Source organism: Rhinatrema bivittatum, chromosome 3 (genome assembly GCF_901001135.1).
Source record: "Rhinatrema bivittatum chromosome 3, aRhiBiv1.1, whole genome shotgun sequence".
NCBI classification, from domain to species: domain Eukaryota; kingdom Metazoa; phylum Chordata; class Amphibia; order Gymnophiona; family Rhinatrematidae; genus Rhinatrema; species Rhinatrema bivittatum.
Genome location: NC_042617.1, coordinates 502587841 through 502732019, shown reverse-complemented (window position 1 = coordinate 502732019; position 144179 = coordinate 502587841). Strand labels below are relative to the sequence as shown.

The following is a 144179-nucleotide window of genomic DNA, read 5'->3' as shown; positions in this document are numbered from 1 at the left end:
TGATTATATCCCTTCCAAAAAATAGTAAGACATTCAGTTGATCACTCCCCATCTATGCCAACCAACTGACAATGATCCAGGAGAAGGGAGTGTTCAACAAGATTAAAGGCACTAGAAAGGTCTAAAAGTACCAAAAGAGTTGATTCCTTTTATTAAGAAGGGCCAGAGTACCATCTAAAACTGATTGGAAATCAGCCTGACTAGATCCAAGCCTCCCACACTATCCAAGAAATCAGCCAACTGAGCTATTACCACTTTCTCAATTACCTTGGCTAAATATGGAAGGCCAGAAGTTGGCCAATAATTACAACATTTTGTAAACCGTTGTGATCTTCTCTTGGAAAGATGGTATATAAAATGCCTAAATAAATAAACAAACATAACAGAGGGTCTAAATCCTTATTTTTATAAAAGCAGAGAAACAATTGATGTTTTAAGAATGTCAGGAATTCTACCCTCGGTCAAAGATGCATTCACAATCTTCAACATCCAAATGGTTGGTCGACACATACAAAACAGTACTTTGATTATTTTATACATTTATTTTGGTTTTATGTATAAGTTTTGTCACAATTAACTGTGTATGTTCTTATTGTAAGCTGCCATGATGTGTGGAATGTGTGGCTAAGAAATACTTTAAAATAAATAAATAAATGAGAATGGAATCGGATAAGGATGTGTGATGGTATCGCAAGAAAGAGCTCTTTGTAGTCAACAAGAAACCCCTGGGAAGAATTCTAAGTGGGGGGGGGGGGGGGGGGGGGAGGGAGATTGCTTGGCCTCCATTTTCATGCTGATCTAAATTGTGAAAATTCGTATGGGTGTGTGTGTGTGAAAATACTGTGGAATAGCAGAAGTGGCTGTTACTGCTAACTGATTTTGAGAGGTGATTGTGATTTAACTACTCTGAACAATTTTGTATCATCTGCAAATTTGATAACCTCACTCGTCCGATTCCTTTCCAGATCATTTATAAATATATTGAAAAGCACGGGTCCCAAAACAGATCCCTGAGGCACTCCCCTGCCCACTCCCCTCCACTGAGAAAATTGTCCATGTAATCCTACTCTCTGTTTCCAAATACACTACATCTACCAGTTCACCATGTCATGTAGATAAAGGTGAACCAGGAGATGTAGTGTATTTGGATTTTCAGAAGGCATTTGACAAAGTTCCTCATGAGAGGCTTCTAGGAAAAGTAAAAAGTCATGGGATAGGTGGCGATGTCCTTTCATGGATTACAAATTGGCTAAAAGACAGGAAACAGAAAGTAGGATAAAATGGACAATTTTCTCAGTGGAGGGGAGTGGGCAGGGGAGTGCCTCAGGGATCTGTTTTGGGACCCGTGCTTTTCAATATATTTATAAATGATCTGGAAAGGAACTACAAAATTGTTCAGAGCAGTTAAATCACAAGTGGATTGTGATAAAATTGCAGGAAGACCTTGTGAGACTGGAAAATTGGGCATCCAAATGGCAGATGAAATTTAATGTGGATAAGTGCAAGGTGATGTATATAGGGAAAAATAACCCATGCTATAATTATACAATGTTAGGTTCCATATTAGGAGCTACCACCCAAGAAAGAGATCTAGGCGTCATAGTGGATAACACATTGAAATCGTCGGTTCAGTGTGCTGTGGCAGTCAAAAAAGCAAACAGAATGTTAGGAATTATTAGAAAGGGAATGGTGAATAAAACAGAAAATGTTATAATGCCTCTGTATCGCTCCATGGTGAGACCGTACCTTGAATAATGTGTACAATTCTGGTCGCCGCATCTCAAAAAAGATATAGTTTCGATGGAGAAGGTACACAGAAGGGCAACCAAAATGATAAAGGGAATGGAACAGCTCCCATATGAGGAAAGACTAATGAGGTTAGGACTGTTCAGCTTGGAGAAGAGACGACTTAGGGGGATATGATAGAGTTGTTTAAAATCATGAGAGGTCTAGCACGGGTAAATGTGAATCGGTTATTTACTCTTTCGGATAATAGAAGGACTAGGGGGCCCTCCATGAAGTTAGCATGGGGCACATTTAAAACTAATCAGAGAAAGTTCTTTTTCACTCAATGCAGAATTAAACTCTGGAATTTGTTGCCAGGGGATGTGGTTAATGCAGTTAGTGTAGCTGGGTTTAAAAAAGGTTTGGATACGTTCTTGGAGGAGAAGTCCATTACCTGCTATTAAGTTGACTTGGAAAATAGCTACTGCTATTACTAGCAATAGTAACATAGGATATACTTAGTTTTTGGGTACTTGCCAGGTTCTTAGGGCCTGGATTGGCCTCTGTTGGTGACAGGATGCTGGGCTTCATGGACCCTTGGTCTGACCCAGTGTGGCATGTTCTTATGTTCTTATGGTATTTTGAATGGTCACTAGATGGCCTTCATGCTGGTAAATTTACACAATGCTTTTACACTATGTTACTGGAGAGAATGGCTGATGCTCTATATGGGGAGGTTCCCTTTAAAAAGAATGGGAAGCAAGGTCCCACAGAATGAGTTTTTGCCCAGTATAAAAGGGGTGGTTGAGGGTTTTGGCATGAAATCTTTAGAGAGAACCCATCCGGAGAATGAGTTCTGCCCAAGTTGGTCTCTCAATTGAGAGGGCCCTGTAGGTGCTTTCCTCCTCAAGGAGAAAGACCTGAGTAATGAGGTATTTCTCCTCAAGGGGAGGCAGCCAAGGGGACTGGATCAGGAGTCCCTAGGAATGGAGGAGAGTTAGGACGTGCCACAGATGTAGGATTGATTTGGAGTTGGAAAGCGTCAGAAGAACGAGAGTTAGGGACACTGTGGAATGTGCTTGGCTATCTACTTGGATGTGAGTTGCAGAGAAATGAGTTCTGAAATACAACAGAATCCAATGTGTTTAAGAACGATTACTGACGTGTTTATAAATGATATCTTTGGCATTAAAACTGTGATACCCAGAGTCTTTTGAGGAAAAAAGGAACAAGAGAAGTTAAAGAATGGAAGAGTGTGTGATAAAGCATGGAATGGGGGTGAAGAATGGTGAAAAGTAATTGTAACTAACTATATATAGCCTGTTAGTGATTTAATAGTTTAACCTTTTATTATTTTTTCTGTAACTACCTCAGACTAGCTGGACCAAGCCTATTTACCCTGATTTAATCAGCGTTATTTTCTTCTACTGTTATGCACGCTAATGGCTGGTACCACCCGGAAATAAAAGTTTGTTTGGATGTATTTGTGGAGTGCGCTCCATATTTCTGGCTTGATATGTATTCAGCAAGGGAGATAACAGGCAGAGAATGTTATATTTATTTATTTATTTATTTAAGGTTTTTTTATACCGGCATTCATGAACTCGTTCACATCATGTCGGTTTACAGAAAACAGGGGTGCGAAGAATACAACCAAAAAACATAATAAAACGTGATGAAAAGAAGCAGTTACAATTAACAAGGGCTAATGAACTGGGAATGTAAGAAATAAAGAGAGATAGAGAGGGGATTCCCTTGAGTATGAGGTTCTGTCCAGCTCAGGCTTGTTATACGCACCCTTCTTGCCTCTGGGCCCAGGTACACCACACCATCTGCTTGACCCTTATTCCCGTTGAACCCTTCCTGAGAGACTGACACTTGGCTCATTCAGGTGCCAGACTGTAATGGAATTCGCTGAGACTCATATTCATATTTACTGTTTTGTACTCTAAATTGCTAAAAATAAATGCTTACAAGCAGGCAAGAATCTGAGAACTGTAGTGCCAGTAGTTCTCAGATGGGAAAGTAAGCAACTAAGTGATACCAGAGTCTGAGATTACAGAAGGCCTTCCAGCTGTGCTTGAAACTGATAAGATTGCAGTGAAGAAGGGGACATTGTGTTCCTATCCCAAGCCGTTGCTAGTTTTTTCTGTATAAAAAGTGAGAATAGCTAGGGAGGAGAAGAGAGATCACTTCCAGGATGTGATAGAGCAGGCTGATCCTTTGGAAATTTAAGATTAACACTGTACGTCTATATATCAAATAAAAAAAAAGAACCAAATTCCCGAACTATGAATAACTATTGCTTAACCAATTTAGAAACAAATTTTCATAACTATAAAAAGATTTTCAAGTTACAAATTTTTTATTTAGAGTCTGTTTCACATTTCAACCCTTTTTCTATATCCTATTTAAAGCACAACAAATCTCACAAAGTAAAAATATCAGCATTATCCAAAAAAAACCCAAACCATTCACTCCCTCATTCATACCATATTGTAACTACATTAAAATACATTTGTATATTACAAGTGTGACAACATTACAAACAATTCAAGTGGGAAGCACCAAATAAGCGTGTGCAATTGTTCATGATCTAGTTTCTATAGACCCAAAAATGATCGCATTATAGTAGTAGAACAAAATGTTTTCACGAAAACTGCTGTAAGACTTTGAAACAATTAAAAACTCTTTCTCTCCAGCTGTTGCATTGTGTTGAAAGGGCCCCCCCGATTCCTCTCTGGCTGTTACGTGATCTTAAAAGGACCCCTACAAAGGCCTTTGTTTCACCCTATCATGGGCTTCCTCAGGGGGAAACAGCATATAAAGCAGTGTATCAGCAATTTAAACAGAGGAATGTTCTTGGCTGAGGGTACTTCTGATACCTTTCTTACAGTAATTGTTCTTGTTGTTTTCTACATTGGGGGTAGATAGTATCCCCATTAGTAAAACAGTGCATCTTCAGACCTGATCAGGTGTGCCACAGAAAAGCCACAACTGCCTGATGCTCAGATCCAGTTCAACACCTGGGTTCTGCTCTCAACACCTCACAAAAACACCAGTGGTGTTTCAAACTGATAAGAACTCCTTCCTGAGAACATAAGAACAGAAGAAATTGCCAAGGGTCACTGTTGGAAACATGATGCTGGGCTTGATGGACCCTTGGTCTGACCCAGTATGGCATGTTCTTATGTTAAATTTAGCACTTTCGAGTCAAAGTCCTACCATGTATTTCACAGAAGCTTTTGGTTGTACTAGTTCATTGTTTTTCTCTTCCTGAAAATAATAGGAAGTTAAGTCTTTAGACAAAAGATGTGCCATTTCAAAACTCTGCAACCAAACTGACTTGCAGGCTCTTTTAAGTTTTGGGGTTTTTTTTTGCCAAAAGTTGAAATATTACATTTATATTTATATCCAATCTCCATATGTAATATGCTCTAGAAATGGCTGAAAATGCATAACTTATTTTCTACCTTCCTCCAGATGGACCACATTGACAGAGAAGCTGTTAGCCAATTTGAAGAAGGTTGGGCTTGATAGTCTTTCGATAACGTATCTAAATAATACAGAATATCAAGTTGCAATAATTATTAATGCATGTTTGTAACTATAATATATGTAAAAAAGTGCTTCCTTGTGGCAGTATCCTGTGTGAACAGGTACATAAGGAGAACATATTCCATCTACTGTGCAGACTGCTAAAAAAAACTGCAGATTCCCACCGGTAATCTGAATATTGGTTCTACTGCCCACTGGAAACTCTGGTGTTCCCCACAAATTGCCCACAAACAGCAACAGATTTACCAAAGAAAGAAGAGTAGCCAGTCCAGTACTTTTTTTGTACGTGCCAGAATGTGGAAGTGAGTAAACTTTCACTGCGCTTTCATCTAATTATGAACATGCAAAGCTTTTATCTCTTTGCCTTTTTCAAGGAAATGGGACGTAATCTGGTTTAGGCAGTAGAACAATGTTCTCTTTATGTGAATCATTGGCACATCAATAAAGCCAAGAAAATAACTGCTCCGAATGTAAACAAATGCTGTACCTCCTTGTTCAGTTCATGCAGAATACTGGAAATCGGATATCCAAAGGAAAGCAGAGAATTTTAATGCAAGTCAGTTTCTGGGATTTACCTACAGTTTCTGTTCTAGAAGATTAAGATCAGATTTACAAAAAGATCAGATAAACAATTAGTTCAGATATCTGTGATCATATACATTATATTGTCTAGTGCTTCTAAAATGATTGGCCTGAACTTGGCTATTTTCCCATAGCAAGCTATCTTTTTCCATCTGTTCTCAGGACATATCCATTTTTCATTTGTGGTCCCTCACTCACATAAGAACATAACATAAGAACATGCCATACTGGGTCAGACCAAGGGTCCATCAATCCCAGCATCCTGTTTCCAACAGTGGCCAATCCAGGCCATAAGAACCTGGCAAGTACCCAAAAAGTAAGTCTATTCCATGTTACCGTTGATAGTAGTAATAGCAGTGGTTATTATCTAAGTCAACTTAATTAATAGCAGGTAATGGACTTCTCCTCCAAGAACTTATCCAATCCTTTTTTAAACACAGCTATACTAACTGCACTAACCATATATTCTGGCAACAAATTCCAGAGTTTAATTGTGCATTGAGTGAAAAAGAACTTTCTCCGATTAGTTTTAAATGTGCCACATGCTAACTTCATGGAGTCCCCCCTAGTCTTTCTATTATCCAAAAGAGTAAAAAAACAATTCACATCTACCCATTCTAGGCCTCTCACCTCTCTCCTTTGAGTCTTCCCTCCCATTCTTCCCCTAAATCCTGCTGGATCTTCCTTCACAACAGTGGTCCCCAATCCTGTCCTGGGGGCCCACCAGCCAGTTGGGTTTTCAGGATATCCACAATGACTATGCATGAGAGAAAATTTGCATGCAAATTTGTGGATATCCTGAAAACCCGACTGGCTGGTGGGCCCCCAGGAAAGGGTTGGGTACCACTCCACAACATGGCAAGAATTCAACCTCTCTCTATTCCAGAACAATTGCCATCTCCCAGCTATGTCCCACATTCAGTGCTATTAACTTCTTCTCTCTTGTCTCTCCCTTCCCCACTTCTCTTCAGTTTATGCAGAATATTGTCAAAGTCATGTTGCAGACCTACTGGAGACTCTGAATAGAATATACATCTTCCCACATGAAGTTACCCAGAAATGGAAGTCAACAAGGAAGTTGCAGATGAGATGTTTTAGTTGGACTAGCTTAAAACGTTTCAAAAATTCATTGGTTCAATTTGCTTGGAAGTGCTAAATTAAAGATTTGTGACAATGCCTAATCTGCATACCACTTAAAGTGAAAGAAGCTCAATGTTATGTTATAATGATGAGTTCAATTTTCTGATCATGCTTGCCATTAATTTATACTGAAAATAAAAGTAATGACAAGGAGGAAATTTATACTAAGCTACCAATGATTTCTTCACAAGCAGGCTGCACACGGTGCCTCAATATAATCATCAACATCTCCTTGTCACTATATCATCATTTGTAAAATGTTTTATGATAAATTTTTAATTGCAATGAAAAATTGATCTGTTAGAGTTGTAGCGCTAAGATTAATCCAAAGCACTGCAGCTCTACCAGATAAATGAAAACCTGACCTTAAAAAAAGTGATTTAGCTGTTTATCTAGTGGCTGCTGAATATAACAGAATATAAATCTTACTTATCCAGCTATTCTTTTTTTCAATATCTACTTTCATCCACTGGGTGAATTAATTTGGTCCTTTGGGTTTATTAGCCATATATATATGCAGATGATATTCAATTCTTGGTTTCCCTGAGTAAAGACCCTGAGGCTTTGATCATATTACTGAATGCCTGCTTGACTGAAGTGTAATGGTTTGTGGGTATGTGGGCCCTTGGCCCTAGATGCAAGTTGTTACCACCTGTGGGGAGGGGCCCCACAGGTCCGCACCGTCAGGAGGCAAGGTCAGACACAGCGGGGAGCTCTGGGTGAAGCTATGGAGAGGTCCCGAAGAGCCTGGAGAGTACCCCAGTAGAGAGGCAGGCTGGAGACAGTATCCCCCTCTTAAGGCCCCTCCCCGGGGGTTTGGGTTTGTGAGGATGCTTGGCATGGAACTGTCAAATGAGATCCTTGTCCAGGATATTGGCCAGCTGTTCTCTTCAGGCCCAAAGCCCTCCCACAACAGAAGGTATTCCCATCTCCTACCATGTTTCCTGATGTCTCGGACTTGGTAGGTGACATCAGCCTTGGAGGATAATGGTACGAGATCTGGTGGTTTCTTCAAAAATCCAGAGAGAATCAGAAGCTTTAGAAGGGAAACGTGAAAGGCATTGTGAATTTTGAGTGAGGAAGGCAACTGAAGTCGGTAGGTAAAGGGGCCCAGGCGGTGTAGTACTGGAAAGGGGCCAATATACCTAGGAGCAAAGTGTGCTGAAGGCAACTTGAGGTGAATGAACTTGGTGCTAAGTCATACCTTATCCCCAGGTTGAAACTGGGGTGCTGTGCGATAATGGGCATGGAATGCCTTTTTTGATCTCTGGGCAGCTAGTTCGAGCAGCTGTTGGGTACTTCCCCACAGTTGGTGTAATTCTTGGGCAGTTGCCTGCGCTGCCGGAGATGCAACGGACATCAGGAGAGGAAGTGGTGGCAAAGGTTGGCGCCCGTAGACCAGCTGGAAAGGAGATGAACCGGTGGACGTGGACACATGAGAATTTAATGCGAACTCCACCCAAAGCAGGAGATTGGTCCAGTTGTCCTGTCGCAGATTCACGTAGGCTCGCAGAAATCATTTTAGAGTTCTATTGGTCCTCTCAGTTTGGTCATTGGCTTGAGGGTGGTAGGCCAAGGAGAAGTCCAAGGAAATATGAAACTTCTTGCAAAGAGATTTCCAGAAATGTGCAGTAAATTGAACCCCACGGTCTGAAGGAATATGTTTGGGGAGGCCGTGAAGCCAGAACACATGCCAAAAAAGCAGTTTGGCCAGCTGGGGTGCAGTTAGGAGGCCAGATAGAGCCACAAAGTGCGCCATCTTAGAGAAGCGGTCAACAGTGACCAATACGGTGTTTTTCCCACTGGAGATGGGCAGGTCCACGATAAAGTCCGTGGTGATATGGGTCCAGGGTTCGCTCGGAATGGGAAGTGGCTGCAAAAGTCCCCAAGGCTTCCCAGATGGAGGCTTATGATGGGCGAATGTAGGACAGGATTCAACGTATGCTTGGGTGTCCTTTCGAATTGTAGGCCACCAATAGTATTGTTGAAGGGTAGAAAGGGTCCTGGACTGACCTGGGTGCCAGAGATCAGAGAGTCAAGGGCCCATTGCAGAACCTTCTGTCGTAGCGGGCAAGGGACCACAGTCTTCCCTGGTGGCAGTGGAGAGGTGGCTGACAGGATGACCTTAGCAGGGTCTATGATGTGTTGCGGTGTGTCAGGTGCATCCTCAGTGATGAATGACCGGGAGAGGGCATCAGCGCGACCATTCTTATTGGCTGGGCAGTAACGCAGTATGAAATTGAATTGCATAAAGAAGAGGAACCAGCTGGCCTGCCGGTGGTTCAGATGCTGGGCATGAGGTAGATACTCCAGATTTTTATGATCACTCAACGCACAATTAAGCTCTGGAATTTGTTGCCAGAGGATGTGGTTAGTGCAGTTAGTGTAGCTGGGTTCAAAAAGGTTTGGATACGTTTTTGGAGGCGAAGTCCATAAACTGCTATTAATCAAGTTTACTTAGGGGCGGATTTTAAAAAGCATTTACATGCGTAAATCTGGGTTTTACGCATGTAAATGCACTTTACTCGAGTAAGTGGGCTTTTGAAAATTGCTACAATATATGCCATTGAATCGTCCATAGGATTTATTCGCATAAGTGCACTTTACGTGAGTAAATGGCTTTTGAAAATTGCTAAAATAGTAGTTACATTTATGCACGTAACTCCTTTGAAAATTACCCCCTTAGGGAATAGCCACTGCTATTAATTGCATCAGTAGCATGGGATCTTCTTAGTGTTTGGGTAATTGCCAGATTCTTGTGGCCTGGTTTGGCCTCTGTTGGAAACAGGATGCTGGGCTTGATGGTCCCTTGGTCTGACCCAGCATGGCAATTTCTTATGTTCTTATGTTCTTAAAGTACAATCTTCTGAAGTAAATGTATCACTTACAACAACATATATATTATATAGGCATATACTGCAAAAAACACATTTTCAATAATAATAGTTTAATAGACTTAATAAACTACCTTTCTCACAGTAATCAAGGTGGTTTACTGGAATCTATATGATATTACACCTATGGTAAAGTGCACTGGGTGTGGACTTGGCCCACAGAAAGCCAGGAATAAACTGAACTATAATTCCAATATAGTAAGCTTTCCATATCATAACTGCATAACCTATGAAAAAGCCATACTGCAAATATTTCAACAGGCCCTAAACACCAACACACCTCCTATTAGGAAAACAGATTAAAGCCAGGTTGTTCTAAATCCCTACACAGAAACTACATGCTAGCAGAATACCTAAAGCTTCAGTCACACAAGCAAAACACAGATAGACTCTCACCAAATACAGAATAAAGAAATCATAAAATATAAATTGAAATGTGCAGACAAAAACTGAACTGGAAATCACAAGAAGCCAAACTCTGTAAGCAATGCAAACACAATCAAGAAATATAAAACATTAAACATATCAATAAAAATGTCAAACCTGCTGATAAATTCAGTCAATTAAAAACACATCTAAAAATGTTTAAAATATTACCCAACACTAATACAATATTTCAAACAGCAGACACATCACATCCAATAATTAAAACTAACAAGGATAAAAAAAAAGTGCTGTGTTCTCCATACCTGGGAACGTTTGATTTCCAGTCATTTATAGTCTCCCTAAATTGTCTTTGATTAGCAGCACCTCCTTCTCTCACAAACATGCATACCCAGGACCTGCGGAACCACTAGGCGAGCTAGGCCTATGCCTAGGGAGCCGAGATTTAGGGGGCACCGCCGCCGCTTCATGTGGCAGAATTTTGAAAGGGCAAAAAGTGCCCCTTCAAAATTCTGCCCAGCCCCCGCCTCACCCTGCCTCCTCCCCCCCCCCCCCCCCTCCGTCGTGCCATCCTCCCGACGGCCCCCCTGGTGGTCCAGCGGAGGGCCCAGGAGAGATCTGCCGCTCCTGGGGCCTTGGCTGCCACTAACCAAAATGGCGCCAGTGGCCTTTAGCCCCTACCATGTGACAGGGGCCAACCAATGGCACCGGTAGCCCCTGTCACATGGTGGGGGCTGAAGGCCACCGGCGCCATTTTGATTAGTGGCAGCCACAACCCGGCAGTGGCAGATCGCTCCCGGGCTCCCCACTGGACCAGCTGTTTTGTGAGGTTTTTTTGGGGGTTGGGGGGAGTGGCGGCATGTAGTCCCTGGGGGGGGGGCAGCCCAAGGCTGAAGGTGCCTAGGGCGCCCAATCCTCTTGCACCGGCCCTGTGCATACCCACAGACAGAAGCACTTGCCTTCTCTCACACACATGCATACCCACAGACAGAGGCTACAAGCTTTTTTTTGAAATAAGCTTTAAAGTCACTTTACCCTCCATTGCCTCAGGTACAAACTTAGATTGTAAGCCCTCTGGGGATAGGGAAATACCTACAGTACCTGAATGTAAACCAATGTGATATGTCAGATCGAATGTCGGTATATAAAAATAAGTAAATAAAGAAATTAATTAATTAATTAATTAATTAATTAAATAGAAGGCGCTAGAGCTTTTTAAATCATTGGTCACCCAAAGTCTGTGATTCTTCAATCTGAAGCTATCATGCACATATCTATGTAAATAGGTTTCAGTCCATCTTTTGGTCGAGCTTCAAGATAATCTTTATGTTACCAGTCTGTGTGCAGTCCACACTCAGGTCGTGCCGGGCTTCAAAATGTCTTGTTCTGTCCAACACTGCAATGTTTCGGAGGACACTCCTTCTTCAGGGAAACAGAAGTTGCTTATTGCCGGCAGGTTGCGACTGGTGGACAACTATTTAAAAAAAAAAAAAAAAGCTTGTAGCCCCTAATGGCACTATATGAGGTCACCACAAAGTTAAAAATCACTATTTACCCTATTATTTTTTCACAGCTGGATTTAATATATTTTGCTATTTAGTAGTTTCCAGCCATTTCTGGATTTTTTATTTTTGTGAATGCCCACATACAGAAGCACTCTCCTTCTCTCACACACATGCATACCTACAGACAGAAGCACCCTCCTTCTCTGCCACATACACAGAAGCAGATATCACATGTATAATTGTGCCTCTCCTTTTTCTTTGGCCCTCAAGCCTAAGCTCCAGTGGAGGCCTGTGGCTCTCTTCATTGTTTCCCTTCATCGGCTCCTACAATGGCCTGATTCTCCCATCTTCAGCACCGCTAGCCTGAGCTCCGATGGCGGCCCGTGGCACCTTTCTTTGGCGGCGGCCTGAGGCTCTCTTCTTCGGCCCCACCGGCGGCCCTCGGCTCCCTTCTTCAGCAACGGCCTGATTCTTTCTTCTTTGGCCCCGTCGGCCTCTGCTCCAGCAGCGGCCCACAGCTCCCTTCTATGGCCCCGCCGGCCTGAGTGGCGGCAGCAGGAGTCACGTTTATCCCGACCTCATCTCCTGCTGCTAGGAGCCAGTATCACGGTAATGCGAGACTGGCCCCACGGCAGCAGGAAATGATGTCAGGATAAACGCGACTCCTGCTGCCTGGGGTTAGGGACGTGTGTGGCTACTGAGCGGATTGGGCAGGGGTTTGGTTTATCCATGCCCGATCCAATGTTTGACTCTGGAGGCAGGGTGAGGCGGCTGTTGTGGTAGAGTTGTTTTAAAGGGTCACTTTTTGCTACTTCAAAATTCTGCCACCTGAAGCAGCCGCCTCACCCTGCTTCACGATAGAACCGCCCCTGTCCTTGTCTAACATTGTAATTTAGTAACATAAGGAATGATGGCAGATAAAAAACAAAATGGTTCTTCTAGTCTCCCCAGCAAGTTTTTCTTGTTTTTTAAATGCAGGCTACCCCCAAAACGAAATGTAAATTTTAGGTGTAATAGTAAAGTTACCCAATCTCTTCATTTCCATTCTCTAGCCAGCAAGGATCATCTGTGTTTGACCCATGCCCTTTTGAATTCCATGACCATTCTTGTTTTCACCACCTCTTCTGGGAGGTCATTCCATGCATCTACCACCCCTTCTGTGAAGAAATATTTCCCAATCATCATATTCTCTGTTTTTTATATATGCTTCAGAATTTAGCACTGTGTATGTAATTTAGTCCAAATTATAGTGCTTTTGACCAGTTCAGCAGAATACTGTAGTAAACTCCTGCAGGTTATGGATTATGTATTGCTAGAACTCATGGAGTGATGAGGTTTGTATGGCACCTGCTTGCATTATGTCTTACTCCAGCCAATATTAGTGATATAACTGACCAAGGAAAGGAAAAAGACATTCCGAGATCCTTTGTAAAAACCCTCATCTGTCTTGCTCTGCATTAGATGCACCTTTCGGCTTATGCTGAGATTGACTTAAAAAAGCTGCCTTAGATGTTGCTGCACCGACATTTGAAGCTGTGCAAATAGGCCTGTATATTTTAAGCAGCGTTCATAAAGCATGTGATTTGAAGTGAGAAGAGGGGGCTGGGGAGAATAATGAATGAGTAAGCTTCAGCAGCTCCTGCCAAAGGCTGATAGCAAAGCTTGACTATTAGTAGGGCTTATTTTTAGCAGTTGATCACATCTCCGGCCTGCAGCGGTAACAGTATCCATATACCGTGCCAGAAGAGGATGGATAGGCAAAAAAAGTAGCTGTCAGTGCACTTTCTGAATCCTTTAGTTTTAAGTCAGGTACTCATCATCACACAACATAAAAGCTACTGAAGAGAAAGGAATTCACACACTTGCAGAAACTGTGAGCAATCTGTGAGCAATTCCATGTAAAGCTTGATAGTTTTTTATGGACACCCACTGTTTACATAGAAATCTGAAGCTTTCAAATGATCTTCACTGCACTGAAAAATTGTTCATTGTGAAAAAAAAGTATAACATTTGATGGCTTTCACTGAGTCAGATGCAGCAGGTAGTTTTCCATGGGATTTATAGAATGAGAGAAACCCCTGACTAATGTGTAGCAGACCCATTGTACTTTAGCATCATGTGGTTGATGGTAATGGATTATTAAAGCACAATGAAATGGAAACTTTCATGAGAGAATGCTTGCCTAGCTGGAAATAGTTGAAAAGGGTAAGGGTAATTATCAAAGGTGTTTGTTACCCATGGAAATTACTTGGTATAAAAATGCTTGCCTAATACACAGGTAAACATATGCTCATATAGCCTGTCCTTTTGTACGTTTATCTGGTCTGAGCACTAATCAACATTTCTAGGCAGGAAACAGTCATGCATTCACTTTAACTTATGAAAGAAAGGCGATTAATCCAGAGAAATAAAAGAAATAGTATACAGCAATATAATAAATACAAAGACAAGGGAAGTTCTTAGCATATGAAACAGAGACCTTAAAAGCCACAGTTATAGACCAAGCAGCAAGTAAAACCTAAACTCCTCTAAAGCCTGTTTGAATAATTTCTCTACCCCCTCCTGGTGACGTCCATTCATCAGGTAAGCTGCTCTTATCTGTATTTCCATGACATTCTCGACCTTAAGATGCTCCAAGAATGGCTTAGATCTCAAACTCACAACTTCCATTTGGCAAATTATGATACTGCCACTGAGCCCATGATTATATTTCTGACTTCCATGTAATTTTATAGAAAAAAAAAGAATAAAGGAGAGATATGTACACTTCATGATGCCTAGTTTCCTTCTTTATATGTAAATTTGCCTAAGGTTATTGCATTTTTGTTATATGAATTTCAGTGTAATAAATACATCATTAAACATCAGAGATGATTATTTTTCCTCTAGGAAACTAGGCAAGAAATGGAGTCAGCTGGTAACCACAGGCACTAACCAATGCTAGGGTGGCTCTAAAAATGCTTGATGACTTCAAAGTGGGCTTTGACATCCCTGAGATTTTAGCTGAATTGAACTGGCCTATTTACTAATTTTATTTTATTTTATTTCTCTTGATTTCCCATAAATCCAATAAAAGATCAATGCAGTTTACAATATAAAATACATTTAAATATTTACATAGTATAGAAAATAAAGGGTTTCTCAATGTTGAGGATATTAAGCATATGTGAAAAGTTGACCTGGCTGTAGTATCTTGACGATGTGATAAGCATAGTCTTTCCATCCAGCATAATAGACATTGTCGAAGCAGCAATTGTATAATGTGTAATTGAGTGTGTATTTGTCAACATATTATTATGTACATTCTTATGTACTTTGGAGGGAGTGGGAAACAAGCAATTTCAAATAAATAAATAGATATGCCACAAATCTGAAGGAAATTGGATGAAATCTTCAAAGGTTATTGGAGGAGTGAGGACCAAAAGACAAAATGATTTTATAAGACCAATTTTCCTATAGCAAATTAAGGGGGTCATTTTCAAAAGCGATCACATGCGAAAAGGGACTGTTCGCACGCAAAAAGTCCCTTTTCGGGTGCAATCACTAAATGGGGGTGGAGTCGGGGCGGAGTTGGCCCCAGAAGAGGAGGAGTCGGGGCAGCACTGGGGCCGATGCTGCGTTGACATCGCTGGCGGCGAAAGGTAAGGACCCTTATCGCCACCAGTTTCATGCTGAATAACTATACCTTTGGAGTGAGGAAACTCAGCCAAAGATGAGATTTATGCAATGTTCTCTCAACCTAGCTTGATGTTACCCAGGTAGAGAGTCCATCAAGCTAGGTTGAGAGAACATTGCACAAATCTCATCTTTGGGTGAGTTTCTTCACTCTGAAGGTCCTCAAATCTTCACAAGAGAGCACTGTGCTGTTCGAACGTCTCACTTCGAATGTCAAAGTGGCCCCTATCCCCTACACTAATACCTAAACCTCACCTTGAGTTACTAGGTGGGCCTCCCATAGAGATATAAATACCTATCTAGTGTGAAGGCATTATGGCTAGTTTCTCTTTCACTCTCTCTCTCTCTTTCTTTCTTTTTCTCCTCTCCAGGAGCTTCGCAACTACTAAAAATGGTCCACCCAGTGGTTGTATGCAGGAAATACAATTCTGAAATGTATCACAAAGTGTGAAAAGGTTAGCATTTCACATAGGTATTAGTGCCCTTTGCAATAAACTGCCTATTACCATAAAACACACCCCTTTTCCTATCACATGCAATATTTTTCACATTTTGATAAATCCAGGCCTAAGTTCCTTTCATGAATATAAATGATTGTATATTTAATTTTCTTTTTTTCTTCACCCTTTTGCAGGACTTTCTCAGTGAACAAAAAATGAGTATGGGAGATCATTAAAAAAATCTTGCCAGTTTGATCATCTTTCTATAAGGAGGTATCGTTCATTAAATATCTTTTCCCTTGATGAGCTGTGGATGGGTGTTCATAGGCTATTTGTCAGCAGAGGCATTAGATATTCTTCTTTGCTATGAATTAAGGAAAAGGAACAAATACAAGCTTAGGAGGCATTTCATAGTTCTGCCTTTCCTTCAAAGATTACAAGGCATCAGCTGGTTAGTGCCAACTGAAAGTGATTTGTGAAACAGTCATGACAGTATTGAAGTCTGTGCTAAAAGCTGATATCCCCAAGAAGGCTCCTTGTTAAGATTTATGTCAGCCATTAGAAAAAAAAAATAGATTGAAAAATAAAAAGCTTTTTCTGAATTGATTCCTGTTCAGACAAGTCTATACCACTCCTATTACATATTCAAAAGAAACACAAAAAGAACCTAGACACATACCGTAGAGGATAGTAATAATTTGTTAAATAATTACCAAGTGACAAATTATGCTGTGGTTACGCAAAACCTATTAACCCTTTGGCGTTTGCAGGGACTGATGCATTTGACAGTCGAGAAGTACTCACTCCAGGCATCTACATTTTAATCTGTGTACAGAAAGAGCTTGTGTTTTATAGCAAGTTGCCTCATCTAGTGCCTGCTTTCAGCATGGGATCAGCGGGTGTAAATAAGAGCCCAGCAATTAAATTGTAGTATATCTCATCTAGTTGTGAGCTATTCTTTCTTTAAACATCTGCTTTATCGAATCAACAGAGTAGAATAACACTTAGATGCATCAGATTACAATAAGGTTACTTTCGCGAAATACAGTATATATCCCCTCCCCCCAGAACAAACAGGAAGATACTGATATTGCCATATTATATAGCAAAGGAACAAGAAGAAAGGGAGAATATTTGGTCACTTGAATAAACCTGGCTTCCAGGATAGTCTTAATAGGTTTACTCTAGTGTGCTGCTTGAGTTCGCCTGGTTTCTACCAAGAAAAGACTGATTTGGGATACTCTTCTTAATTGGTAAGGGAATATTTCCCTCTAGAGACTCATGTAAAATAACTAATAGATCCACAGGGAGTAAGCATCTACTGATCTCACAGATCCAAGGTATGACTTTCATTCAATACATTTTTATTGTGGAGCTGTGACAGGACATTGCTCATAACTGTTGCTAGATAGCTTCAAGATAACCGCTTGGCCAGCCAAACTTGTAGCAAACAGTGTTCTTTTTTATTCCATTTCCAGATCCTTTATTTTACAGCTAATAACACAGTTCTGTTTAAAGAGAGCTTTGGGCATTGCAATCATGTATAAGAGGTGTTTATATATATACAGGTATAAAGCTTCATGCGATAACCACAAACCCCTCCTGTCATGTGTCTAAGCCACCAGCAGCAGGCTCTCCAGTGTACTTATACAACTATGCCCACCTGGACTAGAGGTTTTAGGCTTATCACGATCTCCCTCTAACTAGATCTTGCTATTCTAATCACAAGGAATGTGCATTCATTTTGAACTAATTTGAAAAACAATGAATGAGGCTATTTGTGGTTCATACAAATGATACAAAGAGAAAATAGACTTTGGATGAAAATATATGAATAATTTTTAATATATTCTTAATCATTCACTAAAAATAAATAAATAAGAAAATAAAAGGACCTCTGGAGGGGTCAGACCTCAGCCTGATCCCATCCCTGGAGTTTGGCTTGAGGCTGGGTCTTGTTGCTGAGGCCCTGGCCTAGGCCTAAGCTTGGGTTTGATGCTCAATCCTGGGCTAAGGTTGAGTCCTAGATGCTAAGGACCAGGCCCAGGCCAGAAGCCTAGGTCTAGGCCAGATCCCAGGGTATGGCCAAGGCTGGGTCCCAATGACAATGCTCTGGCCTGGGCCTAGGCCTTGACCCAATGTCAGGGCCCAGCCTGAGGAAATCAGGCTACAATTCTGCCATTGGAAGGCTAAGAAGAAATTGTGCATATGTCAGCTCTCATGGGCTGGAAGAAAGAGGAGTTGGCATTGACCTGCACAGGCTGGAAGGAGGGGCATTGATTCTATTGATCCATACAAGCTGGAAGGAGGAAGCTGTGCTTGCATCTGCCCACACAGACTGAAAGGAGGAAGAAGCTGCTCTAGTGTCTTCTGGTTCAGAGAAGTTGGAAAACAGGAGCATATTAACATGGGGGGAGTAGGGTTAGAGGCTAGTGTAGTCTGGCCTGGGGGGGGGGGGGGGGAGGGAGGGAGGAAAAGAGTGCTGGGAGGAAAGGGAAAACATTGTGGTTGGAGGGGGAGGGAGGGGAAATGCAGTGGAGTCGAAGAAAGGGGAGAGTGATGGTGTCATGGGAGAGGTTGAAGAGAAAGAGTGCTGGTGTCAGGCTGGGGAGAGAAGAGAGAAAAAGTATAAAAGTGTGTGCTTATTTGTGTAAGAGAAAGCAAATATTTGTGTGTGTGTGGGGGGGGGGGGGGGGGGGGGAGGAGGAGTGTGAGTGGCACCCAGCCTCTTTTCCTGCCAGTCTGACCAATTTGAACTCTCTACCCCTTGTCTCCAAATTAGACAAACTACACCAGTGGGAAGCTATTTTACAAAATGGAGTATAGTTTAGTAATTAGATCTTTATTTAGATTCCCCCTCTAAGATCTACATCAATAGCAAATATTTAAGTACAGGGATAATTGCTACATTACCATTTTTTTCCAGTCTTTAGAATACTTAGGAACACTCCTTTGTGGAATAATGACTCCACCCTAGTACTTCCTGCCTGTGATCAGAGCTGGAAAGTGTCCTCTCTAACAAACTGCTAGGTAATTCTAAATTATTCCATAATGGCATTATTGTTCAGAATAGTTCAGAATTACTTAGCATCATGAACATAAAGGTAGAATGGGAGGATGTTCTTCTTTATAGCAGCTTTTCTCCCCAGCCATGGATAGGTGAAAAGAAACTATACACATAGGCGTTGTTATATTTTTGTCAGTAAAGGCTTAATTCTCAATTATTATAGGTCTCTCAGATTCTGTGGGATATTAAGAATACTGCAAGTACCTCAATGACCTATCCCATCACTTAATAGGAAAGGCCATAGCTAAAATTATGTAATTCCAGGTTGGGGATATGTCCCAGTTATATTACAGGAATATTAGGGTTCGTAGTGTGCCTGATTCAGCAGATATTGTAGTGGACCTGGGGGAGGGCTTTTCTCTTACTGGAAAGCGTTGACTAGACCCCTCTGTGGATGGACTTAGTTTTCCTGTTCTGTGCTGCTTGGAAATTTGGCTCAGAGCAACATGTAAATGATCTCAGTCCCAAGACTGGCACCTTGGTAAAAGTCCAGACATTCTGCACAGTGCAGTGTTTACTTATCGAAGTAGAAGATATTTGCAGATACCATCCACAGGCATTGTCACAGTGAAGATTTATAATAGAATATACCAAACAGTATACTTCGATAGAAGCATACTATATTCAGATTGTATTAATAAAAAGAGAAGGGCAAATTATATAAAGAACCAATAGACACAATATCAATATAAAAAATTCCAAAGCTATATCAATCAAGATTCAAGAAATATAAATTCAAAACACATAACTTCAAAAAAATCAATTCAAAAGCGAAACCATCATATAAAGTGTTAAAAATTTAGAAAACCTTTTGTGTACAAGTGAAATATATTTCTAGATTGCCCAATAGTTTCAATAATTAATTTATAAGGAATATATTTCCAGTTATCACATGCAAAAAACACTTGTTCCAATTAGTATTCATGAATAAATTGTACAAAAGTGTTTCTTATGAGGGTAAAAAAATTCTCTTACTACTGTTATATGAGTGAGTTCCGCAAATTTATAATGATTAAAAGGACATACATGAAGATAATCCAACACCACTTATTGTTATACACATGTTATGGTTAAGCGGTGTTTGGGTGGATTCCTGTGTACTGAGGCTGATAACCACGCCCACAGGGAGGAGCCCCATGAAGCGCCACAGTACTAGGCTAAACGTAGACACACAAACACAGAGTTTAGTTCTTTTATTAAACAGCTTGTGTAGTACCACCAGAGGTGGCAGTAGTGAGGTAATCTGGAAGTAGCAGTCTCAGAACCCTCAGCATAGGGGACCCTTCTCACCCCGTTGGTAAAGGGGGATTCCGATGTGGATTTCCCAGCAAGGCAGTATTGTGGATGAGATAGGCTGAGAGTTAGATTACTCACAAGATGGTTGCTGTTAGTATGCGATTCCACCAGGTTGAAGAAGTTGGTAGCGACAACGAGGCAGGGAGAGCAGACCCTTGAGGAGCAAGTACCTGATCCCTGTAGGGCATCTGAAATAAAGCAGAGGGCCCCCGAGGAGCGGGTACCCAGGTTAGTAATACCCCGAAAGGCAGAGAGAGAGCTTCCAGTGGCAGCAAGGAAGCGGCAGAGTAGCTTAGACCGGCCAAGACCAAGTCCTTGCTAACTCAACGAGCTAGCAACATAGTACAGGCTATATACCTGGATGGCGTGATGTCAGTAGAGGGGGATGCCCCCGAGGTTCATGCCATAGCTGGAATAAAGACGTGGGTGGCGTGCACTCGCGCACCCTAGTAAGCCCTTGGGAGGAGCATGGCGGGAGGCAGCACCATAGCCGTTCCGGGGACGCTGGAGAAGTCGGCTTGTAGACAAGGCAGCAGCCATTTTCCCTAGGGATGCGGGAGGAGCCGTGAACAAGGTGAAACACACGGGGTGAAGCCGTCTAGCACCGACGGAAACAACAACACACTTATCTTGAAAAGGTCACTTCAACACTACAACTCCCCTATATGGTCCTTGTTTTACCACATGGGCTTTCTCAAGGGGACTAATATAATCCACAATCACATGTGTAGAAAACTTTAGTGGTCAACATGGCTAAATATCAATTTCTAGATGGTGTGAATTCACATAATTGCTGAAAAACATAAATAAAATACAACCTTCTAATTCAGTTTTCCAAAGCATTTTAATAAACATTTTTATAAATAAGCTTTTCAGTTATATCTACATTATATATGTTAATGATACCTGTATCAAGCTCACAACTTCCTTCTGGTTAGGAAAATTTTATTTTTATTTATTTATTTACAGCTATTTATATTTTGCTCAATTACCAACATGCCTGTTCTAAGCAGATAAGGTACAGAGAAGGGCAACCAAAAAGATAAAGGGGATAGAACAGCTCCCCTATGAGGAAAGGCTGAAGAGGTTAGGGCTGTTCAGCTTGGAGAAGAGACGGCTGAGGGGGGGCATGATCTTTAAGATCATGAGCGGTCTTGAACGAGTAGATGTGAATCAGTTATTTACACTTTCGGATAATAGAAGGACTAGGGGGCATTCCATGAAGTTAGCAAGTAGCACATTTAAGACTAATTGGAGAAAATTATTTTTCACTCAACGCACAATAAAGCTCTGGAATTTGTTGCCAGAGGATGTGGTTAGTGCAGTTAGTGTAGCTGGGTTCAAAAAAGATTTGGATACGTTCTTGAAGGAGAAATCCATTAACTGCTATTAATCAAGTTTACTTAGGGAATAGCCACTGCTATTAATTGCATCAGTAGCATGGGATCTTCTTGGTGTTTGGGTAATTGCCAGGTTCTTGTGGTCTGGTTTGGCCTCTGTTGGAAACAGGATGCTGGGCTTGATAGACCCTTGGTCTGACCCAGCATGGCAATTTCTTATGTTCTTACATATAAAACAACAGCCACACTTATATAAAACAATAAAAACATCAAATCCAAAATAGTAAACACATAAAACATTAATAAAACAGTTAATTACAAAAGCAAAAATGCTTCCTTAAATAAAAAGGCCTTTAAAAGCCTCCTGAAAAGCTTGTGTATTTAGAAACTTGGCACAACTCAATTGGAAGACTATTCCAAAGTGATAGCACTATGTACAAAAAAGCACACCAAAAGGTCACCTAAAGACAACCTGTTTTTGTGCCAGGGACAATTGTTGATTGGCTGAGTGTAAAGAATGAGTAGGGCAATAGCTTATAAGCACTTCCTTTAAATAACTAGGACGTACTCCATGAAAAATCCGATAGACCACTGTCAAGATCTTAAATTTGACTCTTTGTTCAATCAAAGCCAATGGAGATCCTATAAAACAGGGGAAATATGTTGCCGAAGAGGACAGCCAGACATCAGCTGAACAGCAGCATTCATCAATATCTGTAAAGCTTGGAAGTAACATCTGGGCAAGCCTATATAAAGTGTGTTACAGTTCTTTAAGATGGATACAGGAGGACCTTGCAAGACTGGAAGATTGGGCATTCAAATGGCAGATGAAATTTAATGTGGACAAGTGCAAGGTGATGCATATAGCGAAAAATAACCCTTGCTGTAGTTACACGATGTTAGGTTCCATATTAGGAGCTACCACCCAGGAAAAAGATCTAGGCATCATAGTGGATAATACTTTAAAATCGTCAGCTCAGTGTGCTGCAGCAGTCAAAAAAGCAAATAGAATGTTAGGAATTATTAGGAAGGGAATGATTAATAGAACAGAAAATGTTATAATGCCTCTATATCGCTCCATGGTGAGACCACACCTTGAATACTGTGTACAATTCTGGTCGCCGCATCTCAAAAAAGATAAAGTTGCGATGGAGAAGGTACAGAGAAGGGCAACCAAAATGATAAAGGGGATGGAACAGCTTCCCTATGAGGAAAGGCTGAAGAGGTTAGGGCTGTTCAGCTTGGAGAAGAGACGGCTGAGGGGGGATATGATAGAGGTCTTTAAGATCATGAGAGGTCTTGAATGAGTAGATGTGAATCAGTTATTTACACTTTCAGATAATAGAAGGACTAGGGGGCATTCCATGAAGTTAGCAAGTAGCACATTTAAGACTAATCGGAAAAAATTCTTTTTCACTCAACGCACAATAAAGCTCTGGAATTTGTTGCCAGAGGATGTGATTAGTGCAGTTAGTGTAGCTGGGTTCAAAAAAGGTTTGGATAAGTTCTTGGAGGAGAAGTCTATTAATGGCTATTAATCAATTCAGTTGTGTGTTGTGGATAGGGAATAGCCACTGCTATTAATTGCATCAGTAGCATGGGATCTTCTTAGTGTTTGGGTAATTGCCAGGTTCTTGTGGCCTGGTTTTGGCCTCTGTTGGAAACAGGATGCTGGGCTTGATGGACCCTTGGTCTGACCCAGCATGGCAATTTCTTATGTTCTTAAGCTCTGGAATTTGTTGCCAGAGGATGTGGTTACTGCAGTTGGTGTAGCTGGGTTCAAAAAAGGTTTGGATAAGTCCTTGGAGGAGAAGTCCATTAACTGCTATTAATCAAGTTTACTTAGGACCAGATTTTCAATCTGATACGCGGGCATAGATTTGTTCACGCAACCCAGCGCGAACAAATCTATGCCCGATTCTATAACATGCGCGCTGCTTGGAGGGAACTTTTTTTTCCGGCACCCACCCCCCCTTCCCTAACTAACTACCCCCTACCTTTGCAGCAAAAGTTACGCCTGCCCAAGGCAGGCGTAACTTGCGCGCGCTGGCCAGTTGCCGGCATGCTGTGCTGGAGCACTCGACCCCGCCCACGAACCACCCCCAGACAACTGCCATGCCCCCAGCCATTCCCCCAAGCTGCCACCACGCCCCCCGGCCATGCCCCCGTGCCCCCCTTTTTGCAAGCCCCGGGACATATGCGCGTCCCGGGGCTTGCTCGCACCGTCGAGCCTATGCAAAATAGGCTCTGCGTGCGCAGGGGCAGATTTTCTCAGGTTATTCGCGGATGTTACGCGTGTAGCCTTTGAAAATCTGCCCCTTAGGGAATAGCCACTGCTATTAATTGCATCAGTAGCATGGGATCTTCTTGGTGTTTGGGTACTTGCCAGGTTCTTGTGGCCTGGTTTGGCCTCTGTTGGAAACAGGATGCTGGACTTGATGGACCCTTGGTCTGACCCAGCATGGCAATTTCTTATGTTCTTATGTTCTTAAAACAAACGCATGAATCACCAATCTAAGGTCACTTTTATCAAGAAAATACTGTAAAAGATACAATGTAAACAGTTTAAAGAATTTAGCTTTAACCACAACACACAACTGAAGTTAAAATTTAAAAAGTGAATCAATTTCTACTCCTGGATCTCAAACCACTTCAGAAAAAGAATTAATTAAACCTTCCAATTGTAATGACAAAGGGAGGATAATTAAAAGTGGGCGTGCTATTGGCAAAAGTTCAGTTTTCACAATGTTTAATAAGCTGTTACTTCTTATCCACTGATTCATAACACCCACTGTATTAGTAAGTGAATTAACAACATTGTCCATAGAAATAACAACAGGAAACAGAAGATGTATGTCATCAGCATATATAGTCTGAAACAAAATCCCCAAATCTTCCAGCTGAGGACAAACTGGGAGCAAATAAATATTAAACAGGTTGTCTTGTCTATAATGATGAACCTTGAGGCACACCAGAAAGAATCGGCAACCAAGCAAATGAGGACTGTACTATCCTACCTAACCTGATGATACTGGTCCTGCAAGAAAAAGGCAAACTAATACCCTACTGCTTCCCCAATCACTATTTTATATATCCTTAGAAGCAGGATAGAGTGGGATACAGAATCAAAGGCCAACAAAACATCTAATAAAATAACAATAACCGAGTGTTTTGATCCAACTCCCCTATAACAAAGATGCCAGCCCCTGTGCAGATGAAATTTAATGTGGACAATTGCAAGTTGATGCATATAGGGAAAAATAACCAAGCTGTAGTTACTCAGTGTTAGGTTCCATATTAGGAGCTACCACCCAGGGAAAGGATCTAGGTGACATAGTGGATATTATAATACATTGAAATTATCAGCTCAGTGTGCTGCAGCAGTCAAAAAAGCAAACAGAACGTTTGGGAATTATTAGGAAGGGAAGGGTGAATAAAATGGAGAATGTCAAAATGCCTCTGTATCGCTCCATAATGAGACCACACTTTGAGTACTGTGTACAATTCTGATTATCGCATCTTAAAAAATATATAGTTGCACTGGGGAAGGTACAGAGAAGGGTGACCAAAATGATAAAGGGGATGGAATAGTTTCCCTATGAGGAAAAGCTAAAGAGGTTAGAACTGTTCAGCTTGGAGAAGAGATGGCTGAGGGGGGATATGATAGAAGTCTGTAAGATCATGAAAGAACTAGAATGGGTAAATAATATGAATTGGTTATTTACTTTTTCAGATAATACAAGGACTAGGGGGCACGCCATGAAATAGCAAGTAGCACAATCAAAACAAATCAGAGAAAATTATTTTTCACTCAATGCACAATTAAGCTCTGGAATTCATTGCGAGAGGATGTGGTTAAGGCAGGTAGTGTAACTGGGTTTAAATAAAGGTTTGGAAAAGTTCCTGGAGAAGTCCCTAAACTGCTATTAATAAAGTTGACTTAGGGAATAGTCGCTGCTTACCAGTTTTAGAAGCATGGGATCTATTTAATATTTGGGTACTTGCCAGGTGCTTGCAACCTGGATTGGCTACTTTTGGAAACAGGATGCTGGGCTTGATGGACCCTTGGTCTGACCCAGTATGACAACTTCTTATGTTCTTATGTGCCAGCTGTTGCTTAAAAGCCGAATGATTACAAAACTGTCCACCAATAGAAGCTGAAAACGTGTCCCCAATGTTAAAATACATTTTATGTAAAAAGGACATATCCATGGACAAACCATTGCCTTAACTGGGAACCTTTCACATAAGTGACTGCCCTTCTACTTCCTGTTCACCATCAAAAACTTCAGCATTGCTTAAGCTAGATTATGGCTTGTGATATTTCTCCTTCCCATAACAACTGTACTGTTTCTAAAAGAACAAAATGAAGATCTGACTTGTTATGTTATAGTGATAATCACCAATTGTACACACGAGAAGTGCAGAGAAATCTTTGTTGGTCAACTGAATGTATTTATTATATTATTCAAATATGGCTTCCACATATACATCATTAGTCTTTCAAAGCAGACATCCCCCGACACGGACCCCGTGTTTCGCCAGTCCGTACTGGCTGAGAACCCTGCCTCCACGGGCTGATGTTTCTTAATCCCTCTGACCCAGGGATTTCTTTAAGTGCTTGGGCTTTTAAGTTTGAGGATCCTGACCCTCTTTCAGGAGCAGCAAAGAAAATAGTTGCTTATAGCTCTTAGATCAGGAGTCCCCATACTACAGCCTATGGGCTGGATCAGACCCACTGAGGATGTTTTTCTGGCCTGCCTAGCTTCAAGAAAAAAACAATATTTGGCATCATGTAGCCAGCTCAAAAGCATCAGGGATCATTTTAAAAATAAAATATTCTACTCCGAAGTACTGTTGCAGTATGGGAATCATCAAAAGGAGATTGCCAGGACCCATGTATCATCAAATGAGGGATACCCAGCTGTGTGCTTCAAAGGGGGACACACAGCAGTGGTAGCAGCAACCAAAAGTCTTGTGGAGTTTCTCAGGCCCCACTCGCGGAATCTTAATAAGACACTTGATGGTGGTAGCAGAAAGGCAGGAGCGGTAACCCTAGAACTACCAGCTGAGGACATGATGAGGTGGAAGAGGGTGAGTGAGAGGAAAAGAGGTTGAGTGAGAGGGAAGGGAAGGGAAAGAAGAGACAGAAAGGTGAAATTGAGAGTAAATGGCAGAATGAGTGAGAGCGAAGTAAATGGAGGAGGTCTGAGTGAGAAAAGGGAAGAAGGGAGGGGATGAGTGAGAATGGAGAGGGTGAGTACCACACACATACACCCTTGCTGAAGCGCAACTACTAGAGCAATGGCTCATCCTACCTTATCCAGCTGCCACTAATGTGCTGAAGGGAGAGAAAGGTAAGTGCAGCATTCTGACTGGTCCAAATATTACTGGTAAAATGGATGCTATTCTTCTTCACCTTGGCCAGCTATAGTTGCAGCTCAATATGACACTGAATGTACAGGGAGGGATCACTTGCCTACTAAATGTAATCCAGAAGGGTATTTTGTAATGGTGGGAAGGAGCTAAGAGATGTTATAGTAACCTAAATTCCAAGTTCACCACCATCTACAGGGGCTGGTTGTCCAGAACAATCATTTCCCTGATACACCATGTCACCACCTTTTGTACTGCCTGCATCTTGCGCCAGGACAATGATACAGACCACCACCCCATCTGCTTCATGATAGATTGCCACCACAGAGATATGGATGGGGGTTGTAGGAATGTGCATTTGTTTTAAATGAATTTGCAAAATTCAATGAATAAGGGACAATTTGTTTCATTCAGGGGGCCATGAAACAAATTCAAGGGCCCCCTTGAATTAAATGAATCTTATTTGTTTAATTTGTATAAAACTTCTGGTTGGGCCTAGGCCCGAGACACGGGCTTCATCTAGGGCATAGGCTGAGGCCCAAAGTAGGCCATGGCCTATGTTGAAGCACAAACTGGTGCCTCAGCCTAGGCCCAAAGCCATGGCCTCGCCTAGGGCATAGAGTGAGGCCCAAAACAAGGGCCGCAGTCTAGGCACGAATGGATGCTGGGGTCTCGGTTGAGGCCTGGGACAACACCAGGGCCTTGGCCAAGACCCAAGCAAAGACCCAGAACCCCCAAACAATTAATTACCTGATCTGTCAGGTATCTGAAGCATGTCTCAGCTGGATCCCAACCTGGACCTTGGTCTAGGCCAGGGCCCAGGCCCATGCCCAATGCTGCAGGTCGGACCAGATTCAGGCCAGACACTGGGCCCTGACCCAGAGGCTGGGTCCCAATCCCTGGACCTTGGCCTAGGCCAGGGCATCAGCCTAGCCTGGCACTATAGCCTGGGCCTAAAGGCCAGGTCCTTATGCCGGAGCCTCAGCCTAGGGTCATGCCCAGACCTGGAACCCAAGCCTTGGAGGTCCTCTTCTTAGGTCTTCTCTCTTCTTTCTTCTAATAATGCTGTTCACTTGGGTTACAACAAAGTATCTACTGGGCTGGGCTAGAGCATCTAGCCCAGGTCTAGGCCTGGTCTAGATGCCTGGGCCCAGGCCAAGGCCCAGGCATTGGGCCCGAGTTCCAGCCTAGGTCGAGCCCCAGCATCCAGTTCAGGCTCCGGTGTAGGGTTTAACCTGAGATGTCAGAACCAGGCCTCCAAGCCTTGGAACTGCATACAGCCTAGGCTGAGTTTGCAGCAACCTACCATGACCTTGGTCTATGCAAGGTCAAGGCTTCGGCCTAGGTCCAGGCCTCTCTAATGGATTCCCACTAGACCGGGTAAGTGCAGATCGGTGCGTATCCTGGCCCTGGCATTTTCTCGGGTAGGAGGGATGGGTAGTGGGGTTAGGAGGCCCCGTTTCCTTTTTTTGGGGATAGGGATGTTAATGTTTGATTTGGGGTTTTTTTTTAAATGAAAGAAACAAATTAAACATTCCACAAATCAAAATTTGTGGGGAAACAACTTCTCGAAAATGAACAGAAAAACAAAACAAATTTTATACCTTTGCACATCTCTAGGGTTGCTGGCCTGCCTCTTCACTGGAGGAAGGGGTCAGCAGGTCAGATTAGGAGAGACTTCTTTTTTATAGCTTTCCTGCTACTTTGAGTAGAGGACGGGGGTCCCTAGACTAGTACTGGCCTCCCTTAAAATCAATACTATTGAGTGGTTTTACAAATGATACTACATACCACTGTTTGAATGGCAACCCAGTATGTTTCCTCTACTCATGTCCTTCATACGGTGAATGCATGCTGCAAAAGGCTGATCCTCCATAACTGTAAATTGCCTCCATGGCAGTGATGGCTTGTGAGATCCTCTCTCTGGATCCTTGGCTGCTGCTGCTGGGGCTGGTGTTGAGGGTGGACTAGGAGGTAAAAGGCTAGGGGCATCTCTCATGTTCTTGACTACCTGTTCTTCCTGGGTGGGAGAAGGGGGGTGCTCTCAGCCTTAGAAGCATCATTCACTGCCATAGCAGCTATGTTATTCACCTACAGCTGCCCGGTGGATATCATGCTCATAATTAAGTTCTCCAAACCCTCCTAGTCTGCTAGACCTTCAGTATCCCTGCTCAAATCTCTTAAATTCCTCACATGATCATCTGAATCAGTATTTTCTTCAAAGGTCTGCTGCAGGCACTGGTCAAAATGAAACAGGAAGTGCTGTTCTGGCTTTGGCTGATGCCCTCCTACTCTTCCTCTACTGCTGCTGTCATCCTTCACTGAGTCTGCTTTCTTCTGCCCCTGCACTATACCAACACAGTACAGATGGGAGCAGGAGGCTGCTGTTCCAGCTTCTCACCTAACACTTCATCTCTAGCTGGTTCCCCCTTCTCAAAAAAAAAAAATCTTGATCTTAGGAAGGAGGCTCCTGGTCCTCATGATTCTGTTCCTCTCATTATTACCACTACTACTTCTGCTAGTCCAAGATCTCTTCAAAGGAACAGCTTACCCTCTTCCTATTGATGCCAGTGATAGAATTAAAAACAGATTATTAGTGGATAAGTGCTTTTAGAGTTACAGTGTATACCCTAGTATGGACACAAGTTTGTACAACACTGCTGTCACTTTTGTTACAGAGTACAGGGAATTGCTGATACTTGCTGACTAGATACACTAAGTCAAAATTAGTACAAGAGTCACACGCACATTCACACACACAAGAATTAGTATACTGTCACTGACTAACACAATGAAAGCAAGTTGCCCCCTGTGAAGTCACTGCACATGCACCAAGAGAGTCATTCTCTGTCTGTATTTTTCCTGTAGACACTGATACACGCTATATTATTCTTCTGTTATGCACTGTAACCCTCTGATAGATTATAGTTTCTCATACTATTACTACTCCAAATAACAGATAGGTCACAGTGACAGTGACATCTTGCTTTCTTCTCCAAATCTATATAATTTTTTAAAGCTTGTTTTTAACACTAATTTTGAAGCAAGGAACTTCAAAACCTATGCCTTCTCTCGCTGAGATGTATTTATTTATTCAGATTCAACAGAGGAATGACTGAAATAAATAGTGACTACTCACTTTCACTTTCACCTAAAAAAAAGATGAAGTCATGAGATGCTGCTAGAAATAGCTGGTTGCAAAAATGCTTCAACATGATTGATCCTGCTCCTTCCTTATCCCATCCCCAACCTGCTCCACTGCGTGGCTTGATGTTAAGGAAAAAAAAGTGCATTACTCTGCTTCCTCATAGACTTTAATGGTACCAAATGGAATTAACTGAAAAAGATTTGGATATTTTTGGGGACCTCATTCTTTTAGTTCAGTTTCAACAAACTGAATCAAAATTCAACTCACTCTTTGCAGCTTTCCATTTGCATTCAATTGAATGAATCTCTCAGGCTATAAATCACTTGTGAGAAGGGCCAGAATGTTGCTGGGTGTCGGTTTATGATGTCTACATGGCACCAATGTTCCCTCTAAACTTTTTGTGGGCACTTCTGTTGGACACAAAATTTTAGCTGTGAGAGGCAGGAAGGAGAAATCCATAAAAATTATAAGGCAGATTGCACTCCCCTCCAATCTGCCTTCTAATTTTTATGGAGGATGGGTATATGTAAATCGTGCACATAAGTTTGCAGGTGTGTGAGTGGGGGAAGGAGGAAGAAAGTTTCCTCATTGTGTGCTATTTCTACCCCCTTCCTCCATGTGCTCTTTCTACAATAGCAGGGATTACCACAGATTTGAGCTTCAACTTTCTCCCTCTTCTATCTATCTTCATCTCAGCTTCCATTTCTTCCCTTCATTACTATCTCATTTCTTCTCACATCTTTTAGCTCCCTCATATACTCCTACACTTCATTTTCCTCACTCCAATATCATTCTCATTCACCATTTCTGACACCACTTAATGACCCATCAGGGTCAGTAACAAACACTCAGGAATAAGAAAGAAGAAATATCTTCAATCCAGAGACACTCCACACAGTGCTCCAACTATGTCTAATGTCTTTGAGCCAGTTCAGCTCACACTTCCTTGTTAAGAAGGGCTCTCTCTTAATTCTCATCTTTCTAAAATGATTTCATGCAAAGTGGTATCTATAAAATGGTTTAACTGAAAATTGCCCTCCACTCAGCTAAAAGTATGCATGGACGTGCATAGCTCATGCAGTTTTAGCTGGGTTACAAAGTGGTATTTCCATGGGCATGTTTAGGTCGTGGAAGTAAAATAGCATATGTACGTATCATATTCAAATGTATGTGCACTATTTTAACCCCGTTCAGCCAATGCACACAAATTACAGGAACAAAATATGCAGGCCCTTGCACTTTCCACTTGCTAATTTTCAAAGGGAAACACAAAGAATCATTTCCCTTTGAAAACTGACTGTAATGTACATGGGATCAAAGGAGATGGCAGTTAGAATCTTGTTCTAGCCATATACATGGTTATATTGATGGTATGCAATGGGGAATGTACTGTATCCTCTGTGTAAGCAACATGTGGGCACTGCTACTCTTCAACAAATCTGTATTTATCTTACATTTGCCTGTCCCTCACTCTGGGTGATGACAACACTCAAGGTCATTAGTTTACTTTACTGTTTTTGATATACCGCTATTCACCAAGCAGTCATTATTACTGTAGTACAATTGCTATTATGATGAAAAATATTTAAAAGGCGAGTCAAAATTAACATGTAAAACCAAGTTGCTATGCCCATCGGTCGCAGACGGCTGCGACCACTCATGCTCACCTCCTTTTTCCTTGCAATGTCAATCCTAGGAAGAATGGCGGCCTCTACCAACCACCGCCGACCACCCCGGCGTCCCCGGAATGGCGTGGATGCTGCCGACCGCCATTTTGTTTCTGGAATCACCTAAGGCATGTGCATGCACGGGCCTCCTTAGTACACATCATGGCGGGAACCTTGGGGATGTCCCCTCCGAATGACATCAACTCGCTGCTGTATTTAAGCTGACCGACCCATTGCTTCAACGAGTTTGCAAGGAGTTCCCTCATTGCTGAATCCGCTCCATTCTTGGACTTCCAGTTCCAGATTCCTCTCTTGATGTTTGGACGCTCTGGGTACCTGCTCCTCAGGGGCCCTTCCACGTTCCTGGCTATCTGCTCCTCAGAGGGCCTTCCTGCCTTGGATTACTACCCGACTCGCTTCTCGGGACACTCTCCTGGAACTTCCATTTGTGAGTACTTTACTACAGACTTCAACGATACTAGCTTTACTGAAGTTTCTCTGTGGTGTACCCCGTGCCTCAGGCCACTACCGTTCCTCTTCAGTAGAAGTTCCAGTAAACCCTGTGCTGCAGGGTATTGCCACACCAGCTACAAGATCCACTTCCGGGTTCCTGCACTTCAGACTATCTCATCATCATCATCTTCAGTACAGACATTCTCGGCGTACCCCGCTCTGCGGGCCACTACCGGATCTGTACTTCTGAGGTAATCACTACTCATCTGAAGGGACTTCCTGGTGTACCCGGCTCTGCGGGCCACTACCGGATCTTCACATCAGTGGTATCACCCTGGGTATACCCCACTGCTCAGAACTGTACTTATTTGCATCTCCTGCTCTGCTCTGCGGGCTATGCTTTTCCTTCCTTCATAATAAAGTCTCTATCATACAGCTGTGGCTATGCTGCTTAGACCGCACCCACCGATGGTGAGGCTCACAGGGCTTCTCCCTGTGGGCAGAGACACCTCTCATCTCGGTCCAGAGTTCACATCCTTACAAAAACATAACACAAGTAAAGCTTCTCACCCAATGTATACTGTCATTTTTAGGAAAACAAAAGAGAAGAGATAATGATGTTAAAAAGTTTCTTAAAGATTGGACTTTCCTGCACGAATACTTTGTCAGTTTAAATTGCTCTTAAATTTCTCAGCTCTCTCATAGTCTACTTTTCCTCTACTTTCAGGTAACGGTGCATTAAATATGTTTAGAAGTATATGAGATGTATTGCACAAGCGTTCTTTGAAGTGAATGCACTGTAAACACATAATGTCATTTCAGTTGCTCATGAATAGTACCTTGACTGCAGCACACTTGACTGCACAGGGTGAATAAATGTCAAGCAGATTCTGAATGTTCTTACATGGGACATTGAACATCAAGGGCCTGATTCATCAAAGGATTTTCACATAGGTGGAAGATATCAATAGAGTTTTCTTCATTCAACAAAATTTAAGAAACACCTGCACTTAAAACAGTTTGGGGGCCGATTTAAGCTTCCACACTTGCACCAAAAAATAATATAAATATGTACAGCAATGTAATACAAGATCTCCCTGTGGGGGAAAGGCTAATATTTTATGCAAACTGTTAATCCTTTATAATATCAGATAACTGGGTCCTCTAAATTGTCAACAACAATTACAGGTTACAGCTTTCATAAATCCCTCCAAATTGGCTAATTCAAAAGCCATTTAAGCCTTCCTTATACCGTAATCTGCTCAGGCCAGACATCTCTATCTTGCAATTCCAAATGGCTAAACCTGTCCCACCTCAGGAAAGAGAAAAGAGATTTTATTCCAGTTATTTCCAGGTCCCCAAACAGTCAGCATCATTCTAGTTCTGAAGGACTTAAATATGTCCTAATGAAGGAATTGTTCAAGATGATATCCCTAGACAACTCCTTCTCCTAAATCAAGGAGACTGGCTATGTTCTTTGGATTTGAAGGAAGCTAGATAGAAATACAGTATAGCCAAACCACAGGAACTTTCCCAGATTTCTGGTAGGACCACATTTTCAGTACTATATTCTGCCTTCTGGCTTTTAGCTTCAATGGTGCAAGTAGGCATGTGTTTCCCTACTTGCACCATTGACTGATTAAGGGAACATTTTAGTTCATCATCTGGGTGCTGATCGAAGGAAGATCACAGACCATCATTTGGGTGTTACAGTCAATAGGGTTCATCAACAGCTTCCCAAAGTTACATGTAATCCCTTTATTGGTGTTCATAGGGGCTCTATTAGGCAGGACTCCCTGATGGTAGTGCCCAAGACATGGTCAAAGCTGCAGGAAAGATAATTCCAAATAAGCAGACATCAGTCTGGTCAATGTTATGTATTTATTTATATTGGGCCACATGGCTGATGTGGAAGGTGTTATTCCCATCATGAAAAGCTATGAACACTGGCAGTTAGAAAGAGGAAGTTTTTATTCAGTAAGAATTTCCACAGAGAGCAGTGTACAATAATGCAGAGATCTACAGCATCGGGCACAGCTCAGCTCGCAGTCACTTGTGAATCAATTTTCATATGCCCATTCCCCTTTCCTTTTCCCTGTACCACCCGTACTACATTTACCAATGTAATAACTGCCCATTATCATTCCTTCTTCTAATAGGTTACTACACTCCTTTTAATAGAAAGACTAGGGGGCACTCAATGAAGTTAGCATGTGGCACATTTAAAACTAATCGGAGAACGTTCTTTTTCACTCAACGCACAATTAAACTCTGGAATTTGTTGCCAGAAGATGTGGTTAGTGCAGTTAGTATAGCTGTGTTTAAAAAAGGATTGGATAAGTTCTTGGAGGAGAAGTCCATTACCTGCTATTAATTAAGTTCACTTAGATAACCACCGCTATTACTAGCAGCGGTAACATGGAATAGACTTAGTTTTTGGGTACTTGCCAGGTTCTTATGGCCTGGATTGGCCACTGTTGGAAACAGGATGCTGGGCTTGATGGACCCTTGGTCTGACCCAGTATGGCATGTTCTTATGTTCTTATCTTATCTAAAGCTGTCTCCAGTCATCTTGCAGTAATTTCCACATGCTAGGCTAGTGATCAGAGCCTGTTTCAAGGCAACAACGAATATTCTGGTTCAGCTGGTCTGTCATAAAAAAAAATCCCTTACATTTGCCCCCTTTGTCATATTTAGTATGACAAGAAAGTGAGAAGCTCCAGGCAAGACCCTGGCTCTATGTCATAGGTTGTCCCAGACAACATGTACCATGGAGCAGGAAGGGTCAGCAAGGCTCTTACACATTATAAGAGCCAGGAGTCTCAAAGCCAACTAGTAAAACCATATGTCAGTTAAGGTATATCCTTAGCATTATATACATTGATGTAGCTACCTCCATCTATGGGGCTTATTATCTCTGGAGGAGGCCTAATAGAAGGTTAGTGCAGGCTAATGTGCAGAAGACCATACTCTTCCTGCTCAGTTGGTGAGAAGGAATCCTGTGAGGAGCACCTGGTAAGTAATGCAGAGGCAATAGGGATATGGGTGACACTGGAAGAAGCATGGACAAGAGCAGTGACTGTGAAGCTGGTGGCAGATTTGTGGCAAACACTGGGCACATTGGCAGCCAAGATATAAGATTATGGAAAATACCAGACAAACAACAATAATACTCAAAAAGTAAAGCAGCTTTCTTCCCAATCCACCAAACCAGGAACTAATACAAAAGAAATCCTAGTCTATGTCAGAGGGTGGAATATAGGCTTGGTGAAAGATCTTGGATCTTTTGCAGATTCCCTGTTTTGTCTAAAAATGTATATTTATTTATTTTCTTATATACTGCGTAGACACAAAAAGGTGGATCTAAGTGGTTAACAAAATTAAAACACACATAAAATTATAAAAAAATATAAAATTTTTCAAATAAGAGCAATAATGAAATGGCATTGCAGAGGATAGTACAAAGTTAACTAGGGGTAAATACATTAATCAGTTTTAATACTAAACACATCATTATTGTTTAAAACAAATTTTATTAACAATATTGCATAAACAATTTTTAAAAGTAAACACTCAAATTATATATATAAGCTTCTCAATTGTGTTTATCTATGCAAACTTATTCACAACGTTTGCTATGAATATCAAAGTAATCATTTAATTATATGAGCAAAAAACCCCCCACCAATAAATCCTCTCATACACACACACACACACACACACACACACACACACACACACACACGAAGTACTTCTAAACTCATCAATTCCACATACATCAACCCATATATCCCCTAAAAAATCCAGTTCCATCAGAGAATATTTCTTAAGCCAAAATGCTAAAGGTCCCACACATATTTATATATTCAATAACAGAACTTTGGATCATACATCTGTTTTCTTTCACATAGAATCACAATGATTATGAGGAGCTTCCAACTTCTGATTCAAGGTAGTGTCACACCAAATCCTGACAAGGGCCCAAGTTTCACCTCATATACAAGGCTGCTTTAGAGGAACTAAATAATAAATAAGAACACAAATTTATTTTGTAAGTTAAAAAAAAAAAAAATTGTCACGCACAAGCATTTCTGAACAAATGCCTCTATATATGCACAATCTGTCTTACCAATTATGAATGTCAATTCTTCAAACTCATTTCCTATATTCACATAGACACCAACTGTCAGCACCAAACACCATGACTGGAAAAAATATGCAGTTACTCACAAAAGACCTTTTATAATCCATTACAAAATTAAACAAATACCCTGAGAAACATACCTTAATAAGAGATGTCTTTCAAAGAAATTTGTCTAGGGACAAAATGCTGTACATTCAAACTCCACTTAGACTCATGATCCCTGTCATACTGTTAATAACAAAACCAAAATATCATAAAAACACCAACCTCCCAAAACAACTATAAATTAACCCCGGAATGAAATAACTAAATCCATACTAACGATGTCTTTCACCTCCTCATTCAAACTGACCACAAACCATCAATTCATGACTCTGCCTTCATGACTCTGCCTTCCTTAGCATTATATAAGTGGATGTAGCTGCCTCCCTCTATGGGGCTTACTATCTGTGGAGGAGACCTAATAGAAGGCTAACGCATGCCAATGTGCAGAAGACCAAACACTTCCTGCTCAGGTGGTGAGAAGGAATGGTATGAGGAGCACCTGGTAAGAAATTCAGAGGCAGTGGGGATATGGTGACATCAGAAGAAGCATGGACAAGAGCAGTGACTGTGAGGCTTGTGGCAGATTTATGGCAAACAGTAGTTACACAATGGCAGCCAAGATATAAGGCCATGGAAAATATAAGAACACAAGAACATAAGAAATTGCCATGCTGGGTCAGACCAAAGGGTCCATCAAGCCCAGCATCCTGTTTCCAACAGAGGCCAAAAACCAGGCCACAAGAACCTGGCAATTTCCCAAACACTAAGAAGAACCCATGCTACTGATGCAATTAATAGCATTAACAACTATGTGATACACAACTACCAATCACAGTTCACCCTCCCTATCTACAGGGAATACCAAATATTACCCTCCCTCTCTTAGAATCCACCAATGAATGACAAAAACATTCCCCAGTCAATCTTCTAGTTCAACCCCTCTGGTATCACCGAATTTAACTGATAAATCTATCTTTGTTCTACCTTTATCAGATACTGGGTTGAGTCCCCTTCCTGTGGTAAAATCCACACCTATTGAAAAGTAAAAAAAAATGCAAATCCGAACTCTCATGCCCAGCCTCAACCCAATGCTGTACTAAATGGGCCTCAATACATTCATTCCTTAAATTGCTACAATGATCGATAATTCGTGTTTTTAAACAGCTGCTAGTTTTTCCAACATTCACATGGGCACAAAATAATATAAATCTAGTTCTTTGACTAACAAGTAGTAGTTGATCATAACTTAAACTCTCATGATGTTTTTGGATTTTAAAAACTGCCAGTGTCAGAGAGAGATTACACACACTGCATTCCCTGCATGGTCGATACCTGCAAAGTTGCTCCCCAGCTCTGTCCTCAAAATTAGACAAATAAGAAGAAACTAATTCATCCCATAAATTTCTACCCAATTTGTAAGTGAACATATGAGGTTTTACAAATGCATCAAACCTTCATAACAAAGGCCAATGAGATTTAATAATGCTGACCACCTTGTGTATCGTGAGAGTATGTGGCAAGATGCACACAGCCCTGTAGGGTCCTATTTACTAACACTGAGGCCAATGGGTTATTATATAAAACCTCTATAACTTTCCGAAAATATCCTTCAACCCTTTTCTCTATAAGGGTAGCAAACAAATATGATGAATCTATGCAGTAAAATATTTTTTTAGCATCAAAACTTAAAAGAAGGGAAGGGATTCAGTCGCACTAGATAGTTTCTATTGAGACCACAATTTTTTGGACATTCTGCATGGAACATTTGCCTTTCACAGAGCCTACTTGATCTTCCCCAATCAAATTGGGCAAGTACTTAGCCAACCTGTCTGCCATAATCTTAACTAGTAATTTTACTTCAAAATTTATCAATGAAATTGGCCTATAAGAGCTTGGGATCATTGGATCCTTACCAGCTTTGGGAATTACTGTAACAAAGGCTACATTCAGGGAACAAGAGAAGTTCCCTATGTATAAGCTCTTCATACATCGCCCCTAATAGTTGAAGTAGTTGTTCAGCTAACAGCTTGGAAAATTGGGCCCTGGAGCTTTAAGTAATTTCGCCTGTTGGAAACCCTTCAAAATTTCTTGTGCCCAGATAAGCAAGTTTAAGTGCTCCAACTGGGTATTAGTCAGTTTAAGCAGTTTCAACTTTGTCAAGTATTCCTGTATTTTCTCCTTTGGAGAAGGAGAATCTGTATATAAAGACTATTAATATGTCTTAAAAACATTACTGATATCTTTTGGAGAATTCAGGACTTTGCCCTGTCCAGATTTCATTGCTGGAATAAATTTATCCCCACTCCAACTTTTGGTCAATTTCACCAGTATTTTGCCAGATTTGTTCCCAAAATGGTAGTACTTGGCCTTGTAATACAGGAGGGTCTTCTTAACACTCAGGTGTAATACAGAATTCAAAGCACATTGCATAGCTACCAGATTCTCTCTATTTGTTGTCGGGTATTTTTCATAAGCCTTTTTAGTGTTCCCAAACAGCCTCTCCAGGTGTCTTGTGTCTTTTGTCATTGCCTTATGCTGTGCTGCTACAAAGGAAATAATTTCCCCTCTCAAAACAGCCTTTGCCGTTTTCTAAAAAAGTGTGGGAGTTATTTTATATGTTTAATTAAATATGGAATATTCTTGCCATTTTTTCAATAAATATTCCTTGAAACCCCGATCTCTATTCAGATATCTGAGAAACCTCCATATCGGAGGTACCCCCTGTAAGTACAAGCTCTGCATCTTCAGCCAGACAGATGTATGATCTGTTATTTCTAATGGGCCAATTTCTGCTTTTAGTACCCTTGAGAATTCACTGTTTTCTACTAGAAGATAATCAATATGGGAGCCTGTTCTGTGTGCCCTGGAAACGTGTGCATATTATGTGTCCATTGGGTGAAGAGTCCACCATACATCAACTAGTCCCAGGGTATTATAGAGATATGTAACTCCACTGGTCGTTAAATCTCCTCTAGCATGACATTGTGATGATCTGTCCATGGCTGAGTCTAGCACAGAATTGAAGTCTTCACCCAACACTAGTGTCCTCTGTATGTTTTCCACCAGTAATTTCATTATTTTGACAAAAAAAGTGTGATGGTAGTTATTAGGGGCATAAACAATGCATATTGTTATCAATTTTCAATAACCATAATAACCATAATATATCTACCCTCTGCATCCTATAGTACTCTGGTGACTTGAAAGGGCACCTGTTTGCCTATTAGTATTGCTACTCCTGCAGTTTTATTCTGGGTTTGTGCAGAAAATACCTGACCCACCCACATTCTATGCAATTTTTGGTGTTCTACCTTGTCTAACTTAGTTTCTTAGAGGAGAGCAATATGTATCCTGTGGCGTTGAAGGGTCTGTAATATTTTGTATCATTTAAAAACTGACCCTATACCTGAAACATTCAATGTCAGGTAACTAACATGTGAGTGAGTCATCATAGATCTTTAGACTTGAATGTATAACTTGCCAAGTTCTGTCTATATATCCATCTCAGGTTTCCCAGCCTAAATCCGAGCCGATACTGCGTAGCATCATGATGTAACACTTGCATAACCCCAATACTTATAGCCAATTGTCTCATTACCTCCTTCTCCTTCCCATCCTTTCCCCACCCCTCCCCTGCCCTCACTTCCAGTCCTCTCCCCATTCTCGTAATCACCCCTCTCCCCTCATCCCCCCTTTCCATTATATAATTCCCCATTCCAGCATTCAGACAATCCATCTGCTCGCAACAAAACCCATGATATATTAGTTAGAGCTGTGTGTATCACATGCGGTGTCTCCACACCCTAATATTCACACTTTAATTTAATTTATTTATTTAAACATTTTTGGTTTACCACACTCTCCAAATGGTTTGATCATAGCAGTTTAGAACAATATACTGCACCAAACGTACCTTGGAAAAAGCCAACAATAAAAAAGAGAGAGAGAAGAGAAATAAAAATCAAACAGTTTCTTCTCCAATTTATAGTGTTCAACAGTAATTAAGCCAAATATATATGTGATTAAGCAGATGCCTCTCTGAACTTTGGTAGAGCTTATGTTTTTGGTATCCAGTGTCCCATTCTTATACCGTCAACTGCTGCCACATTCCTGGCTGTCAATTTGTAGTAAGGAATCCACAGGATGTAATCTAATAACTAGATATGCCACTGAATTGTGAATTAAGCAAATCAGCTAATTTTTCTGGTAGTTTATAAAGGCAGCCCAACATGTTATAACATGGTCATTCCAGATAACCTGAATATACTGAAAACTTTTATAAGCTTCTTTTCATGCAGAGAAAAAAAATAGTTGCATACCAACATAGCTAACAGCTATCTTAAATCAAGAGCACCAAGCACCACCAATATTTATTTATTTATTTATTTATTTAAAATTTTTATAGACCGACATTCATTGGGAAAATCACATCGGTTTACATGGAACTCAATGCAGCGAACAGAATTCCCTTAATTAGTTTTAAGAGTTATCTTGTGGATTATCTGCAATTTTCTATGGATCTTATTTCATTTACCAGTAAGATTTACTTTGCTCGTTAGTCTCTTCTGATCCTCGAGGACCTACAACTTCATCTTCATTACTTAATTTGACTCAAATGTTTGAATCATCTGCAGTTGAAATTATCGAGAAATCAATTCAAAGAAAATTCTTTTTCACTCAGCGTATAGTTAAGCTCTGGAATTCATTGCCAGAGGATGTGGTTACAGCAGTTAGTATAACTGGGTTTAAAAAAAGGTTTGGATAAGTTCCTTGAGGAAAAATCCATAAACTGCTATTACTTAATAAGCAATAGTAGCTTGAGATCTATTTAATGTTTGGGTACTTGCCAGGTATTTGTGACTTGGATTGGCCACTGTTGGAAACAGCATGCTGGGCTTGATCTGACCCAAACAGGATGCTGGGCTTGGTCTGACCCATTACAGCATATCTATGTTCTTATGAGAGATCCAGTTTGATAGTTACCTTTTTTATTGCTTCCGACTTGAGTAAAGTTATGTCTGCCTATTTTAGGCAAATAAATGCTATTTTTCATGGTAATACTTAGAATTTACCCTGATTTATGTAGAATAACTCAAAAAAAGTGAAATGCCAAGATGTTATAACTTGGGTGTCTCTTTTTTATTATGTTCTCCCTGTAAGATAGAGTTGGTTAATTGTGACATGTCACACTCAGTAAGATTCAGCCCCGGAGCTTGGGATGTTGTCATTACATGCTCCGGGGCTGAATCTTCAAAGGGACTCAGATCAGTAATTCTGGCCAGCAATGTTTTTGACCATGGCAATCCTGTTTTTTCTACTGCTTAGATAAATCTGTTTTTTTAATCATTTGATTTATCTTTTCAACCTGGCCAGATGACCGAGGATGATAAGGATAGTGAACTGAGCTCCCAAAGCTTGCAAACAGTTAAAACATTATATGGTGGGGAAATTAATGGAGACTCTGCTGAAAGAAAGGATAGTGAACCATCTATAATCTGGTAAATTGCTGGACCTAAGACAGCATGGATTCACTAGGGGAAAGTTGTGTCAGACAAATCTGATTGATTTTTTTTTTAATTGGATGACTAGAGAATTGGATCAAGGAAGAATGCTTGATGTGATTTACTTGGATTTCAGAAGATCTTATGATATAGACTGGCATAGGAGGATTGTAAATAAAATGAGAAGCTTGGGAGTGAGCGCCAAGGTGTTGGAGTGTATTACAAACTGGTTGACTGACTGGAAACAGCATGTCATGGTAAATGGAACATATTCTGAAATCAGAATGGTATTAAGTGGAGTGCCACAAGGATCAGTTCAATAACTTTGTAAGTGACATTGTAAGTGATTTTGTGGAAGGGATAGAAGGTAAAGTTTGTCTATTTATGGATGATACTTAGATCTGCTATAGAGTGAAACACCTGAAGGAGTAGAGAGAATGAAAAGTGATTTAAGAAAGCTTGAAGAGTGGTCAAAATTTGGCAGCTGGGATTCAATGCCAAGAAGTGCAGAGTCATGCATCTGAAATACAGTAATTCAGAAGAGCTGTTTGTGATGGTAATGTGCATGGACCAAGAGAAGGATCATGGGGTAATTGTGTCTGGCAATTTGAAGATGGCAAAGCAATGTGACAAGGTGATAGCTAATGCCAAAATAATGTCAGGCTGCATAAAGGAATAATCAGCAGGAAAAAGGAGGTGATAATGCCCTTGTATAGGTTCTTGGTTAGGCCTCATCTGGAGTACTGTGTTCAGTTCTGGAGACCGTGGAGATGATATTCAGCTGTGGAGTGGCTAGTTAAGTTAGCCAGATATAGCTATGTAGTAACTTAATGGGGATATTCAGCCAGCTATCTTAAAGTTAACCAGATAAGTATATCTGACCAACTTTAGGACAGCTCTATAGCGTGACCACAGTTAGACACATAAGTTAAGCAGGTAACTCCGAATATCAGAGATAGCCGCTTAATTTATGCAGTTAACTCTGTTCACTCAGCAATGCCTCACGCTTGCTCCTGGAATGCCCCTGAGTTATGTGGCTAAATTGTACCTCCATATATCATTATGCAACTAGAATTTAGTTGCACATGGCTTTGAATGTAGCTGGATAGCAATTTAGATTAACTTTTCAATTGAATAAACAAATAACTTTAGATGGATAACTTTTCAGTTGATATGGAAGTTGAATATCAGCCTCCATATCTCAAAAAGGATAGAGACAGGACGAAGGAGATCCAGAAGGGCAACTAAAATGATGTGGGGGTCTATATCAGAAGACTTATGAGGAGAGGCTGAAAGATCTAAACATGCATACTGTGGAAGAGAGGAGGTGCAGGAGAGATATGATATTGACATTCAGATACATGAAAGGTTTTAATGAATTTCAAACCTTTTCCATTGTAAAGGAAATTGTAGAACTAGGTATGACAAAATGAAATTCTAGGGGGGGGGGGAGGAGGGGGACACACAACTCAGAACTGCCTGGAATGCCCTTCCAGAAGAGGTGGTGAGGACAAAAACAGTAAAAAAAATTCAAAAGGGCATGGAATAAATACTGTGGATTCCTATAGGCTAGAGGTTAGAAATAAAGAAAAGGGTGCATGGGGGTAATCTGCATAGTGTGACAGTTACTACCCTATATGGGGATAGCCTACATGGAGTGGCAGTTACTACCTTTATGTTGCATTCGTGCCTCTTCTTGCCCCTCACTCCAACCTTTCTACCTGGGATGCGACTTCCTGGAATGCAGCCGCAGCTTCTCTCCGCCTCCATAGTCCCGGTTCCCCCGGGCTGGCCTGACGCTACGGATCCGCCATGTTCACGATGACTTAAGGGCGCGTGTGCACTCCAGACTTTGTACCAGCAAGGGCGCGAACCTCGGGGGTGTCCCCCCGCAGTGATGTCATCCATTTCCACTTTAAAGGTCTTTGTTTGCTAACCTCTAATGAGTTAGCTAGGAACTCCAATGGGATTTGCTTCGGCAGTGCACGATATTTGCAACAACGATCCGAGTCAGCCGGGGAACCCGTCCTCACTGCTCGGACTTTTCAAACTTACCAGGAGTACCCGCTCCTCGGGAGCTCCACTCTCTCTTCTTGATTTCAGATTGCCAGAACACTTGGAAGACTCCTCAATTCCTGGAAGCGAACGCGGACGTGAACACAGTGAGTTCTATATATAGGAATCGGTACTTGCTCCACGAGGGCCTACATTCCTATTGCTCTGAAGACTCCTTTCTGTCCAAGACGTTATCGCAGGTACAGAGATCAAGAGTTACATTGGCATGATTACAATAATCTATACAGACTCTCTTCTACCTTAGAAGACATTTCATATACAGCAATTGTGAGTTCTTATTACAGACTGTTTGTGGGAACCAGTGCTCGCCTACGGCTCCTGTTCCTGAATGTACTGAAGACTCTCTGTGGCATAGAGACCATTGCAGACATCTACTATTGTGAGTGTACCATCTTGTATCCAGTATACCCTGTCTACTCACTACTTCTAGTCTCTCTCTACAGCTCCCAGAGATTATATTCCAGTATCAGAAGGACTTCAGCCTTGCCAGTCACAGTGACTCACTACTGCCACCTCTGGTGGTCCAGCTTCCAGTCTAACAAAGGACTATTGTGTTTATCTCATATTCTAGCTTAGCCGGTGGTTCCTCTCAGGATCTCCTCCTGGGGGCGCTGTCATCTGCCATCGGCCCAGGGATTCACCATATCCTCCAAGTGGTCATTCCTTTCACTATTATCACCCTGTGGGAGCCAACCACTACAAGACCACTGACTCCGCTCACGGAAGTATTATATAGATAGCTACTCCTCTTTCTCTGAGACTTGCCAGTAGCTTATATATATATACAGATTGCTACTCCGTAGCGGGGGGCATGATAGATCGCTATCTCAATAGCGAAGTACTATATACCTATTGCCAACTCCTCCTCCTTGGAGAGTTGATCCATAACAGATTGCTACTCCTTAGCAGATTGATACAGCTTGCTACTTCCTTACCTTACAGGAGTATCTACAGCAGTTCGCTAACAGAATTATAGATAGCTAACTCCTCCCCTCTGGAGGAGCAGGTCATGTCATATCGCTACTCCTTCCCCTTTCAGGAACACAGCAGAACAGCTTGCCAACTCTGCCCTCCTGGCGGAGTGAGCGACAGCAGATTACTAACTCCTCCCCTCTGGAAGAGGTGAACATAATAGATTGCTAGCTCCTCCTTTGGAGAAGGAGAGCGTGACAGACTGCTAGCTTCCTAGCAAGTATACAACAGATTGCTAACTTGCTAGCCAGTCCGTAACACTTTATCAGAAAAACAGACGTAACCTGCATGTAGTGGCAGTTACTACCATAAGTAACTTGCTGGGCAGACTGGCTGGACCCTTTGGTCTTTTTCTGCCATCATTACTATGTTACTATGTTATGATAGCAAGTATTAACTCTTAAAAATTAAGAAAGCTAAAAGAGAATATTATTATAAACTATTAAATAAAGCTAGTAATAGGCATAAGAAGCTCTTTCAGCTCATGTCCCTTCTCTCTAGTCTGAAATCTGAACAGTCTCCTTGTACAAGCATTATGTCTACAGATTGCTTTGCTCATGCTCTTGATTATAAAATTCAAACCAGTCACGCTGAATTATCAGTACTTTCTGCATCAGTTTCTCCTCCAATTGCTGAGAAAATCAAAATTATTTGTGCTGAGTCATTTGCATCATTTATACCAGTTTTTTCCCAAGCTTTATAATCCCATCTTTCCCAGATGGAACCCGGGTGTCTACCAATAAATTGACTTCTTTCAATAAAACCATTTTAGGCAGTCTTCAGATCATTTAAAAATATTTAAAAATAATGAATTCTACTTTCTCCAGCATCAATCTACTACCCTTTACATTTATTAAAAACCCTGTTTTAGGACTCTTTCCTTTTTTCTTTGATATAATCAATACAAGCTTAGAGCTTGGTACACTATCTAAGACACTCAAAAATCTACTGTTCACCCTATTCTAAAAAACAATGTCTACAACTTGATAAACCTGAACACTATTGTCTAATATCTAATCTGCCTATCTTATCTAAAATTATTGAAAAAAGTAGTTCAAGTACAACTTTCCTGCTTTCTGGAGCAGACATTTGTATTACATCTGAGACAATCTGGCTATAGGAAGGGTTTTACCAATGAGAGAGCACTCACTGCTCTCATTACAGAAATGTCCTTAAATCTTGACAAAAAACACAGCTGCATTATTAGTTAGTCTAGATATGAATGCAGCATTTGCTACAGTGGAGCATCAGCTTTTATTGAACAGACCTTTTGAAATTGGTTTACATACCCAGCCATTGAGTTCCCATAGACATTACTTCTACTTTAGAGTTCTGCAGGAAGCTGTAAGATCTAAACTATCAGTTTAATTTTAAGATCTTGCAGATGCACCCAAACAGGGCTCCCCCCTCCAAAACAAGATGGTATATTGTTTCTGTTATCATGTTTCGATGTAAACTGCCCTTCGAGGCGTCAGTTGTATTTCCTTGTAAACCGGTGTGATATGTATATTATTCAGGAACATCAGTATATAAAAACTAAAAATAAATAAATAAATAAATATATTTTAAAAAATACTTTAGTAATAGGTGGGATAGATTCTGGAAAAACTTTCAGAAATTCCAAAAAAAATTTCTCAATATGTATAAAGGAGTAATCAAAGGAAATGTAAGAACATTTTGAATTCTCAAATTAGATCTCCTTGAATAATTCTCCAATATTCCAATCTATGATATAATGTATCTTTACTGTAACTAAAACTAAATCAGATGCAAGAAGGTCTTTATAATGCATTTCCAAATTATTCAACTTTTTTCCATGGTCTTCACCCACACGAGCTTGAAAGTTCACCTTAGTATGCATTTCATAAGAACATAAGAAAATGCCATACTGGGTCAGACCAAGGGTCCATCAAGCCCAGCATCCTGTTTCTAACAGTGGCCAATCCAGGCCACAAGAACCTGGCAAGTACCCAAAAACTTAGTCTATTCCATGTAACCATTGCTAATGGCAGTGGCTATTCTCTAAGTGAACTTAATAGCAGGTAATGGACTTCTCCTTCAAGAACTTATCCAATCCTTTTTTAAACACAGCTATACTAACTGCACGAACCACATTCTCTGGCAACAAATTCCAGAGTTTAATTGTGTGTTGAGTAAAAAAGAACTTTCTCCGATTAGTTTTAAATGTGCCCCATGCTAACTTCATGGAGTGCCCCCTAGTCTTTCTACTATCCGAAAGAGTAAATAACCGATTCACATCTACCCGTTCTAGACCTCTCATGATTTTAAACACCTCTATCATATCCCCCCTCAGTCGTCTCTTCTCCAAGCTGAAAAGTCCTAACCTCTTTAGTCTTTCCTCATAGGGGAGTTGTTCCATTCCCTTTATCATTTTGGTAGCCCTTCTCTGTACCTTCTCCATCGCAATTATATCTTTTTTGAGATGCGGCGACCAGAATTGTACACAGTATTCAAGGTGCGGACTCACCATGGAGCGATACAGAGGCATTATGACATTTTCCGTTTTATTCATCATTCCTTTTCTAATAATTCCCAACATTCTGTTTGCTTTTTTGACTGCCGCAGCACACTGCACCGACGATTTCAATGTGTTATCCACTATGACACCTAAATCTCTTTCTTGGGTTGTAGCACCTAATATGGAACCCAACATTGTGTAATTATAGCATGGGTTATTTTTCCCTATATGCATCACCTTGCACTTATCCACATTAAATTTCATCTGCCATTTGGATGCCCAATTTTCCAGTCTCACAAGGTCTTCCTGCAATTTATCACAATCCGCTTGTGATTTAACTACTCTGAACAATTTTGTGTCATCTGCAAATTTGATTATCTCACTCGTCGTATTTCTTTCCAGATCATTTATAAATATATTGAACAGTAAGGGTCCCAATACAGATCCCTGAGGCACTCCACTGTCCACTCCCTTCCACCAATGTCAATAAATATTTTTTCAGTTCTTGATATTAAGGCTCATTTCATACCCATAATGGCAGTCCTTAAAGTCTCAAAAGTTATCAATGCTGGTTTAACTGGAAGAGAGCTACACACAAAATTAGCAACACTGATCCCAGCCTCTGTAGCATTTCCTATTGAGTTGGACACAATAGACTAAACAGGATATATCCCATCAACTGGTATAGACCTGTTAGTAATTTTGGACATTAGTTCCATAATCAGAGACTTAGCAGAAAGCTCTACAACTGTTCTTGGAGGAGTACAGGCATCAGGGCTCAGTGAAATAAAAATTCCACTCAGAATGGTGTTGCCACCACCAGGTTCATTAAGCCCCAATTAAAGCCTTGAGTAGAGGGAACCCTTCTAAAGTAGACTGCATCATATAAGGAACTGGGACAGGAGTTGATAGGGCTACTCACACACAGCCCTTCCTCTTTCAGCCCATAGCCAGATCATGTCCAGTCTCAAAGAAAAAATTCCCAATAAGTAGGGAACAATGAAGAAAACACAGTTACTGATGATATTGAAAAACTGCACCAGTTCTCTCCAAGGGTCTGGGTGTGTCCCTTTCCTGTATTCCTTTGGTCACACATTGGCAGTTGCGGACCACAGGCTGCTGCTTTTTATGCAGCAGTAGCGGGCACAATAAGATGACGTTAGTGAGAGGGAGTCGGTGTTTAACCCACAGCTGGAAAGGGCAAGTAGTAATTTTCCTTATAGATTGGTGGTAATCCAGTTTCTGTTCAAATTCAACAACAATCCCCATGTATCAATATGAACTACTGTTCTTTATGTGGCAGTAGCAGGCATGATAAGATGACATCACTGACAGAAGTGGAATTGAATCTACTGCTGGAAAAGGCAGATAGTAATTCCTCTTACAGAATAGTAATGCAGTCTCTCTTCAAATTCAGCAGCAATTCCACAACATGATATTAATGATCATTGCTATTATAGATGTGGGTAGTCTATTCAAAGACCATTGTAGGCAATCTAAGTTATTATTATTATTTATTTGATTGACCATTGTTCTTCAATACAACATTGTCAAAGTGGTCTTGACCCAGAATAGCAGTCTGGGCATTGAGGGCTTCTTTGAAGACAACAAAGAAATGTTTGGCTATGAAGCTCTTTTTGGAGAGCTCCAAGGCTCTCCCAGACTGTTATTCTACTGTTTTACTTACAACCTGGACTGGCACTACTTGGGGGGGGGGGGGGGAGAAAGTCCCTCACTTGATTCTGTTCCATGGATGCCTTAATGATAAATATTAGGATTTTGCCTGATATGCAGCCTTATCCTATCCTGCTGCCTCCTGCTGTGATATCTCCTCACCAGCAGAGGATTCTTATGAACTCTGCTCTCAATCACCAGAGCCAGCTCCTCAGTGATGGCCTTGACGCAGCCTGTAGCGCAGCCTTCTCTCCATAGGAGTCCTCAGCAGGCTTGACTTCCAGAACCTGCCAGGCTCTTCCTTCCAACCTGCACTGCACCCAGCCCCATACCTATTTAGACTTGCTTTGCCAGACCCTCCTCTCTGGTTCATTGAATTACTTTTGGCATTTTGTCCTGGCCTCTGTTCCTAGCTCTGATCTGTGGTCTACAGGCCATCCTGCCTTGCCTTGTGCCTAAAGGCCTCCTTGCCCCTTGGCCTTGCTTTGCAGCTTATCCAGACCTACCATGTCTGTGGCCCAACTAGGCCTTTCCTAACCCTGCCATCCAGGGTCCCTTGCTTAGTGGCCTTTGGGCTTATATGTTCTTTATTATATGTGATCCCTGTTGGTTCTTACCTTATCTGCCTTGTCTAAGTCTTGTCCTTGACAGGGCTTGTCCTGTTCTGCCATGTCCTTAGTCCCCGGGCTATTCCAGTATCCAGTCCTCAGCTCCTTGCCTGGCTTCGTATTTAGTCATCAATGTACTGCCTCTTCCAGTCTGTCTCTGCTCATTACCTCCAGCCTGTGTCTGTCCAGCCCTGACCACCTTATCCAGCCTGTCCAGCTAAGTCCTACTTTCACACAGAACCCAAAGGCTCAATCTGTAGGGAAGAGGGCTTGCTAAGCAGAAGACCAACCCAGCTTTCACCATGATGTTCAGCAGGCATACCCAAATCCTACTGGGCCCCAGAACCCAAGGGTTCAACTTGCAGGTGAGGGGACTGGCTAGATAGAAGACAGACCTAGATTCTGCCTTGCAGTCCTGTCCTGCTCCTGAGAGGGTATCCCTAAACTCATCTAGTAATAACAAAAGAGTTCCCCATTTCTTCATAGAAGACCATCTTCAAGGTCAAAACAATCCCTGACCCACAACACTATAGAGTGAATGGACAGATGCAGGTGTCCTCCAGAATCAGGGTTGGCATACGTCCCTCCCTGGCATCAAGGGGATGGATCTGGTGGGACTGGGAGGTTTTGGGCATAACAAATGAAGGAAATGTGGCTGTTGCAACAGGAGTTATGGGAAATGTAGAGAGGAAATGAGAGAAATGGAGGAGAGGCTGAAAGATACAAAGAGAGAAACAGAGACAACAGTGGATAGAAACTAAAACACACTTGAGCACTTCAAAAATACATCCACATTTAGTTATATAACACAAAAGTATTTTCAACGGATAAATTATCAAAGGACAAAGGTATTTGCTGTAAGTGGCATTGTTAGTGTAGTCAAAGAACATATCTTCTATCTAGCCAGTCCCCTCACAGATAGACTTATCTGGCTAACTTAGATGGGACATTCAGCTGCATGGCTATGCAGCTGAAAACCAGATAAATCACTACTTAGACAGTTAAGTGTTAGCCAGCTAAGTTTAGACCTGCTATGAGAAGGTCTAACTTAGCCTGATAACTTAACCAGCTAAGGCTCAATATCACTACTTAGCCGGATAACTTATCTGGCCAATTAGCACTACCCTGTTACGCCCATTGACTACCCCCTAGTTAGCTGGCTAAGAACTTGGTTAAGTGCCTTAACCAACTAAGTGATGACTGTTGAATATTCTGGGTTCTTTACTTAGCTGGTTAAGTTCGACTTAATCGGCTAAGTGCTGTTTGAATATTGAGCTTCCTGAGGCTTGATGCTGAGCAGATGCCTGGACTTCAGAAGCTTCTTTGAGCTCACCAACTGTTTTGGCTTGAGGATAGAACTCTTTTCTTTCAGCTTTCAGGCTCTGGCAGGCTGTGTCATCTAACCATTGTAGGGCCTATACTACAGGGTCCTTGTAGAGAGGGGAATGGTCAGATAACTAACTATGTCATTCTGAGTCAGGGTAGCGAGATTCCTCTCTTGGTTTTTCCCTTCCATATGTCTTTCCCTTACCAAACATGCCCTTACTGACTCTTACTGACATGGAAAACAGATAAGTAAATGCACACACTTACATCTGGTTTAAATTCTCCTCGAACTCTATTCTCCTTTAACTTTCTCTCCTAGAATCCATTATCTTCTCCTCTCAGTACTGACAATTAACCTTATGCGCTGACCTTAACTTTGATCCAGTTTTGAATTTAGGAGCTGGAGCCAGGAAGGAAAGAGAACTGAGCATGCTTGGTTTAACATGCACACATTATTTAGGTCTCCCCATGCTATCTAATACTGTCATGCTACTTAGTGATTACATTTTCAGGTATGACATGTATGTTAATAATGTGGACATGCTATTAAGAAAATGATTTACTGCAAATCCCTTGCCTATTCCTAATAATAGTAATACTTGCAGCAATTTAGTAATGGCAACCAGGCTTTGAAGCAATAAAAGTTCTCCTTTAATCAGTCGCTGAGGTAAGGCTGCTTGCTCCCACACACAAAGTTCAAATAAATGTTTGTACTGCGAGCGCTTCTTTTTACTATTGCTTTTTTCAATAATATAGGCAGGAGTTTTAACAATTGCTGTGGAGCTTTACAAAAATAACATAAGAACATGAGAACATGCCATACTGGGTCAGACCAAGGGTCCATCAAGCCCAGCATCCTGTTTCCAACAGTGGCCAATATGTGAATTTAAAAAACCCTGTGTTCCAGCTGCCTCTTTCCACCCCCACCCCCCCAGCAAAATTCAAACAAATCTTTGACCCCTAGTGTTTTCTCCTATTGTTCCTTCCTCCAATAATTTCTGCAGGAGTTTGGAGCAATCAAGTTCTACCAGACACTACAGCTAAACTTCCCTCTCCCTCACAACAAAGTTCAGAATAAACAGCTTGCACTTGCAACTGCTTCCCCTGATAATCAATGAAGGGATTTGCTGCAGTAAAGATTCCTCACTAACAGTCATTGGAACAAAGTTCAGAATAAACAAACTTTTGTAGCAGCAGTGCTTCAGTCTACCTCCATTTCCACTTTGTCTGGTAGTCTCAGCTCTTTCTGTCTTCATGTTGGCATGCCACCTGGTTGTCTCCACTCCTAACTCATCTGCAGAGACTGCAGCCTATCTTCACTCCTCTATCTTCTTGTGATTCAAATCTTCCCCAGAATTTATTTCACCTGTATAGCTGGTACGTTTGGATCCCCCACCGGCGCTTCTCTCAGGGACTCTATCCCCAGAGCTCCGTAGGTCCAGGTTATCACTAGGGAACCTGGAAAATGTAGTCCAGTGTATTCCTTTCTGTTCTCTGGGAACCCCTGCCTTGCAGTATGCCTTATTAGTCAGCTTTGTTGGGATTTGATTGGTGCAATAGCTGGCACATGTGCTCCTTCTTCACCACAATGGCAAGTTAAGTGACATTTTAATATGCGTGTTATTTTTTCACCAGCTGACACACTACAAAGTTTTTTGTATGAGTTTTATTGCATAGGCATGTATGTGTGGCTCTGAAGTAATAAGATGAAAGTAAAAAATGTGTACTGAACTTCAGCACACATTCATTTTACTCATATGTTAAAAAATGAGTCAACTCCCAATGCAGGAAGCTAATGGTATGTTAATGTATCAAGAGTTAAAAAAAAAGCATGCAAATCGAAAAAAATGTGCACATAAAAATATGCTTAGTGTGCACAAAGCAAGGGTTTGAAGTATATAAAACGTGATTTGTGCACACAGCATTTCTCTGCGCATAAGACATAATTTATGCACACAAACCATGTTTACTGCACATAAATCCAGAGTACAAGACCCCGGCACCATTAATTCCCGGTTTAATTCCATAGACCAATAGTGGCCCCAAAAGCTTTAGCTCTGACCAGGAGTTAAATTTCCAGCAATAAAAAAACAAGAGTTAAGCCTACACATCTCTCTGGGTTGGAGTAACAGGCACAGCTAATGCCTTGATTAACATGAGATTTGGATGGAGGAATGCTAATTTGTGTGCACATTTTTACCCATTATTTTTTGTGTGCTACACTCCTTGTTAAATCGGGAGTAAAGTTGTGCTCATGAAGAAGTGCGCACATCCGCACACTAACATGTGTCCAGCTAGGAGTACTTCATCACATCGGTGCCTGTGTGAAACCTTAATTCTTCCATGAGCTCATGACTCTTTTGAGGCTCACTATAGGTAACCCAAAACCCATATGCTTGATGAGTTCACATATTTTAAGCACTACAAGCATTAGCATCTTTGAAATGAAAGACAAATATTCTCATTAATCACAAGAGGGAGAAGAAGAGTGTTACTAATCAGTTTATTTAACCTTAATCTCACAGGAATGTGAAGTACAATAATAGGTCCCATATACAAATGTAAGTCATTCTAAAAATAAATCATTGTCAGTAATCCAGCATTTGTTTAATTATTGGAAAATGTGACTTCCATAGTCCTACAGTAGCTTGTCAATTTCTATTTAAGGAACAGGATAAACAGTGGCTCAGAAAAACTATTTTGCTTGATTTGACATATCAAGTCTCAAGAGAATTACTTCAAAAGGCTAAATGTCAAGCAGTACTAGGGTTGCCAACTGACTTCAGATTTTCAGGACAGGTTGATCCAATCCTGGTTTTACCCCATTGCATGAAGGGACTTACAGTTCTGATTTCCTTATTGCCTGTTTCAGGGCAATGGTTAAACATGGCAAGGGGCTGAAGAAAGTAGCCCTCGTCAAAGGTACTTTCCTCGGGGTCTATTTAAAAAAACAAGCCCCAAGTGTTAACATGGCAGAGAGCTTCCTAAAGCAGCCCCTATTATGGATATTAACAGTTGGGCCCTGCATCCTGTGGGTTAACCACAAAAAAGGAAACCAGACCTGAAATAATAACTATTCAGCTGTTTCCTACCTAACAGACTGAAAGCTTTATGATATCCAGTGAGCTCAAGGAATGGAGTGACCCCAGTGACCTAATGAGTAGAAATCCAATATCCCTTGCACCTGCTGTCTGCCACACCTGCCTCTTCTCTAAGAAATAACAATTATATTCCACCCTCCCGGGTGGTATCCCTCTGATTTCCCTGGACATGACGCCGGAGTCTCGGCATAGGTCTGGGTTTGACGCTGGGGCCTCCGTGTAGCCCAAGACTCAGACCCAACAAAAGGGCCTTGGCTAAGACCTAGGCCAGGAAGCCACCCCATAAAACTTTCCGGGGCTAAGAAACTCCCCAGTCTCCACATACCGCATTTATTGGGGTTCCGTAGATGCAGCCTGCCAAGGTCCAGGCCCAATGCTGGGGCCTCACCCAGAGCCGCTTCCTGACACTAAGACTTTGGCCTAGGCCCAAATCCTTGTCCAGGCCTGATGCCAATGCCTGACCCGGAGGCCAGGTTCCATCACTGGGGCCTTTGCCTAGGCCAAGGCCCAGGCCCAATGCTAGGGCCTAACCTAGAGGCCAGGTCCAGATGATGGGGTCGTGGTGAAGCTGAGTCCCAGGCTCAAGCTCAGGCTTAGGCCCAAATCCAGGTTTCAGCCTAGATTAAGGCCTAGGCCCTGGTTCAAAGGCTAAGTTCCAGCATCGGGGCCTCAGGCTCAGGCAAGGCCCAAGTCCAGGTCCAGACCCAGGCCCAAACACCAGGCTGTGGAGCTCCTCTTTGGTCTTCTATTTTGTTAAAATGAGGTCCTTCGCATGAGGACACACAGAAGTTATTTCACTCCGGTGCCTTCCTCCTCAGCATATAGTGCCATTTTGATGTCCAGCCATTTAAAATGAATGGTCTTACATCAAAATGGCACCCTCTGTTCAGGAGGAAGGCACCACAGAAAAATTACTCCAGTGTGTCTTCAAGCAGAGAATGTCATTTTAAGAAGACAGAAGACTGACAAGGAGCTCTGTGGTCTGTTCTCCTGGTGATGGACCCGGCCTCTGGGCCAGACCCTGGTGTCGGACCTGGGCCTTGGGTGAGGCCCTGATGTTAGGACCCAGTCTCTAGGCCAGGCCCCAGCATTGGGGCTGAGCCTTGGTATTAGGACCTTGCCTCTGGTCTGGGCCTCAGTGTCAGACCTTGGCTTAGGTCTTGACTTTGGGACCCAGCCTCCAAACTGGGCCTCAGCATCAGGTCTGAGCCTAGGCCAAGGTCTTGGTGTCCTCCTGGGGCCTATGCCTACATAAGGCCAAAGCTTTAGACCTGGGCCTAGGCTTCTTTTTTGGATCCCCCCCCCCCCCCCCCAGACTGGGTGTCATACCTGAGAACTCTCCGGATTTGGCCCGGAGACTCTGGAATTCTAAAGGAATTGCCGAGTCTCCGGGCCAACATCAGAAAACTCCAGGTCCTGCTGCAGAAGCAGACCCTGGAAAAAAAAGTCACCGGGAGTGCGGCTGAAGGGAGATCTATTGGGGCTGCACAACCCAGAAGGAGGAGGATTGTGGGCCCCATGAGGGAAGGAAGAGACATGTCGAGCCATATGCGTGAGGAGAAGGAGCATGGGCTCCATGCCAGAATGAAGATGGTCTTCAAGTGAACACATGCAGAACAAGGAGCATTTCCCCTCCCTCCACCCCTGAAAAAGGAAGAGATCCATTGCCCATGTAGCTGCAAGGAGGAGGTGTGTAGGAAAAATGAGGAGCTATATTGGGCCCATGCAAGGGAAGTTGCTTGAAGGAGATCTGTCCAGCCTGGAAGAGGAGGCTGCTGTCATTGGTAGGTTTGGGGTGAGGACTGTGTGTGGAAGAAGAAGAGAAGTGAATGTGCATGTGTGTGTGTGAGAGCGCATGTATGCATATGATAGAGGGAGAGAAGTGTGTGTGTGTTTGTGTGTGAAAATGGGAGAGCAGTGAGTACATGTGTGTGAGTGAGTGTGTGAGTGCATGTGTGTGTGTGGAAAAGGAAGAGAAGTGAGTATGCATGTGTGTGAGTGCATATGTATGATAGCGGGACAGAAGTGTGTGTGTATGTGAGAAAGTGCATGTATGTGTGTGAGTGAACATGTGAGAGTGCTAGTTTGAGAAAGTTTGTGTGCATGCTGCTACTGCACACCCCCCCTCCCCCCCCACTCGCCGACAATCTCAGGGTGATAGGAAATCAAAAGTTCCCAGGTATGGTAAGTGTGGGTCAGAGAGGATCCTAGACCCAGCAGTTTTTTGGGGGGTGAGAGGGATGAGCTGCAGGGGAGCTTCAGGAAACTCTGTTTTGTTTTGTTTTCTATCCATGTTTTTAAAATGTTTATTTCATTTTTATAAACTATAGAAAATGTAATAAACATTAAACAAAACTAAATTCATAGGAATTCCCCCTTCTCCGCCAAAAAGCAAAACACATTTTTTCCCTGCACATCCTGTTGAGATCTCTATAAAATGTATTGCCCTTTTCATAGAGCGTGACTCAGGCTATATGCTTTCAAGATAAGTTACTGTGAAAGGCTGGTAGTGCGAGCCCTCTAGATCCATACTGCAGCTGAAATTAAACATCAAGATAGGCTGAAATCCAGCTAGTAGAGCTTGGACAACACTGCTTAAAGGTTTTTTTTTTTTTGTAGAAAAATACTATCTTATACCATAATTGCCTCATTCTATTTTCTATCTCGAACACTAGAAATCTTCACGTACATGTCCTTTGTTCATTTCTATTGTAGATATGATCATAATTTTTCTTATTTATGTGTGTGTGTCACTTGTAAGAGACAAGGGGTGTTTAGATCCCAGATGCACAAAGAGGATTTAAATCCTCTTTGCTTATGCTGCATGACTATGTTGCTAACTCTGTGCGATTTCTGAATGGATGGCACGGATGACCAAATCCATTTTACTTAAGGCTGATGGCATCCCTCCCCATTTACACTACCTGCTTGACATCTGCCAGAACCCTTTGAAGCATGCATGCTTTATTTGCATTGTTCAAGTCTTTATAGAATGCAGACTAGTTAAAGACCAGATTATCCAATTTCAGCATGGACATGGTCTCTATGGTAGGCTTCTTCTTCCTTTTCCTCTTCAGGCACCATTAATTCATAACAGCACTGGTCCAAGTTGCACTGGCTGGATGTAACACTTTGCATTTGCTCCATTTCATTACCTCTTGAGGTTTTATGCAGTCTTTAGCATGACATAGCTCTCCTTTTTGTCCCCCATCTCTGCCCCTGAAGTTTCTTGCTGTTAACAGAGAGAAAACCTTCGGGAGTTGATATTCATTTTGGTGACTCCGATGAGTTTAAGGGGAGTGGAAAGACTGAACGATGTCATCAAAGGGAAGTCACAGAGTAAGTCGGACAACTCGTCTCTTTCCTCCAGCTCATAAGTAGCGTCGTTCAGCATTCGCTGGTGCAGATGGCATGTCTGCTCAATCTTGAGCTTGTTGATGTCACTGCGTAGGCGCATTAGCTGTCTTGCTAGTTGCTGGTCTTGAAGTCGCATTTCTGTCTGAATTACAGGAAGAAAAGTAAATGAGTTGTGCCTATTATTACCATCATTCTGTATTTCTATAAAGCTAGTTTTATACATTAGCATTTACAGAGGTAGAACAAGTAACATACCAAAGGAAATTTGAAAATAAGTAAATAAATGAATAATAAGACACGGGATAAAAATGTTGGCAGAGAAAGACCACAAGACCAATCCAGTCTGCCCATATCCATCTCTTGTCCCACTTATCTCAGACGCTAATCAATCACTGGTATTTTCACATAACTGTTAGTTGTTAGAGTGATAAATGCAGTGACACAAGAAGATCAGAATGGAAGAAACAAGAGGAGGAATCTTTGCCCTGAAGAAACTACAGTCTAAGAAAATGAAAAATAAGATGAGTTAAGATAATAGATGGCAGCAAGAGGAGTCATGCAGGAAAGGAACGAGGAAAAATGGCAGTCACAGAAACCGCCAAATCATCAAATTGAACAAAGTGCACAAAGCAGCTTATTTGGATTTGGAAAATGAACTGGTCTCTCAAACATGTCTGCTATGAACAAGTAAGGTCAAACAAGCAGACAATCATGTACTGCATCTTTTAGCAAGCATCTTGCATATATTGTAAAAAATGTATTCAGAGAGGGCTTGGCCAGGCCAGTGACTCCGTGGAGGACCTGGGTATGATTACTAGGTCAGGTCTTCTGCTCAGAATTGGTTGGTACTGTAGATGCTGAAGAGCTGGGGAGAGGGAGTCATTCCACAATAGCAACATCTAGTAGCCAGACTTAAGGCTCAAATTTGCAGGGTTCCAAAGAAGCCTTGGTGCATGGCTCCTGGCTGAGGACTGCCACTGCAATAACTGGACTAAAGTAAGTTAGAAGGTATAAAATAGGGGGAAAATGCCACAGCACTTATTAATGAAGGCTTGCCGTGCCAGATCCCAGCATTGGTTCTAATAGATCTGGAATACCAAAGGAGCAAGAAGAAACTGCCAAGCTTAAAAAAAAAGGTATCCAGAGAAATGTTTCAGGGTTCTTGGTAAAGGATCTTAAACGTCAGATGTTAGTCTTAGTTAATGCACGTGAAAAGCTTTATGGAATAAATGCCCCTTTTTGTTGGGGACTAGTAAACATTTATGACAGTAGTTTGCTATATATCTGAAAATTTACAATGGCTGAGTGAAAGCCTGTGAAATAGATTTGGGAAGGGGGATTGTAGAATATTAAGTGGAGCCAGCAGATATTAACCAACATTTATTACGTACACCAGCACCCATCAGCATCTGCCCAGCCACAGAAGATAAAAGATAGGAACAAGAATCAAGAGAACAGAGCATGAACACTCCCTATAAAACCAGAGTGCCTCCTGCCACGTTCTTCAACAGGGCTCTAGGAAGAGAGGGCAGGAGAAGAAATGCTGGGTAAAATCATTTGTAAACTAATTTTCTGAAACGGTTTCAGGTTTCCAGGCTTCAGAATAATGCTGTTCATGCTTCTTTGTTTCTGTTCCAGTGTTGTGGCAATGACAGAGGAAGCCTGCAGGATGGGACTACGACAGCACGGTCACCACAGTGAAAGGGTGAAAACTCTGAGTTATTTTATCAATTTTTTTTTTTTCAAAAAGAATGACTTCAAAATAATTTAACTGGGCTCTACTCTCATTTCTCACATATATCATGGAATGTGGAGAGAACAAAATCTAACATCTGTTCAGATGCATCCACAAAAATAAGAACATGCCATACTGGGTCAGACCAAGGGTCCATCAAGCCCAGCATCCTGTTTCCAACAGTGGCCAATCCAGGCCATAAGAACCTGGCAAGTACCCAAAAACTAAGACTATCCCATGTTACCATTGCTAGTAATAGCAGTGGCTATTTTCTAAGTCAATTTAATTAATAGAAGGTAATGGACTTCTCCTCCAAGAACTTATTCAATCCTTTTTTAAACACAGCACTAACCACATCCTCTGGCAACAAATTCCAGAGTTTAATTGTGCGTTGAGTAAAAAAGAACTTTCTCTGATTAGTTTTAAATGTGCCACATGCTAACTTCATGGAGTACCCCCTAGTCTTTCTATTATCTGAAAGAGTAAATAACTGATTCACATCTACCTGTTCTAGACCTCTCATGATTTTAAACACCTCTATCATATCCCCCTCAGCCGTCTCTTCTCCAAGCTGAAAAGTCCTAACCTCTTTAGTCTTTCCTCATAGGGGAGCTGTTCCATTCCCCTTATCATTTTGGTAGCCCTTCTCTGTACCTTCTCCATCGCAATTATATCTTTTTTGAGATGCGGTGACCAGAATTGTACACAGTATTCAAGGTGCGGTCTCACCATGGAGCAATATAGAATGTTGGGAATTAATTCCCAACATTCTGTTTGCTTTTTTGACTGCTGCAGCACACTTAACTGACGATTTCAATGTGTTATCCACTATGACACCTAGATCTCTCTAGAATCTTCTCAATTTGTATAAGGACCTGAGATCACCCTGTTTGTTTCCATGATATCATGGCATCTACATGCAGGATTTTTCCTGCAGTTACTGGCTTCCTGTTGCCCTCTTTTGACACACAAAATCTAAGCAATTAGCAAGAGGTATTATTTTCGATTAGTAACATATGTCAATGAGTTCAATGTTAACAATTACTACTTTTCTCATGAGCAGCTCTTCCTGTCATGCAACCCCATCCTACTTAACACTGAGTGCCAAAAATGGATTTTATCAGGCACACCAAGATACTGAAATAATCTACTTTAATTAGTGAGAACATATATTCTAAACCAACATATATTCTAAACCAACCCTATTGGAACTTCAGGGACGAAGAAAATAAAATATATTTGTGCCAGGCTGCAGGCTAGGAGGAGGAAGTGGCTTAGTGGTTAGAGCAGCAGATTATAAACCAGCAGGCCGATTCAGTAAACTCCGCGGGAGAGCTGGCGCTCTGAGGTGAGCACCTGCTCTCCCGACGAGTGCCCAGGCAGCTCTCCTGGATGCGTGATTCAAATTATTATTTGATATAAATTAATATTTAAATCAGGGCCCGCACTAATAAGGAGGCGCTAGGGATACTAGCGCATCCCTAGCGCCTCCTTATTAGCGGAAGGGGTGGCTGTCAGCGGGTCTGACAAACGACGCTTAATTTTACCGGCATCGTTGTCAAACCCGCTGTCAGCCACGGGTCTGGAAAACGGATGCCGGCAAAATTGAGCATCCATTTTCCAACCGGCGGGCCGTGGGCACATTTTTTTTTTTAAGAAGCTTTTTATTTTTTATTTTTGGGGTCTCTGCCTTACTATCACTATGATATTAAGTCGGAGGGTGTACAGAAAAGCAGTTTTTTCTGCTTTTCTGTACCCATTTTACTTTCTGTATTTTGGGTGACTAACTAATAGGCTCATCAACATGCATTTGCATGTGATGAGCACTATTAGTTTCGGCGGGGGGGGGGGGGGGGGGGGGTTGGCCGCGCATTTTCCACGCGCTATTACCCCTTTCAGTATAAGGGGTAATAACGCGTCAAAAACACGCAGCCAAATGGGGGCTAAAGGGTGCGCCCGGGCAAGCGCACCATTCTGTGTCAGCCTGCAGGAAAGCCAGCATTCAATTCCTATAATACTTATGTCATGATGTAAACTATTGTGATCTTGTCTTGGAACGATGGTATATAAAATGGCCAAATAAATACTTCTCTTATTGACACTCCTGGTGACCTCAGTTATCTCTTGTTGCCTCAGATACCCACTTTGATTCTAAAGTCTTTGGAGAAGGAGCTTATTGTATCTGAATACTGATCAGCCTTATACAGTGCTGTATAAGTCCAGTAGTGCTCTAAAAATGTTAAGCATTATTGTATTAAAAAAACACTTGGTACTCTCGAGGTTTCCTGGACGGGTTTACTACAGCAATGAGCAAAAGCCATGTGTGTGATGTCGTCCTAATAAAGTGCAAGACAGATTGGATTACATAGCAATTAGTGCAAATTATCAAGCATCAGTTCCTTCTGAAATGGAAACCCAAAGTCAACTAGATTTTAATGGTATTTTCCATTTCAGAAGCACTGGTGCTCGGTATTTTGCATTAATCACTATGTGATTTCCTCTTCATTTGGAGTCAGGGGAGACCTGCTGGCATATATGACACTGGCATATTACTGACATCATCCAGCCCACTCACACTGCTAACTGCTTGTTTGTATAAAGATTGTATTCTTCCATTTTTTATTTTGTTTTTTTTTGTTTTACCCTGAAAATGGTTCCAATTAGGGGACTACTGTTTCAGTATAGGTGCTCTCATTAACTAAATTAATTGTAATTATTGTTTTGTCTGATGTATTCCATTTTTTCACTCTTTTTTAAAATTTGGTTTTCCACCTTTATCAGTATTCCTACCTCTGTCATACATAAATGTTTTAGATGTAAAAGTGGTAATCTTGTCACATGGCGCATAAATTAGCTGAAAATATGCACAGAGGGTTGCCCTCTTTGACAATCATCCCAGCCAAACAATGCACACACAGTTACACCTACAGTTTGGTGTTCTTAGTTTTACTGAGAGAATTTACAGGCATACTTTTTGGGCTTGATATTTTAAAACACTATGGGCTGGATTTTAAGAGGTACGCGCAACCCGGCACGCACAAATGTATACCCGATTTTATAACATGAGCGCGCAGCCGCATGCATGTTATAAAATCTGGGGTCGGCACGTGCAAGGGGGTGCACACTTGTGCGCCTTGCGCGCGCCAAGCCGTAGGGGAGTCCCAATGGTTTTCCCCGTTCCCTCCGTTCCCCCCCACCTTCCCCTCCCTTCCTCTACCTAACCTGCCCCCCAGCCCTACCTAAACCCCCCCCCTCACCTTTGTTTAATAAGTTGCGCCTGCCTCCAGGCAGGGGTAGGTTGCACGCTCCGGCCAAGTGCTGGCACACGATCCCCCGGCATGGCCATTGTCCTGGAGGCCTCGGTCCCGCCCCCGCCCCGCCCCTTTCAGAAAGCCCCGGGACATACGTGCGTCCCGGGGCTTTCGTTACTGAGCTGCTTTGTGTGTTAGCTGGATACACTTATACAGCTAACTTAGGCCTGGATTCATCATTCTACTGCCACCGGGAAAGGTGGTGCTATTTGGCGCTACTGGTGACAATAAGGTTACTAACCTTATCGCCGCCAGCGAAGACATCGCCGAGTCCGCCCCCTCGCTGCCCCGACTCCGCCCCCAGCATGCTATCGCACGTGATAACCCTTTGAAAATGACCCCCTAAGCCAGGATATTCAGCGGCACGGCAGCACCACTGAATATACCCAGCTATCTTAAAGTTGGCTGGATAACTGTATCTGGCTAACTTTAGGACAGCCCTGTGGCCCGAACAGAGTTACCTGGATAAGTTAGCTGGTTAATTCTGAATATCAGAGTTAGCCGGTAAACTTATCTGGCTACCTCAACTCCTCTGGGATGACCCCATTCCCTGTCCCTGAGTTATTCAGCTAAAAACTGACTGTAGCTGGATATTCAGCAGCTCCACTTAGTCGGATACATCTAACTTATCTTACTAAACTTTTTCTGAATACCAGGCTCATGGTGTATTTAGTCATAGAAACATTGATTAACTACATTTCGTTCTTGAGAATCATCTCTTAGAATGCAGGAGGAATATGTACTATATATTTCCTAAATTTCATTAACTTTTTTAACTTTTCTGCTGGATACTGCGCTATGACAAAGTCATATGGCACTGTGAATTTGCCCGTCATGTTCAGATTTCTTTTGCAAGCTGTAAACATTTCATTTTTGTGTTTTGTGATGGCAATTTTTTTTTTTTTTTTTTTTTAGTTTTCTCATGGAGCTTGCAGGCCCTCGGATGCTTTATACTGTACCCATGGGTCATACTTTATACCCGAGCTCCGGCAAGCTCGTTTTCAGGGAAGAGCTCCCCGCTGCAAATTCCTGCCGGATGCTACTGCTGCTCAAAGTAAAACACAGTCAGGGATTTGAAAAGCACAGCACAAGGAGTTTAAAACCTTTAAATCTCAGAAAAAAAATAGCACTGCAAATGTTGATGTTCATTATTTAATGTAATTTGCCAGGCCTGCAGTGACGCATGACTAAATGAAAGCATATCATGTGATTATAAATTACTGTATCTGATTTCATGTAGGTGAGAATTTTGCAGCTACCTGGAGCCTATGGTTGTCCTCCTAAATAGCAGGGTTTTTTCCCTCTCTCGACACTAGCAATAGTCTGAATTTGTGCTCTGATGAAACTGAATATTTCCACAATGCCTTAACACTGTTATGAATCATTTGTTTTTGAATCAACTCCTTTTTTTTTTTTCTTCATCACGGCAATTATATTTCAAGTAGGCCACCCTTTTAAAGTGGCCCCTTTGTGTCTGCCCTGTGCTGATAGGGGAGCCCGGGCTTTCTGTGCAGAAGTTGGCTGCTGAGTTGGCAGGGAGAATTAACTATTGTGTATTCCAAGTAACTCTACCACCAGAGAACCCAGTTCCTGTCCCCCCCCTCCCCCCACCCCATGGTGCTGTCAGCATACAAGACATTTCTTATTCATCAAAGGCAAAGAGACTGAATGTCAGGTCTTCAACAGGGATGGGCAGTGTCTGTGGCTCCTCTCCTCCATTGTACGGGTATAATCCTTTTGTCTGCAGCTTCAAAGCGTTTTGGGCTTTTTTTTTTTTTTTTCCTTTTAGCCAAGGTCAATCTTAGGATAAAAAAGAAGAATACAGAGAATAGGATGTTTGCTCCAAAGAAATATTTAAAATTCATTGTCTCTTTGTCCTGAAGGCTGCTTTCTTTTCCAGCACTCATGAATGTCAGAAGGTGAAATAAAGAAATATTGTAGGGCGATTAAGGCGCATTACACTAATTCTCAGCATTTTTATACTGTGATAGAAAGACCAAGAGTATAATTTTATATTGTTTTTTATTTAACTCTCCGGTTTTCAGTCTGAATTGGCACTAATTTAGTTTAGCTATCTCTCTATGATTTCTGTGTGTTGGGGCATTTGCATTCCCTTAACTGCTTTTTCCTTGTTTTAAAAACTGCACCCAAAGCCAAGGCTATTCCGTTTCTGCAGGTTGGCCACCAGCTCAGTGACAAGGCGTGGATATGCATTAAAATAAGTGTGACTTCTGAACTTTTTAGGGTCCTTTTCAAAGGGACTTCTGTAGGTAAAGCAGTGCTATACGTGCAACAATGCCCCTTTAGAAAATGTTGTGACCGATAGGCACGTAAGATTACGCACATGCCTACGTTACGTTTGTACTTTTCCACGCCTAGAGGAGAGGCTTTCCATGGGATGGAGTCTGGGAAGGGTTGAGACTTACATATGTATTTTTTGATTTAAAAAAAAAAAAAAAAAAAAGGGGGTAATTTTCAAATAGCCCACATAGGTCTAAAGTCTACGCATGCTTTCAAACATCAAAAGCACATCTGTGAATCCTTTCCCTACCCGGAACGCCCACTTGAAGTGCAAGTAAAAGTCTGCATGAAATTGGATTTCACGTGTACCTTTACCTGCAGGAAACAATCCCCCCCCCCCCCCTCTCCCGGGTTGATTTTCAAACTTTGAGTACACAAAAAAAAAGAGTTTTCTGCGCAGATAGGGCAAGATTTTCAAAGGGTTACGTGCGCGCTGAGCCTATTTTGCATAGGCCCGGTGACGCGGCACTCCGGGCAGGCGTAGTTTGCGCGTGCCGGCAGAGTGCCAGCGTGCGATCCCCCGGCCTAGAGGCCCTACAGAGGCCTCTGGACATGCCCCTGCCCTGCCCCGGACTGCCCACACCCCGCCCCTTTTTTCAAGCCCCAGGACATACGCGCTTCCCGGGGCTTGCACGCGTTGCCGAGCCTATGCAAAATAGGCTCAGCGCGCATAACCCCCCCTGTGCGCATAAATCCAGCTGGATTTACGCGTGTAGGGCTTTTAAAATCTGTCCCAAAAAGTCTCCTAGATTGCCTGAGGAGTAGACGAGTCTCTACATATCTCCTGTCCCGGTTCTGCTCCAAGACTGCTTCTTCACTGACTTGGTCTAGACAAGACCACTGCACTGCTCTGTTTGTAGTCCTCTGCAATGTTGTGTCCTTTTTATCATCTCCTTGTGAGCCTTCATTACTGCCCCCATGTAGATAATACTCTAGGGATGTGAATCGTTTTAGGACGATTAAAATTATCGTCCGATAATTTTAATATCGTCTTAAACCGTTATGGAACACAATACAATAGAGATTCTAACGATTTATCGTTATAAATCGTTAGAATCGTGAGCCGGCACACTAAAACCCCCTAAAACCCACCCCCGACCCTTTAAATTAAATCCCCCACCCTCCCGAACCCCCCCCAAATGAGTTAAATAACCTGCGGGTCCAGCGGCGGTCCGGAACGGCGCTGGACCCGTCGTTCAGCGAGGCGCTGGAACCCTCGCTGAACGACCTCCTGCAGTCGATCTCCTGCCGGCGCCATTTTCCGTACGAAAACGATTCGCGGCGGGAAATCGCTCCCTGACCCCCGCTGGACCTCCAGGAACTTTTGGCCAGCTTGTGGGGGGCCTCCTGACCCCCACGAGACTTGCCAAAAGTCCAGCGGGGGTCCGGAAGGACCTCCTGCCGTCCAATCGTGTTCGTCTATGGCCGCCGCCATTTTTCGGCGCCATTTTGGAAAATGGCGCCGGCTGAAGACAACAAGATTCAGGAGCAGGAGCCCGTTCCGGACCGCTGCCGTTCCGGACCGCTGCTGGACCCGCAGGTTATTTAACTCATTTGGGGGGGGTTCGGGAGGGTGGGGGATTTAATTTAAAGGGTCGGGAGTGGGTTTTAGGGGGTTTTAATGTGCCGGTTTTGCGATTTTTAGATTTTTAGATTTTTCACGATTTTTCACGATTTTTCACGATATTTTACCCCCCCAAACGGCAACAATACGATTCCCTCCCCCTCCCAGCCGAAATCGATCGTTAAGACGATCGAGGACACGATTCACATCCCTATAATACTCAACTATAAACCTCATTCAACTTCCAGTGACCCCTGACTTTCTGCTTTCTTCATATCAGCTCATGTTCTGCCCCAGGGCCTCCAACTCAAGGGTTAGATGAGCTTTGTTAACAATATTCCTTCTATCCCCCGCCTTAAAGCTGATGATACATTTTATTCTCTAAGGAGGTAGCAGATTTAATAAAAGTAAAGATTAGTCTTCAGAAATTACAAAAGCATAGAAGGACAGGCAAAGATATCATTTAAAAAAAAATCAGAGGGAGGCAAGGAACGCAAAAAGAAAATAAGAAAAAAGACTTAGTAACAGGAAGAGAAACAATTTTCTTCAGATACAATAAGAGAAAAATGAAAAAAACAAAGGGGAAATAGTAAAATCAAAAGGAGAAAGTTCAGTTAGAGAGAAGGGAGAGCAGCATAAGATGGAGATCTGGATCAGATTCATTTACTCAGTGTAAGAGAGGAAGGGCAGGGCGATGTGCCGAAAGCAGGACACAAGGGCATAAATGATTGGAAGCAGAAGAAATTTGCTGCTTTAAGTGAGTAAATTCAGCTTTAAAATTCAAACAAATCAGATTGAACTGGCTTTTAACCTAAATTTCTACTGATCTGAGAGTGTGAGTGGTCATTTAATTTGATGAGAGGATAAAATGAGATCTGTTTTTACGTTACTGACAGTACTCCCCCTCTCCCCTTTTCCCAGGATCATTCTGGGTGAACATTTTGCTGAGGCAAAAGAGTCAGATCTGTATTTTTGAGCTAGCAGACATCAAGGAGGTGAAGAATAGTGTGGTTCAATATCTGTGGAGCAGCTGCACTGCGAGAAGCTGTTTTAAAAGCCACGAATGTTGAGGAGCGCTAGGAGAGCGATCCCACTCCTGGGAGATGTGTGTGTCCTTGGGCCGCGGCTCGACCCCAGAGGAACTCCGAGGAGGCGCCGCGGGAGGCGTGGCACACCCGAGCATGGGCTGGACGGAAGCAAGACTGGAGTGATGACTGGAAGACAGGCCCTCCTCCGGACCTGCACGCTTCAGAAGACCCAACAACGCAATGTTGGCCTTGTGAACAGTCCTCCGACCATTCCCAGCCATTTCGGACCTGCCGCAGGTTACGGCACGAAGCGGCAGGCCGGATGGAGGCCAGGGCAGCAAAGACTGGAACATGGATGCAGATGGGACTCAAACGAGGTAGACTCAGGCAGAGACGTGGACTCAGGGACAAGGTATGATGCATACAGGAGACTCAAGGGCGAGGTACGAGACTGGCAATATGAAGCGCCCTACACAGCCCACCCGTGGGGCTGGTCACGGACCACGACAGGGATTGCCACAGGATACCAGGCTTTCAGAAGGTTCAGGAACAAGGTAAGGCTTTCTCGAGGACTCAGAAACGAGATGCATGGCTTGCATCACGAAGCGCCCTACTCAGCCCCGCCCGTGGGACTGGTCACGGACCACGACATGGCTTGCCGCGAGGCACCAGGACATTTTGAAGATACAGGAATGAAGTGCTAGCTTTCAGGAGATTCAGGAACAAGGTAAATACTTCTCAGAGACTCAGAAATGAGGTACATGGCTTGCATCACGAAGCGCCCCACTCAGCCCACCCACGGGGCCGGTCACGGACCACGACATGGCTTGCCGCGAGGTACCAGGACATTAACCAACACAGGAACAAGGTGCTAGTTTTCAGGAGGTTCAAGAACAAGGTACTTAGCTTTCAGGCGAATTCAGGAACAAGGTACAAGGCTTGCATCATCTGGGCTGGAACATGGATAGCGGATTGGAAGACAGACCTAGGCAGGAACATGAACAGGCAAACATCAGGGCTGGTATAGCAAGCAGACATCAGGACTGAACAGCGGGTAGACATCAGGACTGGACGAGGAGCTCCAACAAAGAACACAGGACCTTGCAGAAGTGCTGGAACATGGACGACTTACTGGAGCGAAGGATCTCTGGAGTGACCAACTCCTTGCGAAGGCAAAGACAGACTGAACGCTGAGCCCTTTAGTAGAGTTGAGGTAGACAACGCCCAGGGAGGGGTCAGCAGGGGGCCACACCTGGCTGGCCCTTGAAGAGGAGCAGAGAGGCGCGCGCCTGCGCCCTAGGGAGCTGGAGAGAAGAGCTGGAAGCTGGTGGCGTCCTCAGCCACGTGGAAGACCCAGGGAAGCAGTGGAGCAGCCCTGGACTGGAGCTGGGTGAAGGCAGGTCACTGGAGCAGCTCCCAGCTGCAAGGACTGAAGCAGGAAGCAGGAGAAGGGCTGACTGCAGGAACGGCTCATGCCGTGAAGACAGCCCCAGGGGGAGAGGTAAGACTGCAGGCAGAGTAGAGAGCTGTAGCAGGCTGCAGGCACTGGCAGGGACGGCTTCCCTGCCAGGCAAGGACCCGGGCTGAAGCAGGCACCGGCAGGGACGGCCGCCTTGCTGGCTGAAGGTCCCGGGATCGCAGCAGCACATCGGGGAAAGGCAGAAACAGCAGCAGAGGAGCTGGCCGCATGGCAACAGCTGCGGGGACGGCCCCAGCTGATTCAGGGAAAGAGAAGCAGCAGCGTCAGCAGCCCGACTGGCTGCGAGAAGGTAAGAGCCTGCCCGCGCTCCTCATGGGCAGGATTGCAACAACGAAGCTGTCCTGTCTGTGTAGATCTCTCAGAGATAAAGATCGAAGTTACCACTCAGGGCACAGCTAGTGTGGTCTCAAAGATCCTTCTTGCACACAGGGAGGGTCATTTAAAAAAACCCCCACTGTGGGCAAAACAGTGTTTTCCCCACAAGAATGGCTTTTTGCAAAATTGCCCACCTGATATGCAGGTAAACTTACCTGCATTATGTCATGTTTACCAGGCAGAGCTGAGGCATTCCTGGAGGTGGAGTTGTGCATACATGTGGGTAAAGTTTCAAGAAAAACTTTTTTGGACCTGTTATCAGGTGTAATTTGTTTGTGTGGTGGGATAATTTTCAAAATGAACTTGTATATTGAATATTGGTGTAACTTAAATGAGCACACTGACTGAGGTTACAAAGTTACCCCTTCAGTGTCCACTAAATTCAGTACCAATGCAAGAGGTGACACAGAAGGAGATGTGTCCATCTTTCTACAGGTTCGGGGAGCACTAGGACAGTGGAATATGGTGCAGTGGTACTTTTGAAGCGATCACTGAGAGCTTCCAGAGAAACACCTAAAGATGATAAGGTGGTCCTACGCAACAAAAGGCCATAAAGAGAGAGGAACCCTGAGATAAAACAAGCACAATCTGGTAGGATATTCCATAATCGGTACAGCTCTGAAGAATGATAAATCATGCAGAAAGAGAAGCTTGTGCCTTCTGGGTGTCATGACTTGCAGGAATGGTAAGAGAATCGAAAGAGTTGCCAGAGCAGTGGGAATGGGAGGTGATTTAGATATCGCTTTTCACCCAGTAACTTGGCTAATGGTGATTTGGAAAAGGGTTAAAATCAGTTCAGAAAACAGAAAAAGAATCTTGGACAGGAGGCTCAGTCTGTGAGCTCTTTAGAAGTACTGCTTATCAATTATCCTTATCAAGAACTTTGTTTCCTGGTTGAAAGATTGGAAAATTGATGCAGATAAGGAAGGTGTGGGGTTTATTGAGAACTAGAACCACATCTGAGAAGATTAGGGTCTATATGGAGGGGACAGCTTGCATCTTTCCAGGGAAAGTACAGCATTCATTAGTCAACATCACAAATGTTAGTACAGTCCTCCCTCACAAGCACATGAAGAAATCAAGGTGAACACTGATATGATGCAAGCCCAAAATCAATCACATAACAATGGCATCTCACAGACAACAAGTAGGAATAAAGGAAGGATAGTTAATGAAACAGAAAATGGTAGAAAAGAAAAATAAAAGGAAAATAGAAGAGAAGGGGGCAGAGCATCACCCTGGAGAGCCATGTGTCCAAACACCTGAAGTATTGTTAACAATACTTTGCCACCATGGTAAAGGCAAAATCAAGTGAGCTGCAATCACTAGGATCCATATTCAGCCACTCTATGGCTCTGCTAGTTAGCAGGATAAACTAGTACCTTATATTCGGTCGTGCCACTGGTTATACCCAGATGTCCTAAAGTTAGTCGGATATGTTTATCCAGCTAACTGTAGGTCAGGGGTATGGGCTGACCAGAGTTAGCTGGATAAGAGAATTAGCCAGATAACTTCTCTGGCTAACTCAACTCCTTCCCGATCCTGCTCTGAGATGGAGCTGTCAGAGCCTGCAATAGTGGATGCCTCTAGAGATAAATAAATTGGGCCTTTCCTCTGAACCTGTAATCCTTCCTGATAGTGATGATGATGATGATGCTGTCCAGCAGAGAGGGACATGTGGAAAAAAAAAGAAAGAAGAATTCCAAGGTTGGGGAAACCTAAAACAGTTTCCTCTGATTACTTGAAATTATTTTCAGCACTGATCTCATGACCATGCTATTATGGGATAGCTTTTGCACACATGGACCTGAAGTTCTGATTTCTCTACTGATTTCCTTAAAAAAAACAACCCAACCCCCCCCGGATCAGATCAGTCTGCCTTGAATAAATGGAGCCAATATGTTCTTATAATGATACCACATAAGATAAGAATACTTAGAAAAAAATCAGGGGTTTAAAATCTTGTTAAAGAACAACTTGTTCATTTTTTAACTTAAACGGTGACTGTTTTGATGTATCATGGTATTCTTGCCGCATGCTATAAATACTGAAAATTACTGGCACAGCATATTAGGCAGTTACTATTTTTTCAATCAGAATCACTTTACTATAAAAAAAAAAAGTCACTTACCAGTTCCTTTCTGAGCCAATTTAAAGCTTCATCAATGCTTTCAAAGCCATTTATTTTTCCTGAGGTAAGATTCTTCTCCCTGGGAGAACTTCCGTTGAGACAGATCATTTGTACTTTTCTTTTTGAACCTGCCTCATCTCCTGGTTTTCTTTTTTCCTTAACCCCTTGCTCCCCGGCAGGCTTTGGGCTCTTCCATGCCTTGTCCTCTAGCTTTGCCTTCCACTCCAGATAGGAAGGCCTTCTGGTCTCCAGTCTCATCTTCTCAGTGAGGGCTTTCAGGCTCCTTAGGTGGTCATCTGGTGGGACTCCAGAGCTAGTGCTCACACTGTCCGAAACGTCTTCAATTTGGATCTTTGGTAGAGACATGCTGTCGTCTTTTAAATGCCCAGGAATACCGAGTCGTTATGAAGTTTTTAAATTATTGTGCTGCTGACGCTCTATTTCAAGCACTTATTTATCCTTATCGCATAGATAGTGTTCCACTGCTGCAAACTGTAATCTTCCTGTTATTAATTCATGCAGAATGCTCAGGTGTTAAACATCTCTTTTGATTGCAGTTGTTATCTAAAATGAAATGAAAATAAAAATTTCTTAGAATGCAATATGAAAGGTTCAATTCACTCAAATTTGAAGCATAGAAAAAGTTTTATCAAAAAGTTATTTGTTGATATTGGTGAAGAAATAATTATATCTTTTTTTTTTTAATAAGTATCTCGATGCCTATGTATACCTCTGTGAAAACTGAATAAATCCCTATTACACATCTTTTTAGAGCAACCTCTAAAATATATAGGGGTAGATTTTAAGACCTGTGTGCGGGCGTACATGTGTGCGCGCTACCTGGCGCGTACTCATGTACGCCTGATTTTATAACATGTGCACGCTCAGGCGTGCACATGTTATAAAATCGGGAGTCAGCGCGCGCAAGGGGGTGCATAATTTTGCATCTTGTGCATGCCGAGCCCGTGCCAAGCCGCACTGCCTTCCCCGTTCCCTACCTCCACCCTACCTTCCCTTCCTCTACCTCCCCTGCCCTTTCCCCTACCTTTTTCTTGGGTTTTTTTTTGTTTTAAAACTTACTTCAGCCCTGGGGCTGAAGTAAGTTGCGTGCGCCGGCAGTTGGCCAGCGTGCGATCCCCAGCACAGCAGCAAATGGCCGCTGTGTTGGAGGCCTCTAAACCCGCCCCGCCCCCTGGACTGCCCCGCCCTGCCCCCTCCCTGCCCCTTTTTGCAAGCCCCAGGACTTACACGCATCACGGGGCTTTAGGCGTGTCGCCGGGCCTTTTGAAAATAGGCCCAGCGCGCGTAACCTTTTGAAAATCCAGCCCATATTATGCAACTGTATTATAATGCATGACCTTGATTATTCTGTTTCATGTATGTGGAGTCACTCTACTGATATCTATAACAGCTGGAATTGGGCAGAGGAACCATACTGTTGTTCCTAACGCCTTGAAGTCACCTCAAACAAAGGGTAAAAAGCCAAAATACACTTGACCACTCTGACTCATTTAAATATTCCCCAACAACTTATGCACCCCAATTCAACAGGAAGCAATATGGAAAATAGAAAATCACCATAAAAAATATAGAAAAACATAAGAAATGCCATACTGGATCAGACCAAGGTCCATCGAGTCAAGCATTCTGTATCTAACAATGACATTTCTGGGTCACAAGTACCCATCAGATCCTCAACAGTTGATCTATTTCTTGTATCACACTCCCAGGGATAAGTGCTGGCTTTCCTGAGTCTACCTGGCTAATAACTGTTTATGGACTTTTCCTTCAAGAACTTGTCCAATCCTCTTTTGTACCCCACTATGTTAGTCTATTTATTGATTTATTTTGACATTTTATATACCATCGTTCCAAAATCAGATCACAACAGTTTACAGTCTCAGCCTACGGTTGCTGGGTGAACATTCCCATGCTCATATTCAATGCTCATATTCTAGGCCGCTATACCAGCATATACATTTTCAGCAAATATATTTTCTAGGTCAATTTTATACATAATCTTTTTCATCTCAACAATAAATGCATATTCTGGGTATTGGGGTGCTTTGAAGTAGAATTATAACCTAAGATTTCCATTACGTTATCCTTCATGTTATATTCAGTATGCATCACTCAATACTTATTGCTCAATTTGTTAGCATAGTCTAATATTCCGACAGCTATGCTATTAGCATATTGGAGTTTTACTTTAGTTCGTATGCATTTTTAAAGAGCCATGTTTTTAGTTCTCGTTTAAAACTCTTTCTTTCTGTTATCTGACGTAGCGACTCTGGAAGAGAGTTCCTTAGTCTAGGGCCCGCTATGGAAAACATTCTGTCTCTTATTTGTGTTAGGTGTGTGTTCCGTATTAACCAAGTTCTCTGGCAAAGATTCCATAGCTTGATTGTGCACTAAGTGAAAATCTGGCAGTTGCTAGTTTCATGGAGTGTCCCCTAGTCATAGTTTTGTTTTTCAATCATGACATGCTGCATCTACAGCTGCAGGAGCAATTGCAAGAATGGCAGGAGGAAGAATAGAGCTCCCAGCAGCAGCAGTAACAGAAGTGACCCCAGATAAAGGATGAGTACAGCAACACCTAACCCTACTCACTATTTCATGAGGCGATGTAGAGAAGGAAAGTCCACATCAGAAGTGTTTTACCCAGTTCTGAATGCCATATCCAAAAATGATATAGATATTAAAAGCAGTCCAGTAATAGGCTAGCAACCAAAATGGTGCAGAATCTATACTAAAGCCCTATGTTATGAGTTATAACAATTTAAATATGTATATCCTACAAGAGAGAAGGGAGGGTGAGGTTATGTTAAAAACATTCAAATACTTCCAAGTTATTAATAATAAATAAGAAAGTACATTCATTTTTCAATTCAAAGGAAGTGCTAGAAGAAGAGTTCAAGTTTATTTATCATATCATATGTAGCTCAGAGAACAGTGTGCCTGAAGACCTAAATATTCATTATGACTTGGGTGAACAGTGGCTGCAGGGACTGGCAGTGCCTTGAGACCTTCTCTTCTGAAATGGAAATGGTACATCACTGCAAGAGCTTACGCAGAGGTAATTCTAAATTGCACAAACAAGTGATGAGTCTGCCTGAAGTAAATGGGTCTTCCATTTCCCCAACAGACACTCAAGGATATCCTACAGGGGTGACAGAAGCCCCATCTTATAATAAACTTGACAAGGCTCAACAGCAGATGGTGTAGTTCACTGATGATTTTTGCAAGTATATTCAAGGTAAATGAGGAAAGAAGACCTCAGTCTACCATCCAAAGACAGCAATACTCCTAACTGACTAAGAAGAAGGCCTAAGTAGCCAATATGCTGAGCCAAAAGCTGCTCACATGGCACTGAAGCAAGCCTTCCAACTGAAGGCCTCAAATGTGATAATCTACACAAACTCTTGGTCAGTATATAAAGGCCTCAAAGACTGGATAGCAAGCCACTATAGGGACAATCATTATGGGAAGACATCTGGGAAATGACAAGACTCATTCCCACCTCTGTGTATCATGTGGATGCCCACAGTTCCAGCAATACTGAGGAGGCCCAATACAATACCACTGCAGATGCAGTTACCCAGATTCTAGCAGTCACTATTCCTCTTGCTTCCTGGATCCAGCCTCAGGACATTTAGGAATAAATGGCTGTGTAGACTGGGCTAAACAAAGAGGTATTAGCATTACCAAAAATGATCTTAGCCAGCTGTGGTTTATCTTGTTGCCTGTCAACAAGTCAAACATCACGCTATTCCTAGTTACACTACATCAGGCACTGTTAAATTAGGTACCATTGAGGAGAAGGAGATAACTTTTACCTTGAATTGCTGCCTTTGTTCAGGGTAGGGCTACCTGCCCGACGAAACAACTGAGGACGTCCAGGTGTGACGGCTTCAGGGCGGAGCTGGCGGAAGGGCTATAAGATCTGACCCCCCTGCGGCTCGAACCCCGAGGAGAAGGAGATAACTTTTACCTTGAATTGCTGCCTTTGTTCGGGGTAGGGCTTCCTGCCCGACGAAACAACTGAGGACTTCCGGGTGTGACAGCTTCAGGGCAGAGCCGGTGAAAGGGCTATAAGATCTGACCCCCTGCGGCACGCAGCCGATGCCGGCGCGCTGCCTAAGCCGCCCGCGCCAAAGGGGCGCGCGGCTTTGCCTGAGGCCTGGGACCTTTGAAGTCTTCGAGTTTTATTTCACATAGTAAGTGTAGATTCTTATTGATTATCTTGACTCTCCGAATCCTCCACTAGAGGGAATCAATTTCAGAATATCTGGATAGAGTTGAATACTTTATTTCTTTGTGACTTTTTGCTGGCACAGGGAGATGCCACATACAAAAAGGAAGGGGAAACTGAGGGAGATGACAATTACTTCCTCCCCAGTAACCCCTTCTCAAATTCAGCCTAAAATTGAAAAGTTTTTCAACCCAGCCCCAGAAATGACTCCCAATGTAGGAGGCGCTGTGATGCCCATTATTGAGCACAAAGAGGCATCACCTGCCTCACTTCTATCTCTAAGTCCGGGAGCACCGAATACACCTTCACCTCCCCTTGTTGGTTCATTACTATCAGGACTTTATGAATTAAAGTCTCCCAATATAGGTGAAAAAGCAATACAAGAAAGAGGAAGTGTGGGGTCTTGTATTCTAGATGAAGGTAATAGCTCCGACACACACAATAGTGTGGTTAGTCTAGGAGCATTGGAATCAGAATCCAGTAACCCCCAGGGAATTAAAAAACCTCTTAAAATAACATTGGAAAATGTCTGGACTGCAATAATGACATTAGAAAAATCTATTACTGTTCTTACCAACGTAGTCACAGATGTGAACAATCGGATGTTAAATATGGAACAACAAAATGAGATGCAGAAGACACGAATGCAGGATATTGATCAGAAGATTCAAAAAACAGAAAAAGTTCAAACAGGTTTAATTCAAGGGGAAGGTCAACAGCAGAAAAAAATGGAGAAAATTGAGAATGAACTGAGATATTTAAATCTGAGAGTGATCAATTTTCCACAGGTTGTGGGAATCTCAGTTCAGGAGCAATTTAAACAGTATCTGGGAACAGTTTTGAAAATTCCGAAAGAATCTCTACCGCCACTAGCAAAACTTTATTACCTACCTGAAAGGAGAGGGAAAGAACAAGAGGACCAACAAGATCAACAAGTTCAACAACAAGGACTATTGAATGTCACTGAACTGTTAGAGACATCTAGGGGTAGATTTTCAAAGGGGTACGCACGTAGGATACGCGCATACCCCCCGAAAACCTACCCCAAACCCCCCCTGCACGCGCCGACCTATTTTGCATAGGCTCGGTGGTGCGCGCAAGCCCCGGGACGCGCGTAAGTCCCGGGGCTTGCATGGAGAGGCGTGACGGGGGGCGTGGCGGTCGTGACACGGCATTTCGGGGGCGTGGCGCGGGTGATGCGACGTTTCGGGGGCGGCGCCGTGGGCGTGGTTTCGGCCCTGGGGCATTCCGGGGGCATGGCCACGCCCTCCGGAACAGCCCCGGGTCGGGTGATGGTGCACCAGCAGCCCACTGGCGCGCACAGATTTACGTCTGCCTCTGGCAGGCGTAAATCCGGCGATAAGGTAGGGGGGGGTTAGATAGGGCCGGGGGGGGGGGGTGGGGTTAGGTAGGGAAAGGGAGGGGAAGGTGAGGGGAGGGCGAAAGAAAGTTCCCTCCGAGGCCGCTCCGATTTCGGAACGGCCTCGGAGGGAACGGAGGCAGGCTGCGCGGCTCGGCATGTGCAGGCTGCCCAAAATTGGCAGCCTTGCGCGCGCCGATCCCGGATTTTAATGGATATGCGCGGCTACGCGCGTATCTATTGAAATCCTGCGTACTCTTGTTCGCGCCTGGTGCGCGAACAAAAGTACGCATTCGCGCTAAATTATAAAATCTACCCCCTAGTGAGGAAATAGTTCAAAAGAGGGGCATTGTCCTTGTTAAGTTAATCTTCCCTTCAGATAGGGATTTGGTGCTTAAATTATTCCTAAGAAATAGATCTGTTAAATATTACAACCAACAAATCTGGATTTTTCCAGATGTCACTAGAACTACCCAGAGTAGGAGAAGGGAATTTTTAGCTTTAAAACAACTAGCAGAGAAAGTAGGAGCCCAGATGTTGATTCGTTACCCCTGTAAATGTATGGTAAAATTAAACAATGTAAACTATATCTATTATGAACCTTTGGAATTAAAAAGATTTTTGGAGGCTAAGAATTTGATGGAGGAGTTGGCTTCTGAATAAAAGTATTCGCATAATGTTGAATAATGGGGTATAAAAATTTCCAGTCTACGTAAGTAATAATTACTTCTTGGATATATGCTCAAATAAAAAATTTTGATTCCCTCTACTTCATAGTATTTAGAATGCCTAAATGGATATATAAATGTTCTGGTATTTCCTTTTTGAATCTGGTTGTATAAACTAGTATTACTATTTAGTCATTTGTATGTTAAATGATATGTATATGTCATGAATTATAAAATTTAATAAAGATTAAATATAAAAAAAAAAAAATTAGGTACCATTCCATGGTAAATTATTCAAATGGATTATATTGGTCCTTTACCTCAGGGCCCATGTTTTAGTAATTGTTGACACTTCCACGGGACAAATACATTGCTTTCCTACTAAAAGTGCCAATCAGGATAGTACCCTGAAAGGATTAGATCAGATTATTCCCTTTCATGGTGTAGAAATTAAAACCAATAATGATACATACTATAAAGGTAATAAAATTAAATTATGGGCCTGGAGAAAAGGCATTCATTGGATATACTATATTTCTTATTACCCCTATGTGGCAGGATTGTTGGAACGCACTAATGGTTTGATTAAGGAAAAATTAAAATTGAATTCCACCACCAAATCATTAGGAAACTGGTGGAAACATTTAATGTTGGTAGAACAAGAACTTAATGATAGACCAGGAATGCAGTTAACTTTAAGTCACATCCTTGATATTATCTTCCATCCCATGCTAAAGTATGACTATGCTCCCTCCTTCCTCTCTGGCAATAAGGAGGAGGAAGAAGACACAAACTTTCATGCAGCAGAACGTACTCCAATATATGATAATGATTATGCCAATTCTGATTCTGATAATGATGGTATTTTATATAAGGTAATTGATAATTTTTCTTCTACCTTCCCTGGTTTAAAGGTGTGTGTTGTGTATCCAATACAAATATCAACTTTGCTTGCTGCTGAAGTCATTTCTTTGGGACAAGGACATGTTCATCCTGGCGATTCCAGATTTGACTGTTATCTGCTACGTACCAGTAAAGAGATGTGTACACCGTGAGTGACTCAAGATTCTAGAAAATCTAACTTATAATATATTAATGCCTGGCATTCTTTGGACTTGTTTTGTTTTAATATGTTTCCTTATAATATTCTTTATTTTTTATTGTAATCCTTTCAATGATGATAACAGTACGTCATCCTTGTCCCTTCCCTTAAACATAGTCTAGAAATTTCTTGGTGTGACAACTCATGCCTAAACCTTTCCATGACATTGACATATCATTATTGGTTTAAGTTGTTTTCCTTGTTTGTTTATGTTTTGCAATTATGAAAATGTTCTTCCAATGCCTTATTGTTCTTCGTCCAATCATGGTTCAATTCTCTCCCATGGGGGAGAATGGCATGTTTGAGACAGGGATTGAAAATGTGAAGACCTTCAGTGTATGGCCAGGGCTAGTTAGGCCCCCAAAGAACTAACCCACTGACTGAGATGAATAAATGGTGAATATACATTTTTAGGATTTGTTAAGCTTTTTGGCTTCTCTTTTCTGTTAAGTTAAGTAAAGACATGGCTGTTTAAACAGGCCTACCCCAACTCCTCTCAACCCTAGGCCTTTCGCGCATTTCGGAACCTGCATTTTCCATTCAGCCCTTTCCCACCTTTTCACCCTGGTAATCTCTTCCAGCTCACCCCATGCTCCCCCCACACACCCCCCGCCACTCCCCCCCCCCCCCCACTCCCCCCCTCTCCCCTCCTTAGCCTCTATAGCCTCCCCCTCCCCGCCTTCTTACCTTATCAAGCCCTCTCCTAACATTACCTCCTCTTTCGCATCTATGTTCCCCCCCCCCGCTCCCTCCCTCCCCCTTCCCCTCTCCCCTCCCCCCTATCCCCTCTAACATATACTTGAATATAAGGCACCTGCCCCCTCAACTTGTAAATAAGTTTACACATGTAATTTTAAATATGTGCAACATATCTAATCCATATCGTTCCAATTAAGTTACTCATGCTTGCTTACTCTTTCTCTTGTACTTCCCTATTTACCTTTGTTCTTTACTATCCAATTATTATCCAAGTTCTCCCAGTTAAACACCCTTGTTCAATGTAATTTCCTTTCTCAGTTAATTGTGAACCGACATGATGTGTCCTACGAATGCCGGTATATAAAAATGTTAAATAAATAAATAAATAAATACATAAATAAATAAGTTCTCTGTCTTTTCTGGAAAACTAAACCACTGAATTTTGTGTGCTAGTGGTGAGTCTATGAGGCCATCATGAAATCTGCATTATTGAGTTACCTATAGGTCACATCCCACTGACCTCTTTGAGCCAATATTTGGCAGAGCCCCTCCCCTTAGGGCTGGAATGCATGAGAAAAAAAAAGTGCATAGCATGATTGATGGCTGAGTATTGGCAGAAAAGTCAGACAAAGAGTGAGAAACCACCTCATAAGAAAAATACTCAGTACTGGCAGTAATGCAAGATGTTCAGACATGTCATGCTCCAGTGCTGTGTTCCTAGAGTGACAGAGCGCTTCAAGGCTGAGATTTATGGAGGAGGAGCTTTGTCAGCTGGTCCTCCGGCTCCAGTAGCAATCCAGGCAGTGGAGAGGCATGGGGAGGAGGGCCAAGGTGGGAAGAGGCCCAGACTCACCCCTGCCACTGGAGAAGATCCCCATGCAGTCCCTGCTGGCCTCCCCTTAAAGTGCTAAGTGGTGCTGGCTGATGAGATAGGCAGGTGGGGGAGGAGTCCTCAGTCTTCCATGGTAACCTAGGTATGCGTGAAGAGGGCCCAAGGTGGGAGAATGCCCGCCTCACCCTTCTTGCTAGAGAAGAAAAGAAATAAGAATCTAAACAGCAAGCAATATGCTGACTTCAGCAGAAGAAAATATAGACAGCTGACTATAGCAAAAATGCTACAGATGGGCATCTGTTGCCCAGTACTGCAAAACAGCCATGACTGTATATGACCATATATGGTCAGCATTATATAGCCTTGCTAATCATATGAGTTGTTGCATATGAAGTCCTTTTATGATAAATAATTTGAACATTCATCCAGTCAAACAGAGACAAGTGCTCTCAACTGCATTCTCAAAGCATCTAAAGGTATAAAAAAAAACCCCACTATTGAACTTGTATCATTGGAGACAAAGAGAAGATCAAAGGAAGAAGACATCTTTGTATATTCAATCTATCTCCTCAATTACATTCCTGAAGTTCTTGATTTGGTCCATCAGAATGATTCAGAGTAAGTGTCAGTGCAGAAGTGAAAGGCAGGAATTTAGAATTATTTCAGGGGGAACGAGGGAAGGTGTGGAGAGGGCTGCTCGTTTAGCCCCAAGCCTACCCAGCTGCGGCAACCTGTTTTTTTTTCTCCATTGTTGCAGGTGAGATCGGCGCCGGCTGATGATGCTCAAGGGGTGGGGTTTCACCCCTTAACTTCGGCGGGGCAGCGGCGCTAGCTTGGGGAACGAGGGAAGGTGTGGAGAGGGCTGCTCGTTTAGCCCCAAGCCTACCCAGCTGCGGCAACCTGTTTTTCTTTCTCCATCGTTGCAGGTGAGATCGGCGCCGGCTGATGACGCTCAAGGGGCGGGGTTTCACCCCTTAAATTCGGCGGGGCAGCGGCGCACTGCAGCCGCCGGCGCATCGCCTAAGCCGCACGCGCCCCTTCGGCGCGCGCGGCTTGGTCCGGCTTAGTCCGGTTGGTCTGGTGTCTGGACGAAACGCTGTTTTTCCCTTTCAATACTGATGGGGAGAAAAAGAAAGGCGAAAATCTTTACCTCTTCACCGGCTTTACAACAACTAAGAACAGGCCCGATGGACCATCATGTCATTCGACAGATGGAAGTGCCAACAATGGACAGTTTGGGAGGAATTTCTCAAGCCTCCTTAAGTCCAGACGCAGGACCGACGTCTCCACCTCAGCCAGCCAGTTCCCCATCAACTGAGAAGGCTAAAGAAATGGTAGGACCAATTCAATGGGACTCTGGCCCAAATTTACAGGCGGAAGTCCCTAGATTGGTAAATGTTTTGTCTTTGGGGAAAAAAGATACTGGTTTAACTCATAATCCCTTAGAAAGCAATATTGAGTCTGGATTAGTTCCAGATAATATTACTTTATCAGATGTATGGCAAATGATTTCAAAATTGGATAAAAATATAACTTTGATGAATAATACCCTGTCCTCTGTTATAAATGACAATAGAATTGCTCTGGTAGACCAGAAAAAAAAGATTGAAAATTGTGAAAAAGAAATTTTGGGTTTAAATACGAAAGTACAACTAATTTCTCATTCTGAAAATGTATTTATGAAAGACAGTTTAACCATGCATAGGGAAATAGAACTTATTGAAAATCTAATGAGAGTAAAAAATTTGAGATTACTAAATTTCCCTTTAACAAGGTTACTGTCTCCTATGGAGATGTTTAAAAATTGTTTTAGCTGGATAGGATATCCATCTAGTCAGATAAGTGCCCAAATATTTATTTAGCTGGATAACTGAGTTGTCTGATTAAATGCCTCTGAATATGATCCTCGGAAAAGCTATTGCTATTACCTGGGAGTAAGGAACAGGAAATAGGTCTACGTTGTGATGTGGACTAGCCACTGTCAGAGAGAGGATGCTGGGCTAGATGTACCTTAGTCTGACACAGCATGGCACTTCTTATATTCTTAAGTTCATATTTTGCCAGTTCATAAATAAATTAGCCTCTAGCTGTCTTAGGGTTTTAATAACAAATTATACCGCTACATTGTACTTCTCATGTGGAGAAAACCAAGAGTTCCCAGATGTCATCTACAAAGCTGTCTTCAGCCTTTCCAAATATATTAGCCTTTTTGTTTTTGCTCCTCATTCTCACGTTTTGAGAAGTCCAATTTTGTAGTGCATTACCTTATTTATAAACTTTTTAAAGTACAGTATGCAGCTGTTGTTAGCATCCATGGTGATTCACACTACCATTTGTTAAGAAGCAACATTTACAGATGGTACAATGTATAAGAAAACGTGTTTTGCCAATGTCTGGCAAGGTTGCTTTTTTACATCATCCAGTTTTACTAGTCCAGGCAGTATCCTTCTTTTGCATATCTTCTTACTTCTGTGTTACCATTAGGGATGCGCACATAAACATTTTTGGGTCAGTTCAGTCATTCAGTTGGTCTTTTTTTTTTCTTTGTTTGAGTATTTTTTCAATTAATTTAATTTGTTTTCAGAGTTAATGTGTGTAAATGCCATTTTATGTGCATAAATTGTACGTCTGTGCACAAAATCTCATTTTCTGTGTTTACATTTGCATGCATAAACTCCAAAGAGGAAGGCAAAGGAATGATCATCGCTATCAGCAAATTGCAATAGCTAGCTACATAATATGTGATCAGGAAATGGGCACATTGGCAAAGGAAATCATCACCTCTACTTCACTTGTTCAAAAGGATGTGTCTGAGGGGCGACAGGATCAGTGAAAAGGCAGGCTCTGTCTGCTTTAGTGGCCCAGGAGAGAGATAGATGCTTTGTGATTAGGCAGTATACCTTGGCTTTTGCAACTTTTTCTATGATTTTTTAAACTCCTTACTAAACATGTTTTAAGGAAATGATTGATTTTATTTGGAACCCCTGCCCCAACTTCTTCAGATCCACAGGAGCTCAAGTGGAGGTCATGGGCCATTGCAGCTTCCACACTCTCAGGTTTTCCTGCAAAGTCTTTCAAGGTCCTTAAGAGTTTTTTTGTTTGTTTGTTTTTTTGCTTCCTGGAGCTCCTCTGCAAACAATCCAGTAAAAAAAAAAAATAAAAAATAAATCATGCACCATCCCTGTAAGCTGTTCCAAAATAAAACCCTTTACTGTCAACTTGATTGCAGGAAACAAAACCAGAGTGGGTACACTATGGCTTAATGCACAGTCAGTACAGGAAACAAAAAGTCCATTAGAAAACCCAGGCTTAGTCAATAGCACTTCTGCACATCTCTGGCAGTAGGTATTCTGGCATGGGAACCGCTCCCTGGGCATTTCCCCTGGTACCTGCAGTTCTGAATGCAGCTCTCCTGAACAGTGCTGTGCCATGGGTCTCAGCATCTGGGGACCAATACTTCCATGTGTGTCTGCCCCCTTGCCCCTCCCCCATAGCAATACTTAAAAGTCACAGAAAATCACCTTAATACAAACAAAAAAGAGAACTTTAGGAATATTCCACTTCTCGCCTTTGGGGGAATCAAAACCAGAAGAAAAACATTTTTATCTGGATTTTTCCATTTTTTTTTTCATAGGCCTTCATTTGTTGCTGTGGTTTCATGAGATCTCAGTGTCCACCCCTTGTGCAATAGGAATGCATTGATGTATGGGAGTCACGCAGTTACACAGCATGACTATGGGGCGGCAACAGCAAATGCCACATTGACAGTGGAAGCAATTCAGGGGAATGGGGTCCTGTTTTTGGCCAGCTCCTAGAGGGGAAAAAGAGAAACATAACCGAACGTTGCAGGTGGTGAGCTGCAATGTGAAAGGGACTCACGAAAGGTAGATGTGGTAGAGGGGGGTGACACGATGGCAGGGAAGGGCTCAGCAGAGAAGCATCAGATCACACAGGCTGCAATAGGGAGGGGGAGCAGAATCATTTAGGCACCCACAGATCCACAGCTTTTCTCTCTTGCTCTCTCACACGCAGCTGCACAAGCAGATTACCTCTCTCTCTCTCTTCTATCTTCCCCACTCTGTGGATGACACACACATTCTCTCTCTCTCTCTCTCTATCTTCCCTACTGTATGGATGACCCTCCTCTCCCCAAGCCTGAGGCCATCATGCTCCCCGTTCCCTGATTCCGGCTCTCTCCCCCTGGATAGGCATGGGCACACAATGTTAGTGCAAGAATGTCACTTTATCTCAACAAAGAACGGCCTTCTGCTTTCTTCTCTAACCCGTCCCCTTCCAGGTGGCATGCAGGGAACAGGAAAGGAGGTGGTGGGGCTGAGGCTGGAACACTGAATAGACAAGGGAAGAACTCTGTTGCTGATTCGCTGCAGGGGGGAAGGGAGGTGAATGGCATAAACAGGACAAAGCATTGAAAGGAAAAACTATTCTGCTCCTTATCCCAGCCACTCCCCTCTTCTTGCTTCTCCCTTTCCCAGGCCAAGGAACAGGAGGGAAGGAGTCAGATTTTCCAAGGATGGATATGTGCAAACACCCCGAGAAGCAGGAGCACTGATTATTGATGATGACACCTAAGTTGATTAGTATCTTTCCACAGCCTGACACCTGGAGAGGGGCCGCATGGCCCTCCCCCTTGATACACCTTTGCTTCTGAAATTCAATAGATTAAAACTGAACGCACCTCTTTAGGCAAAGACACATGAGCCTCTGGCTGATTCTTTTACTCAGACAGTAACCTGTGGGACCTAGCCTCCTGTTAGGCAATCTTCCTTCTGATGCCCACAAAGAATAATCTTTTTTCTCCAACCTCTGAAGAAATCCATCTCAGACAGAATAAGGAGTATTGAGCTTAACTCACCTGTTCTTAGAGATCTCTTTCTTTAATCTTCAGACTATCTCAGGAATCTACTCTTGGACTCCAAGACAAGGCCTCCCTATTCCTGGAGGCCTGGCCACCTCAACCTTAGGCCCCATCCACCTTCCAAGGACAGGAGGCAAAACTGGCAGCCCTCTCCCCCTTGGAGATACCACTCCACCCTATCTCTCTATTGAGAGAAATACTCCTTTCTTGAAGGGAAAGATCTGAAGAACCCTGAATCCATAAGGGCACAGGAGTTTTGTAAAGCTCATGACACATCACACTGGGAAGTGTAGCACTCCTGCTCTAATCTGACATCACTCTCCTATCATACAGTGACAGTGGGGACACCGTTCCCACTAGAAATGGATGGATTAGGGACCTCCTTTACATATGCATTTATTTTCAAGAGATAAGTATAAATCCTATACCACTGAACACAAACTTGAGATACAGAGCTCCATATTATGGACTACTTTCTATTAATCACAAATAATCTGATTCCAATACATTAATTGTAGCACACCATCTGGGAAGACTGAAATGTTTACGACGTCACTCCCCAAATAAACCTGTTACTAATTTCGTATAGTGACAGACTGCTGCTATTATTCAGCTTTCAAACCAAAGTCTGTAATTTCAGTATTTCCATAATTTCATTTTTCTACTGTTTACACCCACAGGATTTCTGAATGCTGACAGCTAGAAAATTGACACTTGTCTATAATGAGTACTGGTGTCCAAATACTTTGAGAGGGGGTATTTGTGAAAAAAAAAAAAGTCATAACAAAGCTTTTATGCAATTGAATAATGGTAGTGAAAAACTGAATGAGAAGTTGATGAAATCTGTCTCCACTTTTAGATGATGAATAATTTGGATTAGAATAACATTTCAGAAGAGTAAAATGTGTATCTTTAACCCTAAAATCTGAAATTGATTTCCATAAGGTTGGTATTCTGAGGCATTTATCCAGATTACTTTTAAATTATCCAGATAAATGCCAAGCTTTGAATATCATCGGCACTTATCCAGATAAATATTATTCAGATACAATTAATCTGGATGATTGCAGAGGGGTTTTGAGGGCATTCCAGGGCAGAATTGAGTTAACCGAATAAGTTATTTGGCTAACTCAAGACAAGGGTAACCTCCATGGTATTGTCACACAGAAGGAATACAGTTTCCTAATACCTATTGTATCTTTGAACATAAAGGAAACTATTTTATATTATTTCAATCTTTTATTTATACTCATTATACAAATATTTTTTTCTTTTGTTACATAATACACCTCCAAATTATTAAAAACTCCCAATTCCCCCACATTCACACTCACCATTCATACCACATTAAAATACACACCCAACAAGATGTGAAGACAAGAACATTGAATACAATCTGGGAAGATCACATGATCAAGCATTTGGCAACAATAGTGAAGGTTCAATATAAGAAGTATTTGAGTGATATGGATAAAGTTGTGAAAAATAGAATATAACATTCTAGTATTGTTAAAATCAATAAGGTGATGCTGAAATTGTAATTATTGTATTGGAAGATTTGTATTAACCCCTGAGGAAGCTCAGAGAGAGCGAAACGATTAGGATCCTATATTGTTGGGTGTGTATTTTAATGTGGTATGAATGGTGAGTGTGAATGTGGGGGAATTGGGAGTTTTTAATAATTTGGAGGTGTATTATGTAACAAAAGAAACATTTTTTTTTGTATAATGAGTATAAATAAAAGATTGAAATAATATAAAATAGTTCCCTTTATGTTCAAAGATAACTCAATTCAAGGCCAAGAGCAGGATTAAAGTTATCCTGAAACGTTAACTGTCTATATTTGAAGTGCTGAGCAGGAAAAACAATTACAACCAAGCATGCCTGGCAGCCAATCCCTCATTCTCCACTTAAGTGAGTAAAATATTGGGCCCCCTTCCCCTCCATAGCCCACCAAATATTTAGAAATGATACATAAAGAATGCAGCAGATTGCTGCCCTCCCCCCCCCCCCCCCCCCCCCCCCCAGTTTAGCAAAACCCTCACCTCTGACCCATTCTTCTTACCCACACTCCAACCCCAACTCTCCCAACTCATCCAGCACCCTACAAAACCCTCTGTGGTGATGAGATCATGGTACACTCCATTCTCAATTTTGGCACCTTCTAGCATTGCTTTGACAGCAATGGTAAATCATAAGCTACCAGTGTTCCAGTCAGAGTTACTCCGACAGCAACATTGAAGCCACTAGGACCATGGAATGAGTGTACCACAATCCCAGCATTGGAGAGGGATTCCTGGTAGCAAGAGCACCCCCTGGAAGCTGCGGAGGGAACAAGTTGGCCAAGCTACCATTGCCTGAAGTAGATGACCTAGGTGGCTCCTTGTTGAGCAATTAAGGCTTGGGGACTAGCTAGTCCTTGACAGGCCAGGTGACAATAGTGCATTCATTGGACTGGCTTGGGTACTACTCGGGCATGGTTATGTTGTAACTTAATAAAACTGTGGCCCTATATTTCCACTTAAAATGGTGTGAGCTGACTGTTTGTATTTATTTATTTATTTATTTTTAATTTTTATATACCGGAATTCCTGTATGCAATACAAATCAATCCGGTTTACAAGTAACAAAAAGGTTGCCCTGGTCTGGGAGGTTAGACTGGGGTTTTTTTACATAGAACATTGAACAATAACAATCAACCATTGAACATAATTACTAGGGATGTGAATCGTTTTAGGACGATTAAAATTATCGTCCGATAATTTTAATATCGTCTTAAACCGTTATGGAACACAATACAATACAGATTCTAACGATTTATCGTTATAAATCGTTAGAATCGTGAGCCGGCACACTAAAACCCCCTAAAACCCACCCCGACCCTTTAAATTAAATCCCCCACCCTCCCGAACCCCCCCCCAAATAACTTAAATAAACTGCGGGGCCAGCGGCGGTCCGGAACGGCAGCGGTCCGGAACGGGCTCCTGCTCTGAATCTTGTCGTCTGCAGCCGGCGCCATTTTCCAAAATGGCGCCGAAAAATGGCGGCGGCCATAGACGAAAAAGATTGGACGGCAGGAGGTCCTTCCGGACCCCCGCTGGACTTTTGGCAAGTCTCGTGGGGGTCAGGAGGCCCCCCACAAGCTGGCCAAAAGTTCCTGGAGGTCCAGCGGGGGCCAGGGAGTGATTTCCCGCCGCGAATCGTTTTCGTACGGCAAATGGCGCCGGCAGGAGATCGACTGCAGGAGGTCGTTCAGCGAGGGGTCGTTCAGCGAGGGTTCCGGCGCCTCGCTGAACGACCTCCTGCAGTCGATCTCCTGCCGGCGCCATTTTCCATACAGAAAATGGCGCCGGCCATACGCGTTTGGCCGGCGCCATTTTCCGTACGAAAACGATTCGCGGCGGGAAATCGCTCCCTGACCCCCGCTGGACCTCCAGGAACTTTTGGCCAGCTTGTGGGGGGCCTCCTGACCCCCACGAGACTTGCCAAAAGTCCAGCGGGGGTCCGGAAGGACCTCCTGCCGTCCAATCTTTTTCGTCTATGGCCGCCGCCATTTTTCGGCGCCATTTTGGAAAATGGCGCCGGCTGAAGACGACAAGATTCAGAGCAGGAGCCCGTTCCGGACCGCCGCTGGACCCGCAGGTTATTTAAGTTATTTGGGGGGGGTTCGGGAGGGTGGGGGATTTAATTTAATGGGTCGGGGGTGGGTTTTAGGGGGTTTTAATGTGCCGGTTTTTCGATTTTTCGATTTTTCACGATTTTTAACGATTTTTCACGATATTTTACCCCCCCAAACGGCAACAATACGATTCCCTCCCCCTCCCAGCCGAAATCGATCGTTAAGACGATCGAGGACACGATTCACATCCCTAATAATTACAAGGAACAGTGAAAGTAACAATAGTATTTAACAAATAAATAATATTATTATAAAATTAACATTAACATTGTATTGTGTTTGGGGTTGGATGGGAAAGGCAGGGGACAGCAGTGTCCTAAATGCCTCTACTAATAAAGTTCATGGGTCAAAGTGCCCACTCAGGATGTTATAACAGGGTGGACAGCGGTTACTCTTACCTCTGCAATCCTTCCCTTCCAACACAGAGGTTCTGAAAAGGAAGGAGGAGCGGGGGGTAGATGCATTCACCCTCGGGATGAGCACTGTCCTTCTACAACATAACAATAAAAGTGCCCTTGTAACATGCTCCTACTTTTCAAAGAAGTTCTCCCCAGCAGAAAGGAACTACACCATAGGAGCCAGCTAGTTGCTAGCAGTCAAGTTGGCCTTGGAAGAATGGTGACATCTACCGGAAGGAGCCAAGCACCCAGTAAACAGCTATACGGATCATAAAAACCTTGAATATTTGACGGTCAACAGGAAACGGTCACATGAATCATGGGGCAAACTTCATGGAAGGTGAAATCTAAGATAATCCTGAATTTTCTGCACAGGCTTTTCCAATATCGAGTTGTAAACTGAACCCCTCAGACTCAGAGGATATGGAGTGGCAGCATCATGTAGACTGAAGATATGATGCACAAAGAGTTTAGCAAATTCAGGTGTGCATGGGAAGTCCAGAAGGGGTGTGACATGCCCCATCTTCGGAAATCTATCCACCACCACCCATATGGTGGTGTTGCCACCAGAGAGGGGAAGGTCAGTGATGATGAAGTCAGTGGTCAAATGGGTCCAGGTTTCCTTGAGGGGATGGTAGCGGCTTTAACAACTCCAAATATTTTGCTCTCACACTTTTATGCATAGCACATGTAGGGCAAGACTCTACGTAATGCTTAACATCAATCTTTATCTAAGGCCACCAATAGTGTTGCATGATTAATGACAATGTCCGAGTGTTGCCAGGATGACCAGACAGGCGTGAGTCATGAGTCTATTGAAGAACTTCATTTTTGGCCCGCCGCAGGAAATTTCGTATTTCCCGCGGTTCGGGCCTTTGAAATTCGGGGGACCCGAATTTCAGGTTAGTGCACACTAATATTTTAATGTTAGCGTGCATTAACTCCCATTAGTGCGCACTAACCCAAAAACCTGGATCCTGTAGCATATAAACTCAGATTGCCACCACCTTTGAAAGTTCATGACGTATTCCATGTCTCATTACTAAAATCAGCAATTCTGTCCTGGCCAGGCAGACTGCCCTTCCAAACCACTGAAGTGTTGACTGAAGAAGATACCCAGTTTGAGGTAGAATAAATTTTAGATTCTCAAAGGCTACAGAATCAATTATAATACCTCATTTCTTGGAAAAGCTATGGACCTGGGAAAAGTAAGTGGGAACCTGCTTCCAATCTACAAGCCCTCCAACTTGCAGCAGCATTTCACAAATTTCTCAGGAAGCCCAAACCCAGAAAAAAAGGAGGCGGGCTTTGGAGGGGGTATTAAGATTTGGGGCCCCGCGAGCTGCAGCATCTATCTCAGATGTCAGCCATGTCTCAGCGTGGCAGGAAGCCTCCGAGTTCCACACCGCACTGCTATACCTCTCCTCCCGATCCCAACGCCACCTAGCCTGAGCATGGCTCGAACGTCGCTGGGTCCAGTCTTCACTGCCATGATTTCTTGCTGCCTGGACCTGACTTCATGCCTGGACCTGACCACTCTTGCTAGCTGCCCACCTCGACCTTAGCTTGTTCCTGACTCTGTTCATTTGCTGCCTACCCTGACCTCAGTGTGCCTTTGGACATCAGTTATTGTAATCACCCTAGGGACCTGCCTAAGTCCTGCCGGCCGCCAGAACCCGAGGGCTGAACCTACATGGGAGGTGGCTGTTAAAGGTAAAGCTCCAGACTCTCCCACTACAGGGCGCGTCTGCCAGTTGGTGGCACAGGACTCATAGGTTTACCCACCAGGCTGTGTCAACTATGCCCCAGCACAAAGGGTTCTCTCACCCACAACCCTTTACACTGCATTGTCCCCAGGTTACTCCTTTGGCATCTCTAAATCTAGCCTTCAGTAATATAAGAGCATTAAAGTGAGTTATTTACTTAAACTGCCCAAGAGTTTAGAAAAAGCTGTGAATCAAGAACCAGATGTACACTTTGCTACTATACCCATGCCAGAGGAACTAGTCCAGGAACTCTGGATACAGTCTGGGTGTCCTGGTCTAGGGAACAGAGAGCTGTGAGGAGACTAGTTTATAAGACATGGAGATGTTCTTACTCTTATGTACCCAAACACACTGTAAATTATGTGTGTCGTAAACAGCAAGATGGAGGAATGGATGAGAGAGGAGATCTACAACTGGATACAGAAATATTCACAATACAGATCTTTCACAAAAGACCATTTATTAGTGCAAAGCACTAACAAACATGTGCAGCATTGGATTATTTGTTGCCACATTGGAAAACAAACTGATCTCATTGTGAATGCAGATGGGAGACCACTCAGCTATTCAGTTACCAGTGTTCCTCTTGGAGGTGTCATGTTCAATAAGCCACACCCAGCTGGTACAGCCTGTAGGAGGATTACAGCTATGGCAGATTGAATAACTAGTTTCTCAACTTGCTCCCATTTTCTAGGTCATAGAGGAAGAGTATTTTCTTTTCTCTTGGTATGTTTGTGTTCTTTTTTCAGGATCTGGAGAGGATCCAGAAACCAAGTCAGAAAGTCCAAATATTTGGACTTTTTGTGAATATTGTTTGGAGCAAATGCTTGAAAGAGATGACCTGCTTTCTTGAACAAGCTAGAAGGTCTGAAGACATAGAAGAAGACCTTCTATCCAAGAGACTTTTCTTTAAGGCTCAGTTACTTTTCGGTTAGTTAATAGATGAGCTATGATTTGGGTTTAATGCAAAGGAATTAATGGCACCAACTGCAATATTATGTTTTTTGTTAAAAAGTGTACCAGTGGAATAAAAATTTTAAAAATGTCATAAAAATAACTAAATGTTTAAAAAAATGCTCATAAAAATAGAAAAATATATTGTTCCAGATATCTATCTTTGCATTTTCTTTTAAAAATGCTATCTGTAATATTCTGTTTTATTTGGAGTGTACTAACATTAAAGGGTTTTTGCCTCTCTAGGAAAGGATATGACGACTCCCTTTCCCACCAACTTTACATTTTCTTTCTGCATCCAGCTAAGAGCTGAAGGATGGAGGTGGTACCTGAGTGTTCATTTCTCCAATTCAGGGATTTTAAGTGATGAAGTATGAGCCTCTAACCCATAAGCTGATAGTTATTAAAAGGAGTGATATTTTCTCCCCATGGAGAATGTACTGAGGTGGTAATTTCTGTAACACAGTTTTACAGGAGGCAAAGAAGAGAGTCTTCTCCACCCAGGAGATTAGTGCAGAAGAAGCTGATTCCTACTAGTCTCCTGTTGTGACTAGTGAAGAATATGGAATGGAATTGGATTTTGCCAACTCTTTAGTAGTTGGTACAGAATTTGTGAAGTTGAGTTGGATTATTGATAATATTTTGGTAATCCAAGTTTTGTGGATGAATTTGTTGCTCCCCTTGTTCATGGTGAGTGGCAAATGTCAGGTTACAGAATAGAAATTACCAATGAGGCATGATTCTCTGTATGTCTGTTAGGGCAATTAAAGAATTGTATTACTTTCAAATGTGTTATTGTAAGCATTTAGGCAATATAAGTTTCAGATTTCTGGTGGTTCTAGACTTCCCTTAGATAGTTCCTGGGAGTCCAACTGACCAAGCTCTTATACCGTATATGTCGTTCCTGATAGTAGCATCTGTAAGAACATAAGAACATAAGAACATGCCATAGTGGGTCAGACCAAGGGTCCATCAAGCCTAGCATCCTGTTTCCAACAGTGGCCAATCCAGGCCATAAGAACCTGGCAAGTACCCAAAAACTAAGGCTATTCCATGTTACCGTTGCTAGTAATAGCAGTGGCTATTTTCTAGGCCAACTTAATTAATAGCAGATAATGGACTTCTCCTCCAAGAACTTATCCAATCCTTTTTTTAAACACAGCTATACTAACTGCACTAACCACATCCTCTGGCAACAAATTCCAGAGTTTAATTGTGCGTTGAGTGAAAAAGAACTTTCTCTGATTAGTTATATATGCAATATATGTAGCAATATCTATTTATTTATTTATTTATTTTGTATACCGACATTCGATCGAGATATCACATCGGTTTCCAGGTAACAGGTTGAATAGGGCGAGATCTGCCCTATTTTACATTGTAACAAGATAACAATTAATTAAACAATTGAAATAAAAAACTTTGTAACAGTTGAATACAAATAAATGTGAATATAAATTTGTAGCATATAACCTATATACAATATATACAATATGACTTGGTTACGAAATAGATAGGGCGTCAGGGGAAGTGGGAGGGAGTGGGAAAGGGGTCGGTGGGGGGAGGGGAGGTGAAGGGGGAAGGGGGGGAGGGGGGAATAATACTGAATCAGTATTTTGCAGCTATCATATTAGAGCTGAAATAATAGAATAGAATAGAATCTATTCACTTGGAGATAATTTTCAGTCATTTTCATGGTTTATGCGCATAAATAGTTTGTTATAAACTTATCTAGTGTTTGTGTGCATACAAGATGTGTGTAACCCAATTTTGTGCATCGGGTGGAGTTTGGATTTATGTGCATAGTTTTGATTTTTAAAAAGCATGCCCGCAAATTAACACATGCAAGCTATGTCCTGCAAAAAGCAGATGTAACTTTGTGTGAATTAGTTTGACGTATTTCAGATAATTTTCAAAGTAGACCCATGCATAAGGTCACTTTGAACACTGGTATTACTTACGCGTTTTTGAAATGCATATATTAGGCAAGTTGTTATAAAATTACCCTCCGTAAGGCTAAACTCAACTGTCCAAACTGGTCCTCATGAGTTTTTAATGAATATTCATAAAGTACATTTGCATACATTGGAAAACCTGTGTATGTAAACATTTCTCATGCATATTCATTTGGGATATCCTAAAACGTAGACTGGCTGGGGTGAAAGATTGAGGACTGATTTGAGAACCACTGCAGCTTAGGGATGGAGGTACTACATACATACATACAATATTTTTTTCCAACTTTCATTTTCCTCGCAAAGGAAAGAATGCAAACATTCCATACTGACAGTCCATGGAACCAACTATTGATTGACCTATAAGCTATTCATAGAGAGAAATCATATATTTCTTATCTCCTGAGGTTTTTAACAGTTCAGATTTGGAGATATATAATATAGGTTCCTGTCACAATAATAAATATTATCAGATCCAGGAAGCAATTTGCAAATCTTATTGTAAATTTATCCTGCAGAGGACTCATGGAGACCCATTTTTCACTTGTTACCATAGAGATGAGAGCAGTAAGGGACATGTTGAGCTGTCCCTGCTAACAGAAACAACCTGCTTTCATTCTGCATACTGATACAAGTTGGTTTTAAAGGGCATAAGCAATATGACTGTTAATAAAAAAAAAAAACAAAAAGGAAATCAATTCCAAGCAGAGTAAAAATAAAAACAGGTAGCTCCAATAATTAAATGAACTTAGTATAATAGACCGTCTTCTTTTTATTATTGAGCAATCCTGCCAGGAGACATTTACCACAGAAAGACTGAAGCAACAAAGCATTAAGTAGGGTAGATATATTTGAATCTCATATTAGTAATCCTTACTTAGAAAGTGAGCTTCTAGAGCAAGCACATTTGTTGGCCATAAGCTTGTTGGTTACAAAATGTGACCAATGGACATGGCATGGAGCATGGATAACCCCAGAGCTTTCTCATCACCTGCATATGGTTTATACATTCACTGATACTCTCAACCTTGTGTGACACAATACATACATTTCTCTATGCTAAGTCACATGTCTAGTAAAAGAATACAAACAGAATGCTTTGCATAATTAATCACAAAGATGATATTATCTGTTTAATTTTCACATTGCCTACATGGGTGATTCTCTGCCCAGTCCTCTGGACCTTCACTACAGCCATTCAGGTTTTCAGGGTATCCACATGCACTTAGAAAGGGGTGTGCACCGACATTTTTTTTTCAATTTTTTTCATTTTGTTGTCTGTTTCATTTCTTTTCATGTCTTTAAAATGAAAAAAAAACAAAAACAAATGAAATTTAAAAAATGAAATGAAAAACAAATCCACGTCTTATACCTCTACATTGCTTCAAATTTTCCTGCCCCACTGGTGAGTTATTTGCAAAATGGCACTCAAAACCCAAGGTTAGTGCCATTGTTCATTTCTTCTGTAAAAAAAAAAAAAAGCACTGGTAAGAAGGTCTATGGGGGATTGGGAGAGGGCTGGAGTGATTTTGTTTTCATTATTTTTACATCAGTGGTAGCTTTATTAAAAATAAATAAATAAAATGTGTTCTTTTTTTGTTTCAGTTTAAACATGAAATGAAACGAAACAGCAAATTTTTTTAACATTTCCCATTTTGCTTCCAATGAATGCCCATCCTTAACTGTGGATATCCTGAAACCTGACAGCATGCGAGGACTGGGTTGAAAACTGGTCCACATAATCTTGCATTTTCCTCATGATCATAATCTTTCCATGACCTGGGACTGAGGTACAAAGCATTTTCCCATGAGACACAAAGCATGAGAAATTGCTCAGTGTATCTGGCCTGTAGTGTCAACTAGTTTCGCTAATAATTTTATGGACACAATGTAGCTACTGTTCTCTACATCCTAATGAGCATAAACGTTGGCATATTTCATTGATTCTTGGTGAATTTTTGTGAAACCTGGCGAATAATTGAAAATCTTTTTCAAATAAAAATTATTAAATGTGTTTGAAGGTATTGCCAAAAGAGGTGAAATGCCCAAATATTCTATATTTGTTTTTCATAGGTGGGGTTCATTTCAAGCAGTGGAAAGTAGGCATTCCCACCTCGTCTTGCCTGGATGCCTCATGTTTATAGTTCATTAATCCGTAACACCTTCCTCGATAGAATACATTTATTGATCTTTTTCTTTTTCTTTATTTTTTCATTTTCAATCTATAAAAATTTAAAAAAAAAAAAATTATTGGATGAGGTTGTAGGTTTCATATATTATCCATTACCACCCATTAATCAGTTTAATGTGTATTTATAATCATTAATCACTAACCTCCTTCCAATAGGGCTGATGTTATCAGCATGTTGGAAAAAACAAATTTTTAATTTTTAATTCAGTTTAGTGAAGCACTTAAAAATGTGCAGATAACTTTTGCTTGTTTAAAACATTTCAATTCTTGGTCCTAATATTTACTAGGTGAACCGTTAATCACTATAACCACCCCTGTCTCCAGAGTAGAACAAGAGAGTCCTTGATTTTCAACGAATGTTCACAAAATGACACAGTGTGCAACAACACAAAAAAGCCTACTGCCCTATAGTTGCCATAGAAACAGTCAGGGGCATGTCTCCACCCTGTCCCGGCAACTAGACTATGTCTTTGCCACTAACTCCCAGCCACATTCCAGTTCCAGCTCTGCTAAGGCTTGCCAGTGCTGCTCGTGAGGTGCCAGCAGGAAGAGATCTGAATTTTGTTGTTGGTGCTAGTGAGCCTGGACACGGATGTGCTTCCATGTGCTGACAGGGAACCTGATGTAAGAAGAAACATAGTAGAGATCTATGCTGAAATTCAACACAATTTTTTAACCCGTGTGGAAAAATGATTTAACTCCCTATGAAGTAAACAAATGGGGGCAGGCTGGGCCAGCACGCGTATAAGTATAAAAATTGGGGATAACTAGGGTAGGTTTAGGGGTCGGTGAGGAGAGGGGAAGAGGGAGGAAGGGTAGGGTTAGGTTAGGGAAGTTCCCTCCCAGTTTGCTCCTTTATTGCAGCGGACCCGGGGTGAACTGGGCAAAGGCCCGATCGTGTCACTGCACGTTTCTTTTAAAATCCCCCCCTTGCGCGCAGACATTAAAATCCAGCACGCATGTGCGCGCGGGAATCGCAGTTTATGACATGCACGTGCTGACACCCTTATGTTATAAAATAGCTGCATCTATGTGCACGCGCCGGGAACCGCACGCACATGAACACGTACGCAGGCTTTTTAAAACCTACCCCTATGTTTCTAATGTTAAGAAAACACAGGATAAGCCAGCGCCCCTCTTCGCAATGGGTGGGGGGACAGCTCATGCCTTCGTTAGCGTGCGATCTGCATGCACATTTTAAGGTGTACATTTTTGGTGCACAAAACTCATTGCTGCATCAGCAGTTAAGCTTGTGCTCAAAAACAGTGCACATAACTGCAAGTTAAACTCTGCTCTGAGCTGAGCGCACCTTGTTACTTCGGGCTGGAGAGCCTGGGAGAGAAACAAGGAACCCGGAAAAGGAGAGGAGAGGTGATAAAGAAAAGAGGCAAAACAGGGAAAGGTGCTGAATCTCTGGTTTTGGAACTTATCATTTGTTGTCCTGCCCCTTAGGTTTTCTACTTTTGCTCCGAGATGGACATTGTCACATTTTAAAATGTTCTGAAATTAACTCTGCATATAAAAACTCTGTAAAGCTCTGTGCAGTAAGATCCTTCTTTCTGGCCCCAGTTTATTTACGCAATAAGCCAGATGCATAGTAACAATCTAAAAATACACCTTACAGTATAGCAAGAGGCAAGGCTAGGATCTTAATTATCTCCATGAATATTGTTCTCCCACTAATAATTACGTACTCTCTGGGTCTCTCTTTGTTATTATATTCCAAAATGTTTACTGATTAAATGTACATTTTTAGCTCAAGACAAATGCATAATTTGAGCATTTTGATGCAGTTTATACTGTGTTTGCCAGTGCTGGGTTGAATTTGTTTCAGTTGAGAATGTTAAAACAACAACATTAAATCTGCCTTGCCACCAGGAAAAAGATTCTGCAGACACGCACGTGCCAAGAACGAAGACGCCGCAGCCTGCACCGTTCTGTAATAATAAATTCCATATTGACAGGCTTCATCGGCCAATAGGATTTTCCGCACTTTATAAAGCACAATCAAACACTCTGCACATAAACTAAACTATTGCTATTAATATTCCCCAGGGTATAATGCTATGTTCAGACATTGACAGCTTTCTGCTATATACTTATACACTACACCCCGTGCTGATATTATGAGTGTGGAGTAGAGTGCAATATTTCAGGCAAAGGAAGCATGTAAGACCCTGGGGCTTTAATGCTAGAAAATTCATTGGCCACACAAATAGAAAAATATCTCATGCTGCAAAATTAGATGTTTGAACCAGCTCAGTGGATATCTGGCCCAGTCTTGGAAAAATTATACTCCACACCATAATATTTTGTATGCTTCTCAAATTTTGTAGAATTGAAGTCTGGTCAAACACTGATACTATTATCACTGAACCTTCAATAAACTAATGCCAGGTACATGAGGCAAATGTCTTCTCTGGACCAGGGTTGACCTTAACATGTGGACAACCATAGGCAGTAGGGGGCAGTCCTTTCCCCCCACCCCCAATTACCTTGTCTAGAGTCTTCTCTCTCCCGGTTTTCATCCCTCAACTTGGAGTCGTCGCTGCTATCCTATTTACCAACACTGGCACTACAGTATCAGTAAATTCATAAAGGAAAGCCAGGAAGCTCTGAAGTTATCTGCCTTCTCCTCTCACTCAGGCTTCCTGTTACTATGGAAACCCTGCAAGGGGTAGGGCACTGCAGGGCCTCTGAACACATTAGGGCTCGCAGGCCCCACTCTGAAATTCCTGCTACTGTGGGGATGGCTCCAGCATGAGGTGTTGCGATTGCAGGCCCAGGCTGGTGGCACAGCAGTGGTAGCGACACTTTAGCACCTATGAAAATTTTGGTACCGAAGGCAGTTGCCTAGGTTGGCTCTGCCCAAATCCGAGGCCCACTGTGGACTACAGTTTCACTATCCACAAAGACCTGTGCCAGAAAAATAATGAGGGCCTGGACTACAGTTCTACTATCTACAAAACCTGTGCCAGAAAAATAATGAGGGGAGGGGGGAGGAAGCTCAGTCAACATTGGAACAGATGGTAGGCATGACAGAATCTTCCTGAAAACTCCAATTTTCTAAATTCAGTAAGGAAAGAGAGATTCTGCTACAGTACTGCAACCATATAAAACAAGCTGTGGACAGAACCGCTACTGCCTCATTACTTAGTACACATACAGTAACTATTCTGCTCCATTCTATTCTTTAGGTATAGGCAATTATGCCAACAACATCTAATATTAATTTTCTATCCCAGCTACAAGAAGTAAATAGCTACTAATAGAAAAATCTCTAACGGAGGAAAGACTTGTTTTTTATGATAATTTGCTGATAGATAATTTAATTTACATAGAAACATAGAAACATAGAAATGATGGCAGAAGAAGACCAAACGGCCCATCCAGTCTGCCCAGCAAGCTTCACACATTTTTTTCTCTCATACTTATCTGTTTCTCTTAGCTCTTGGTTCTATTTCCCTTCCACCCCCACCATTGAAATATCTAGCTTGATTAGTTAGGGGTAGTAGGGGTAGTAACCGCCGCAATAAGCAAGCTACACCCATGCTTATTTGTTTTACCCAGACTATGTTATACAGTCCTTATTGGTTGTTTTTCTTCTCCCCTGCTGTTGAAGCAGGGAGCTATGCTGGAAATGCGTGATGTATCAGTCTTCTCCCATGCCGTTGAAGCAGAGAGCCATGCTGGATATGCATCGAAAGTGAAGTATTAGACACATTTGGTTTGGGGTAGTAACCGCCGTAACAAGCCAGCTACTCCCCGCTTTGTGAGTGAGAACCCTTTTTTCTTCTCCCCTGCCGTTGAAGCAGAGAACTATGCTGTATATGCTTTGAAGGTGAAGCATCAGGCTTATTTGGTTTGGGGTAGTAACCGCCATAACAAGCCAGCTACTCCCCTCTTTGTGAGTGTAAATCCATTTTTCCACATTTCCTCTTGCTGTTGAAGCTTAGAGCGATGTTGGAGTCACAGTAAGCATGTGTATGTTTATTGAATAAGGGTATTGTCTCCAGGCAGTAGCCGTCATTCTGGCGAGTCACCCACTCTTCATTGGCGGCCTCTTGACTTTATGGATCCACAGTGTTTATCCCACGCCCCTTTGAAGTCCTTCACAGTTCTGGTCTTCACCACATCCTCCGGAAGGGCATTCCAGGCGTCCACCACCCTCTCCGTGAAGAAATACTTCCTGACATTGGTTCTGAATCTTCCTCCCTGGAGCTTCAAATCGTGACCCCTGGTTCTGCTGATTTTTTTCCTACGGAACAGGTTTGTCATTGTCTTTGGATCATTAAAACCTTTCAAGTATCTGAAAGTCTGTATCATATCACCTCTGCTCCTCCTTTCCTCCAGGGTGTACATATTTAGATTCTTCAATCTCTCCTCGTACGTCATGCGATGAAGATCCTCCACCTTCCTGGTCGCCCTTCTCTGTACCGCTTCCATCTTGTCTTTGTCTTTTTGTAGATACGGTCTCCAGAACTGAACACAATACTCCAGGTGAGGCCTCACCAAGGACCTGTACAAGGGAATAATCACTTCCCTTTTCTTACTCGATATTCCTCTCTCTATGCAGCCCAGCATTCTTCTGGCTTTTGCTATCACCTTGTCGCATTGTTTCGCAGACTTCATATCATTAGACACTATCACCCCAAGGTCCCTCTCCTGCTCCGTGCACATCAGCTTTCCCCCCCCCCCCCCCATCGAATACAGTTCATTCGGATTACCACTCCCCATATGCATGACTTTGCACTTCTTGCATTGAATCTGAGCTGCCATATCTTCGACCACTCTTCCAGTTTCCTTAGATCCCGTCTCATTCTCTCCACTCCTTCCGGCGTGTCCACTCTGTTGCTGATCTTCGTGTCATCCGCAAAAAGACAAACCTTACCTTCTATCCCGTCCGCAATGTCGCTCACAAAGATATTGAACAGGACCGGTCCCAACACCGATCCTTGCGGTACACCACATAAAACCGCTCTCTCTTCAGAGAAGGTTCCATTTACCATCACACATTGTCTTCTGTCTGTCAGCCAATTTGCAATCCAGGTCACCACCTCGGCCCTCACTCCTAAGCTTCTCGTTTTATTCACCAGTCTCCTGTGCGGGACCGTATCAAAAGCTTTGCTGAAATCCAAGTATATGATATCAAGCACTCTTCCTCGATCCAATTCCTTGGTTACCCAGTCAAAAAAGTTAATCAGATTTGTCTGACAGGATCTTCCCCTGGTGAATCCATGTTGCCTCTGGTGTTGCGACCCCAGTCGCTTACGCAGCGACCAGGGCTCTTACCTTCCCCGCGGGTCTCCTCCCTGCGCCGCGAGCCGCGCGATTCCGGGCCGGCCTGGCCGCATGGCAGCGGCGTCCTCCTCGTGGGGACGCCGGCAAGCCCGAGGATAGCTCCGCCCCCTGCGGGGGAATGCGCGCGCGCGCGAGGGCTGTCCTTTTGAGCTCCCAGCACCCGGATGTGCCGATCCGCCCTCCTTCTGACGTCAGCCCCGGAGGGGGATTTAAACCCGCAGCTTTCTTCTTTGCTTTGCCTTGCAACGTGGTCACTCCTTGGAGAGAGTTAGTTGCTGCTATCCTGCGTGTCTTGATCCTGGTTTGTCTCACGATTCTGCCTGCCTGCTGCCTGCCTTGATCCTGGTTTGTCTCACGATTCTGCCTGCCTGCTGCCTGCCTTGATCCTGGTTTGTCTCACGATTCTGCCTGCCTGCTGCCTGCCTTGATCCTGGTTTGTCTCACGATTCTGCCTGCCTGCTGCCTGCCTTGACCCTGGTTTGTTTCACGTCTCAGCCTGTTCACTGCCTGCCTCGACTCTGGCTCGCTTCTTGGAGCCACTACTTGCTGCATACCCAGACTCCGGCACACCTCCTCGTTCCTGTCTTCAGCTACCAGTCCAGACTTCTGTCCGTCCTCGGTTTTCCCTCACGCCAGTCACTCTCCTAAGTCCCAGCGGTCCGGGTCCCTACGGGCTCCTCCTGGGGGGACCTCGGACTTCCAGGGCGAAGCCACCTAAGTCCTAGCGACCCGGGCCCTAACAGCTCCTCTGGTGGGGTCACGGGTTTCCAGGTGAAGATCCATCCCGCACTGTGTGTGTCTGCCTTCCGACCATCCCATATTGCCGGTCGGCCCAAGGATCCACACCCGGAGCACAACAGTTTGCAAGGCCATGGATCCGGCAGACCTAGCTGGTCTACAGGCCATTCCCGGACTGGCTCAACGTTTGGTTTAACAACAACAGGTACTGGACACCCTGGCGGCCACCGTGGAACGGTTGGCTACCCGTATGGACGTTGAGCCCGCGGCACCGGTTCCGGTAGCCATACCTGCCCCAGTGGTGACGCTTCATACTCCCACGCAGCTTCCAGCTCCCACACGTTTTGCTGGGGACTCTAAGGCTTGTGCGGGCTTCCTGAATCAGTGTTTTGTACGGTTCGCCCTGCTACCCAATCAGTTTCCCTCAGATGGAATCAAGGTGGCTTACATCTTTTCATTACTTGATGGTCGAGCCTTAAACTGGGCGTCTCCCATGTGGGATAAGAATGATCCCGCCCTGAGTGATCTGAGTTTGTTCGTGGAGGAATTTCGAGCAGCATTTGATGAACCAGCACGTCAGGCCTCCGCAACTTCTGAACTACTCCAGCTTCGGCAGGGGACACGAACCCTAGCCGACTACGCTCTGGAATTCCGCACCCTTGCCCAAGAAGTGGGTTGGGCCGATAACGCCCTTCGCGGGGTTTTTCTTGAAGGCCTGGCGGCTAGAATAAAGGACGAGCTTGCAGCTCGGGACCTTCCAGAGGACCTGAACTCACTTATTAACGTGGCTGGGCGCATCGACCGACGCCTGCAGCAAAGAGCGAAGGAAGGGCGCTTCCCTCGCCGTCTGGTCCCCGTACCGTCAGCTACCGCTAGATCTTCGAACTCCGGATCTCGGACCACCGGCTCCTCAGCAGAGTCTTCTCAGGAAGAGCCTATGCACCTAGGAAGATCCGCTCTGACCCCCGAGGAGAGGCAACGCCGCCGAGACTTGCGTTTATGTTTATATTGCGGAGGTAAAGGCCATTTCCTGGCCCAATGCAAGGAGCGTCCGGGAAACTCCCGCACCTAGGGGTAAGTGAGGAGGTTCCCCTAGGTTGTCTGAATGCAACTCCTCATTGTACCGTACCCGTAACCCTCAAATATCCGGGGGGTTCTTTCAACACAAAGGCCCTCATAGATTCCGGCGCAGGAGGGAACTTTATCACTCAGGATTTGGTACGACACCTTCAGCTCTCCACGCAGCGTCAGGAACCTCCCTTACGGGTCACCTCCATTCAGGGTACACCGCTCGCCGGCAGTATAACTACTAGTACCAAGCCCATCATCCTTCAGACTGGCCTGCTTCACACTGAGAGGATTTCGTTCCTGGTTTTGGAGAAATCGGTATATCCCGTGGTCCTGGGGTTACCCTGGCTCCCACTACATTCCCCGGAGATTCGATGGGACGATTTCCAGATTGTCCGTTGGGGTGCACACTGCTCCCATTCTTGCATCCAGCCCTGGAGGGGTCCGCAAACGCCTCTGGCGCAGACTGATGTCAGGCTTCAGCTTCCGTTTCCCTACCAGGATTTTGCTGATGTGTTCTCTAAGGAAAAAGCGGAGTTGCTTCCACAGCATCGTCCATTTGATTGCGCGATTGACTTGCTTCCTGGCTCCACTCCCCCCCGTGGGAGAGTATACCCACTTTCTCAGCCTGAAACCCGAGCCATGTCTGAGTACATTTCGGAGAATCTCGCCAAGGGGTTTATTCGCCCCTCTAAGTCGCCCGCAGGAGCGGGTTTCTTTTTTGTGGCTAAGAAAGATGGGTCTTTGCGGCCCTGTATAGACTATCGTGGACTTAATGCCATAACCAAGAAAAATCGCTACCCACTGCCGTTAATCCCGGAGCTGTTGGACAAACTCCAGGGGGCACAAGTATTCACGAAGCTGGACTTGCGAGGGGCCTACAATTTGGTTCGTATCCGTCCCGGGGATGAATGGAAGACCGCTTTCAACACCCGGGATGGACATTACGAATACTTAGTGATGCCATTTGGCCTATGCAATGCTCCTGCAGTGTTCCAGCACTTAATGAATGAGATCCTCCGGGACTTCCTACAATCATGCGTTATAGTATATTTAGATGACGTTCTTATCTACTCCTCGGATCTAGCCTCTCACCGAAGACATGTTCGACAGGTACTCCAGATTCTGCGGGATCATCGGTTATATGCGAAATTAGAAAAATGTCTCTTTGAGCAGAATTCCTTGCCCTTTTTAGGGTATATCGTTTCTGCAACTGGTTTTCGCATGGATCCCAGCAAAGTATCTGCCATCCGAAATTGGCCCCGGCCGGTGGGCCTGAAGGCTTTGCAACGTTTTTTGGGCTTTGCAAATTTCTACCGCCACTTTATTCCACGGTATTCCCAGCTGGTGGCACCTCTCACCACCCTAACCAAGAAGGGTGCGGACACTCGAATCTGGCCTTCCGAGGCTTGCAAAGCTTTTGAGGACTTAAAGGAGGCTTTCCTCCATGACACCTGTTTGCGACATCCGGATCCCACTCAGCCATTCTTCGTGGAGGTAGATGCCTCTAGTGTGGCGGTAGGGGCGGTCCTCTCACAAAAGTCCTCTTCTGGCCATTTGTTCCCTTGCTCCTATTTTTCTAAGAAATTCACTTCCGCCGAAAACAACTATGGGATTGGCGACAAGGAGCTATTGGCAATCAAGTTGGCACTAGAAGAGTGGAGGCAATGGTTGGAGGGGGCGACTCATCCTGTGACGGTCTACACCGATCACAAGAATTTGGAATTCCTGAACCAAGCCCAGCGGCTGAACCCCAGACAAGCACGTTGGTCGCTGTTTTTCAGTCGGTTTGACTTTCTCCTCAAGTATCGACCTGCCGCGAAGAACGTCCGGGCGGACGCCCTCTCGAGGAATGATATTCCGGAGGAGAAGGAGGAGATCCCTCAGTATATTATCGATCCAGCCAAGGTCCAGTTAGCCAATACTATCGTATCCTCTGTTGAACGTGTTGTAGTCTCTCGCAGGGACCGCAAAAGAGTTCTTGCCTGGGCTCATGATTCCCTCTCTGGTGGTCACGCCGGTAGGGAGAGGACCCTCAATCTTCTCAACCGCTATTACTGGTGGCCTAAGGTGCGCCAGGATGTACGCCTGTACGTGGATTCTTGCCCAGTTTGCGCCCGGCAGAAACCTCTGAACGGTCGCCCATGGGGGCTTCTGCAGCCTTTTCCCATTCCCACGGAACCCTGGACCCATATCGCCACTGATTTTGTGGTGGATTTACCCCCTTCCAAGGGCAATACGGTGATATGGGTAACTGTAGACCGCTTCTCCAAAATGGTTCATCTCGTACCATTACCCAAGTTGCCATCAGCACCAGAGTTAGCCCACCTGTTCACACAGCATATCTTCAGGGCTCATGGACTTCCGCAAAGTATCGTTTCTGATCGGGGCCCACAGTTCACGGCTCGATTTTGGCGGGCCATCTGCCGGAAATTTGGGATACAGTTGAACCTATCTACAGCCTTCCACCCACAAAGCAATGGGCAGACCGAACGCATGAATAGGTCCTTGAAGACGTTCCTTCGAAGTTTTGTCTCCGAAAGAGGAGACAATTGGGTGTCCCTCCTTCCCTGGGCCGAGTTTGCCTACAACAACCACACCCACTCGATAACAGGACAATCACCTTTCCAGACCGTTTTCGGTCGCCACCTGAAACCTCCGGTGCCCATTCCTGTTACCGTGCCTTCACCGGCAGCACTAACGGTGGCCCAACACATTCATCATCTATGGAGGTCGGTCCAACGCCGACTCACTTCCTCAGCCGAAAAGATGCAGAAATATGCCAATCGCCACCGTCGACCAGCACCCATATTCTTACCCGGTACTAAGGTATGGCTAAGCACCAGAAACCTCCATTTGCCAGGTCGCTCCAAGAAATTGGCATCAAGATACTGTGGCCCTTTCACCATCGCTGAACGCATAGGGCTGGTCTCTTATAGACTCTGTCTACCCTCCTCTTTACGTGTCCACAACGTGTTCCATGTCTCTCTACTGAAGCCAGTAGTACTCTCCCGTTTCCATCAACCCTCGACTGATGCTGTATCATCCCCCTCTAATGAAGAACCTACCTATCAGGTACGCGAAGTACTAGATGTTCGTTTCCGGGCTCGTCGCTGGGAATACCTGTTGGCATGGGAGGGTTGCGGTCCTGAAGAGGATTCCTGGGAGCCAGCTCGGAACATTCTGGACAAATCGCTGTTAGCTCGCTTCCATCAGGACAATCCCGGTAAGCCGGGTCCCCTGAGGAGGGGCCGTAAGAAAGGGGGTACTGTTGCGACCCCAGTCGCTTACGCAGCGACCAGGGCTCTTACCTTCCCCGCGGGTCTCCTCCCTGCGCCGCGAGCCGCGCGATTCCGGGCCGGCCTGGCCGCATGGCAGCGGCGTCCTCCTCGTGGGGACGCCGGCAAGCCCGAGGATAGCTCCGCCCCCTGCGGGGGAATGCGCGCGCGCGCGAGGGCTGTCCTTTTGAGCTCCCAGCACCCGGATGTGCCGATCCGCCCTCCTTCTGACGTCAGCCCCGGAGGGGGATTTAAACCCGCAGCTTTCTTCTTTGCTTTGCCTTGCAACGTGGTCACTCCTTGGAGAGAGTTAGTTGCTGCTATCCTGCGTGTCTTGATCCTGGTTTGTCTCACAATTCTGCCTGCCTGCTGCCTGCCTTGATCCTGGTTTGTCTCACGATTCTGCCTGCCTACTGCCTGCCTTGATCCTGGTTTGTCTCACGATTCTGCCTGCCTGCTGCCTGCCTAGATCCTGGTTTGTCTCACGATTCTGCCTGCCTGCTGCCTGCCTTGATCCTGGTTTGTCTCACGATTCTGCCTGCCTGCTGCCTGCCTTGACCCTGGTTGGTTTCACGTCTCGGCCTGTTCACTGCCTGCCTCGACTCTGGCTCGCTTCTTGGAGCCACTACTTGCTGCATACCCAGACTCCGGCACACCTCCTCGTTCCTGTCTTCAGCTACCAGTCCAGACTTCTGTCCGTCCTCGGTTTTCCCTCACGCCAGTCACTCTCCTAAGTCCCAGCGGTCCGGGTCCCTACGGGCTCCTCCTGGGGGGACCTCGGACTTCCAGGGCGAAGCCACCTAAGTCCTAGCGACCCGGGCCCTAACAGCTCCTCTGGTGGGGTCACGGGTTTCCAGGTGAAGATCCATCCCGCACTGTGTGTGTCTGCCTTCCGACCATCCCATATTGCCGGTCGGCCCAAGGATCCACACCCGGAGCACAACATCTGGTCCATCAATTCTCCAGACTGTAGATAGTTCACTATTCTCTCTTTCAGCAGTGACTCCATTACTTTTCCCACCACCGAAGTGAGGCTAACCGGTCTGTAGTTGCCAGCCTCCTCCCTGTTCCCACTCTTGTGAGCGGGACCACCACCGCTCTTCTCCAATCACTCGGCACCACTCCCGTTTCTAGGGATCTATTGAACAGGTCACACAGTGGAGCTGCCAGAACATCTCTGAGCTCCCTCAATATCCTTGGATGAATCCCATCAGGCCCCATGGCTTTGTCCACTTTCAGGTCCTTTAGCTCTTCCCACACATTTTCTACTGTAAAAGGATTTTCATCCATTCCACTTCCCTCCAGTTTCTTGTTGTGTAGAGATGGTCCTTCTCCAGGGTCTTCTTTAGTGAACACAGAGCTGAAGTATTCGTTTAATATTTCTGCCATTTCTTCGTCTCTCTCCACACATTGATCATTACCACCTTTCAATTTCACTATACCACTTTGGACCTTTCTCTTTTCGCTGATGTATCTGAAAAATGTTTTTAAAACAACACCCAAAACATAGTTTCCAATAGATTTTTCATACTGTGAAATGTGAAATTTATTAAACTTATTGTACTCTGCCTTGAGACCAACTTTGGTGAAAGGTGGAATATCAAATGATCAGAAATCAATAATAATAAAAGATCATTTATTGCAATATGTGGCACAGATCCATAACATGTTTGCATCACTTATTTCTCTGATTGTAGGGTAGCACTGATATGTACATCTCTCGTAGTGAACTGAATTCACCCGTGTTTAGGGTTTAAAATATTTCTGGCTGAAAGATATTCAGCAACTTTATTGAATACAAACGATTATATCCTATGTTTAAGGCCCTCCAGCCACCCCAAACACACACGTGTTTCAGAGGTCCAGTGTGTCCTGGAGAAGTGATTAAACTCCCTTTACTTTGGTTTTTTATATTGACCCCTGTTTGAAATCGGGAAATACCTTATCAGCTTTATTAAAATATGTATGAGCCTTATTATCTCTTTTTTGTTATGCAGAGTTTTTCTCCTGATGTCAACAGTATTGACAGAGGAAGCACACCAGGCAATATTTCAACTGTAATGTCAAGTTGAAGGAAGTGCTGAAAGCCAAAAACACTTGCTCACGCTATTGTCACTATCCCACCTATTTAAATAAGCTCCAAACTACTTACTATACATGGCCCAACTCCATAGGATTCAATAGGAAAAAAAGAGAAAGAACAGAAAGTTTGTATTCCTGGTGGAAAAACACAGTCATATTCAGACAGATTTTAAAGGCATAAGCATGCAGCAGTAAGGGAAGACTCACATGCATGCCAAAATTTAAAAATGCCTGAGAACATGAGGGAACTGTGAGGAGTTCTGAAGGGGAGTGGGTTCTCATTCACTCCTGGGTGAGGGAGTGAAGGGGAAAGAAGGAGTTGCCTAGACCAGGAAGTAGGCTCCCTATCATCTCAAGAAGATTCAGGAAGAGGAGTATAAAGGTGCTCACCAAGTACAGTAAGTAAAGAGAAGGAAGAAGAGTTTCAGGAGAAGTAGGAGTGATTGCGATGTTTCTGCATGGACTAAATTGAGCAAAAAGGAGCTTTCCCTATCTATTAGGAAATCTTAGAAAATGGCACGGGCCATCCATTGCTCCTGGAGCCACTGGAGCCATTTTGCTTAGTGGCAGCTGACGGCCCAGGAATGGAAGATTGCTCCCAGGCCTCCCGTTGGACCACCAGGAGTTTTCTTGAGTCTTGGGGAGGTTATTTTATTTAAATTTGAGGGGCGGTATGTGGTCCCCGCCTCAGGTGGCACATTGCTTTGAGCCGCCCCTGGGCGTGAGCCAATCTCCACTCCTCTTTGCCGCAGTGGCACCACTACTTGCAGCCCCAAATGGTTTGTGTCCCCTAATGGGGGTGGCAGCATAATGAGGGGGGGACGGGCACAAGGCAGAAGGTGCCTAGGGTGCCTAATCCCCTTTCACCGGCCCTGGGTACATTGGAAACCATCTGATGCTTCCAGCGAAATTATTGCTGCTGTAATTATTAGTGCTGTTTACTATTGACTTTACTATGGGATTTACTAAATGCAATGCACAGGGCATAGAAGAGAATACTTTTCCTTGCTCAGGGAATCCTAGAAATTAATTTAAAAAAAACAGCCTGGAAAGTTTGGATTTCAGAGACTGTGTTTGAGGAGTGCTTCCTGGTCTTTTATCTGGTACTATCAGACCAGGCTTTACACATGTTATACATTTAGTATATTTCTTGTGTGTTTTTACTTTTTATATGCCATGTATTCAGAAGTGCTTTGTATGGCAGAAAAGATATGAGTGGTAAATTATAGGTTGATATTCAATGTGAAGAAGGAATATGAGCGATATATGTGTACAATAGCTTGTGTGATAGGGATTGTAGCAGTACATAGAAGTGTACAAGATTTTGGTACCTCATGGACCATCGAGTCTGTCCATCTGTGCTTGCCTACTATGCTGTCACAAGTCTTACTTGATCTGTGGTTTTCTCCCTCTTTTCCTCCTGCTGCCACAATGGTTCCTGTTTGACACTATTGTCTGCGTCTTCTAATCTCTTACAGTATTGTGACATACATGTGTGCTGTGTGAGAGAGAAGACGAAAGTATAAATATGAGAAAGTGTTTTCATGCATATAGAAAGTATTTGAAATGTTTCTGCTTGACTTTATTGCCTTTAAAATATGTTGCACACAAAACGAAAGGCTAGGATTCGGGAAAATATTACCTCAACTCCGACTGTGATGGCGAGACAACCCAGGATCGAGGAGGCCTTCGGAAGATCCATGCAGCCTGAACCGGTAGGAGGGGCCGCTGGAGATACTAGCAGAAAGCAGCCGGTAGACTCCAGGCCTATTGAAATATCCCTCAGTCCCGGAGTGCCAACTATACCAGCTCCCTCATCAGGCCCCCTTGTTGGAACGGGGGAAATACAGCGGAGAACGCAGACGGAACAGCTGTCTCCAAGGACCCCGGTAGCCACGAGAAGCACAGCCGGTGGGCTGAGTGCTTCAGAGAGCCCGCAGTTGCAAGGCTCCATGGGCCGGAGCGAGGAAGGACTGCATTCGAATGGGTAGAGTTGCCCTTCTGAGGTAGGGAGAAAAGAATCTGAATTACAAGTTCTCCAGCCTTTGCATTTGGAAACGCCTGAAAAAATATCGTTAGAGATCATATGGAAAGCAATAATGACTCTGCATAAGGCAGTAGCTGAGTTGACTAATACTGTTAAAGAAAATCTACGTAAAGTTAAAAATCAAGATAATAAAATTACACAGGGCGTCGCCTCCTCGCTCTGTGCGGCTCTGATGTGGCATGCAGGGCAGAGGCCTTGAGCTTTTATTCCTGTTTCTGGAGGTGCCATGTCTGTGGATGCGTAAGCTCTTGTGCGCTCCAGTGCGCCTGAGATGTGCGCGCAGATATGTGCCTAGCCGTAGATATGCGCCCGGCTCTGTGCGTGCAACTTATGCCCGCAAGGTTTTATGTGCGCGTAAGTTTATACGCACAAGGATTTTTGTGCGCTTAGCTCGATTTGTGCGCTTGGATCGAACGGCGGGCAGCACGGCGAATAGGGCCAAGATGGCGATGGCGAGCATGCGGGTAATATGGCGACCTCCTCGGAGGGTCTCCACGTGGGCAGACCCTTGGAAATAGCCAGGGCCTGGCCCTGCTAGGGCGGATCAACCCGGTAGCACTGGTTCTGATCGGTGACCTGTGCTCCTCCTCGATCCTCAGAGACCGGATTCAAACAGAAGATTTCCACCTTACCTTGTCTTCGGCGCTTCCCGGCTTCGTTCCGGGCGGTCTCCGGCTGCGGGGGGAGAGGGCAAATACCTTCACCGCCGCACTCGAGGGGTGCACCCGCTGCCTCTCAGCCGCGCCTGAGGATCGGGTGCTAGGTCCTCGCCACGATTCGGCCGCCGGACCGAGGCTCACCTCCGAGGGACCACGGAAATCACCTCGGGAATCTCAACTGGGGGAGGGACCCGAGGGTATCATCACAGGAGAGAGGGGCTCGTCTTCAGGTAGGTTTTCCCCTTTAATTTTGGTTTTCTTCTTTGGATTTGGTTCAAACGCTGCGAGAGCGTGCAGATAGTCCCTAACTGCTATGGAGATGGAAAATACTGGAGAGCTGCACTTCCTCCAGGGGTATATGTACTAGGAGCTGACGTCAGATTGAAATCTGATCCGTCTCCAACTGCTAACAGGAGTACACTATACCCATTGGTCCTGAATCCATCTGCTACACGCTAGGAAAAAATAAATTTAAAAAAAAAAGAAAGTATTTGAAGTACAAGTGTTTTGTGTGAAATGTAACAAAACAAGTGAAAGTGGATATGAAGTTGTGAATTCAAAGAGTGGAGAAAAAGACTCTGATTAGGATGAGAGAGTTGATGGGACAGTTGTAGAGGTAATGTCGAATTGAGTGTAGGTCAAAGTGGTTTTTAGTAGGAAAGCACAGTGATCACCAGCAGGAAACATGGCATGGAAATTTTTAACCAGTGTTTGAAAATAAGGGAAGGTTGGTTCAGTTTTTGTATCATCTGATAGAGCAAAGAAGAAGGTTTGTTCCAGACAGTTTTTATATTTTTTCAAAATGCAAGGAAAGGTTTTAAAAGGGTCATTGAAAGTAATGGAAGCTGCACAACTAAAGCAGTGCTTCTGCCTGGACTTAAGGCAAACTGGAGCAGAAATAAATACGTTTGAATCTGAGGATTGCCGGAGGCGAATAAAAGGCACTTTAAGTATTTGGGTGAAATGGTGTTCGTAGGCATGTCTTTTGGTGGTGTTTAACATTTATGACTGTTTATTCTCCTGCGCTCTCAGGCTGTGCCAAATATTTTCTTTGTTTTCCAAATATCTCCTATTTACTTGTTTCACAATTGCTATTTGCAATTTTTTCACTATTCGTCCTCCTGATGCTAAGAATTTAGATATATCAATGCCAGTTTCTGGATTTTTACAGGAAAAATTAACACTTATTCTAGTCATTTATCTTACAAAATAACTGTTTTAAGTTTACTAAACACCTTATTTTCCATTGAAAACATTTGGTAGAAGTGATTACCCTTTTAAACTCCCTTTCACCCTGGTCAGTCATGGAGTTCTTGCAGACTGGAGAATGGCCAAGGTAATGCCAATTTTTAAATAGGACTCCAGGGTCGATCCAGAAACTATAGATCAGTGAACCTGATGATGGTGCCAGGCAAAAAGGTATAAACTATACTTAAAAACAAAATTATCAGCCATATGGATAGACATGACATATCGGGGAAGAGCCAACATGGATTTATTCGGTGCCCGGAACAACACATTAACAGCGGTACAATTTTCCTGTCGTTTGGTGAGCTGGACCCCCGATGAAGGATTACATTTCGAAACCTAGCCATGTTGGGGAGAAGGAGTCGTTTCTGAATTATCGGATAAGAATTCTAGGAGTCTTCAAGCTAAGTACAAAACATATCTGGGGAAAAATAATTTGTTACCGAATCATTTGATAAGTGTTTCAGGACACATTTTACTATGTGCAGTCAAATATAAAAACTTTTTACCGTGCTATTGAAGTATCCAGTTTGAACTGAGTTTTTCACGGTTCTAATTTACAATTTACATAAAATGTTTTTTGGAGTTTCACTATATAAAAAATAGGGAGATGGTGGTCAGTTAATGATTACAACATTGAATAGAAACCGGGATGATACCTTTACGTATGATATGAAACCACTACTTCCTCCATTAAAATATTTTTTGAGACATTTGTCTGTAAATTTATTAAAAAAAATATAATAATTGCTTTGATATAATTATTTTTGTGAGTTTGTCGTGTGGATTTAGTTGAGTCTACTCACATTTGGGCAAATATTTTTTTGTTTGCGAAGAAGAAGGAGACAGGCAGCGGCTGAGGTGGCTTCCCTGCCGCTCAAACAGAGGACACCAGCGGCGGCTCCAGCCACGATGGAGCAGGAGCGGCAGCAGTCTGGGTAGCGGCGCTAGGCCGCGGAAGACAGAAGAATGGCATCGGCATCCCGCAGAAAGGTAGGGGACTGCCTGCAGTCCAGCCACGGGCAGGATCCCAACAGAGAGACATTTCCAGAAATTAGAAAAAGACCTGGAATAGGAGGGGGTGTCCTACTGTGTATGGTAACTGAATAAAAGACAGGAAATAGAGTACGACTAAATGGTCAACTCAGTGCTGAAAGTTAAATAGTGGAATGCTCCAGAAATCCGCATTGGGATGAATTCTAATTAAAATATTCATAAATTATCTGGAAAAGGGAGCAATGAGTGAGATAATCAAATTTGCAGATGATATAAAATTATTCAAGGTTGTTAAAACTCAAGCGGATTGTGAGGAGCTGCTAATTTGCAGGAGGACCATGTGACTTGGGACTGGGCATCTAAATAGGTGAAATTTAATGTGAACAAATGCAAAGTGATGTACATTGGGAAAAATAATCTTAACTGTAGGCATAAAATTAGGGCTTCTGATCTTAGGAGGGTTTATGAATTGCAAATTTAGGGGTTTATTTGGCAAGTACTAAATATCAGGGTTTTCACCATGCGAGTTAAAAGTTTTGGCAAATTTTTAGGTGGATTTAATTTAATAAGGCGCCTATTAACTTATCTTAAAATATTTACATGCTGTGTTGCCTGCTGTGTATGTATGATTAGGCAGGGGTGGCAGGGGGTGTATGCGGCTAAAGGAAACAGGGGTGACAGGGTGTGTGGACATGTGTGGCTAGAGGGAGCAGCAGGGTATGTGTTGCTGAAGACATGGAGGTAGAGGTGGAGGTGGTAGGAGTGTAAGAAGTAAAGAATACAGGTGGGAGGCTGTTTGTGACTGGTGGCAGGCTGTATGTATGTGGCTTCAGGATGGTGGAAGGCTATGTATCCTCTCACACATGCACACGCACACAAACACACCCATTCACATCTTCATTCTCTCACACACTTCCTTTTTCATACACATGCCCATGCTCTCTCACACACAGACGCAGAAAGGCCTCCACACATACACAGTCTCTTATACACACTTATACACACACATGTACATTCTTGCACATGCACATACAGGTTCACACACGCATTCATTCAGGCACATACATGCACACAGGCTCTCATATACACACTCACTGGCTCTCACTTTCTCTCTCACTCACACATGTTCTCAGGGCCTCCCCCTCTCTTCAGGCCCTAGTAGGATGGGGTATATTGTGAACCCGGAAGGATTGCCGCAGCCCTGTCAAGCCTCTCTTCAGGCCCACTTCAATGACATAATCTGGCCACTGCACAATGCCTCTTCTTGACTTCAGTGGCCAGATGACATCATCAGAGCACCTCCATGGTAGGCCTGTTTTTCTGGATTTTCTGGTTAAAACAATGAAACCCAATTTCCCCTTTGGGAGTGTTTTATTGGGGTTTTCCATTTTAACCAAAAATCAGAAGCCCACATTGCTGGGCTTTGAATTAGGAGTCACTACCCAGGAAATTAATCTTGAAGTCACCGAATGGAGAAATTACTTACCTGATAATTTTGTTTTCTTTAGTGTAGACAGATGGACTCAGGACCAATGGGTTATATGCTTCCCTGCTAGTAAATGGAGACTGAGTCAGGTTTCAAAGCTGACGTCACCCTAGATATACCCCTGCAGTGACCTCAGCTCCTCAGTATTCTCTTCAAAAGTCATTGTGGACATAGTATTGAAAAACATGATTAAAAGTTGATTACAATTTGATAAAAATTGATTAAAAACTTGATTAAAGATGGATAACTGTAACTGTACTAAACCAACTATAAACGCTGAATCTCAGCAAGATTATAGATGCCCTGAACTAGGGACTGGGCGATGGCTTACCTGTAACCTTTTGGAATTGATATTCACCTCACGGGCGATTCCTTGGCATCGTTCTTGGGCAACCATGGGCAAGATGCCGAGTCCATCTGTCTACACTAAGGAAAACAAAATGATCAGATAAGTAATTTCTCCACTTCCTAGCATGACGCCAGATGGACTCAGGACCAATAGGATGTACAAAAGCTACTCCCGATTAGGGTAAGAGGCTGCCTGTGGTCCGGTTAACACAGCCCTTGCAAAAGCAGTGGCCTCTCGGGCCTGAACATCCAGGCGATAGAACTTGGAGAAGGTGTGCAAGGAGGACCAAGTCGCCACTTGGCAGATGTTAATGGGAGGCATTAGTTTAGCTTTCGCCAGGATACTGCCTGAACCCTAGAGGAATGAGCTTTAACCTGAAAGGGTAATGGGTTTTCTTCCTCTACGTAAGCTCACATGATCACCTCCTTGATCCAGCGAGCTATGGTAGCCCGCGAAGCTGGTTTGCCCCGTCTTCTTCCACCGTGAAGGACAAACAAGCAGTCTGTCTTGCGCACCAGTTCTGTAAGCTCCAGACACCGCACCTTATTTTACTAAAGAAGCCTACTGATGTTTAAATGGTGGAGGAGGCGGTAGTCTTCTGTGTCCTTGTTCTTATCTAGGGATGGCAACGAGATGGACTGATTCACATGAAACTCTGAGACTACCTTAGGCAAGAAGAATGGAACAGTATGAAGTTGTAATGTTTCTGGGGTCATCCAGAGGAATGGTTCCCGACACAACAATGCCTGTTGTTCAGGGATGTGACAAGCCGAGCATATCGCTACCAGGAACAAAGTATTCAGGGTTAACAGGCGTAAGGACAGACTGCATAGTGACCGAAAGGAAGACCCTGCCAAAACCTCCAATACTAAATTAAGATTCCACAAGGGAACCCACCACCATAGGGGTGGCCATAGGTGCTTTACCCCTTTTAGAAAATGAGCCATGTTCGGATGCATCGACAGGCGGGTTCCATTCGCTTCACCTCTGAAACAGGAGAGAGTTGCTACCTGGACCTTCATGGAGTTAAGGGACAACCCTTTATTCAACCCATCCTGTAAAAATTCCAGAACCAGAAGGATTTTGGCTGTCCGAGGGGCAACACCGCGTTCCTCACACCAGGCCTCAAATACTCTCCAGACTCGTACATACACTAAGGACATTGAGAATATCCGCGAGCGGAGCAAGATGGTAATAACTGTCGCCACATATCCCCACTTCATGAGGTGATCCCACTCAAGGGCCAAACCATAAGACAAAATCGAGTTGGATCCTCATGAAGGACTGGACCTTGCTGGAACAGGTCCCTGTGCAGTGGAAGGCACAGAGGGGCCTCCACCAAAAGTCTCCTCATGTTTGCATACCACGGGCATCTGGGCCAATCCGGAGCCACTAGAAGAACTAATCTCCTGTGGCGCTCGATCTTGCAAATGACCCTGCCCAGCCGGGACCACGGAGAGAAGGTGTATAGTAAGTCCTCTTCTGGTCAGATCTGAACCAGGGTGCCAATCCCTAGGGATCGCTGGTCTCTTCTGCGACTGAAGAATCAGGAGACCTTCGCATTGTGAGATGCGGCCACCAGGTTGATGGATGGAAGGTTCTAGCGATCTACCAGCAACTGAAAGGCTCTGGCCGACAACGTCCATTCTCCTGGATCCAGACTCTCCCTGCTTAGGAAGTCTGCTCTGACGTTGTCCTTTCCTGCAATGTGGGAAGCTGAGATCATCTGCAGATTCAATTCCGCCCATTCCATAAGGAGGTCTATCTCCAGAGTCACTTGCTGGCTCTTGGTTCCTCCCTGACGGTTGATATTGGCTACCGTTGTTGTGTAGTCGGACATCACGCAGACCACCTGACACTGCAGAATGTAGCTGAACTGTAGACACGCCAATCTGACTGCTCGTGCTTCCAGGTAGTTTATGTTCCAGTGCACCACTTCCTTGGTCCAACGACCCTGGGCCATCAGTTCCTCCCCAACCCCGGAGGCTCATGTCCCTTGTGAGAATTAGCCAGTTCAGTGGGGACAGGCTTACACCCTTGCTCAGGTGAGCTTCCTCTAGCCACCACTGGAATCAAGAACATACTTCCATCAGTTGGTGGAGGTGAATTGAGTAGTCTTGAGACAGCGGGTTCCAACGTGACAGCAGGGAGTGTTGGAGTGGGTTCATGTGTGCCCTCACCCACAGTACCACTTCCAGGATTGACGCCATGAAATCGAGGACCTGAAGATAGCTCCACATCTTGAGGCGTAACGTGTTCATCAACCGACACACTTGGCTCATCAACTTCCTTATCCGCGAGGGCAGGAGTAAGACCTTCGCCTGCTTGGTGTTGAACCAGACTCCCAGGTATTCTAAGAACTGGGAGGGCTTGAGACTGTTTTTGTCCATGTTCACGACCCAACTAAGTTCCTGAAGCAAGGATGTCACCCTGCTAGTCACCCAGAGACTCTCTTCTAACGATTTTGCCTGGATCAACCAGTCTTCCAAATATGGGTGCACCAGGATCCCTTCTTTCCTCAGCACCGTGGCCATGACCGCCATAATTTTGGAAAATGTTCTGGGGGTGGTGGCCAGGCCGAAGGGCAGCGCCCTGAACTGATTATGGCAACCCAGCACCACAAAGCATAGGAACGCTAGTGGTCTTACCGGATTGGAATATGAAGGTAGGCCTTGGATAGGTCCAGGGAGGTTAATAACTCTCCCAGTTGTATGGCAATTATGATGGAGTGCGGAGTTTCCATGCGGAAATGAGTAACTCGTAGATGTAGGTTGATGCTCTTGAGGTCCAGGATGAGGTGAAAGAACCCTCCTTCTTGGGTACGATGAAATAGATGGAATATCACCCCATATTTTCCTGGGGTGTAGGTACTGGAATTATAGCCCTCAATTATAGCCTTATCAGGGTAGATTCCACTGCCAGCTTCTTGTGCTGGGAATGACATGGAGACATCATGAATAAGTCCCAAGGACTTATTCATGATCTCAACCCACTGCTGGTAGAAGAGGAATAGTCAACCCCCTATATCCTCGTTCCATGGATGGGTCAGCAAAATTTCATTGGGGAGTTTGGGCCGAACCTGAATCAAACCAGCCCCTCTCTTGGAATGTCGACTCCGAAAGGACTGAGACCTTCCCGAAGACCGAGACATCTGAAATGTCGAGTTCCTGTAGGGCCAAAAGTGTTGGGAGCTCTTAGACCGACCCCTCATAAGCGAGAGGCACTGCAACCCCTTTCTCTTACTTTCCGGTAGCTGGGGCACTGGAGATTCACCCCACTTACTGGCCAGATTTTCCAGTTTGCTTCCGAATAGGAGAGATCCCTTAAAGGGCATCTTTGTAAGGCTCGCCTTAGAGGTCGCATCCACTGACCAATTTCACATCCATAGTTGTCTTCTGGCCGCTACCACTGAGGCCACTCCTCTGGCCGCGGTTCGAACTAGGTCAGAACCCACATCAGATAAAAAGGCAGCAGCGGACTCCATAGCCTCTCTGGAATGTGCTCCTGAGTCATCTGCCTAAAAGGCTTATTTAAGGATGGACTCCAACCGCTTATCATGCGCATCCTTTAAGGCCATTCCTCCTTCCACTGGGATAGTTGTTCACTTTAAAATGGCGCAGACTAGAACATCCACTTTAGGGAAATGCAGGCGTTCTCTCACTGCTGGATCCAGCGGGTATAGTGCTTCCAATGCTCAACCCCCTTTAAAACTGGCTTCTGGGATGTCCCATTCCCGTCAATCAACTCCTGGATGGCTTTCAGCATTAGAAAATATCAAGAGGCTTTCCATAGGGACACCAGAATGGGATTCATTTTTGGTTCCGTCATAGGGTTCGTGCCAGGAACTCCCAAAGTCTTTAGGGTCTGGGAAACCATGGCAGGCAATTCATCTTTATGGAAAAAACGTAACATGGTTTGATAAGGCTCCAAGCCTGGAGGGATTTCCCTATCCTCTAAGGAATCTGGATCCCCTTCTTCATGGTGTCTGGGTCACTGCCAGAGATACCATTGGTGAAACAAGGCATGTCTCGAGGCCTGCCAAAAGAGCTGGGAGAAGGAGGCCTTCCTGGCTGGGGTTCGGCCCGGACAGGGGCAGGAGAAACAGACTGCATCTGTACAAAGGCTTGGAGGCCTTGAAAATATTCCACCCAAGAAAAGGTCACCAGGTCCATGCCTAGCTCAGGAGGTACTGAGGTAGGTGCTGCTGAATTTCCTTCTCCCATGGCAGACCCAGCCCCAGGATTACTGAGATCTGGGGTGCTACCAGTTAGGTTCATGGCTGACTCATCCTCTGAATGGGAGGAGCTGGGCTTAGCAAAGTCCTGGGAAGCCAACTCTCCCTGGGCTTCCTCACAGTGCTGACACAGGTAAGAATCAAGGTCAGACTATGTAGCCCTGATATGTCAGGCAGCACAAAAGGAATGGCACTCATATTTCTTTGCTGCTGGAGCCATTATGAATAGTAACTGCATGCTCAGTCAGCTAGCACTTGAAATAGTGTGTGCACAGATTTTGAGCACCTCCGTGGTTTGCAGTGAGGCGATTCGTGCGCTTAAGGAGTGCACATACCTTGCACAACATATGCGCAGAGCCGGCACACACCACACATACCGACACTCTATGGAGGGCAATCAAGATGCACAAAACCGCACGCAAGATGGCACCGCTGCGGCCTACCAAGCAATGTGCCCACTGATCCTGAAGTGGAGCCTAGCACATCAGGGGATTGCTCAACCCGCTCGGAAGCCCACTTCCCCTTACTCCAACGGGATCGGGGATGTCGTCAGTACAGTGTACCGAGCAAGGAGACAGGAGGAAGACTTACCGAAGCCCCTCCAACATCTCTGAATCAGAAGGAATCCTCTTCTCTCCTTACTTACCTGGGCTCAATGCTTATTGACTAATTACAGAGATGGTCTCCAGCTGTGGGGGGAGAGGTTGTTAGCCATCACCACCACGCTTCCTGCACCTGCTGCCTTTCAGCTGCTTCAGCAACAAAGTCCATGCTGGGAGCCAGCACAGCACAGCCAGCACAGCACAGCTCTGAGGGATCTCATAAATCGCCTCAAGAAGTCTGGACTAGGGAAGGGAACTTTAGGTATCACCGCAGGAGAGTGGGGCTCAGTCTATCTCCAATTTAAAAGTAAAATTTCTTCTTCGAAAGAGTACTGTGATCCCGATAGGAAAAGCACATCCACATCTGCTAGGAGACGGAGAGATACTGAGGAGCTGACGGCACTGCAGGGGTGTATCTAGAGTGACGTCAGCTTTGAAACCTGATTCCATCTCCATCTGCTAACAGGGAAGCATATAACCTATTGGTCCTAAGTCCATCTGGTTACATGCTAGGAAAGATCACCCTAATAAGCCCAAATAAGTTGGAATCCAGTAATCCTTATAGTACCTAGACAAAAATGGTTAACTGGTCATGTGTTTCAAAAAATTGTATTAATAGTATTTGTAATTTATTAATTTATGGGACCAAGCTGAAGCAGCTCATAATAAAGGAGCTGCTCATAAGCTTAAGTCCACTTTAATTTATTTATTGAAAGTAACCCAAACTTCAAAAAAAAAATCCAATCAGAGAAAATATCTTGTACAAGTATCAAAAACATTATTTCAAAGTCACCATCAATGTTAGCATATAAGGTTGAAAAGTACTTAACTTGCGAATCGTTTGTCAACCAAACCCTGACATGAATTCATGTTTCGATGGACATCTGCTTCAGGGGGCTTAACCTTTACAAACGTTGCTCATGAATGAGAAATCTTGCAAAGAATAATGACACTAGTTTAATTCAATCTTTTTCATAACCGCACTTGTCAATCCACTTGGTGGGGTTTGGTTGACAAACGATTCGCAAGTTAAGTACTTTTCAAGCTTTATATGCTCACTTATACACTAACATTGATGGTGACTTTGAAATTTTTTTTAACACTTGTTCAAGATATTTTCTCTGATTGGATGTTTTGTTTTTTTTAAGTTTGGGTTACTTTCAATAAATACATTAAAGTGGACTTAAGCTTATGAGCAGCTCCTTTGTTATGAGCTGTTTCAGCGTCGGTCCCGCAAATTAATAAATTACAAATAATCTGGCAGACACAGTAAGGTGCGGTAGAAAGAGGTGCGTTAGTGCCCGGCGCACCCGCGTTTGCCACACGCACAGTTCAGATCACCTACCGCTCGTTACTGAATTTGAATGGCATGCAAATGCAAGCCGCGTCCAACGCGCGTCCATGAAGCGCAATCCATTTTACTGTATAGGCGCTATACAGCGCCTAGACAGTATCCTGGGTGCGCTGGTACCTGTCATTTCAAATGAAACATAGAAACATAGAAACATAGAAATGACAGCAGAAGAAGACCAAATGGCCCATCTAGTCTGCCCAGCAAGCTTCACACATTTTTTTCTCTCATACTTATCTTTTTCTCTTAACTCTTGGTTCTATTTCCCTTCCACCCCCACCGTTAATGTAGAGAGCAGTGATGGAGCTGCATCCAAGTGAAATACCTAGCTTGATTAGTTAGGGGTAGTAGGGGTAGTAACCGCTGCAATAAGCAAGCTACACCCATGTTTATTCCCTTTACCCAGACTATGTCATACAGCCCCTATTGGTTGTTTTTCTTCTCTCCTGCCGTTGAAGCGGAGAGCCATGCTGGTTATGCATTGAAAGTGAAGTATCAGGCCCTTTTGGTTTAGGGTAGTAACCGCCGTAACAAGCCAGCTACTCCCTGCTTTGTGAGTGCGAATCTTTTTTTTTTTTTTTTCTTCTCCCCTGCAGTTGAAGCTATTCTGGATATGCGTGAAGCCTCAGCTTTTCTTATTCCCCTGCTGTTGAAGCAGGGAGCTATGCTGGAAATGCTTGATGTATCAGCCTTTCTCCCATGCCATGAAGCAGAGAGCCATGCTGGATATGCATCGAAAGCGAAGTATCAGGCACATTTGGTTTGGGGTAGTAACCGCCGTAATAAGCCAGCTACTCCCCGCTTTGTGAGTGCGAACCCTCTTTTCTTCTCCCCTGCCGTTGAAGCAGAGAACTATGCTGTATATGCTTGGAAAGTGAAGTATTAGGCTTATTTGGTTTGGGGTAGTAACCGCCGTAACAAGCCAGCTACTCCCCTCTTTGTGATTGCAAATCCTTTTTTCCACATTTCCTCTTGCCGTTGAAGCTTAGAGCGATGTTGGAGTCACAGTAAGCATCTGTATGTTTATTTAATAAGGGTATTGTCTCCGGGCAGTAGCCATCGTTCTGGTGAGCCACCCACTCTACATTGGCGGTCTCTTGACTTTATGGATCCACAGTGTTTATCCCATGCCCCTTTGAAGTCCCTCACAGTTCTGGTCTTCACCACTTCCTCCGGAAGGGCATTCCAGGCATCCACCACCCTCTCTGTGAAGAAATACTTCACGGAGAGGGTAACCGCGGACGCACTTTACTGTATCGGCCTGTTTGTTAAGCTAAGCGGATTATAAAATCAACAGAAATCAATGTTAAGACAAACAGCAATAAAAGATAAAATATTAACATTTTGTCAGAAAACAAAATTCAGAACCAATGTCAGGAATGACATTTGAAATGACAGGTACCAGGAAGTGGATGGTTCTCCTACAGACCCCGCTGCCTTGAGCGCCCGGCGCCAGCAAGCCCCAGCAGCCGGTGATCGGAGGCAGGGAGCGCAACAAAGCACCCTCCTTTGGACGGACAAGAGAGATGAAATTTCACAGTCCCAAACCAAACCAACCCAATCCACAGAAAAAAAATGCTTCTTGCACTTAGCCGCCCAGTCCCAAACCAACCCAATCCACAAAAAAAAAATGCTTCTCGCACTTAGCGCCCAGTCCCAAACCAACCCAATCCACAGAAAAAAAATGCTTCTCGCACTTAGCCGCCCAGGCCCAAACCAACCCAATCCACAGAAAAAAAATGCTTCTCGCACTTAGCCGCCCTGTCTCAAACCAAACCAACCCAATCCAAGCCCTGGCGCACCATCACCCGACCCAGACCAGCCCCGGGTCGGGTGATGGTGCGCCAGCAGCCCGCTGGCGCACGCAGATTTACGCCTGCTGAAAGCAGGCGTAAATCTGCCAACAAAGGTAGGGGGGGGAGGTTTAGATAGGGCCAGGGGGGTGGGTTAGGTAGGGGAAGGGAGGGGAAGGTGCGAGGGGGTGGAAAAAAAGTTCCCTCCGAGGCCGTCAATTTGGGCGCTCTAGCCAGCGAAGCGCATGACGTCACGGCTTCGCTGGCTAGAGCGCCCAAATTGACGGGTGCTCAAGCCAATGAAAGCACATGAATGCGCATGCGTGATGTCACGGCGTACGTCAAGCCCGCCTGTCCATGTGCTTTCGGTGGCTTGAGCGCCCATGCACTTCGGGCGTGCGTTCATCCGTCTTCGCCGGTGGGGGCCGCTGGAAGCCGCTTTCGCCGCTGGCTGCCCCCACCGGAGGACGGCAGAGAAGGCTGAAAGGGCTAAAAAAGAAACAAAAAGTAAGTTGGTTACACTTATTCACATATTTTACATGTCCAGTCGCTTCGGGAGGAGGGGATTTTAGGTTTTTAGGTTTTACATATTTTACATGTCCAGTCGCTTCAGGAGGAGGGGATTTTAGGCTTTACATATTTTACATGTCGAGTCGCTTCGGGAGGAGGGGATTTTAGGTTTTTAGGTTTTCTTTTGGGGGAAAGTTTGCCGTCTACCCTTACCTCTGCCTCTAATGCAGGGGTAGGGGTAGACGGTAAATTAGCAGGTTAAACGCGCGGCTAAACTGCAGGTTAAAAAGGCGATAGTCGGGGCACGCGTTACTGAATGGGGGGGAATAGCTAATCCGATCATTTACATCTCATATACATGCCGCGGGCGGAAGGGGTTACCCGTTGATTTAAAGAAGCGGTAAGGATGGGTTAAAAGGGATATTGAATCGCAGGTTGGGCTAACGCAGCAAAATTGTGAGTAGAAAGCGGGTTACAAGCAGGGTAACCGCGGACGCACTTTACTGTATCGGCCTGTTTGTTAAGCTAAGCGGATTATAAAATCAACAGAAATCAATGTTAAGACAAACAGCAATAAAAGATAAAATATTAACATTTTGTCAGAAAACACTTTAGTAAATAAGACTACTTTAACATACTTTTAAAATATTTTAAAGTTTGATAAATCCCGTAATTCATCAGATAATTCCAAAGAGTAACACCTCTAATTGACAACGCCCGAAGTCTAGTATCTCGATAATGAATTTCCCTCCCAGGAAGCAACTCTAACAATTTCCTAGAAGCAGACATAACATTATAGATGAAACATATTCATTAAATAAATTTGTTAAATATTTTGGGGCCAAACCATGAATCAATTTAAATATGAGGGTTAGGATTTTAAACTTGAGCCTCTGTACCACAGCCAATGAAGCTGGAATAATAATGGTGTTATATGCCATAGTCCAGAGAAGTCATAATAAAAGGCTGGACTAATTTATGAAAATCTATTTGCTCAATGAAGGGCTTAATGTGTCCAAGTTGTTTTAACCTGAATTAGCCTGAAGAAATAACACTATTAATTTGTTTCTTAAAATCTAATGATGGATCTAAATAAAACCCCAAACTGCAAACTTGATTAACAAAATTAATATTATCACCCCCAATTAAAATAATAGGCAAACCCTCTGGCAGAGATTTACCAGAAAGCCAAAGGGCCTCAGACTTCTTGAGGTTTAATACTAAAGTATTATCCTTGAGCCAGTTAGCAACAGCCAATAACAAGTAGAAATCATATTTCCTCCAGGAAATTATTCAAATCTTTTTTAAATCCAGCTACACTAATTGCCTTAACTATCCTCTGGCACTGAATTCCAGAGCTTAATTGTGCTTTGAATGAAAAATTATTTTCTTCAATTTGTTTTAATTGTGCTAACTTCATGGAGTATCTCCTAGTCCTTGTATTATCTGAAAGAGTAAATAACTGATTCACATTTTCCTATTGAAGTCCTTTCATTATTTTTTTTTTCATTTTTTTATTTTATTTTTATTGAAGTTTTGTTAAACAAGACATAGCCTTTCCTTATAGGGGAACCATTCCATCCCCTTTATCATTTGGTCACCCTTCTCTGTACCTTCTCCAGTGCAACTATATATCTTATGAGATGCAGCGACCAGAATTGCACACTATATTCAAGTTGTGGTCTCACCATTTAGTGATACAAAGGCATTTGACATTCTCTGTTTTATTCACCATTCCCTTCCTAATAATTCCTAACAGTCTGTTTGCTTTTTTGACCATGGCGGCACTCTGAGTTGACGATTTCAATGCATTATCCACTATGACACCTAGATCCTTTTCCTGGGTGATAACTCTTAATACGGAATCTAACATCATATAACTACAGAATGGGTTTTCCCTATATGCATCACCGTTCACTTGTCCACATTAAATTTCATCTTCCATTTGGACTCCCAATCTTCCCGTTTCACAAAGACCTCATGCAATGTCATTATCCCATGTAATGTACCATTCATTAATGTCTTACCCTGGCTGTACCTGTTTCACAATACGAGGTCTTTGAAGCTATGGCCCTGTAATCTTTTGGTTTTGTTTGTTATTCATTTACATTTTATAGCCCTCTTCTGGACAATTTTCAAAAGCGACATCTAACTGACTTGATTTGCCACTGAAAATTTTCCTAAGTCTAGCCCAGTCAGTTCCAGTCTGGAAGTGGCACAAATAGGTCTGGTTTTCAAGTTATATATGCAGAGGTCAACATTGGAAAAAAAAACCAGTTAAGTAAGTTAGCTGGTCTAACTTATCCGGTTACCTTAAGTGGATAAGTTGGCTGGATAAGTAGCTAGGTTTACCAACTGGCTCCAGATTTTCAGGACAGGTTGATCCAGTCCTGGTTTTACTCCATTGCCTGCTGGGACTTATTCTGATTTCCCTATTGCATTCCCTAACAAAAGCAAGACTATAAATAGCTGCATGCAGGGGAGTAATACCAAGACTGGATCAACCTGTCCTGAAATCTGGAGCCAGTTGGCACCCCTATAAGTATCACCACCCCAATCCACCCACTTCACACCCTCAACTTACCCAGCTATCTACTTAGCTGGATAAGTGAGTTGTCCGGCTAAGTGGTGGCCACTGAATGTAGTCAAATATTCAGCAGTTGCAACTTAGCTAGATAAGTTGCTACTTATCTGGCTAAATAGTAGAAAGTGTTCTAAATATCAAAATCACAGAACACATAGAAAGACATGGTTTAATATAACAAAGTCAGCATGGCTTTACCCAAGGCAAGTCTTGCCTCACAAATCTGCTTCACTTTTTTGAAGGATTTAATAAACATATAGATATAGGTGAACCGGTAGATGTAGTGTACTTGGATTTTCAGAAGGCGTTTGACAAAGTTCCTCATGAGAGGCTTCTAGGAAAAGTAAAAAGTCATGGGATAGGTAGCGATGTCCTTTTGTGGACTGCAAACTGGCTAAAAGAGAAGAAACAGAGAGTAGGATTAAATGGTCAATTTTCTTAGTGGAAAAGGGGTAAACAGTGGAGTGCCTCAGGGATCTGTATTGGACCGGTGCTTTTCAATATATATATATATAAATGATCTGGAAAGGAATACGAGTGAGGTAATCAAATTTGCAGATGATACAAAATTATTCAGGGTAGTTAAATCACAAGCAGATTGTGATACATTGCAGGAAGACCTTCTGAGACTGGAAAATTGGACATCCAAATGGCAGATGAAATTTAATGTGGATAAGTGCAAGGTGATGCATATAGGGAAAAATAGCCCATGCTGTAGTTACACAATGTTAGGTTCCATATTAGGAGCAACCACCCAAGAAAGAGATCTAGACGTCATAGTGGATAACACATTGAAATCGTCAGTTCAGTGTGCTGTGGCAGTCAAAAAAGCAAACAGAATGTTAGGAATTATTAGGAAGGGAATGGTTAATAGAACGGAAAATGTCATAATGCCTTTGTATCGCTCCATGGTGAGACCACACCTTGAATACAGTGTACAATTCTGGTCGCCGCATCTCAAAAAAGATATAGTTGCGATGGAGAAGGTACAGAGAAGGGCAACCAAAATGATAAAGGGGATGGAACAGCTCCCCTAAGAGGAAAGACTAAAGAGGTTAGGACTGTTCAGCTTGGAGAAGAGACGGCTGAGAGGGGATATGATAGAGGTGTTTAAAATCATGATAGGTCTAGAAATGTGTATAGGTAAATGTGAATCGGTTATTTACTCTTTCGGATAATAGAAGAACTAGGGGGTACTCCATGAAGTTAGCATGTAGCACATTTAAAACTAATTGGAGAAAATTATTTTTCACTCAATGCACAATTAAACTCTGGAATTTGTTGCCAGGGGATGTGGATAGTGCAGTTAGTGTAACTGGGTTTAAAAAAGGATTGGATATGTTCTTGGAGGAGAAGTCCATTACCTGCTATTAATTAAGTTGACTTAGAAAATAGCCACTGCTATTACTAGCAACAGTAACATGGGATAGACTTAGTTTTTTTGTACTTGCCAGGTTCTTATGGCCTGGATTGGCCACTGTTGGAGACAGGATGCTGGGCTTGATGGACCCTTGGTCTGACCCAGTATGACATGTTCTTATGTTCTTAATATCGGGCTTGATGTGTATGCACAAGATATATTTGCTTTCACTGCCTCCATTGTATGCAAATATATATCATGCATATTTATTGTGGATATCCTGAAAACCAGACCTGTTTGTGGCATTCCAGGACTGAAGTTGCCTATCCCTGATCTTGCCAGGCAAAATTTGCCCTGCTAGATTTAGAATAGCTGTTTTTGTGACCGCAGTCGTGCAGTCAAATTTAGCCTGTCAGTGCTGAAAATCTGTGCTGATGACAAGATAAAAAATACCTTTTCTGGGAATCCTTCTGACCCTGACCTTTTTAATGCAGCTAAACTTGTTCATATTGTTATTTTAAGAGCACAAATTTAGCTGGGCAGCAGGGGGAATTTTTACCTGGTTAGGCTGAGCTGGCTAACTCCAGGGGGGTGGATGAAATAAGGTGCATTCAGCAGAGCTTACAGTTTTACCCTCCATTATATGTACTTTTTTTTATGCGCAAATATTACTTCCGATGCAGCAAGAAGTTTTGCACACAAAAAATTGTTGTGAACTGTGTGTCCTGATTAGCACTCCTGCGAGGAAATCCCATGCAAATGAAGGCATTAACAACTATTACCCCCAATATAAAGAGATATTCTGGCTTAATATAGTTTTTTTAGGGCAGGAAATTTTACTCCTATTCAGAAGTGGAGTAAAGTTTTGCAGCGCTTGTGTGGGTCTATGAGCAAAAGCTGAAATTCCAACACTGGGACCTGTGCATAAATGGGATTTTGCGCACACAAAGCATGTTTTCTGTGCATAGAAGTGTTTTATGCACACAAAACATGAGTTTAAGGGCACATAAATCACAGCTGAGATAGCTCCCCACATTTTAACTTGGGTATGTGCACACATCTTCCAGGAAATGCACTTTTTTAACTCCAGATGCACTAGCATACCATTAGCTTACTGCATCGGGAGTTAGAAAATGTTTTTATCCTCTTGAACTATGTGCATACATCCACTACTCCTTCAGAAACCTATTGAAGGTGAATAAAATTAAGGTGCTCCCTTTTGATTACAAATCCCTTCATAGCATACACTGGGAATAACAAACTGAAGTCCCTTCCTGAAAAGTAAACCCTGTGCAGTATATTGTAACACTCATATTCTGCTATAATACCCTTTTATAACAAATACATCGATTTGTCATCTGCCAGTCTATCAAGAGAACTAGAAGCATGAAAAGGAAAAGGTCAGCTTAAGCTTGTTAAATCAAGAGTTTTATCCAAAAGCACCTAAAATGACAAAGTACTTAAGTTATCAACACTGTCTAGACGAGGGAAACTCCCTGCTTTGTCCTACTGAATAACTGCAATTCTTGACCAAGTATCAAATGGAGCCATGGAGGTCTTAGAAGAGCATTCATAGACCATTTGTAAACACCTTTTGCTCCCGTGGTTTTATGACCATTGACCTAAAGATTTAAATTTCACTAGCAGTCCACTGGTTCATCTTTAGAATAGACAAATCAAGAGCTAACCTATTTGTTTATTTATTACAGCAGAATGTGGCTGCTGCAATAAATAATGTGCAGAATTCACTTTTGGGATGTATGGGGGGGAGGAAGGACAAGATTTGAGGATTTTTTTTTTAAATCAAAGTTTCATTAGAGCAGTTGTTTTTTTGTTTTTTTTTTTTATAAAGAAAGCCACTGTGCAATATGCAGGCAATCTGATGGCTTCACTCCGTCGCCCTGCATTTATAAGATACATTTTTTTAGACCATAAGCAACAGATTCCTCCAAAAATACTATTGGGAAATACAGTTTTTTGACATGCACGAATATGTACAGAGTTAGTCATATTTAAATTGATAGCTGTCCTATCAAACATTGCCAGAGGAAAAGGTGTCGTGGGGTGATTAATCAGAGCATAGGACCATGATTCTGAAGAAGTTCGCGTACAAGGTAAGTTCAAGATTTTTTTTCTGCCCTATTTCCCTGGGTGACCTTGGCCCGGTGACCTACTTGCCCACTGCCTCTGGAAACTAAAGGTAAACAAGGTATTTGCCTTAATCTGGGTTTTCTGGTCAACAATTTTTTTAAAGAAATCTGAGCACTGGCAATACACGACTATCACAATACCCATGTGATCAATAATTTATGTCACAGCTAAAAGAAAAAAAATACCCTAATGAAAGCATAATTTAAAAAATATGAACTGTAATCCGAATTAATATCCAGTTTAATAAAAGAATAGTATAATGTTACATACTTCAGATGTAGATTTCATCAGCAATTATAATCTGCTAAAGCTACCGTTTAGTAAAGAAAACAAACAAAAAAAAAAACTAAGTAAATAAAAATAAAACTTACCCGGCTTACTAGTATTTTAGCAGCACATTTAATACCCGCCAGCATGTGTTCCCCATTCGTAAGTTCTCTGATGCTGCTGAGGTCCCTCCCAGACGCCAAGTCACTGTCTTAACTCTGCGTTCCTCTGTGTCTTGTCTCAGGCTCACGTTCTCTATTTATTTATTTTTTCCTTCTCCAAATTTTTTTGTTCTTCTGGTTTTTTTTTTTTTCTAAGGGACTTTTGGTTGCGTCAGGACAGTTGCCTGGAGACAGCAGAGCAATTCCAATCAGCGCTTTTCAGCCCTGGCTTTCTCACTCCCTCTCATTCATATCGCTGATCCCTACCACCCACTAAGTAATAACCCTGAAGAGACCTGGAGAAGAATAGTGGCGAAGCTGGGTCCTAAAGCCTCCCCGATTCCATTTCTTTTGTGGAATTGGAATTCGGAGAGAACAGAGGGAAAGGGCAATGGGGACGTTCTCAAGGAAACAAGCAGGACTATTTGCCCTGAAAACGGTGGCCTTCCCATTTATCTTCAGTTTAGGGTAACCCTGTGCAGCGTCTCGCAGGAGGAAACAAATAGATACTGTGGTCTGTCACTCCCCTCCCCGGGATGGCAGGTAATCATATGCCTCCGCTGGTGATTTCTTACAGTATGAACACAATACAGGCAGTGTTCACTGGCAATTGTAAGCATTTAAAGAAGCTTTGCCGTGATCAACGTCGTTTTGCACAAACGAGTCTTCAGATTGTCAAAACGGCCGATCCGTCATTTTCAGATTGTGTCCCAGGCCACTGGAAAAGTGCAGGAGCAGCCCAATTAGAAATTCCACACTTTACAGGGTGCAGGATAGCTGATTTTCCTGTATTTTGCTTTCTGGATCTTGCTTGCCGAAAGTCTTTGACAGACTCAGAATATGCATGTTAGATCAGTCTCAAGGCATTCTAATCTCCCTAAAGTAAAAAAAAACAAAACAAAAAACAAACAAACCCGAAAACAAACAACCTACGTGGTGAAGATTCAAAGTGATGAAGAGAAAGCACTGGTGTGCATTACGAGTCCCTTGTAAATTTGAGGGGAGGGGAGGGGGAATAGGCCCCTTATTCAGAACAAACCTCTTTGCTCTCTTTCTTGTCATACTTCCCCCTACATTCCTTTCCTTGTCACCTTTACCCTCCTTGTGATTCAGTCTTCCCCACCATCCTCCACCCCCCACCCCCTTTTGTGTCTTCTTACTCTGTCCTGGTTCCCTTGTGCTCCCTCAGCCTCCTTCATGAAAAAAGCATCTATTGTGCTGGGTACCTGCAACCTGTAAACCTCTAATAAGATTGAACTGTTGTGTGGAAAAAGTGTGTGTGTTTGGCTGGGGCTAATTTTGGGCTACTTCCATCTGGAAAGAAAGTGAGAGAAACAGGAGAGTCCACATTTTTGGATGGTGAATCCAGCACCTCCAATTCCTTCTTTCCCCTCCCTCTGGATTGTCAGAGGAGGATTTTTGTAACTCTAAAGAAAAGGAAATCCAGAGCTATTTTGCAAGAAATTGATCTAAATAAGCAGGAACAGTATTTTTTTTATTCTCATTAAAAATATATTTTCACAATTGCCTACTGGCCATGTTTGTAATCTTTGACTCTCTTTTCCTTTCAGAAAACCTTTTGATTATTTTCATGTCACTGGTACATTCTCCTCAACACACCCACTCTCCACTCAACCAGGTGTGCTGTGTTTTACATTCACAGTCTGTAATTATTACAAGATTTCCCCCCACCCCCACCTCCCCAAGATCAGATAATCTATCCCAAATTCTGTTTCCAAAAAATGCATAAAATCATCCACTTGCAGCACGGCTGTGTAAACGTATTGTGCATTCGGCAACTAAAGGAGGGTTTCTCAACCAGTGTGCCATGGCACAATGGTGCCTTCAGATCTGCTCAGGCAGAGCACGGAAAAGTCACCACTGCCTGATGCTCAGATGCAGACCAGCACCTGAGCTCTGTTCTCATTACCTCACAGCAACAAGTGTCAACAGCAGTGACTCTTCAGCATGTAGGAACTGATTTCTGAGAGCACAAGTAATCATGCAGGCTTCCTCTTCCTAGCTATAGCATGAGCCCTGGAGTGTGGTAGTTAATGGGTAGCAAGCCGGGAAGGGCAGGGCAGGGTAATAGCTAATAGTCTCGTCTACATGGCATTTACATGTGATGAGCGCAATTAGCTACACTTTTGTTTGGATCCAGGTTTTGGACACGCTGATCCCCTTATTGCATGGGGGGTGGGGGGTGGGGTTAGTTTTGCATGTCCATACCTGTGTGTTAGACTGGGCGCATCTTATCACATCGCCCCCTCCCCCCCACACACACACACACAGTGTTCACAGCTCCTCCTCATCTTCCACCTCCTGAGCTTCCCCCTTTGAATTTTTCCACCCTCTGTCTGATCCCCGGGTGAGTGAGACCAGGAGAACATGCACTGAGCACTGGATCTGACTCATTCTGAGTGTTGGGAGCAGCAGCAATTGTGGAGTTCTGACAGCCACCTGCAGCAGCCAAAGTAACTAACTGAGCCACCTGACCACATCATACCAACTTCTCCCTTCTCCTGCACTTGTACAAAGAGAGAACCAGCCCACAGAGACAAGTCCATGTGTGTTTGTTTCCCAAGCTCCCCTCTCTTACGGGCCGATACAGTAAAGTCCGCCGGAAAGTGGGTGAATGCCCGCTCTCCCGGTGTACGCACAGGCCACTCTCCTGTGCGCGCGATTCAGTATTCAAATTAGGGTCGGCGGTAAAAAGAGGTGGCTGTCAGCGGGTTTGGCAGCCGACTGTTATGATCAGGCTTGTGAACCCTTGGACCAACGGGGGAATGGTATACCTTAGGAGGTATCAGAGTTCAGGTAGAGGGCCGCGACCGCGGAACACAACACCGACGCTCAATTTTGCTGGCATCGATTCTCAAACCTGCTGACAGCCACGGGTTCGGAAACCGGACGCCGGCAAAATTGGGCGTCTGGTTTTGAACCCGCAAGTTGCGGGCCGACTTCAATTTTTTTTTTTTAACTTTTTGTAACTTTTGGGACCTCTGACTTAATATTGCCATGATATTAAGTCGGAGGGTGCACAGAAAAGCAGTTTTTACTACTTTTCTGTGCACTTTCCCGGTGCCCGGTAGGCGCTCATTTCTGAAAGTAAAATGTGCTGCTTGGCTGCACATTTTCCTTTCTGAATTGCGCAGGAATACCTAATAGGGCCATCAACATGCATTTGCATGTTGCAGGCGCTATTAGGTTCGGGGGGGTTGGACGCGCGTTTTCGACCCCTTACTGAATAAGGGGTAACGCTAGCGCGTCGAAAATGCGCATCCAATTGCGTCCACTGGAGCGCACTGTACTGTATCGGTCTGATAATTATACAGTTTGGAAGAAGGACCGGTGCGGTTTGCAGTGTTCTATTACCTCTTCTTTTTGGCCACATGAGTCCTCTCCATATCCGCATTGACCTTCCAGGGGAGGCTGGTGTGCCAAACAAATCCCACTGGCGCTCCTTGTGATCTTGGCCAAGTTACTTTACCCTTCATTGCTTCATGTATAAACTTAGGACCAGATTCATCAAATTGCTATAAATATCACGGGAATATTGCGCATTAGCATCCATAATAAAAAAAGGGGCATGCTTATGCAAATTTTAGACATACCGCATCACGGAGGAAAAATTTGTAACAGGTGATAATGTGTTGCATCGTAGAATGCAGTATTACGGTGTTCGACGCATTAGCACGTTGTGCGCCCAAACCGAGAGATACACACACAAGGGCTGATACACGCAGAACTTTTTTTTAATGCTGCCCAAGTACGTTCATATCTCCTGTTGTGCGCACATGTGGAAACTAGCAGAAAAGGGACAGGGCGCTGACGTGGGGGGGGGGGGGGGGAGACCAATACATGTGCACATATATACTTAAGCACACAAGCACACGCCGGGATCCCATACCTCATTACTTAACTTTTGCTATGGATTGCATGTAAGTCCTAAAAGAAAAAGAAATAGGCTAGTCAATGGGCTATTACGGGTTGGGGATAACAGGGGGAAAGGAACATATATACTAGGGGGCGTAGGGAGTCCTATCCCTTGCCTGAGTGAACTGGGAACAAACTGGTGAAACTAGCAATGGCATTGATTGCCTTCTCTTTTAAAATTCCCCCACTTATGTGGTGAAAGTGGGATCAGCGCACATGTGCATGGCCATTAGAAATAGCCCTCAATGGGTGTGCATGCACCAAGGAGGGCATTTCGCAAGCTGTGCATGGGTGCACACATTGTAAAAATGAGCATATACAGATGCTGTCGGTTATGTGCGCAGATACGTGCATATGTACACACATGGTATAACAAAGGCTGAAAGAACATGCATGTGTGTCTTATTTGTAATGTGCATGCACATATGTGCACAAAACCTGCTTCCATCTTTCAAGTCAGCAGTAAACCAGTCAGTATCCCAATGCGAGTACACTTCCCCCTAACATAGAAGATTTAGAAAGACAGGACAGAAAAAAAGAAATGTATTTTGGTCCAGCAGGGCTGTATAGGTGTGTGATAAAACCCCCCATTTTATCTGTCGTGATAATAGCCATCATAAAGCCATGACCCACGATAACAGTGGTTCTCCTGCTCTAAAAACGTTTTCCCCCCCTACAGCACCAAAAAAAGGTGTTATTTCCCTCGTTAAATTCTATGTTAGTGTTCGATAAATTTTCACGACAGGAGTCCCTGATTTACCTAAAAAGCTAACTTTTGCATGCAAACTCGCAACGTGATAAAGATTGTGTGAGTATCGCACATTAGACCCCTTTTATTGCATGTTGAGGCCCTAACAGGATTTGATGAATGACCCTGTTAGCTTGTAAGCCCTCTGGAGCTAGGGAAAGTGGAGTATAAGTAAATAAAAATAAAATAATAAAATAAAATAACATTTTTGTTAATATAGGTGTTCCTTGTGTTTGAAAAGATTGAGGAAATCTGATCTAAAGCAACCTCTTAAAGTCAAACAGTGGATGTTTTTTAAACTCATTTTTAGAGGTTGTACATATAATAAGGTCACAAAAAACAAATTAGAAGCCGATCCAAGATTGCTGTGTAGCAGTAACAAAAAAGTGGAGATCGGTGTATATAAAAAAGAGAGCTTTATTGAATTTTGCCCGACTCTGGCCGAGTTTCGCTCTTCGTCAAGAGCTGCCTCAAGGGGGCTATGCATGTCAACAGGGTAGATGGTACGAGTTCTACTCCCGGTCTGTCTATGGAGCTGTGTGATTAAAGCATTTGTACTCAAATTGTTCTTCTTAGTATTGCAGCTGCCTGTGTGATCCAGTCAATGCATTATCCAGTTTGGATTATTGTGATCACAATCTTTAATTTATATCTCCGGGGTTTGAATGACTGGATCACACAGGCAGCTGCAATGCTAAGAACGAACAATTTGAGTACAAATGCTATAATCACACGGCTCCATAGATAGAGTGGGAGTAGAACTCGTACCATCTACCCTGTTGACATGCATAGCCCTTGAGGCAGCTCTTGACGAAGAGCGAAACCCGGCCAGAGTCAGGCAAAATTCAATAAAGATCTCTTTTTTATATACACCGATCTCCATATAATGAGGTCATATATCTCTGTTGTCACTGGTAAATGTTGTGTTACTATTGAGGTCACAATTCTTGACATCAGTCTTGTGTGCAAACCCTGCTTGGACTGTAAATAAGCAGACTGGCAAAACTGCATGTGCACAATAAAATGGCTCTCAATGTTTTTTGACTGGCTAAGAATGTGCTGTTTGTGAGGTCATAGTTCCTGAAGCCAGCCCAGTGTGCAAACTTGGCTTTTAATTTAATTGTCTATTCACAGTTCCTTGGCATTCCATTCAGTCTTCAAGAGTAAAGGTTGTTCTGTTAGAACACAGCTCTTAACACCAGCCAAGTCTGCAGGCTCAGTTTATACTATGAACAAACAGCTGCAAAGTACAATAATATAATCCACAATTTCCCAACACCTCATTCAATTTTCCTTGACAAAAGTTGGGCTGATGATTATGTTGCTGGTCCCAAATGGTCCATTTTCAGATTTTATTTGAACCACTTATCCTCTGCGTAGAACTTACTTAACCTCTTCCTATAGAAATCAATAGGCTGTATTTGTTTAAGCAGTGGAGGGTATATACTGAGTTGGTACCTTTATATCATGATGATGTCAGTAGTGGCATCTAGTGGGTATAAAGGATAAGACCTGCAGTGAGTACATGCTTATTTGTGCCTTCCTGGAAGATGTGTTTTGCCCCTTGGTGCATAAATCAGTAGAGACACTATTTTTCCATGGAGGGAAAACATCATTTACTCCTAGGTTTAAGGCCTAAATTCTTCTCTAAATAGAAGTTAGGAGGGTCATGGAGACGCAAGCAAAAAAGGAACAACATGCTTCATAGAATGCTCACCGTTTATCCCAACTGAAAGAACAGAGTATGTGAATTACGTGATGATGATGAACTGTGCTGGAAGTTGTCAGAAATGAATTATTTGTATGAGGATATTATTTTTGCTACTGTCTGCCTATTTTACTGTGGAAATCTGTGGAAACATTTGAACTGTAAAAACACTCGATGTTAGCATTGAATAAATCTGGCATTATTGGAACCACCAATTCCTTATTCCAGGGCTTGGATTCACCTAAGTGGAAATGCCTATGGGCCAACAGTCTCTTGCAATTCCATGGCCATAGAAAGCACGACAAAATCCACCTCTTCCTGAGGATTGTCACAATTCCACCTGCTACGTAGACTCTCTGCTAGCAGAGGGCATCAGCAAGCCTCACTCACAGATGCTCTAGCCATCCTCTCGCTGATCACATGTCGCAGCAGTTCCAGCCTACTTAACCCAGCCTGTTCAGTTCCTCCTTGCCTCTTCATCGAGTCACCTTGGCTCCTTGACCTGGCCAGTCTTGCTTCCCTTATTTATTTTCCTGCCTTGTGGTCGATCTTGGCCTCCTGCCTTGTTCTGTGGTCTTCTAGGCCTCCTTACTTTACTCTGTGGTTTTCCAGACCTTCTTGCCCTGCTTTGTGGCTCCTTGGGCTTTCCTGCCTTGCTCAGTGTCCTTCTGAGCCTTACTGTCCTGCCTTACGACCTTCAGGCCTTCTAGGTTTGCTTAGTCAGCCTTGTGCCCTGTATAGGCCTTATTTGTTTATTGTTGCCTGTACTAGTCCTGTCCTTAACTAGTCCTGTCCTATTCCTGCCCATGTCCAGTCCTTGTCTAATTTTGTCTTGTCCTGTATGGCCCTGTTCTGTTCAGTCCAGTTTTTGTCCTGTCCTGTCCTGTCTTGTCCGGTTCTTTGCTTGTTTGTCCTGTCTAGTTCAGTCTAGCCTACCTTGCCTTCAGGCCAGTCTGCCTTGCCTCCACTTCCAGACTGGTATAGAATACTTTCATGTCTCCAGCCCTCAGCCTGTGCCTGTATCCAGCTCCCAGCCTGTGCCTGTATCACAATTATGTTCTCCAGAAGGAAAGTCCTAGCAGCCCCTGGACCCTAAGGGCTCAACCTGTGGGGGAAGGGGATGGTTAGGCAGAAGATTTCTAGTCCTAACTTGCAGTCCTGTGTCACTGTTGCAGGAGTGATCTCAGATTCCAGTCTTCCTGACCATGACAAGGATTTAGCCAGTGTCTGAAGAATTGTTGCAGAAGACCAGGGAAGTTGAGTTGTGGAAAGGCAGAGTGGCCTGCTGAGGGTTAGGGAGACGCTGTCCCACTGTGCTGCAACTCCTCCCTCATACTGATTGGGTGGTAGGAAGAGATGGAGGGCAGTGTCAGTGCTTTGGATTGTGTTTTCCTCATCTGCTGCCCGTGCCTGACTGCATCTTTTAATTTGCTAAACACAGCCAGGGAGTTGAAGGCCTCTACTGCTCTCCTCTGTCCTGCTGCTGATCAATGGAAGGGGAGGGTTGAGAAGTACATGGGAAAGGAATTAGGTGGAGTGAGGAATGCATGAGAAGGGGATTGTGGACGAGTTTGAATAGAAAGGCTAGGGTGATTGACTAGAGGTAAGTGAAGGGATGGGGTGGAGGACAAGATTGAGGGGTCGAGTGGTGCAAAAGTGAAGGGATGAGCGTTGAGGGTAGTAAGGACAGAGGGAATTGAAGGGGCATGGGTGAAGAGGGAGAGTGAATGAGGGAATCTGGCAAGCGTGAAAGGGTTGGGGTAGTTGGGTCACAACTGAATGAGGGGATGGGAAGGAGTGCAGTAGGGAGGGACAATGAATAAGGGGATGTGCAAAAGTGAATTAGGGGTTCAAAGAAGGTGCAGGAGGAGCAGGGAGAATGAATATGGGGATGAAGCAAAAGTGATAGGTTGGGGTGGTGGGGGCAAAAGTAAATGAGATTGGAGAAAATATGGGGAGGTGGAGGGTGAGTGCAGGGCTTGGGAGCAGGAGAGTGAGTGAGTGAGGAAATTGGAGGAACTGTGAGGTGTGAGCGAGGGGATCAGAGGAATGGGTGTGGAGAGAGAGCGAGTTGATCAGAGAGGCTGTGAATAATGGAAACAGAGGGGTGTGAAAGAACGGATCAGTGTTGAGTAGAAGGGTGTGAGAGAATCATCCTTCCCTCTCCTAATCCTGAATCCCTTTCCCCAATCCAGGGTCCCTCTCTTTCTTCTCTCCTGTCCTACATCCCCCTTACCTCTCCTCCACTCATTCCCTTTCCCTTTTATCCCAGACTTCTCCTATCCTTCCTTCCTCCTGAACTTGTATCCCCTCCACTATCCTCCTAACGGTTTAGTCTTACAGCACGATGGTGCAACAAACTTCCACACATTTTAACCACTGAAAACCCAATCTTGTAAGTGACTGATTTTGTGAAGAGCTTGGTGTCTTGACTGACTCCAAGCTGACATGTTTTCCTCAGATTAGAGCAGTAGTGAAAGTGGTTTCTTTATACTGTGCATGTCACACAGCCTGAAATCTCTCCTAGGCCAAGCAGAGTTTCACTCTGTGGTTCAGGCTTTTACTTTGCCACTTTTGGATTACTGTATTTCCATCTACATTGGTCTACCAGTTCTGTCTTGACAGCATTGCAATTGCTGCAATATGCCACTGCTTGGCTTCTTTCCAGGCAAAATACAAAACAGCACATTACACTGGTCCTTTTTGAGTTGCACTGGCTACCTGTAGCTTGGCGGGTTAAGTATAAAGCAGCATTGCTAGTACACAAGTTAAGTTACCTTTGAATCTTTTCCCTGGACCTATGCAATGTTTCACATTTAAAGCCCCACCTGTGTACTGCGCTTATCCCAAACAGGGCTATTAGATGTTTTTCTTTTGCCACACCAATATTGTGTGTACCCATACTGCATTGTTTTATGTGTATGTTGCCTAGAACCTGAGACCAATTCACAAAAAAATAAATAAATAAGCAAAAAAATCTTTTACGGTTAATAAATAAATAATAATCCTTCTATTCCTCCTGCCTGAGATTCTCTTTCCCATGTCCTTCCCTGAGATCATCTCTTTCTCCCCATCCCCATCCCCCAGGTCCCTTCCCCTTTTCTGTATCCCTTTTCTCCCTTCCCAGTACCATCATTAAGATCCCTTGCCCCCAAAAAAGAACCAAATTTATTAACTGGACATTGAAATGTCAAAAAAAGACTTAATTTTGATAAAATGTAACATAAAGCTGTACATTAATATGCAAATACATGCAAAATTATGCACATTTGATAACATAATTGCTTCAGATTTTTTTTTCTCTATTAAATAGAACTTTAATGAAATATTTCAATTAATCTGATAGATGTTCATGCTTTCTTTGAATTCCTCTTTCTTGAGTTTTTAAGTTCATGCCTGATGATCTTGTTCCTCATTTTCTTTGCTATCATGAACTTGTAATGATCAAAAGCTAATTCTTACTGCAGAATCTTGAAAAAAAATGTTGCAGGAAACCAGGAGCACTGGGTATGAGGACACCATTCACTTGGGGAAAGTCTGTTCATTCACGGTGGGAAAACATTTTCCCTGTACTGTAAAGATTACTCTCTGAGCTGGTCCATTATGCCATCTGCTCAGCCACTTTCAAACAACCCTAGTGACCAGTTGCTAGGAACCACAGTCCCCAGCTGATTCCTCCCAGACCCCCCAACTTACCGGCGTCCGGCTCCTTCAGTCAGGCGGAGCCACTGCCATTATGCGCGCGCACACACACTCTTACAGCAAGGAACGGACAATGGACACCCTAGGCGTGCGAGTGTCCAACATTGTGCATCATATATGCACCTTGGCTGGAAAACTACTGCAGTTGCCTCAAGATGACATCACCCACTTTAGCTACATAAACCTGCCTGGCCCGGCACTCCTTGCCTCAGCAACAGGTCTCCTGAGTGATCGGCTCCTCAGTACGCGTTGCTTCTCCCTGCGTTGTTTGCCTGTAATCCTAGTTCCTTGTCTTCTGGTGTTCCTGCTCCTGCCATAGTTCTCTGTCTTGATCTGTTTGCCCTTCCTGGTCCCAGTCCTTTGTGTTAGTCTGTCTTTGCCTTTCTTTGTCTTGCCCCAGCTCCCCTTTCTTGACTTCCCGGTTTCATCTTGGCTTGTTTTCTGACTCTCCTTGATTCCCTCCATGATCTGACCCCTTGCTTTGGACTTCACCTTTGCCTGTCTGCGGCCTGCTCCGACCTTAGTTCAACTACTGGATTCTCTCCTGCCTGCTTCTACTCTCACCTGCACTTGGACTTTCTCTCCAGCCATTAACACAGGGACCCTTCTAAGTCCTGCCGGGCATCCAAACCAAGGACTCAACCTGTGGGAACGACAGTTAGAATAGGCAAAGCTCCAGTCAGTCCCCTCTGGGGTAAGTCCACCAATGGTTAGTGTTGTGGGCCTTATGAGCTTTCCTGCCCGTTTGTGTCAACTGCTCCATCGCACAAGGGTCCACATCTCTAACGCCAATGAGAGGTTTGGGCTCCCAGCAATTGGTTCATTTTTATGTCCTTTAAGTGGGGACTACATAATACAGCTACAGGAGTTTTTTCACCCTCACCCCTGTGGCAAACAGCAACTGAATATTGGGTTTTCTCTAATATCCGCTGCTGTAAAAGGGGATATTTGGCTGTTATTTTTTCTGTATTGAAATACTCCAAAACTTATTTGGAAGGGCCCAGGAAAGATATTTGGAGCAAGCAAAAGGTGAAGCCTGCTTAAACTCCCTATTACTGGCTCCCACTGCATCTCCACTCCCACCCACAACTAGAAATTTAACCCTCTAGACCTAGATAACACCTTGTCACTTGTCTAATATATGATCCTTTTAAGAATTTTTGTCAATATTCTTATAAGTTTAGATTGGCTTCATATTTTGAAGTTTAAACCACAGGAGCTTCCTTTTCTTTTAATATAATTTGTCCTTTTTTGTTTTCTTTTTTTTAATTTGTATTCCCTGTTTTCCTTCTTGTGCATCATTTTTTTATGCCAGATAAACTTCCAAATTTTTTGCGAGACAATCCAGTTTAGATGTTGGGTCCTTAATATGTCAATCTGAATTTCTTGGGTAGTTCTGAGTTCTGCAAAGGTTTAATTAGCTCCCTGGATGTCTAGCTTTCAGGTTTTGATATCTTTCTGGTTTTACAATAATTTTCATTTCTTTGACATTTATGATTTGTCCTTCCACTTACCGTGTGCTCAGGAGAACATTTGTCAACCTGTGATAGTTGTATATATCTATTTTCTTTATGCATTTGTTATATTTGTTGTTATTCTATTACAAGCTGTATTATTTTATTCTGTAGTGATTAAAATTGATTTCATATTCTACATTTCCTAGGGCAAGGCGCAAAATGGATTACAAAAAAATGATAGAAGATACATTGAGCACAAGGAAAGAAGGAAAATACATTAAACACAATAAAGGAGAACAAGAAACTTAAATGTAATACTGAACTCGGGGAATACTTCAAGATTCACAGGCTTGGTCACAAAAGATATTTGGGGCTAAGACATATGCACAGAATCTACTTTTTTCAACCTCCTTTTCAGTGGATTCTTCATCTGGGAAGTGGGGGGTTATCCTCTAGGGCCCAAGGTGTTAAGTGCATCAGTCACATCATGCACATTTAAAAGAACCAGAGGGAAACTTGATTGTACTTGTGCAATAAATTGAATCTGACACAGAATATTATTTTCCTTAAATTCAGAAATGAACACTTGAATCAGCCACTTGTGTGGTCCTTCCTTCTATTACTTTTTTAAATTTAGGGCCTTTACCATTTATTCCAACTGGAATTTACAGACTATAAGGACTCTGTACAACACACCCTCCCTGTAAATGGCACCTGAGTATTGCTGAGGCTCTGATTGGATCCTTTTCTATACTTCCACTCCTGTTTCTCTTTTATATTGGTTAAGTATCTCCTTGACTCTCTGGTGTACACCGGATGAGTATAGACTGTGAGTAAACACCATGCGGCTACCACTTCATCTCCTCCATCCTGCTTCCTCTGGATACTGGCTGTGTATCCTGTCCTTCTTCAAGATTTTTGCCATGGGGGCACTGAATCTCTCAGGCTGGCAGAATCAGATGGAACATAAAAAAGTTCTCCAGGAAAAAGTAAATTGAAAGAAACACCCTTCTCCCTTGCTAAGGTATTGGTAGTTTATTTTATTATTTTAATAAAAAGTTTTTGGTATGTATGTTAGTATTGAATCCTATGGAGTTGGAGAGAATATGCAAATAAAGCGGTGTGGAGATTGAAATGTGGGCAGGTGCTTTTGTCTTCTTATCCTTCAATCATGGTGATGTTATAGCCTGTGCATACTCAGTAGAGTGTCCCCACTTTTTTCTAATAGGGGATCGACATCACTCAAGTGACTTTGTGTTACGAGCGCGCGCGGGCGCGGTCGTCTCGGGCGGGTGGTGAGCCCTTGGGCCACGGCAGGACCCCAGGAGGAGCCCAAGGCCACACCGTGGGAGGTGAGCTGAGCAGGCATGGTGAGCCAGGCAGGCAGGAACAGAAGCAGGGAGTCCGACCCTCAGCCGGACCTGCATGCCCATGGTAGCCAACACGGGGAAGTTGACTAGTGAACGGTCCTCCGACTGTTCCCGGCCCTTTCGGACCTGCCGCAGGGAACGGCAATGGGCAGCAGGCCGGACAGAGGCGAGGGCAGACAGAGTCCTTAGCAGAAGACATCAGACGGGGCAGAAGCAAGACGGAGACATCAGGTCAAGGGCTGAAGCGAGACACAGGAAAGGCCCAGGCGAGCAAGAACTCCGATGCTGGGATACTCACATCCGAAGCCCCCTCGGCTGGCAGAAGCTCAAGAGCCCGTGGGACGAATCCCTCCTGTTGGCCACTCCAGGGCCCAACAGGACAGAAGGCTCAGGAACCAGGTCAAGGCAGAGACAGGTAGACATCCGGACAAGGGCTGAAGCAGACACTGAAGACAAGGCTGGACAGGAACATTGCACTGTCCATCAGGGCGCCCTACTCAGCCCACCCGTGGGACTGAGTCGCGGACCACCCTGTCCCAGACGCGCCCTACACAGCCTAGGAAGGCTGGTCGCGGACCACGCTGAGAAGGAGGGCGCGGGGAAGACCCAGGCGAAAAGGAACTCCGATGCTGGGATACTCACATCCAAAGCCCCCTCGGCTGGCAGAAACAGGAGCAGACATCAGGAAACACGTCAAGGCAGACATCAGGAAACATGGAGGACCTGGACCGGCAAGGTTACAGACAACTGTAATGCACAGATCCAAGGCCGAAGACAAGCAGGAGTCGGAGTCACGGACCGGA

General features: G+C 43.4%; 1 protein-coding gene across 2 annotated transcripts; it reads right to left on the bottom strand.

Moving 5' to 3' along the window:
- Window positions 1-56310: 56310 nt before the first annotated feature.
- FAM167A (family with sequence similarity 167 member A) lies at window positions 56311-130538 on the bottom strand. 2 transcript variants are annotated; one of them, XM_029596144.1, is made up of 4 exons: window positions 96113-96222; window positions 95153-95298; window positions 71459-72022; window positions 56311-57675 (listed from the first exon to the last, which is right to left on the bottom strand). In XM_029596144.1, exons 3-4 carry the CDS (start codon window positions 71822-71824, stop codon window positions 57412-57414), a joined length of 630 nt encoding a protein of 209 aa, XP_029452004.1. In that variant the 5' UTR covers window positions 71825-72022; window positions 95153-95298; window positions 96113-96222; the 3' UTR covers window positions 56311-57411. The 2 variants fall into 2 exon arrangements, with proteins under 2 accessions (XP_029452004.1, XP_029452003.1); XM_029596143.1 differs by lacking the exons at window positions 95153-95298; window positions 96113-96222 and adding an exon at window positions 130399-130538.
- Between the last annotated feature and the right edge of the window lie 13641 nt (window positions 130539-144179).

Excerpts from the sequence above, each read along its gene's own strand:
- FAM167A (XM_029596143.1), bottom strand. The coding sequence starts at position 71,824 with ATGTCTCTACCAAAGATCCAAATTGAAGACGTTTCGGACAGTGTGAGC. Across the intron at positions 57,676-71,458 it reads ATTGGCTCAGAAAGGAACTG|ACAGAAATGCGACTTCAAGA; the intron begins GTAAGTGACTTT and ends CCTGTAATTCAG.